At 51.5% G+C, this 144,179-nt stretch overlaps 2 protein-coding genes across 2 annotated transcripts; one reads left to right on the forward strand and one right to left on the reverse strand.

The window, feature by feature from the left end:
- Nucleotides 1-31,929: 31,929 nt before the first annotated feature.
- Nucleotides 31,930-66,273, reverse strand: LOC107193919 (cell adhesion molecule 2-like). Its single transcript, XM_015583458.1, has 8 exons — nt 66,228-66,273; nt 49,756-49,831; nt 43,528-43,654; nt 39,117-39,252; nt 37,089-37,222; nt 34,697-34,809; nt 34,490-34,563; nt 31,930-32,357 (listed from the first exon to the last, which is right to left on the reverse strand). Exons 1-8 carry the CDS (start codon nt 66,271-66,273, stop codon nt 32,272-32,274), a joined length of 792 nt encoding a protein of 263 aa, XP_015438944.1. The 3' UTR covers nt 31,930-32,271.
- Nucleotides 66,274-86,354: 20,081 nt separating this feature from the next.
- Nucleotides 86,355-89,026, forward strand: LOC107194155 (opsin, blue-sensitive). The gene is made up of 8 exons (XM_015583724.1): nt 86,355-86,766; nt 86,937-87,128; nt 87,424-87,639; nt 87,768-87,898; nt 87,989-88,161; nt 88,230-88,387; nt 88,468-88,563; nt 88,654-89,026. The coding sequence occupies exons 1-8, from the start codon at nt 86,702-86,704 to the stop codon at nt 88,763-88,765; spliced, it is 1,143 nt and encodes a 380-aa protein (XP_015439210.1). The 5' UTR covers nt 86,355-86,701; the 3' UTR covers nt 88,766-89,026.
- The last annotated feature ends 55,153 nt before the right edge of the window (nt 89,027-144,179 follow it).

Below are 144,179 nucleotides of genomic sequence, written 5' to 3' on the forward strand. Positions count from 1 at the left end.
TTAGACAATCGCAAGATACAATATAGCAACGGGTTTTTTTTTACAACAATGCTTCCTAACGCGAGGGATATGTCCCATCGAGGGGAAAATTAGCAAATCATTGACATACTCGTCACCCCAACGGCAATAGCTTGATCTATATTCCCTTTCTATTTAAAACAGTTATCGATGTAAAACTTTTTCGGAACATAGCTTACTATTACATGCATGATCGAAAAAAGATTGGGAAACATTGTCTAACAGGATAAAGATTTAAAGTTGTACGTCTTTTTGTCAGTGCTTGGTTTTGTACCTGCAATTTCTTTCGATCCTACAAAACTTAACTGATTTACCACCTTGTATGTACATTCGGTTTCGATCTATACCTTCTGTTCTCCATAGCTCGATTCTCCGTGAAACTTCGTTTCGCCCGTCGATTACATCGGGTCATCGTTACGCGGCCTGGACAGCTGTCGTGTGTTCCGTTCCTGTACGCGTGTTCTCTCCGCGAACGAATCGACCACTGCAAGGAAGAAAGAACGATCGAACCAGCGGCGACGTCCGCGTGTCTACGTTCCACCGATTCGCCCGTTCCGACGTTTGCAATTCCGTCGACGCGGACGACGGTTGTTCGGAAGCCCGTTAACGGGCGCGCTAATCGGGATTCCATGGGTGTACACACCACCACCGCCCTCCGTTTCCCTCGGTTTCGCCCAACGCTGTGTTCTTCCTTCTATTCCCGCCTCTCGTTCCTCGTCCCCTTTCATGTCCAGATCAGGCTATGATACACAGAGGAATGTCCGGGATGCCGAGAGAGCGATGGCGCGGAGCTCCTCTCTTGGTTGACCCGGCGCACGGGGGCCATTATCGTGATTACATTAGGTGCTATCCCTGGGCCAGTGTAACGTCGCGAGCGAGGGAACGAGCGAGGGACCACGAATCATCCAGTTTGCCGAGCGTACAATCCGATGGACCAAGCCGAATCTAAAGGAAACCGACGGAGACGGATCGACGCGTTCGATGTTATCCACCTGTCTTTCTTTTTGTCCCTTATGCTCTCTCTCTCTCTCTCTTTCGTTTTGTTGTCCTGGAGCGTGGTGGATTTCGAGGGAAATTCTGCTTACATCGAAGTCCCACGTATGCTGATCGAGTCTCTACAAATTCATCGAATATAACGTGTGTGTTGGGCTCGCTTTGGTCCGTCAGTTTCACGACCTCGCGATGGGAAGACTCCAGGAGGAGGAAGTTCGCGTGTAGATTCCCTCCCCCAGCCCTTCCCTGGTAATAGATCCGACGTCGTTTATACCCCTTCTTTCGCGACTTTATTCCACCTAGATATATTCCCCCGGGGGATCGCGACTCTGGGACTAACGTTTTACAACTTGCAGGTTCTCCCGCGTGCCATATAGTAGGGTTACCGAACGACACGCCAGACGTATACGCTTTTACGTTACCTTCGGTGTACCTTTCTCTGTCTCTTTCACCTTTTTCCCACCTTCGTACGTTATGAAAATGATAATAGATTAGGGTGGTACCGAGTCGCGGCGAAAGGTGCCCAACGGTTGGAAAAGGGCAAGAGGGGAGCTTCGAATTCACCACTGTTCACCGCCATTTTGTTTTCTCACCGAAGCATGTTTCTTCTTTCCGCACGTTTTTCGCGGGCGGCATCTTTCGTCGGCGAAAGTCGCCTCCTCGCCCGTAGACGTCGTTTCGCGTAATTTCATAAGACCGCAATCTACGCGACGAGGCGGAAGGGAAAATGGCCGCAATGTTTTCCTCTGCGAGCCGACAATGGTAACACGCTATACAACGAACCCCTGGAACAGGGATGTTGCTGCGGAAGTTCATTTCTTATCGCTCCGTTTCCTTGGCGGGGCTCACTCTCTCTCCGTCGTTCTTCTCTCCTCTTTGTCCCCTATGTATTACCCCCTCGAACGCGAATTTTCTAATACGAGCCCAGTTTCTCTTCTTTCCCGACTCTGTTCCCGCCGTTTACACTCATCTCCTCTTTTTTCCTACCTCACTTCGACCAAACGAGACACCAGCTCGTAAGTGGATCCTCCGTCGGTCGAATCCGCGACTAGGAAACAAAAGTAGTGTAGGAGATCTGATGGGACAGGCGGTCTGCTGGAGACATTTCTCTCAGTCGTTTGAGTTTTTGGTAGCGGCTGCTAGGTGGCGGGTTTTCTCGCAAGCCATAATTAGAGCCTTTGGCTACTTATGGGGCTCCGCCGAGGAGCAACCCAGGCGTCTGGGTTAGGGGTAGTTTATCGTCAACCCCACTGACGGAGTCTTGATAGACGATTCCCAAGACGAAACGCCATTTTTTTGATCCGCCTACAGTAGGGTACGGGTAGTGGATTCGACCTGTAATTTGCGGTCGTGGTTCGACAGGGACGGAAAACGATTTTCATCCGGGCGACGGATTTAATATTCACACGCGCGTCGCCTGTTCTTTCGCAATGGGTCCGTTTTCCGGAATACGTACTCGTCGAGCAAACCTCTCTTCCTCGTTTCTCTCCCGTTCTAGCCGCATGTACGCCCCTCCCCATCCCACCCACTCCCGTTCATCTCTGTTTGCAGGCGTCGGTGTTGCGGCAATTTTTTGCGTACGCAATTATTATTAACTTTGGTCCGACGAGCATGAAAAATGGGAAGAGAGGGAGCAGCCACCGGCGAGGCCGATGGGAAACTAGAAGTGCAGCACCCCTCGTCCAGGGAGGGCTGGGGGTGTTGCGGCCGCGGGTGAATGCGCGTTGTTGTATATATAGGACATCCTCGCAGCGTTTCCGTGCTTCGCGTAATTACCGACGAACGAAAGCTTAATCATTGCCGACTCGCCGCGCGGGAAATTACCGACCGTCCTTCCCTCCCTATCCCCTCCGCGAAAGGAACCTTGGCGCGAGTACGCGATAGCCTCGAAGCAATAACGAGAAAGCTTCGAGAGACCCAGTGGGTTTCCCCCGCGTTAACATACCGTTCCTCGATCATCTCGAATTCGCAATCGATGCGTGTAACGCGCGTTTCGTCAGTCGTGGAAGTCAAAGATGAGCAGGGAAAATCGTTGTGGATGGACGGGGGAAAAGGAAAAGACGGAGCGTCAAAAGGGGGTGCTTCCTCGGTGGGCACGTTTTGTTGCTGGCCGCACAGGCAAAGTTGCTGGTAGACACGCGAGGACGCGATCCCATCGATCGTGTGTGCGCGCACACGTTCGCCTTCCACCGTCGTCGTACCGTTCCGCGCTCCTCGGGCGGATGTGAATTACGAGGAGGTACGCGTCGCTCCGGTACAAACCCGTTAAAAATCGTCCCGATCTCGATAGGTATCCACGAGGTCGAAGATGTCGCGTGCTCGGGGTCTCTCGCCTTCTAGCCGACATAACAGCGGACCCAACGTGTGACGTTCGTTCGTGACCGGTTCTCACATGTTGGCTCGCAGCGCGCTCGGCGTCGCGAGATCGATCGATTTCCGTTCTTTCCTCTGGCCCCATGATGGATCGTGGTCTCTTCCGCCTCGCGGTAACAACCTTTCGTTCCGTCGTCGACGGTTCCCGTTGCCCCGTAAGTCCCCCTCTTTTCACGAACGACGACCTCGATATGTTTCGCAGTATCACGCCTTCTTATACCCAGAAGCGACGAGGCGATCCCTTCCATTCCGGGGGGGGGGGGGCGATTTCGCGCGCGGTCGGATCCCATCGACTTTCCTACGATTGCGTTTCGATTACTCGTCGCAAGGGGGTTTCTCGAAATAACGTCTCTCTTCCATGGAATCGCCAAGGTTGATGGAACTTTTTCCGAGCTCGCGCTCGCGTTTCGATGGTGAACAAGATCTCACCTGGGGCCGACGGTGGTTGTGCCGGAAATTCTTCGAGCTCGTGGCTCGAGGGGCAACCAGCGCGCGTATATCGAGCGTGGTTAAACTGTACGCCTCGTTGTATATCGCTCGGTTTAGTCGCGGCGACTCGAGAATCGATAAGACGAAACGAAAGCTCGAACTCGCGCCGCGCTGTGTGCCCCGCGCGCCCTTAAACGCTCGCTCAAACTCTCCGTGTTGGCCTCGACATCCATCGCCACGCGAGACCGTATCCAGAGAGAGGACGTATACGGAATAATTGAGGAAACTGTACACCATTGCGCGAGTCAGTGTTTACTACAAACTTTTGAGACGTATTTTTTTTATTTAATATGATAATAATATTTATTTAGAATGGGGTTATGAACCATTTGGTACAATATACAAGCCTGGAGGACAAACGAAAAGGATATAAGTAGAATAATGCGTAAAGATGTGGGAATAATATTAAGTGGTGGTTGTATTTGGTAGAAATAAAAGGTTTATTCTAAAATGTGTATAAAGAATTCGTTAGGACACGCTTGCAACAGTCTAGCTCTTAAGACACACTCGCTCTGACTGACTTCTCTCTTATATCCCCTTTCATACATGGTCACACTCGGTCATAGGTTCATACACGCATTCACACATTCTCACCTCGTGTCGATTTTCGATCACGAGGTTCGACGCAGTTCCTTTCATTCCATCTTCTCTAGCACGCACTCTCATTCGAAGAAACTGTCACACGGTATAAACACTCTTCATTCGCACCACACTCGCTCGATCTAAAACTAAACACACGCATCTCACACCCTACAAAGATATTCCACAGTTTACAAAGTATTCTCTCGATTATCGCCTGGCTTGTTCTACACGATTATTGTCCAGGCGTTATTTATTTGGAATTGACGGGCAAGGCCCAATGCAATTGATAGTTACAATATTTATGACGTGATAAGGTTTTCATGATAAGCTAGTACGTATATTATTGAATTAAATGAGATAGTTTACATTTAAATGACGATATATTGCCTGAGAAGAAGTCTATGTTATCGACGTATAGACTAGTGCATTTTGTTATTCGATTAATTGGATTAATATAGAAATGGTTACCTCTTTCTAACGTTATCCCCACCACTGGGGAGGGAGGAATGCCTATAAGATTATTGTCCCCGCGAGGACCCGAGTTCGGGACGATAATCGAGAGGAGTCTGTACACAGAAATATCAACAAAATTTATCAAAGATTCTACAGGACTAAAAAAGAAGAAGAAAATTTACTAAACAGGTAATTCGCCACAGTTCATCTAGACTTGTGAGATCGCAGATTCAGCATGGACATAATTGGTCTGCAATCGTGGTCAGTAACAGACGTACTTACATTTTTCTTTCGATTCGAAGTGAACGTTTAGAGGGCAGAGATGCGTTTAAAGTCCGCGGATATCGGTGTCAGGAAAGGAGGGGATCGAGCGTCGAGGGTTTCCTTTAAAAGCTGCGCGACGGTCAGAAACCGGAAACTCGAGTAGTCCGACCGTGTCGCGCGTCAATTGAATCGTTGGTCGAACGTGATCGGAAACTCGTAAAGTTCCTGTCAGTTCTCGAACCGGCGCGCACCTCTCGGACCCCTTACTTCTCTACCGTTGTACTTCTTGAACTCTGCTTTTTCGACGATTCGAACCAGGCGAGCAAGAAGAGTGGGGGGGTGGCGATCGTATTTCCCTTTCGAATTATTTACAGGTTTAACGTGACGGGAACAAAAGGTAGATCGTGTGTAACGGCCAGAGGGATATCTGGTCCGTTCACGGTATGGTTCGGCCCGTTGCGACGAAAAATATATACCCCCTGGTTTCGAGAAAGGGCTGGAGAGAGATTGACGAGGCGAGAATGGTTGTCCGTGGGGGGGCTGTCGTCGTCTACTCGCGGTGGTTTCCCGTTGAATTGGCCCACGGTACCGGAAACCACGAGGCATCCGTATTCGTCGGTCGCGTCGCGATGTCGCGTGATTTAAACGAAACGGAACGTGAACGCGGGGCGAAACGAGACGAGAGGAAAAGAAGCAAAACGAATGAACGAACAGGGGGGAAAAAAAAGAAGAAGAAAAAAGAGAGCTCTGGCTTTCGCGATATCGGCTTAGCAGTTACGCGTGCCGCGCGAAGCCTTTTATTTTTCAGAGTCGGGAATCGGAGGCGAGGCAGAGAGGATCGGTGGAAGCGACGAGCGTAGCGGTTCCTGGGAAGGGGAACGAGGCCGTCGTGCGTTCGACCGACCGACCGACCAGTTATTACGCGGAAACTTCTTTACCCTCCCTCCTCGTTCCACCTCGGAAAAGTTGCGATCCGGAAAAATGCACGAAATTCGGCTCGTCGCGTCTCTTCGCGGTCTCTTCGTTTCTCCTCCGCCCGGATGAAAAGCCGGCTACATAAAATATTCACCGTGCGCGGAGCTCCGATCGTGATTTCGGCCGACCATACTCGCGACGCGGTTGTTTTATTCCCGGTTGTTCTCGCGGAACATCAACCTGGCGACTTCGAGGTATCTCGTTTCGAGTCCTGGACACTTAAATGAAACACGGAAACAATATATAATAAATGAATTGTAATCGAAATACTCTTTCAGAAAATAAACTTAAGAACTTCCCGATTCGTTATGATTACAAAAATTGGACAGATTACTTTAATAATTTTATAAAGAAAAAATGACGGGTAGCCCCAGACAGAATTTTTAACGATCACCTAGGAGTTCGTGCATGCTTACACACGTTACAGTAATAATATAAATTCGATGGATCGATATCTGCACATTCGATAGACAACAAGCATCGATGAAATCCATCTGCCTCGGTAATGTCACTTTCAGCGGTAAGAATACTGATTATAATATATAACTTGCAATTGTTTCTGCACGCAGACAGACATTTTTTAACGTGTCATTTATTTTTCTACATGGCGTAGTAATGAAGATACTGAAATGTCCCGGGCTGCCCGCCTTTTCCCTATACTAGACGAGAAACCGAACAACCCCCTTCTCAGATGTACGCGCCATTGTCTCGATTGAAATCTAATCAAACGAGTCCTGATCGTTCGACGAGTTGGTTACATAATCTCGGTCGCGTCGTCGATTAAAATTCAAGTTTGCGAGGGGGGTGGAGGGCTTGGTACCGAACCCCAGGAATCGATAACCTGCCGGGGTATCTCCGCGAAACGCGATAGTCGGATAACGGCGTGTACGGTCGAAAGACGGTAAACAGTGACGTTGTTACGCGTTACTTCGGAGATACGGAATATCCGCTTCGCCGAGCCACGGTAATGACGTCGAACGATGACAACGGGGCGGCGTGCTCTCGCAACCCACCAACCCCCCCAACGGCTTCTCCTCATCCTTCTCCTCTCTCACCTTTGCTCTCGCGTAGTATCTTCCAGCAAGCTGTTTCTGCGATCCAGTTTTATCCTTCACGGTTTTCCTTCGGTGACGGCCTATACCGTTCGCTCGATCGTGTTCGACTAGCATTTCAAACGATATCGGCGCCGTTATTTTTGGATGTAGAGGAGGTGTCGCGATTCCACCTGATCGAGGATGCCGGATCATCCGTTCCAACGGCAGTCTGGGTCGCCGTGAATTTCGTTTGCAGGGGTGATAGCCACCGATGGAAATCGACGGGTAAACTGAACGATGTGTACGAATGTCGATAGGACGATTGCTTCGGATAGCAGCTGGATGGAGTAGGGGAGGGCGGTCTGGATGAAACTTCGAAAGAGTACATACACACTTACTTCTTCTCGAGAACGCCTCGCGGATCGAAAGTTGGCTCTTCGGTACGGGCAAGAAGCTCCGTCCGTCGAAGCAAAGAATTCTCCTCTTATTTCCGCGAAGAAACGCGGCGAAGAAGGGGAGGGGTGAAAGAGGTGTTCGAGCACAACGCTCGAGGGTCGCTCGTGCTGGAGAAGCCCTGGCCACCGTCGTTTCCGTCCCACCACCACCACCACCATCTGGCCTCCACCGGAACACCTCTTGACTCCGCCACATCAACAAGTGACTGAAAAGAGTAGTAGCGAAACGTGTTTCGCTGCGCAGCGCGTCTAGCGCTCGCGATAAGAAACTTCCGGGGGGGAGTACCTCTCAAAAGTGTCAGCCACCACCGTTTCTGCGTGTCCCCTCTATGTATAGTACACTATTTCCGATTCGTTTCGGAATAGCAGGGGTTGGTACGGGTTTTTGGGGGTCGCAAACGGATAAAAGTGTCCGGTATTACAATCCCAAAACTCATCCGGATTCCGTGCGACCGACGTTAAATTGGCTCGTTTTAACCGTGGGCGAGAAATCAACGTGGTATGGTCGGATCCACGAGCATCATCGAATGGATGGACGGATAAATGGATGGATGGACGGATGATGTTTGGCGAGGGGGACGTTGTATAAGCTCGACGAGCCGAGGAACGTAAAAGAGAGTCGTAGTTTGCTCGCGTAGCACGCGGTGGGCCCTGTCAGAGTCCGAATCGCCCGAGGCTCACCGAGAAACAACGGAAAGTTTGAAAACATTTGGTTTTTCAGTTGCCGCTCGGTCATCATAGGAGAACGCGTCCGGTGGATAAAGGGGGTTAGGTGGCGGTCTGTCGGTTTGTCGGTCGCGCTTGCGCGAATGTAAGCACGAGTTTGTTGGTGGAGGGTTGGGGGGGGGGAGGGGTTTATACGAGGAGAAACTCGTACGGTACCGTGGCCCAGCCTTCGGCAAATGCATGCCCTGTAAATTGCCTGGCATTTAATTACCATGAGTAGGCAGGCCGTGCACGCTAAAGCCAAGAGCCCTCTCTCGTTTTCCCCTCTCTCCTTTCTCTCTGGCCTCTCTTTCGCCTCTCTTCCCTTCTGTCTCTCTTTCGTTCGCTTCCTCCTTCTGTGCCGTTTTCGTCCCGTATCTCTCCTTCGCCCCGTCGTTCACCTTTTGCAAGCTCTATCCACCTTCTGCTTCACCCTTCACCCCACCCCTCGCGCTTCAGCGTCTCTTTCTCCGTCTGCCTTAGGCTTACAGCGTACAACGCGTGTTACCAAGTACCGCTAAATTAAACACCTGCTTCAGTCAAACGGTACGTACCTCTACTCACCGCTACGACCTACAAACTACACGGTTCGAAGCTCACCCTTCACCCCCGTCCCCCACTTCGGAACCTTTTCTTACCGGTGCTCGCCGTTTCTAATTGGACGACGCGCCCGCGTGTCCCTCTGTTTTTTTTGTTACGAGTACAAGTCCGTGACGAGGTCGATTGCGCGTGGATAAATGCTCTGTCCAGCGACGGAGTGTGTAGGTATCTTTTCAACGAAGAGAATTACATTCACGATGATAAGTTCGTCGTACACTATGGTGGGTTCGTGTACGTCGAAATCCTCGGGAAGATGTTCCCCCGTCGTCTCTACCCTTTCGAACGTCTCCCGAATCCACGATCCTCATCGATCGACCTGCCTGGTCGGCTAATTTCGAACGCGTTTCCCTTCGCCTTCCCGAAACAATTACGATGCTTATTAACAGAAGGGCTGGGGGGCATGAGGCCGGGAATTCGCTTCGTCCTGCTCTCGAGTCGCCGTCGTTCGTTTCAATTTATTCTCGCGGATCCAACGGGGCGGCGAGAAAACGCGACCGGCGATTGCGTTCTCTCTCTCGCTCGTTCTCTCTTCGGAGACTTCTCGTGGCCTTGATTCGCGGTGTTTTCAAGAGACACTGACGTAATTTCCGCCGGTGCTCGTCGTCTCACGATGCATTTTAATTTAGCTCCTTTCTCGGCAGTTCTGTCGGGCGATGGCGAGGGGCGGAAGGGTGTCGGTGATTCGTGAGCCGGTGTGTCGCGGCGCCTCGAGGAGTTTCACGGGACGGGCGGGATCTTTGGGGGTGTTTTTGATTTGTTGGCTCCCGCGGGACGACGCGCGACTGCCGTTGCTCCAGGAGGAAAGGTGTACGGGCGTGAAGGGGCAACGGAGAGAGGGCCACTGGAACGAACCGGAATGATGTCACGGGCCAAGGGATGAGGTGACGGGCGGCGGGGTTGGGGGATGAAAGAAAGGGAGGCAGAGCCACGAGACGTGTGCGAACGGGCGAGGGAGAAAGCATCGAGAGACGACGAGCGTAACGGGGAAGAGAAATGAGGGTGAAATAGAGAGAGGGAGAGAGGGGTGAACGTCGAGCGAGGGAACGATAGGAACAGCGAATAGGAGAGAGGGAGAAACGAACAGGGTGAAAACCATGGGCGTACGACGGCGCGGAGGGACGAACGGAGGAGGAGTGGTTGGGTAACCGCACATTATGTGATTTCTACAGGGAGCTAGCTAACTTTGCGATTGAATTGTACCGGCGACAATGGCAATCTGCCAGGGCACTCGACGGTTCCTCCGAGCAGGATTTTCATCGATTTTGTCGCGTTTCGCGCCGCCACCGTGTGTATCCTTTCGCGATTTAAATTCCTCCGGCGAGATGAGAATGCCGACGCGAAATCGACCGTACACCGTTCTTGCCTTGTCGTTTTTCACGGCTTTACCCCTTCGGTTCAACCCTTGCTCTCTGATGTTCCCTTCGAGCAGGGGCATTGTTTCCGTGCCTGAACCCTTTACGGGCCCAGTTCCTGATCACTTAACAGTGACAATCGTGTTTTTTAACGTATCTGTAGAAAAATTAACTGAATCTAAAGAAATCGTTTAATTAAGTATTAATTGGGTTCTTATCCTTCTGAGAATCAATGGAGATTAGGAACGTATTATGAATTTTGGCTCGTAACCACCGATAATTTTCTTCGCGAAACGTCGACGGCTGATTTAAAGCGAGTTTTCACGAGCCGTAATCAAAGTGGCGATAAAAAGTCTGTGAACCTTGGTATGTTCGGATCGAAATAAAGGATCGTTTCGTTCCGAGGAGAATGCATCGGCAGCCGACCGCCCACGGGGAACGGTGGTATATAGAAAAAGCTTAGGTTTAAAGTTTGACGGGATTCGACGTGGATACGGTAGCCGTTTCGGCGGTTAATATTTGAAAGGGATCCCCTCCCGCCCTTGTGTGGTCGAGTTCGGTCGGAAAACGGTTGGCAGGCGGTCGGGCGGGCCGATAGCGACGCGGGAGAAAAAAGAGGCGCGCGAGAGAGCATTACGATTTTAAAATTCGAGAGAAAACCGATTGTTTTCCGTGGACGAGCGTGAGCCAACTACTACCAACCAGCACCGAGGCTGTGGGTGGTTGTTTCCCATAGATACACCGGTTTGAAATATTTAGGCGAACGGTTCTGTAAACTAAAGCAAAACCACGGCAAACCAAACTGGATTCGAGGCCCCTTTTCGAGGAAACTTTGTCCTCTCTCGAAAGGCTATCGTCGCGACTTTCGAATCGTCTCCTGACGACGTTCGTCGGTCCTCGACGCGTTGTTTTTCGCGCAAGAAACTATCTTTCGAACGTGTCGAGTGGGGAGAACCGATTTCTTTGTACCATTAACGGTCACCGTCATTCCCACGATCTCTCCGATTCCTTTTACCATTCCGTTCGTCCGTTCGTACGTACGTTCATCTCTTGCCTTTTTATCTCTCGTTTTCTTCTTCCACGCGCGTCTTCCAGCGCACCAGCCAGCTCGATGGATGGCCGCTATTTGTTTTTCGTTACGCGAAATTGCGAGCCCGGTATTTCTCGAGGGCTCGGCAAACTACGCTCGCCATCGACCACCGCACGTAAGCAGGACGGTCGTTTTAAAGAACGTATTCATTTTTCGCGCGCGGAGTGCGATGACTACACACCGGTACCGAGAATAGCAGAAGAGCCCGAGCGAGTCGCGGACGGTGGAAGGCGAGTGGCGTTTGGTGAAACTGTCGGACAATCGAAAGACGAAAAACCAAGCTTTTCTTCTCCGTGCGCTCGGAGGTAGTCCAGTTTCGCAAATTGCATGCAATTTCGTCGATCTCCGGCGAGCGACGCGCTGGAAAACGTGTTCGAGGAAAATTCGACGACACGATGGAATAGATTCACGTCCGTTGGCTATGGTGGTTGCGACGCCTCTCGCGGACACCTATCTTCCTCTCTGTTCGGGTTTCAAGCAAATTCGATGGGCGTTGGCGATTCGAATCGAGGGACGTGGAAACCACGCGCGACCTTTCTACGGATACGATTAGACCAGGCGACCCCGTTCATCCAATATTCGACGAATCGAACGGCGAAACTCGCCGGGTCGACGACTTCGATTTCGATTTATCCATCGTGGAGATGCGAGATTTCCGGAATGGGACGTTGAATTACGATCAACTTTCGGGGACACGTGTTCTGGGTTCTTTTACGGGGATAAAAAAAGCCGTCCCGCAATTTTTGGTAGCGAGACGAACGTGGAGGAACAGCGTGTCCCATCGACCGAGTGTATACCCGTAGAAACGTTCTTTCCTCGGCGCGCGAATCCCTCTTTTCCCAGCAAGAAATTCCCTCGCGAGCCGGCTCGTTTGCGAAATAGATGACAGACGGAAAGTCTCTCTATTCTTTTTTGCGAAATGCTGCCCCGCCCCGTCTTGGGGGAACGCAACAACGTCGGAAGTTCGATGAGTTGTCGCGCGAAGAAACGACAGTCGGGGAAAAAGATTCCCCGTCGTTGCGACGGTTACACGGCGCGACTCGACGCGACACGGGGCGAACTCGGACGGCAATAAAAGCTTCGAGAAGGATGAGTCCCGGCGAGCGCCGCGACCCGCCGAGACCCGGAACATCGAAGCAGAATCTCGAAGATCCTCGCCCTACGGAGCAACGCACAGTGGACCGATCACAAGAAATTCTCGAACATTTGATCAATTTTGTTGTTGTTGAAATCAGTCAAATTTCTACATAAAAGTTATACTAGAAGAGTCAGTCTATTAGAAACTACCGTCATTTATACTTCTTTCGTCACTTTAAATAGACAAAATAGTATTAGAAATAGACATTCGCATGATAATGTAATTAACGACTGTCGAAAAAAAATAAAAAATAAAGTAAAATGATGAATGAATTGTGATATTTTTTTCTACAATTACGTGAATATTTATTAAGCTTCAATAATTTTTACGAAGTCTTCAAAACTGTGTTAGATGTATTATTTTACATCGAGTTTAATTAAAAGTCCCAAAATATCCCACCTTCCCGTCTATCGCAATATGTTGTGAAAGAATCCTATTTTTATATGCAACAAGAATCATATCCTACTTTATCCTACCTTCAAAGTTATTTCGACCAAACGAACACACGAAAATTATTTGACAGATGCGTCTTTTCGCTGAATCAGATGCATGGGCGTGATGATCGTAAAGGCGATGCTCTTTTGTTTCGACGTGTATTGTAGCTAAAGGTGTTCTATAGTGTACAAGGTATATATGTATTTATATTTATACTGGGGATTTATACATGGTATTTAATTCTTAAACAAAAAACTTACATTCTGAAATTCACATGCAACGATTCGTGATTCAGATCTTACTAGATTCGGTGTTTATCATTACTGTTCATAAGTAATGATGATGGTAGTATTATGAACTATAGTTATTCCTAGTGTTAAATCAGTTAATAATGTAGAAAAAGTGGTAAAGCTAAAGTCGCATCTATGAATGTCCGGTTTTTCCTTGGTTTCGTTTCACTGTGCAACGGTGTGGCTCCGGATAACTTCGCGAGGAGACTTTCTTTCGAGAGTTTGCCTCGCGACGCGGCCTCGAATGCTGGACCGCGAAACGAAAGCTTCCCGATGTTTCGTTGCCGCGGGAAACACGACAAGCACACAGCCCGTTAATCTCTCTGTCCGGGGAAATAAAATCATTCGGGTGTTTTGGAATCGATCGAGGTGGTCCCGTCGTATTTCACCATTATGGATCGTCACGCGTGACGCGGCCAACTATACCCTTCCCCGTTCGCAGGAAAGTTTGATTTATTTTAATAACGGCACGGAATTCCAATAGAATTTGCACCGTCGACGGCCAGTACGCCCTCGGCTGTTAACCGCGGACATGGATCGATCGAAAATGAAAAACGAGTCCTTTTTTTTTTTTTTACCCTCTCGTTTCTGCATCGCGTATAGTTTTCCCGTTCGTGGATGTCCTCGTTTGCGTAGGGAGAGGGGCGGGGGGGGGGGGTTGCCAAGCAGGATCGAATTTTGGAAAATCCGTGAACGATTTCACGACCCCGGTAAAGGGAACGCAGGAACGATCGTGCGCTGGCGAACGGGCGAATCGGAAAGTTTGCGTTCGCGGGGCGGTACAAAGATAAACGGCGGTTTCTCCACCGTGAACTGGTCCGGGAACGGTGTGTGTATCGTTGAGTAGCTTTCGCGCATTAATGCCCGTTTCCGGATAGAGGAGAAGTTTCACACCGTAGGCACTTGGCACGTAGTTGGGCATCAGTAAATTTCCATAGCCGGGGCAAACGGCGGGGTTGCGTTTTATTACCCTTGTGGTCTGGCACTAGATTATAGCCTCGAAATATAACTATTCTGGACAAAACGGGCATACGCGAGCGAGCTCGCGAGTACTCCGGGTTAACGCGGAGTGGAGAGAGCTCGGAGGAGAATAATCAGCGGCGTGCTCGCAAACAGTTGGAAAATGTTTACCGATATGAACGGTAGCACGGCCAGTGCCATTCCCCGGTGCAATAGAGAAATCAAAGCGCGAAACGGTACTAATGGCAAATCGATTCTCATAATCCGGTCCCGCTCGACGCGGGGCGGTCACGGGATTCGTTTAATCTCGCGCTCGAGGAAAACGAGTGGACTGTTCTTTTCTCCATGCTCACGAGTAATTTATCTATTTTCTACGGCGCGTTCTTCAGTCCCCGTCTCGAGTATATGTATTATATGTGTGCGAGTCACTTAACTGTACCATTTAAATTTACTCATAAACTGTTTGTTGTATAAAAAAATATTTCCAACGTTTGATATCGAGCGGGGCATACAATGTGATTAATTAGTTTCTTGAAGTTTCGTTATTTTATTGAGATATGAAGGTGACTCTGAGTTTTTGTATCATAATGTGTAATATTTGACCACGTGGCTCGAAAGAATATTAATTGATGAGTCCAAAATAATGGTGTTATTACCAGTCGAAAACTAATAATTACCGAGATATTCTTCAGTGAAGAATGGTGGAATTTCACGGTCCATACTGTTCACAAACATATCTTTCCGGTCCGATAATTCGATGTTGTTGCTTCGTACATTATTTGTGTAATAGTATATACTATTGAAGAAAAACAATAAGTAAATGTAGGTGGTACTGTTAAGCGACTCACCCAGTATACGCGAAGACGATCGACCCACCCCGGAATGGGAAAAACGAGAAGGAAAGATGAGAACGGTCGCAGTTATCGCGGACTTTTTAAACGGAAATTCGTTTCCGATAGTACTTTGTATGCAAGGATCGCGACCTGGAATGCAACACGCGTATCGCGAGAAAGCTGTGTGTGTGTGGAGAGCGTGGGTAAGTCTGGAAGGAAGGAAGGAAGGAAGGAAGGAAGGAAGGAAGGACGGAACGTTGCGAGTTTCACGAGAATGGGCAAAAGTCGGGACACTTTGTTCTTCCTTTTCTATGCTCCCGCGACGAGCCAGTTCGTCGCGGCAAGTGTCAACGGGGCGCATGGAAAAATATTTTTCCCCGGGCTTTCGCATAGCGAATGTCGTGGACGCGAAGAAACTTTCGCCGCAAGTTTCCCCAGCTTTTTCTTCCCTTGCATCCTTCTCTCTCCGCGTTGCATCTCATTTATCCGTCTTGTTCCGGCGATCGTCCTCTTTCTCCGTGTTTGCGTTCGCCAAGGTATAACGGACTGACGGAAGAAATACATACCGATACAGCCAGGCGAACGAAAAATACGTGAATCTGTAAGATATGAAAAAAAAAGCACAAAAAAAACGATCTATGTTGAACGTAATACGACCGAGATCCACGAACGTGTATCGAGGGTAGAAAAAGACAGATTGTCATTTTTTCTCCTTTCGTAAGGCCGTCCTGGGATTCCTTGAAATTAACTGCTAAACCGATGTAATTAAAAAATCCCAGGTTATGACCATTGACCGTTAGTAAAGTTAATGTCGAGTTACAATGGGCCGGCTATAAATTGCTTTATACAAATTTAACGCTAAACAGACAGATTCGACGCCACTCGTCGCGAAAACGCTCGTATATACGACCGCGTCGTCGGTCCAGCAGGCCAGGTGAAAAGATCAGTGGAAGAATGAACGTAAGGCGGGGCGTAAGAGGAGGGAGAAAGCGGCACGGGAAACTCGAGACGTGGAAAATGCGAGTACGTAAGGAGATAAGTGTCGCAACAGGGAATACAAAGTCTGTTGTTTGGCTTTTTCTCTTTCTTTGCCGGCAGTCCTCGCGACATACGGCCTCTGTGTCGCCAGCGTTCGCTCGGTCGCGCGCCCGCGACCCACGAGAAAATACTGCTCCATAGTTGAGCCGTACGTAATCTATATCCTCCACCCCATCGTGCCATCGAGCTGGCTGGCTCGCTGGCTGGTTGGTTGGTTGGACCGGTACCCTCCGGAGTAGGTAGACGCCATAAATTTCGCGGCTGAAAATCCCTCGATACGTACGCGCGAGGGGGAGGATCGCCGCGAGACCGTGCGCTCTCTCGCGCGCAACGTTCGTTTGTCCGTTCGCTTGTTCATCCGCGGACACCGTTCTCGCTCGTCCTCCGCCGATACTGTATCTGTGTTCTATGCATCCGTCGATCCAGTTCGACGGACCCGGAAACCCGTGGCCTCCATTGGATTCACCGTTGGAGGAAAAAAAAAAGACTGTCTTAAATTTTCATCCGCTTCGGGGCATATTTGTCGTACCGTTACGCGGTTACTCCGCGTTTTTTCGGATCGTCCTCCTGTCTCCCTGCGTTTCTCGTTTTAGGAAGATTGGAATTGGACAGAGATCGCAACCGGGGGGGGGGGAAGGGAGGAAGTAACTGGTTGGTCGATAAGACTTCCAGAAGTCGCGGTAGAAACAAAGCTCTTTATACAATTCGCGGTACACTCCAGGAGGCTGTTGGTGGTGAGGCCGTGTGGACTTGGTACGTTCCCGGCGTTGATGGAGTCGGGCATTATCTGAATAGAACGGTATTCCATTGTATTTTCCAGGACCGTGTCTGGTTAGCAGTTTTCCGCAGACAAACGCGTCCCGGTCTTAGAACACTTAATAGACACAACGGTATTAGTTTCCAGTTGGAGTATTTTAAAGAATCTTTCGATTAATTCCATCGTTATTTCGTGCAGCGATGGATGCGCGGTGAAACGGCGTTTAGATAGTGGATGCGGGTATATCGAAGAGGACAGATGTCAGATTGGAAAGAATTTTGAATAAATCATACATGTGCCATTGGTTTTTAAATAGCCACACCTCGTACCCCACCTCATTCGCAGTTCCGGCCGCCGCCTCGAATTTAGCGTTTCCCGCACAGCACGGGATTACGAAGCGTTTCCATGAATTTTCGATGATCCCGATCGAACCGTTCCGTCGGTCGGTTACTCGCCCCCCTTTCTCTCGGTATTGTTTTTCCCACCCCTCCGAAAGCCCCGCGAAACTTGCGAATTCGTATTTATTATCCCAGAGGGTATCTACTCGTTTTTCCACGTCTTCCTCGTGTTTCTTTCTTCCACTGTAGTTCCATATCATTCGGCCAGCACGGTCTCGATATCCGTATCGTTAGGACGGGTAACGGGTTCGCTAATCTTGGCCGACGAAGCGGATAATAACGGGGCGGAAAGTTTCGTCGGGCATTCATATCGATTCTCGGGTGCGACGCGGTCGCCGTCCTCTGGCCGCCGAGTGTAGTGAAGCGGCCGGATGTCGCTGGCGCGTGTCACACCGCCTGCGAGAGTCAAGGGTCCTCGTGATTTCGCTCCGGTTTTTCAGCTGACAGGCTCCACGCGGATAATTAGGTTCACATCGTGGAGAAAGAATTAGCGCAGTCGATCCAGCCGAAAACGGATCGATTACGGGACGAGAGCAGTTCTCGAGCTGGTTAACGGGAGGACGAATCGTTTCGCGTCTCGGTCGGATAAAATTGATATAAGGGTGACGGAACAATTCGAGTCTACGATGGACGTTATTGGGACACACAAACGATTCTACGGCGATTTTCATGGGTATTGGTACATCGAGGATCGACGATTTTTTTTTCGTGGAATAGATTCTTCTTGTTTGACATTCAAGGAAAAGGGACGAGATTCGTGTATGACGAGTTCGATAATTGCAGGGTTAATCCTCTCCTTCGAATGGAACCGCGAACACGACCGACGTATCCAACGGACGCTGAAATCTTCATGAGCCAGCGAAGCCATCCTCCCCCCCCCGATAACAGAGAGATAACCGATTATTCCGATTATTATCGGGAATATACGCGACACGGAAACGTATACCCCGCGTACTATTTAGTTCGCAAGCGGGGCTCTGGTAAATTATCCTGCGAGACCCGTGGATCGAAAGCGGGCGAAATTGTATTGCGCGATAATATTCGTAGTTGGGTTTGCGCACTCGACTTTGAACTCTCTGTCTCTCTCTGGAAGAGAGGAACAGCGAAATGGTATTTCTGGCGGACCGTGGTTTGGAGTTACGAAAACAATTGTTTCGCGAGCAGGAACGGTGTTTCCGGTGATCGTCGGGGACGGTTGGGTTACGCGTTCGGGAATCGATCGAGAAACACTGCTCCTCCTTCTCGAGAGGGTCGGTGACGGGGTTCGGATCCGTTCGGTATCGACAAAAGCCCCAAGACGTTGTCGATCGTCGTCGTGGTGCTGGCTGGCGTGCAAACCCACTCGAATATCGTGGTCGTTTCCATAACGGTCAGAGTATACCTACCGAGCTTGCACCGGCTTGCGCGTAGATAAAGAGATACGGGCTTGGTAGAGGGAGAGTGTGCACACGACGAAGGGGTGCGAACGTTGTTCGTGCTCCTCTCTCTCTCTCTCTCTCTCTCTCTTTCCTCTCACCACCTCTATTCTCTGTCTCCGTCTATCTACCTGACAGCCGGCTCTGGGTGAGAAAGGGAGAGGAGGTGCACTCGCACAGGTGTCGAGGGAGCCGTGCAGGGTTATAGGTATGGCCAGGTCGAGCCGTTGGTCTTGCTTAATCTGATTACAAGCGGACCGCCGGGTGGGGATCGATATTTTCGCGTGAGTTTTCCAGGCAATCGGCCGCGAGATAGCGCGGCTCGGCATATTTTATACGCGTTCAGGCCGGCCGACCCCATTTACCACCCTGTCCGTTCGTCCGTCCCCAGGTCCCTTCGTTCGTTCGTTGGTTTTGTTGCCCCGTTTTATCAACTGTCGCGACGACGAAACTCGCGGTGGTATCGCGGGCTCGTGTACTTTCTTTTTTTCTTTTTTTCTTTTTCCCCCCCCCCCACCTCCCCGCGGAATTCTCGCGTACGGAGACGAGTCGCGTCGACATCCGTCATAAGATCGTGATGGAGACCACCAGTCGTGCTCTGTGCGTTTTTTTTTTTTTTTTACTTCTTTTTTTTCGTTTTCGAAAAAGTCGCGCGTCCCGTTGACGTTTACGGATGAATCATCGGGTCGGAACAGATCGAACGGATTTAAAACTATCGATCTCTCTGGAAGATATTTACGACGGATTAGACGGGTGGGGATGAATGCGCGCGAGCCGATACACCCACGCCGTGCGATTTTGCGCGCGGATTTAGTGCCGGGCGACGCGAATATTTGTTCTCCGGATAATGCATTTCCGAATTATTCGACGGGATTAAAGCGCGGGTAATTGGGGGCTAACGGACGTCGAAACCATTGGGTATGGTTCTGCCCTCGGTATTACCCGCGAGATCCGACAGTTTCCTCCATCCCCACGTGTTTCGCTTCGTTCCCTCTTCCTTCTTTCTTCCCGTATCCGCGACACGAGTTCGAGGCACCGCGGCAGCGAATTACCGTTTCCTCGCGGACTAGGTATTCCTTGCTCCGTTTCCTCTACGTTCTTGCTCCGAAGGATTTCCAGTTCTCAGTGACGTCCCTTTACCCGTAGACGCGGCCGAGTGATGGATGGGTCGGCCGTTGGACGTCGACGTTACTGGAGTTTACGACGATGCGAAATATGTCTCCTCTATCCTGTATGCACGTGATGCATCCACCATTACTCCTCTCCACCCTTATATCACTACTAACTCTACCCCTCTATGTGCGTTATTCCCACCATCTGAAATTCCCTTTGTACCGCGTTGCGGAACGTCTCGGCCAGTCTTACGGTTCACTTCCAACGGACGGGAAAGGTATAGGTAACAACGGCCAATCTTATTTACAACTTTATTCGTCGCCTTGACTTTAATAGCTTCTCCTGTTTCCTGTTGGCCGATATTTTATCGGCGATTCTGGCACGCTCAGCCGCGTGATCTCGTAAATCATCGCGACGCGTGCTTGGCCGCTGGGTTTCTCGAACAAGGTTTCGCCACGGAAACTTTTACGCGTACGGGACACAGCGACGAAGTGGGCAGAGGATCGAATTTTGAGGACACGACGATCGAACACGGGTTTTCTTGTTGCTTCGCGCGACCGAGAACCGTAGTCGACTAGGTTCGCGCCGTGCCCCTCGCCGGAACGATGCGATTCGACGTGATTTTTTCGTTATCTACGAGAGGGTGCGGTCAGCACGATGCCTTCGCGCCCTCCGTGCACGAATGTCTGGTCAACAGCGGAACCGAGTCTTAATCGGATCGAACCCATTGATTCTCTGCCCCCTCTTATCTATCTTCGTGACCAACGAACGATTGTTCTCACCAGTTCCACGGTTTTCCTCGGTCGTCGTTATTATCTACTTCGCTACTCGAAACCGACACGCACGCTCGAGTATCGTGAATGCTACAAAAGCATACGTATTCATAATTGAATAAGTCTTCGGTATCTCTTGATCTTACGGCATTAAAGATCTAAAGAAATGAAAAAATAATGCACTTACGTAATTACAAGAGAAAAATACGGGACGAAAGATCATGAACCACGGTTAAAGAATAAAAGATCCGGCGGCGCATGTGAAGGAAGTAAAAGATTCTATTGCGCCACTTTGTTCTCTGTCTCGCTTTTGTTCACAGCTTCTTCACCCGGAGAATTTTTCTTTCACTCTCCTCCGGTTCTTCCGAGCAACGAATGCGAGCGCACCGTGAAACTGTCCCCCGTTCCGGATGAAGCGAGGAACGTCGTCGAGCCGATCTTTTCTTCTCTTAATTTCCGTTAACTCGAGATTTATTGCGCCCTCGGTCGTCCCGAATGCAACGATAGGTCTGTGTAAAGGTCGGTCGAGAATCGGTACGACGGGATTCGATTAACTCGGTTATTTTTCACGCGTCTCGAGGTCGCAAATTAAATCGGTAGTATTTGGTCCATTTTATCACGTATTCGAGTCCCGATCGACGCGTTACGTCTCCGTTCCTCGATGACTCTAGTTAATTACTGTACAAAAGAATCCGTTTTGTAAAAAAAGCTTGTGAGTTGGTAGCCCGTCGCGAAGAATTCTTCGGTGGAAACTGTAAAGAAGCAGTCGACGACGAGGTCTGAGAGAGCAAATCGAGCCACGTCGATCCTTTGAAACTCCTGACATCGTGGTCACCTAGTTCCGTACGCGCCTAAAAACCTAGAACGATTCGGTTCGCCTCGAGCTGCGGTCGGCGTCATCTTCGCTCCGAGGATCGGTCTTTTCCCTTTGTTCCCCCGGTATTCGGATCGCTCCTTTCTGGCTTCCGCAGTTTTCGAGCATTTTTTCGTCACGCTTTACGGTGCGCTACTTCCACGAGTACTCTCGAGACTTTGCCGTTAACTAAGTGTTCTCCGTCCACTTTTGTCTCCCACCCACCTTGCCCCACCCCCTCGCCACCTCCGTTTCTTCTCTGACGTCCACGGTCCTTTTTCACGAGTTGGCTTTGGCTTCTCGGAAGTTCCGAAGCGACGATTTTCATTTGTCTAGACTCAGATTAGCCTCGCGCTTTTCCCCAGCGACTTCACAAAAGAGATCCTCACCTGTTTCGATTCGCAACAGACATCCCCCTCAAAATTACCCCCTAATCTTATATAGAACACGATATACGCTGGTTGGTGGGGCCGCCCCTGTCGTTTCGAAGAATCGAAAAGCAGGTCCGCCATCTACCCCCCCCGACTAATGCTCGACTAATTGCCAGAATGTAAATAAATATCCCCGGAACGCTCGTGATCCAGCTACCTCCGGGGAGTACGTCTATGAGAATATACTGCGTTTGGACATGCATCGCTGCTTCGATGCCAGCTTCTGGCGCCCGCCGCGACCGACCTGACGCTTGCGCCTCCCTTCAGTTCCCTCGAGTAACACACGTTCGCCTCTCGTCGTTCGGCCCCTTCCTATTTTCTCCTGTCTGGCGCGGGCGCCTCGTTCCCACCGACGGCCATCGAAACGGATAACTTTTTCGCTGGTACACGCGTTTATCCTCGTTGTTTCGTGTCGACGCGTGACGGATGTCGACCAGGGACGAGAACCACCATCGGCCAACCAGTCGCGTCGAGCACTCGACCGAGAACGATGCCCGCGCCAACGAGCAAAACGCTCGGCCGAATCGAGTCGAGTCGGAAAATTCCGATTATATGACGGCCCGTCCGATCGGCAGATTTTCGTCCATGCTGGGTCCAAACCTCACCCCCCCCCTGTCCGTTGAACGCGTTCGCCTCGACTCTCTCGCCAGGGATTACACGGAAAATTGCATCCGAATCCTGTTTTTAATACTCCCGCGCGACGTCGACGCTACTGTCGATTACTTTCACCCAGGGATCGTCGATTGCTCTTTAAATCGTTCCCGGCATGAAAAACCATGGAAGCGTTATCGAGCGTCGATTCCCGGGGCCCGGTTTCGAACGGATTTATGTAGGCCCACGTGCGTGGGACGCAATTCGCCTATCCGTACGACCGAAACAAAACAATTTCCGGGTTTTCCGACCAAAATATTCCCACCCCCGATCGACCGTGAATATTGTAGTATTGTGTCTGCGTTTGTCGTCGATGACTGTCGAACGCAAGGGTTCCGAGGATCGAACGAACGTATAGATCGTTAACGAGACAGGTTTCGCTGGATCGTTTCGAATTTACTTGGTAACCTCTGACGCAAAAAAGGAAAGGAAAGAAATCGAGATCTCAGAGGCGGGGAGAAAGTCTGCGCTACGGTAGCCGCCGAGCGATTTTCCTCCGGCTAGAAACAAAGGTTCCGCGAAAAAAAGAATGGGGGCGAGTGGGCCGAACCCCGTGGTAAAACGAGAGGAACGAGGAACGGAAACGCTCCTCGTATTTCGCAGTTGGCGCGAGTCGCGAGCGACGTACGTGCCGAGAATTCGAGTGAGTTTGTCCGCTCCTCCGCGGTTACCCGCGTCCAACTTTCCTTCGACGACGTCGCTCTCTCTCCTCCACCTGGACCATTGACTTTTTTTCCGTGTTCCCGCCCCGTGAACCTTCTCGATCGCGTTAATGAAATTTCACCACGTTTGGAGGACACCACCGTGTTCCGGGGACGGCGAATTTCTTCCTCTCGAGAAAAATACACGACGAACCTGTTTCGCTCGTTCTTCTTATCGGCCTGCCTCGGCCCACGTGGCTAAAAATTGACAGTTCGGAAACGTTCCACAATGGAACGAATTGGACATTCTACGTGGAAGTAAGTCGTGTCGATCAACAGATATTTTCTATGATTCCAATGCACTCAGAGACAATGATTCCCCGGGCTAGTAACAAGGTATCAATAGTATTCGATTGTAAGGTAAACAATGGGCAATGAAAACGAATTAAAAATATTCTTTCCTCAAGATAAAACGCTATTAGTCATATAAACCGAATAAAATTATCCAAGATTTCTTTCCACCTAGAATGCCCATCCGTTCCACTGTGCGTTTCTGAGGTGGGCAGTTTTGGGGGTAGGTATCAGAGTTTTCTTCGAGCTCCCCGAAGATACCACGGCTTACGAACATGAATTTAGTAGCGGAACCGATGAAAGCGCGCCGAAAGGGCCATCCGTTGCAGCGCGCTCGAAACGTCGCGCGGAGGACTAGATGGATCCCGTAAACTTTCGAGCAGAGGCGTTTACAGGGAGGAGGGAGGGTTCGTCTGCGAAGGCTGAGAGAGACGCGCACAGCTGCTTTCATTCTCGATGCGCGACGTTAACGATATCTCGTTAAGTCTCGTACGGGATCGAACCGATTTTCCCGCAACGGTAAGCATTTTCCCTCGTCGGTCGAAAGGCTCGTGAGCGCGAACGCGGTCCGCGTACACCTTCTTCCACCACCTTTGAAAATGCCTTTTCCGTTATTGCGTTTGCCTCGTCTCGCCTCGACTCGAACTCCACCGTCTTGCCTCGCCTAACGATCCTCGACAGCCGTTTCGCCTGTTTCGACGTCGTTTAAAAACCGTTTGTTCGCCGGGCTGTACTACTCGGTCTGGCCCGTTCATGGTAATAGCGGTTCGAAGAACGAGTCGGGCGTACGTAACCGAATACTCGATAGCTCGTTAATTGTTCGACCTCTTTGCACCCTTCCGCTTTTGTCACCTCAGTCGCGAAACTCTCTCTCTCTTTCGTTGGTCCGTGGAACGGCGAGTAAACGGATGCTGTTCTCGTCTTCGTAGGATGCGCGACAGATTTCGAAGCCAGATCATTATCGATCAATTTTAGACGCGATAGTAATTTTCACGTAAGTTTCTGGATATTAATTTGTATTTCGACACTTCCTTTACGGTTCGTTCTTCGCGACGAAGACTTCCCATATTACTACATTTTCGACATACATTATGTACTCTTCAGATTTGAAATTTGTTTCCCTTCATAGGATGTAAAACTATTCAAGCGATTTACGAATTTCGTAGGATTAAGTATTTTCATGCCTGTCTTAATAATAACAATTTCCTGTGACGGGCGTATATTCGCCAATATACATTCAAATAACAGAAAGAACAATAGAAGTAAACCGAGTCATAATTAAGATTAAAACTAAAAAGAAGAAGAGAGATAGAAGGAAAGAAAGTTTTGGTATCAGTGTACCTCCAGGGCTTCAACAGTCACTATCCGTAAAAGGGAGTTTGCTTTTTTCGTTAAAAGTTTCCAAGAAAGCCGAACACCATCGATTTCCCGTGGTTGTTCCGAACTTCGATCCGTCGTTTTCGGTGAGCCGCGATTAGACGCAGTGACGATTCGTCTCGCGACTCGGAACGATTAACGGCTGCAAAGAGAATACCTGTCGTAATTACGGCTGCGCTGCCCCCGTTGCTTTCTCGAGACGGTGTGCCTTCAACTGGGTCATCGGATAATCGATATTTTCGGCCCGCGTCTCGCGGAGGCCGAACAATCTTCGACCTTTCGTATTCGCGCGAACGGTGTCGTGCCGGAACTCGTGATCGTAGGTGCTCAGGATTCACGGAGTCTAGATTTTCGGCTAATTCTCGAGGTCGGTTCTTGCGTCACAGTAAACCGAGGCGCAGAGAGTACGTATGCTATCGCGGTTCGCGTGCACAACACCACAGACCTTCTGAAACTTTCCGATAACCTTTCACACGAGAGGAATGCGTGCATAAATAACAGTCTGCGGTATATTCCGTTCTGCATTGTACTGTAGGCTGCGTATTTCGGCTCTGACTGCTTCACAGTCCACACAGTCGAGACAGACCACACGTACAGTCGTACTACTTGATCACATTACTCACTAAATCCTGGACGATCCCCAAAAAGTTGTAGGATTGGGTTGAGCTTGCGTAATCAATATTAAAGTGCACTTTTAAATCCCAGTAAAACGATAGCTATCTCTAACTGTTTTAAACTAAATTATTTTACACAAGTCCACACTGATACTAATTTGCACTTAGCAAGGTCCTGTCACTTCCATACTGACTCTTGCATTCTGCTCCATTCGTTCGGTATTGTTTTTATATCATTAAAAGTAAATATTACACACGCTATGGCTACACTGACGTTCACTTTCACACTGTCCTCTATCACGTTCGAGTCTATACTGTCCTTTATTTGCCTTCCACGCGTTCTCCCCCCTCATTCCACTCTCTTTCATATACCCTTAAAACTAACTAAAATTTTGTACCTGAAAAAAGCAGGCGTCACGTTGTCATACGGTATTGATAGCGGCCAGCGACCCATCGGGACACGAATGACACGGTCGTAAATTATTATCGGACGCCTGACCTGAACGACCCGCAAGGACGATCGAACCGAAATATGCACTCCTACAGTATATTCGTATCTGTGTTTCATACCCGACTCTTTCTCACACTGTCTCTATTTCCTCTCGTTTCATCCAATAATATCAGTGGACACGTCCTAGTTGGGTAAATGTTAAACTGCCAAGGCTCGCAGCTTTCAGGAACGACAGGTTCGATCGATAACGCTCGGCTTCGATCGTGTCGCTGCAGAAGGGCGATGGATAGGTGTCCCCGATGTTCCACGGACGCAAACATCCTCGAACGTTGACGCGGAATATAATTTTACACCTGGTGTCGAGAAGCTTCGGACACCTTTACGCGCCTCGCGTTCGCGTGTCCCCGTTCCACGGAAGCTTTCACGGCCTGAGTGGATCCGATAAATCCTTGCGAGCGCGCGTCTCGGTCAACGACGACCGTCGTCCTTCGTAAATTAGTCGCTAGAGTCCTCGAGATTTGCCAGGGGGTTGGGGAGGGGATTCCTGCTTCTTCGGATCGCACGGAAAGACAGAAAGAGGACGAGGCAGGTAACGGAATCGGCTCCGAGAAAGATGCCAGCGCGGATTCTTTCCAAACACGGTGGTTTATCGGGATATTTTACGGAAAGAGATTGGATGGGCGTTAAGAGGATCGACGCGATAGTTGTTGGACCGCAGGGAGCCTTGGCGTCGCCTCGGCTCGGCCGACGATCGTCTCCTTTTTCGTCTTGCGAAAATCGAAGCCCGGCTTCTGCGGCTTGCGATGCATCTGGCCGTGCTGTAAATGGATCGATCCAAGATTCTTCGAGGGAAATGCGATGAATTCTGAACGGTGACACGGACTGGTCGTCCAGGAAACGGAAGAAGCTTCAAGTATACTCGTGATTTTAACTCTCGCTGGACGGATTTGGGGTCCAGCAGGACCCTGTTCAATACGGAGAGATAAGATGAAGTCTGCTCGTCGAAAAAATGTTACGGTGCAGTTCGTGGCCAGTATTCATTTTAGCAGCGAACAAGTGGCACGACTGTAAAACAGTATTTAAATAATATTGTTACGTGTTACCCGATAGGTAGCACGTATTGCATAATGTTAAAGCGGGAGACTTCAAATTAACGGCGTCGTCTTGGTAACGATGTCCAAAAGAAATAAGTCTTCCTTTTTATAAACATTGTCATTATTTATTGGAAGTCATGCCGCGCCCACACAGCAATTTTAATATGTTTTTCCTGTTATTTGAATGTATGTTGGATCAATTTACTCCCGTTACAATACATAATTATTACTCGTAATTGATACGGTAAAAGAATGAATGACGAGTATGAAAGAACTGTGTATTGTAATAAAAATCAATGAACGTATTGTATACCCCATAAATGCATTAATTATTTTTCCGACCATTACATAGTAACAGTATTCTTGGAAATCCAATTTCCATAAACAGAACGTAATAGTAATTTGTTTGTAAAACTCATACTCAATGAGAAAAATAACAAGTTCTTCGTATGGTTCCGACTGGACTCTGTATCGGCCGTACGTTAATTAATGTTTCCTTGATCTATCCCGATGCACATCTCTTTCCTCGCGGTAAACGAATGGACGAAAGCTTTCATCCTCCACCGCGTAGATTCACTTCAATCCCCACGCAAAGTTTCGTTTCTTCTGGCTCTTTCCCATCACGAAGACGTTTCGAATCTACGACAGGATATTCATCCACGAATGGGACCAGCCATCGGCAAAATGGAACCCCCGAATCCGTTTCCCCCATGCCTTCTAATTGCTACCGTCCGTCTTCTCGGGGCGTGCAGGAGGAACCGACGACCGTGCATCTTCCGTTCCATCCGTTTCCCCGACGGAGCCCCAATAAATAAATTTCCACGGCGACGCGTCCTCGAAGGATCGCGCGAACTCGAGGGACACACACGGCCGCGGATGCTAGACGTTCCTCCACGACGTGACGGGCAGATCGATCGTGGGGGAACCACGATGCATCGAGATGGACCTTGATATTGCGGTTTATTTTATGCCAAGGCTGCCGCGAGCCTGGCCCGACCCCGCACTCTCCTACAGGGACATTGCGCGAAGTCACGAATGCTCGTAATTGAAAATCAATATTTGCGCTCGCTTAGCCTCGCGGGTTCGGACGTTGGATACGGGGCCGCGAGCTTTCCTTTTTGACGATCGAAATCTCCCGTCGTGTACCGCGAAATCGTGCACAACTCACGGAAAATATTATTTTCATCCGACGTATTTTTCCCTCGACCACGATGTTTCCCTCCTTCGTGGGATGTGCTTTCTCTCTATTCACGGCTCGTCCCGGGAATATTTTCGCGTAAGCGGACCGCGAATGAAAATTCAGTGGCGACGCGAAAGCAGAGGAGATGGTGTAGCGGCGAGGAATCGACGACCTCGTTACAGGCGTCCGCTCGTGAAACCGACACCCCGCGCTTCGACGCGTAATCTTTCCAGCAGAGAGGTGTGCGCTCGCTTCTCTCTTCTCCCGCGAAATTGCGTTCCACCTACCTTCCACGGTGTTTGCCCCGCGGATTTGTCGCACGTATAACGTATCTCTTTCCGGAAAATGCTTTACATAAATGGTACCGTATTTAATATCGCCACTCTGGACATTCGAGGGGAACTCTGCTTGGGTCTGTTAGTTATAGAATCGAGACGACCAAGTTTTCTGACTGGTCTTTCTCTGGGTTTTAAGGGGCCACGATCTACTGCAGCATTGCGATTTTCCTCGTTCGCAAATGTATAAATTTATTTCATAGGCAACCAGTGGCCAACCTGTGACAGCCATGGAGAGTCGACGAAAATACCTGTTCACGTACATCGAATTACACAGTTTTTGTTAACACAACAACAACCCTTCTATGTTAATGTATATAATATGCTATGCTAATGATTAAGGGTCTCGACAGCAGGGTCATAAGCGACGGTTGTTCTCAGATTTTGTGGTATATTTGGGTTTATTTTAGATACTCAAGGGTACCTTTGACGTGGTCCTTGGGCGTCATGACTGTATCCAGGTGAAGTTTAATACCTGTATTTTGTACCTTTATAGATGTATAAAATAAAGTATGTTTCGAATGTGATCTACGTGCCGCCCTGTTAAAATATCGTCTCGGATCACGAGAAATTTCGAGCGTTCCCGCGGCAGATGCCCGGGAGCGGGGCAGGTGCTCGGTCTGCCGGAAAGGCTGCTTAACATTTTATAATTCCGGATGCGGCGAGAGAAACGGAAGAAATTACCGAGTGGGACGGTGAACGATCGCAGACGGCCACGGAGCGCACGATCCGCGCGTATTTCGCGCGAGTGAAACTTTTAAGGGTATCGATGATGCCCGTCTACCTTGTTACTTCCCCCGAGAGATTCGTAGAGCTGCACCCCGGAGAATCGCCCGGAATCTCTCTGCTCCGTGGTGGTCCCGAACCCGGAATATAAATGACCGCCGGCGGTTGATGGCCGTGTTCGAACGACCCAACGCGCGTCGGCCGTTTACGGAAAAAATTGTTCGGACAAAGGCCGGTTAAGAAAGTGTAATTGAGATTTAACGTCGCCTGGAGAAGGAACAGAGGGAAGGGAGGACGCGAAGGTCTGGACAAAAGGAAACAGACGAGAGTGGGAGAAGACAGTGTGTGTGTGGGTGTCTGTCCCTCTCTGTTCCTCTGTCTCAACGGAGAAGTTAATTAAAGGGGCGGGAACGCGGGGCCACGACCGGAATATCGATCAACTCGAAATTCAATTTCAAATTTTCAATTCAATTCCGATCGAAACGGAGGATTTATTAGGACCGTCGCTTTCACGATCTCGAGGTACCGACGATTATAATAATTTTAATAAAGCTGTTCGGGCTGTCCGTGGAAAGGGGAAGAGGGGAAAGGATGACTGGTGGATCGACGGTAAACGAGCCTGGAATTCCGAGATTCAGCGTCGTTACGATAGCCACAGGGATGATATTGGGGAGGAGGTAAAGGGAACCTCCATCGTTTTCAGTTAGAGGATCGAACGAAACAGTCGGATCACGGGTCAGGTGTCTTATAACCCGTAATGTTTTTCGGGCTTCGAGCAGGACTGGAATATTGATAGGTCGAGGACACACGAGACTGTAATGATCGCTCGTTACGATATCATTCGATATCGAAGGAATCGATCTAGTTGCGGCGGTGACTCGCGAACGACGGTACTTGACCGAACGACGAAGTGAAACGAGCATCGATACATATTCAAAGGGTAGCCAGACCGGCACCGGACCGTTTGGTCGTCTGGTCTGGCACGCGGCATTAGCATCGATCGCCTTCCGGGACTGTGTCCGCGCGTCGACCGACCGTTTATTCGCTCTAGAATTTCCCTCGTAACGAGCGCGACGGGGCTGTGTGTCTGTGGCTCTCTCCCGTTCGACGAACCTCGCCCCTGTATTGTCCTGTGACACGATACGACCGTTAATTAATTCTTTACCGACCGCCTGGAGGGCACGACGAACCGGTAAACCAGCGAACACGGTCGCTAGACATCCAGGACTTTCGAGGGGAACGGAAGTCGATCGATTCCCGCAACTTTTTTTTTGTTTTCTCAAGGATAAACGAAACTGGATACAGTAAATTATCGACGAGTGTAATCTAAAGCTTCTCGGTACTACATAAATGTTCAAACGTCATCCCCACCACTGGAAGGGTTTCGTGGAGCTAGTCAAGGGCCCAGTGGTGGGGATGACAGCTGAACATACTCATTGCCTTCGAGCATTCATCGATGATTTACTTTAGATCGGACCGGGGGGGGGGGGGGGATGATCACGGATCGGGGTGCTGCTCATCAAGTAGTCGCCTGTAATGAAATACGATTTATTTACTAAATATGCGAAATATATACATTAGGCCATACACACAAGTACGCAATCTTTCCGATGGGTGTACGGACGCCGAAGAGCGAGTCGCGGCTCGACGTAGACTCTCGTAGACGATGGACCCGCGCTCGCTCGTGGTTTTCATCGGACGACGTCGAACGCACAGGAACTGTCTCTTTCTTTCTCCCGGAGAGAAACAGAGAAACAGAGAGGTATCGCCTGATCGTCACGGCACGTCGTCTCGTTTTCTTCTCCGGACATCGATATCCAAGAGAAGAACCGTGGTCCGATTCTATGTAGTACGCCACACCGGTCGTTGTCTATGCTACGGAAAGCGCGATAAATTTCGCATCGACGCGATATCTCGGATTCCCTTTTCGTTTGTTTTTTTTTTTTCTTATTCTTTTCTATCTCGGTAAGGTACGCAGATACGGCAAGGTATACGCGCGTCTCAGGTATATACAAGTGTACACAGACTTGCTCGCAACATACATACATACAATAGGTACATATACGCAACGGTCACGCACACGTATACTGCGCGCGCGTTTCCGCTGCGGGCAGCGGCGGGAGGAAGTCGCGAGAGGAAGGCGGATTAAACGATCCAGTGAAACACCGATCGTTGATCTGTCGTCGTGGTTTGTCGGTCAAATATGGTCGATCGGTCGGTGGTTCGGTAGCGCGAACATGGTGCACGCGCGATTGCGACTACGAGCTACGAGAGTGGCGCGAGAAGGTGCACAACAGCGCGTCGTTTCGGAAGTACGATTACGGGAGGTCGAGGGGTGGGGGGCGGTAGTGGAAGCTTCGAAGCCGTAAACGGGGTTACACGTACGTAACGTTGCGTGCTACGCGAGGTGAGCGCGTTATTGCGGGAAACACGGCGGGATTTGCGGCGGAACATCGAGACGCTTCGTTTTTTGAGGGGTTTGGGGGGGTGGGGTGGGACCACGACCGACGACTCGTCCGTCGCGTGGAGAACGAACAATACATAGATACGTCTACGGGCAGCGTCAGCTAGGTCGAATAAAGATCGTCCATATTTCCGTTGGAGCTTCGACTGCGCGTCCAGGGGCGCACCCGTTTGGATTTTACAAATTAATCGGGTTACAGGCTCGTAAATCGTATTTTCGAGTCGCGTGCCGTACAAACGGAACCGGTAATCCGACGCGTTTCGCCCCGTGAACTGTGTTCTCATCGACCGGAAGTCGACAACCGGTACATGTATATATGTATATCGTTCGAAGTTAAGGATACGACGACGTTCGTCTCGTCCCGATTTTAGGGCCTATCGTGAGCGTCGCGACGACCACGTTTTTCGCCCTGTCCATTCTTCCTCTTCCTTCGCCCTTTTCCGCTTCGGCTGGTTCGTTCGGAGTCGAGATCCGAACGTCGTCCCGGTCCCGTGGCTCTGTGTCGACGAGGATTGGTCGCGAGACGCGCCGAATCGACGATCCTGTCCGCTCCTCTCGCCGTTGGATTCTCTAAACGCTCGTCAGTAGCCGAAGCAACAGCGCGCTCGCCATCGTCAGACACACGGATGGGGTCGTGACGCTCGCGTGGCCCTCCACTGAAACATCCAAGAATAGTCCGGTTCGTATCGGCGACCCGCGCGATTCCCATATTCGTTTGTATCGGGGCAATCTCGAAACTGGAACGCGATTGCCGCTCGATGGACGTCGAGCTGGGGGATGGGCGTAGGGGTGGGCGCGAGATTGCTCGATATTTCGCGAGAATTTCAAGCTTTTCGAGCGACGCGACGGGAGGGGGGCGAAAGTTTGCGCCTCGTCGCCTCGTAACTTTGCTCTTCGGTCGACGTCGAGCGACGTTCATCCTCGATCCTGTGTCGCTAGTCGGCCGTGAAAGCGACGTCGCGCGCTTTCACGCGACAGAGAGGCAGGGGGGTTGAGAAAGAGAGTCAGAGTGAGATGGTAAAAGAGGTTGAACGTCGATAAGACGGGGCTGGCTCGACGGAAAGTTTGTACGTACGAAGATCCGGTCGGTCGCGGTGGAAGGGGGTTAGGGGTGTCTTTCGGAACGATCGAAAGCACGGAGGAACCGGAACGGGAGCGGCGCGTTGCCGTAGCCCCCGCGAGCCGACGTACGTCGCTTCCTAGAACGATTCCGGCTAACGAGAAAATCGAGGATCGTTAAGAGTAATTTCGTCCAGACGTTCGACACAGTCTTTCCCATCCTTCTTACTCCGCCTGTTCCAGTCGATGCTGTTTCAATTCGTGGGCGATTCAGGTGGACGGCGAACACCTCCACCCTTATCCCCCAATCGCGTCGGTTTAGCAAAACGGAGATACACCGAGGAGGAAAAATGCCAGGAACTTTCTTGGCCGAGAAATAGATCCTGCAGTAGTGATTAGAGATCTCGATTTCACGTGTAATTTAATTTAATTTATTGTAGACGAAACACCATGTATATTTGATTATGTTAATCTTTAACATTCGGCGAGTCATTCAGGGGTATCTCGAATGTTCGCGCCTGTCAATTAGTCTGACATTCCCCCAACTTAATTTGTCCTACGGTGTCAAATTAACCCAGTGATAAAAATCAATATAATGAAGTGATAAATTTTAAGTATCATTTCACAGGAGAAAACTGTGTAAAATTGACACGAGGGACGGATGAGGGTTAATATACGTTCAAAACCATGATGTCTAGTAGTTTTATCGTCGACGAATTGTCTGTTTTTTCTCTTCTTTTTTTTTTTCGTCGTTACGTCGGAGTGCGTACAAACGGGTAGGGCGTTTAGTCGGGTCGGTCCAGGCACGAGCGGTTTGGTTGTCCCAAACAATGGCGTCGTTACGCGGGAATTCAGCGGACCGTTTGTCCCGCGTGGACCCCGCGAATGATTCGTACGACGCGTGCCGTGGCATAACTAAACGATCGCGGTTCGATCGTTTGCGTCCAGCGTTGCGCGCTTGAAACGATCGCGTCTGTCCTTTCTTCGCGTCGTTCTACGATCCTGTGTAGATGAATCATGGCGAACGAGAGATGGTCGACGCGGAGGGAAAGAAGAAGACACAAGGGGGATGTAGAAGGAAGGGTGTGAAAGGGCCGCGAAAGGTAAACGAGCGTAAATTATTGTTTTAATTTCAATGGATCGCTGTGCGGTCTCGAGGGAGAGACACGGGACGACTTTGTGGCGCACGAAGACGGTGTGCGTATATATATATGTATATATATATATACATATATATGTATATATATATATACATATATATGTATATGTATGTATAGGTCCGGAAGCTTCGTTCCACCGAGAACGACGAACGGCGAACGGCGATCGTAAAGCATCCTTAATTCGTCGGAGCTCGCGGGCGATGCTTAATTTCCTTGGAAAGTGACTCGTCGCGTTCTCTCGCTCGTTTCCGCGCCTCTTTCGCACGGGAATAACGAGGTAATCGTTTCTCGTGCCGTCAAGCTCGCGTTAATTAACGCCTCCGTCGTTTTCCCGCGTTTTACCCTGCCCCGTTCTTTCTTTCCCTCCCTTACTTTCTCTATCTGGCTCGCGAGCCTGGAAGTAGGAAGCCGCGAGAGGAGAAAAAGAATGAAAAAGGAGAGAAGAAAACAATATAAATATATATAGAAAGAGAGAGAGAGAGAGAGAGAGAGAGAGAGAGAGAGAGAGAGAGAGAGAGAGAGAAAAGATGTGAATGGAGATGGCAGCGCAATCGAGCGCAAAAGCTTACCGAAAACCTCCGTTGTGCGCGTCTTGACGAGCGGCGTGTCCGAGTTCGAGTCCAATTCCACGGTCGCCTCGCATCTTCGACAAAATTTATAGAGACGCATTAATCGATGAGAGCTGGATGAAACATGGTGATGATGGTGGATGATAGTGGTTGGTGGTGGTTGGTGGTGCTTTGTCGAGGGTGGGTGATTTTCCAAGACGATATTACCTGACGTTTATTTTGTCGTCGTTGATGTGATCCGGCTGCAACCGAAGTCGTAAACTGGATATCACCGAGAACAGTCCGTGCTGGTCGTACACCGCTTCCGAGTCGGGCTTCACCTGAAACGGACCAAGCAACGACGGAACGCGTTTCCTCGAGTTCTTCGAATTTCATCGAGACGATGGGCGAAGGAGTAGACGTTCGAGGACAGCCTCGAGGTGATGCTCGGATAAAAGGTTAGACTGCCCGGAGCGGAGCGAAACAAGTTTCGGATTATCGTTGCCCCTCGTGTATGGAAATTGCCGGGAATATTTTCCCGAGTCGAATCACCGCTGTCTAAGGCGAAACGGGTCGCGTTGGAGAACAACAGATACGTTTGCTACGATTACACGGACAAGAGAAGTGCATACAAGAAGGTAAACGTTTCTAATCGCGCCATAATCGTACCGAAGAAACGTTCTAAACGCCGAAGAAACGGTCATCGATTCATGTGCAGGAAGAAGCAGCAAGCTGCTCGAAAAGTTCAAGTCGTCGAAGGGCTTCCCCGTTCGTTCGTTCGCGCGACTAATTGAAGTAGAATCGAAGATTAATCGCCGCTCGAGGCGGAACAACGGAAGGCTCGTATCGTCCGTCCCTCGAGGAGGGGGATGGCCTCGTGAGACGACGAAGAAAAGTCGAGGAAGAACGCTCTGGGCGCGAGCGACGCCTCGGCGCAACGGGCGAATCTTTCGAGACTCGTGACGAGGTGAACGTTTTCGAAACAATATTGCTCGCGTTAAGTGCCGCGATAAACTCGCTCAACTCCTAATGGACATCGTCGAGGAGAAGGTTCGCAAGTTTTCCACGAGGAACCGAGCGTAACGCGAACGAAATCGCGGCGAAGGGAAACAGCGAGAGAGAGAGAGAGAGAGAGGGAGGGACGCGCTCGCGGAACGGATAAGAGGAAACTTTTCGAGCCGGCGGCGGCAGGCTCGATTCGTTCCGAAGCCCTAAAGGAGCGTCGCCGTTCATCGGCGCAGCTTCGAGCCCCGTACACATATATGCATACACTCTCGCGCCCGACGCGACGGTGTGCCGTGAGAGTATCGCCCGTCAACTGCCTCCACTTTGCGGATTATATTTAAATCGCTGCTGGAACACGAGAGAAGAAAAAAACCGCGGAAATCGGTCGGTGCCGCGACGCCCGATACGACGACGTCGTCGTTTCTTCTGGTCCCTCTTCTACCCCGTTTCCCTCCTCAGCTTTGAACTGCAACAGCAGCGAGAGCTTCTTTAGAGGCAAATTGGATTCCTCTCGGCAACGCGCGACGCGGAGTAAATTAACAATTAACCGAATTGGACGAGTTCATCCGTTGTTCCAACCGACTCCCCCCCTTCTCCGTTGTCTTCCCCTTCGTTCCCTCCTTTTGTTTCTCGCGTTGGTTTCTTTCCGCGTTACGTATTAAGGCCACGCGAATTTTACCCATGATTCGAAGAACGACGTCGTTGCGGGGGGCGATAGAGAAGTGAGACGACGATACATATAGTCGTCACGGGACGATTCCAGAGACGTTCCGCGACGTCGATTAAGCTGCGACGCGCAGAGAGACAGGCCGCGTTTACGCGTTCCACCGCCCGCGACGCGGGTTTCGGTGCCGTTCGTTAATTGGCGCTTTGGCTCATCAAGCATCGTGTCACCGTTTCCCGCTATCGCCCACTCTGCCGACGTCGTCGTCGACGGGATCCTCTCCTGCTCCCCATCCCTCGTTTAACGATCCTTCTATCCTGGCATTTACGGGTTCCCGCACTCTACAGAGCGCGTCTCTCCTCTGCTGGATCATATGTCCCCGTAATCTTCAGAGCAACGATCGGGCTTTCTAACGACGTACACGAAACCCCTTTCAACGATTTTATCCGTGTCTTTCGGGGATTTTTCGACGAACGGGACACGATTGCTCGAGCTCGCGAAGCAATGTACCCTAACGAACAAACTCGGCTTCCGCTAGGGGAAAAAGCGGCGTAGAAGAAAAGTCTCCTACCACTTGGTAAATTTATTCCAGGTAGTAAAATAAATGTTAAATCGAATGTTACTTTGGCATACATTCCAGTAATTCCAAATACGAAGTGGTAAGACGTTCTTTCCCTAGAAACCGAGTTTGCTCGTGGGTGTACAGTAAATCATCGATGAGTGTTCGAAAGCTTCGAGTGGTCAGACATCATCCCCACCACTGAGGGGTCCCCCAGTGAAACCAGTCAAGCGCTCAAGGGTGGAGATCACGTCTGAACACTCAGTGCTGAGGAGCATTCGAACTCTCATCGATGATTTACTGTAACGCGTGAACGGATGACATCATAAATTGATATTTCGTAGAAGAAATAAGCACCGTCTTATGGTGAACGCGACAAACTTCTGGCTCACCTGCTCGCCATTGATGTACCACGAGAGATTCGCGGCGGGATGAGACTTTCCGCTGGTGCAATTCAGGTCGAGCACGTCCCCGCTAGCGTAAATCTTCTCCTCGCCGGTTATCGTCGGCCCGTCCTGCGGAAGAACTGCAACGCAAAGAGACGTTTACGTGCGATTGCCTTTTAGATTTTTTGGTCCTCTGGCAAGACGCGTATTTGAGAGCCACACGCTTTTTAATAAACGGGACCACTCTTGGAACGTGCGATTTACACGACGGGAGGATCGTACGACGCGAGAAGAACTCGCTCGTTAACGACTAACTTACAGTGACTGACAAATTTGTTCATGGAAGACTGTAGTATTGATTTAAACAAATATCAAACCGTACATTTTCATTGAAATTGCAGGAGAATTTATTATAGACGAATGGCGGCGTTGAAAGTCACACGAATAAATAAATAAGAATCTTTTAACAATTTTTCACACTTACTTGTTCTGTCGAAAGTATGCGAAAAAATCTGTGAGTCACTGTAGCCTGTCGCTGAAGCACTTCTACCTCGACGCTGTCAGCCTCGAGGTCCGGGACACGCGAACCACCTTCCGCCGTATCGACACGGGTCGCGTTTCCAAACGAGTCCTTAAGAATCTACGAACGAGCACTCTGCCCTTTCCGGAATTTCGATCACGCGACCCATCGAACAGCGTGTATCGTCTCGTCGTTAGTATCGTGAATCGTGTCGAGACTCGAGGAGGTTCCGTTGATTTTGTTCCTCGGGGTGGCGATCGCGCTAAAAGCTCGTCACCTCGCGAAAACGTCGAGACGACGACGGTTCGTTTAGAATATTCAACGAAGCCATTTGCGCTTGCGATTGGATTGATCCTTTCGAGTCGCGGATACACGGCTCGGTTTACAATAGGACACGAAGTCTATTATTTCTCCTTCGTTCCTCCTTTCCACCCCTCTTCCCAGTGAACTATACCTAACGCAGATTCGACTCCAAACGAGCAAATCGAAATCAACGACGAAAAGCCTCTTTTGGTGGCTAAGCAAGCCTTCACGCGTCACGCGGAAAATTATGAGCGTGCGACTTGTTGCAGCGTTTCCGTCCCTTCTTTAGCGGAGAATAAAAAGATAGGCGCCGTCAAGATCAAGGAACGAAAGAAGGACAGGGAATGCCAGGACAGGTGAAGGAACGCGAGCAAAGCTAAAAGGGGGAAGTTGGTACGCGGGACGGGAACGACGACGATGCCCCGGGGTTATTTGCAACGTACAAAATTTTCCACGAGTCTCGGTAAAGGTACGGTAATGGCGGGTACCTGGTGGATTATCGATCGTGCATGGCTCGGGAGAACGCGGCCAGACTACGAGAAAAGGAAGACAGAGAGACGGGAATTTCGTCGGTTTCGAAGACACGAGAAGACTTCGCGGGAGTTCGCCGTCGAAACTCGAGCCCCCGCTCGCGCCGCGAGTTCATCCTTTCGGCTCGAACACCGTCGCGACCGGTTTTACGGTCCCTCCTGACGTTTACTCGTTTACCAGTGCGCGCGGATACCTTTGGTCCACCCTTGGTAGCTCGCGTTACGACCCCCCCGAGGAACTTACGACGCCGTAATATTTATCGCGCGCGCGGTTCGGCTCGTCTTTACGCGATCTTAAACTTAACGCTTGCCCCGTCGCGGATCGAACCCTCGTCTCGTTGATCTGGTCCGCGGATCACCGAGTTCGCGGGCTCGAATCCCGTTTTTCGTTGATTCAGAAACTTTCATGTTGCTCGTTCTATAGGTTCGTGGATGATCGTTCCTCTTTCCGACAGGATTCCACCGACGACGATGAAATCGGTTCGGAGCTCGCGAAGGCTTTGCTCGTATTACAGCAGTTCGATGGCCGCGATCAAAGGATCATTAATTAGCAGGACGGGATGGAACGGAATGGGACGGGGAGACGACGGGAGAAACCAGGAAGACACACATGCACGCACACACAGGGAAGAGACAAGAGGGGCGACGGTGGAGACGACGTTCGCTCATCGGTTCCCTCACCTACGACTTCCATGCTCGCCTCGTCGCTGACCGAGTTGAAGCTCGGCGCCTCCGCGCTCACCTCGCACTTGTACCGTCCGCTTGTGTGCAGACTGGCGTTCTGCAGCAGGACCCGTTGGTCGTCGGACCGCCAGAGCTGAAACAAAAACGACGTCGCTCGATAAATTCCAAATAGGTACTAATTGCCCGGTCACGTAGTTTCCCGACCAGCTCCCCTCTACGCGACAGAGACCGCTTTATCTTTCAAAGGGGATCTCGTGTGGCCGCGACAGCCCGAGATCGATGTCGTCCCCTACACGTTCGCCGTCCGAAAACCTTTTGGGCTCTTCGTCGAGGAGCTCGGTACGCTGCTCGCCGAAAAGTTTCCTCGAGTTCTGAAATTGTTTCACCGAGCACGATTCCGCGAGGAATCGATTATTCGTCGGGTCTGTTGACGAGGTGTCGTACGAAAGCAGTGGCAAACGATCGCGTTCCCATCGGATAAGCATTTTTCCATGGCGATACACGAAAAATTATTCCACCCGCGGTGTGGAATATTACATGGTTAGGCTGCTGGTAAGAAGCTTACCCGCTTATATCGATTTATTGCCACAGTTGCCGGCGGCTACGGGTCCGCCGGCAGGTACCACGAAAGCTTATTTCGGGCAAGACGCGTGTAGAGGTGTGAGAAACGGTCCATCGTCCTGGCCCGGCGATCGAGCTGGAAACGGGCGTGTACACGGCGTTGCTGAAACGGGCCATGGGACGATCCAGGATCACGGAAGGTTGTGGCGTCGGTGCGACGACGAAACGATCTCCCGAGATCGTGGAAATCGCGAAGGTGAAAACGAAGACCGTGGCTGAATTGACCCGAAACGAAGAGAATCCGGCCTCCGGCTTCCGAGCGAAGCAACGTGATTACTCGTTTACCGAGTTAATAAGGAAAGACGGAGAAGATCCGCGGCGCAGAGGCCGCGACCGCTCGTGATCTCTCCGCGGAAATTCCAGTATCCGGTGTCGGTTCGTTCACAGCTTTGTCGCTGGGATCTACGCCTCCGCGCGCGCCGTTGAGAAGAGAGAAGCGGAGAACGGAAGGGAATGCGCCGCCCCGAGCGAGGGAAGACCCGCAATAGATGGGAATCGCGACGCTGATAATCCATTTAGTTCTCGGCAGCGCGACTCTTTTTCACTTTTGCGTCGCTCGAATGTATATCCTTGTTTATCCTTCATCTGTTTCTCAGGTCTGTTTCTTTCTCTGTCGACCCCTCGAGGGAATGGATCCATCGTGAACCACGACGGACTAGACCTCGTCTCTGTGTACGGTGTCTTGAAACAGGAATAGAATTTTCGCGATAGAGAGACAGAGAGGGAAGACCACGCCCTGGTTCCAGTAAATGTTCGTCGAAAACGTCGACGCGCTTCATTCCGTCGCATGTTGAAGCTTCGCCTCGAACGCAAACTTCTGTGATCGGGCAAATCGATTTACGTTTCCACGAGCGAAGTTACGAGAAAACAAGGGGGAGGGCAGAGGAGACGGGGGGTGAAACGAGGGGGATGATCGTGATGCGCGTGGACGAAGCTCGAAATGCTCGCGGAATCGCATTACTCGGAACGGCGGTGGAACGGGGTTGATCTCGTTCAACGGAGACGGACGGAGCGTCCGAGCGAATCGACGCGGCGAGAGACCGGCCGATACGCGTCGTTTCTCGCAACCGCAACGAAAAGAAAAAAAAAAGAATAGACAAACAGAGGTACTCTCGCACGTGCATCCTCGGAAAATACCGTTGCGTTACATCGTCGAGACGTGACCCAAGCCGTATCGTAGGACAGCCGGAGCGAATGGACTCTATCGGTCGCTGCACACGGAGAAGGGAGGAGTAGAAAAGTTTCGCGAAAGTATTTGGCCGCGAGAACCGACCGAAAGCGAACTCTGTTCCATCGAAGAAAAGTTCGAGCTCCAGTCTTCCCACCGAAACTTCTCTTACCCCTGGATCCCGTCGAGTGGATAACGACAAAGGCCGGTTTCACTTTTTTTTTCCTCACGTCCCTTCGACCTGGAGAGTTAACTCTAACCCCCTCCGCCGAAAGATCGAGAGTACGATCTCTGACCGTTCCTCTCTGTTGTCTTTTGCTACTACTCGCGACGATTCGACAGATGGATCGCGTGCGGTTCTTCGAGATTTTTCTCGTTCGACGGAACAAATTCCCGCGAGGGTTTCGGAGGTAAATAAATCCCGGCTAACGAGTAGGTACTAGAGGGAGGGAAAGCGTGGAAAAGAGCACGAAGAGAAATCGAGATGGATAGGGGAAGGGTGGCAAGGGGAGCGATTAAAAATTTTAAGATAGGAAAATTAAGTGGTGTTACGTAACGGTGGGTAAAAAGACGGGGGGGGGGGCGAACAAGAGAGAAAATTAAAAGTCGAGAACCCCGCGGGGAGGGGTGGTGGTAGAAATATACGACTCTACCCGCTAAATCCACTTAATTCCTGCTACTCCAATAAGTGTCACGAGAGGCGTATCCGAGCCGTAGAGCAGGAGGGTGAAAAGACACGCTCGCTTTTGTCCACGGAGAAATTTCTTTGTCGATATCGGAGAGCCATTGGACCGAGCCAGATTAATAGCCGTGCTCTCCTCGATCTCGAGAACCGGGACCAAAGGGATGAGCCGATTCGACTCACGTAATGCTCGTTACGCGTCGGCCGATATTAACGAGCGCCGAGGAAAACGGAACTTTCGTGCCTTCCAAAACGTGAATCGGAAACGGACGTACCGGTATCGTAACCGTGCCGCCGCCGTACCTACGATGTACTGTATCGTATCGTATCGGGAACAGGTCGAGAGTCTCACGACCCTGTGTTTCGTTTCGGTTTTCTCGGACGGCGGGAGTTCGCCTCGCGATCCGTCAGATCGATCGCGGCCGCAACCGATGCGACGCGACGCGACTGTAGGTATCCTCGTTTTGCCTTCTCTATCCTTATTTTCCATCCCTCTACGCTCGACGTTCCATCTTGGCGGTGGTCGGACTGCAGACGGGAGAACTCGTCTCGCAGCCTCTCGATTCGTCAAACATTTATTCGGGACGATAAAAGCGACCCCGTTGCAGTCGCGCGAGCACGGGCAAAGGGGGAGGGACAACGCGTACCTATCGACATCCCCTATCCAAGGGTAGGTATCGGCAATTTCATTCGCTTTCTCTTCCTGCACACCTGTCCCTAGCCTCTCTCTACTCGTCCAAGTCTGCTCGACGAAACACGGTTGAACCGGTCGCCGCGTCGAATAAAATTTCAACGTTAAACCGGAAAAGAAGCTTTTCCGGTCGAACAGTCCGGCGAAACACCCGCGTGTTTTTCCCCTTTCCTTCGACATGCCCAGTTTATGTACCGTCTCTACGACGGTGGTCCGTTGCACACATCCAGGCCACGGAAACGCGTTCGACGGGACCGAAACGAGCGATCTAAAGTCGGATCTTTACGTTTATCGCGACGCGGAATGCCCCAATATTCGTATACTTAGCGGGTTTATCGTGGCGACTCGCGTTGCGGTTGGATCGAGCCGCGGATCCACGGGGTCGATCGCGGTTCACGCGAGAACCGCGAGAATACCGGTTATTCAAGCACGGCAAACCGACCGGGGCGTACCTTTACGATCGTGGAGCCAATTTCTGGGCAATGCTAGTAGTTCAGCCTCAAGGATTGCGTCGTTACGACTCGTGCGTCCGTCCGCGTCCGACCATTTCCTCTATGTAAACGACGCTGGTCGTTTGTCGTTGGTCCTTATAAAACGTTCTACTCGTGTACAAATGAGAAGACGAGTATTTCGGGTTTCACCCCGTCAATCAGTGTGAAATCGCAACGCGACGAACCTAAAGGTTTCCTCGAACAGTGACGAGAAGATTTTACGCGTTCGGGATATTTGTCCCTCGGCTCGATCCGTGTCGACGCGCATTCGCAAGGGTAATTGCGCGCGTTTCAGAGCTTCTCGTAATGCACAAAGAAGTCTATACGCGAGGCTGATATTAAAGTTGGAAGCGGGGCAAAAGAACCGAGTAACCGCGCTCCTCCTTCTACTCGTTCCCTTTATGAACCGGTTGCGAATAGAATTTCTCTCGATCTCCTCGAGTTTCGTGGATCTTTGAATCGTTCCCCAGCTCCCCTCCTGCTCATCCTGGCCGATCGATCGCTGTGTTCGTTCGACCGACGGGTGCTCGGTCGCGACTCGCGAATAATCGTCGATAAGTGAAACGGGAGAGAGGAGGGCGCCGAGATTCGTCGTTCAGGGAAGAAGATAATCGCGTTGGAAGTTGGAAGGAGGAGCAAGAGTACCGGGAACGGTCGATGTTCGCGCGAAACGCGGCAATGCGGAGATCAGATACCGTGGGGTCGGGAAACAAGGCTGCGCGTCGTTGCGAGACACAAGAGGGCTTTCGACTCACGTCAACTTTAATGCCCTCGACGATATAGCTGTGCTTCTTTGGTTCCCCGCTAGGCACGTATCTGTAGAATTCCTCGTGGTCCTTGTACCACGTGATGGAGTAAAGATTGTCCGCTTCCAGGTCGTATCTGGAACAACAGAGTAAAACAGCACGCGTATTATTATACACCATAGAGCTATATACGCTTCGTAGACGAGTACAGTAAATTATCGATTAGTGTTCGAAGGCACAGAGTGTTTATTAGTCATCCCCACCACTGGGGGGTCCCACGTGGAACCAGTTAGTGGTGGAGATATGACGTCTGTGTCGAGGAACGTTCGATCACTCATCGATGATTTACTGTAACTAAGCTGCACGTCTCGTTCGAATCGTCCCGTAAAAATCGGTGTCGCGGGACACGCGTGTCCGAAAGCGGAGCGAAGGAATCGGGGCTAGCTAGGTTAAAAACCGATCGTGGGGATAAACGAGGCGGCGGTACCGTTGGGAATCACGGGAGTGAACGTTGCGCACACGTTCCCGTCGGTATGCGCTTTAACGTGATTGCTACGATGCCCCGCACGAACGAGCGAGGGTGGACCCGGCCTGTCGCGTGACAAGCTTCCAATGAAGAAAACTACGTACAATTACGGTAATTGATCGACATTCCGCGATCGATGCTTTTCAACGCGACCGGGGAACCCGGCGCGGATCCAAGTTCCATCAATTTGCTAATCGAATTCGCCCTCTGTCCCCGATTATCCTTCTCAGAAATGGAGGAACGAAAGCGTCCCGAAGGATTTTCGATGCTGTCCATCCGCCACAGGGATCGATGCTTCTTTTCATTCGACGATCCTAGGATTTCACGAAACACGTACATTATCGAAATCTAGGAGGGTAACTCGCTGGATTCCTGCGTTCTAACGGAACGGGAATCAAATTCCAGGAACAGCATTGATAATAATTTATTTCCCACGGGTAGATGCCTATTGAATTACAAAAACAATCCTATTTATTGGATAAGCTAATGTTAAATCTGGACGTTCACGGTGAAGGTGTCTAAAAATTCATCGAACAGGAGTATTCGAATTTATTAGTTGCCGAGATCGTTGTTAATAGCCGATCGCCAGGCTCTCGAGTACCAAACTCCCGATCGAATCGTTGTGTATAAAATCGTCGTGGCGCAACAGGCTATTCGGTTCCGCGTGAACGAGGTACGTATAGTGTTTCGTGGCTCGACTAATCCACGCGACAATTAATATTCGTAAAGTAATTAAACGAGCAACGGATACGTTCGCCGAGGTTGGCCGGAACTCGTCGTCGCGACGCGTCTACGCTTCTCTGGATTGTCTCTCCCTCTCTCGCTTCTGTATCCACCACCGCTGCTCCCATCCCTCCTCCACCCACCCCTTTTGCTTATCCCACTCTTTGCTAATAGCTTCGACCGTGCACGCCGGAACGATCTCGTTAATGCGCGCCGACGAAACTCGGCCGTCGGAAAATTCGTCGGGTTATTCGGAGAAACGATTCGGGCGAGCGAGCACACGAACGCGTGAGAGCACACCCCTTCGAAGCGTCGTCGAATTCGAGAGACGAGGAGGAGTAGTAGAAACGTCGAATTTCATCGTCTCCCAGCCTCCCACCCCTCGACGAGGAGATCCGTCCGTATAACAATCCGGTCGAATAGCGACGACTCGAGACGCGCGAACGCGTTCTCTACCAATTAAATTTTATTTCACATCTCGAACGGAACGATCGATTCCTTTCGACGGGTAACCAGGTTTCTTCATAGTCGCGGAAATCCTTTGTTCCCGGTATAATCCTCTCGCCCATCATCCTTGTTCCATCGTCTTTCGTTTCCGCTTGTTAAATTACGATTCGACGGTGGAGAAATTCTTGGGATTTTTGGTTAATACCGAACACCGTCGGGGGTGCGAAAACGGGAGGAGTTTCACGACGACTCGAAGTTTTCCAAACGGGGTTTCGTGGACGGTGGTTTCCAGGGTGACGTCGGACAAAAGGGGCTGCGTGTAGTCGCGGCGACAACCGCGATATCCGCTCGCGCCTCTCCTCGCAGATGCTCGATGTGGCCCTTGTGCTTCTAGGTATTTCTCTGTCGTCGGTAGAGTAGTATCGTTGCACCATTGCGGTGCAACGTGGTCGCATCGTCGCATCGTTGCATCGACGTACCCAGGGGGGCATCGCGTGGGGGTAGGGCGGAGGGGGTTGGCTCGATGGTGAGGGGCCACCACCGCCGCTACCGTCGCCGTAGCAGCTCCCTAGTTCCCAGCTGCAGCTACTGGAAAAGGGATTGCCGCATTCGAGCGTAGGTGCACAATTTGGAGGGCCGCGTCCTGGGATTGATTTGCATCCTCCGGCTCATTTGCCGGGTCGTGTCCTGCGGGAACAGCCCCCTCCCTCCGTCTTGTTTTCCTCTCCTCCACTCTCTTCATCCCCTAGCTCCTTCGCTGCTTCTTTTTCCCTTCCATCTCGTACCCCGCCCAAGCCGCTTTTCTTTACCCTCCGCGACAGATCTTTCAGCTTTCCTTCCTCCTGTGCACTCTTCTTCTCAATTTTCCGCCGGTTCCGGGCGCCGAGCCTCCTCGAAATTCTTCATCGTACGCGCGTCGCGACGGAAACCTTTTGTTTCGTATCGAGAGACGCGCGTGGCAACGGGAACTTTATTGGTTCTCCCTGCCGACGACTGTTCATTGTTCGAGAGGGAAAAGCGATTCGAATGGAACGAAGAGTCAGGATTGTTCTTTGGTCTACTGCTCGGACGGAAAACCGTCTTTGACGAGCCCCGAATCGTCGGACGATCTTTCCGTCGCTGTTCCACCGGTCTAGTCGACGGGATCTCGGGATGGATTCGTGGAACGCGCAGGCCGAAACGAACACGGTTATCTCTTTCGGTCCTTGCTTTCAATTTGCCAAAATCTTCGTGGAGAAATTAGGGAAGCTACGAGAGAGAGAGAGAGAGAGAGAGGGGGAGAAGGAAACACCTCGACCGACCGGCGAACCGTCGGAGAAACCAACGAGCTGGGAGCTCACGAAGCACGGTAAACTAATTTGCAATTTATACCTAGCTCGAGGAACGGGTCTGCTCTCTCTATCTCCGGCGCAACCCGACGATCCGACGTTCGACCGACACCTCGCGTCAAAGAACTCCTTTCCACTTGTACATCCTCGTCGTTCGACTCTTTTCTTCCTTCTCGTCGCGATTAAACGACGTCTCCGAGATGGGATAACTAAAGGGCGATCGTCGTGTTGCTCGAAAATCTTTTCGAAGAGTCGCTAGTCGAGGGAAATATGGAAAGTTTCGTGAACGTGTTGGCGTTCTATGAAATCCTTTAGCGGGACAGTGGTCAGTATCGAACGGAAACACAGCGAACAGAGTAACGCTCCGGGGCTCGAGAGGGCTGTGAATCGACCAGTGTTCCTGATAGTTTCGGTGAGCTGTAAAATTCTTAAAATAAATCGTCTCCATACATTGTATCCCCAAATGTGAGTCTATGTTGGAGACGAGTTATTTTAAGAATTTTACAGCTCACCGAGACGATCAGGAACAACCAGGGAACAAACGCATCACCGATCGAAATGTGTAAAGGCCGGCGAGAGTGGCGACGTGGCCGAGCTGCAACATTTCTTCCCACGCGACTCGTCGAGGTATCGTGGAAGAAAATGCGAACACTCCAATTTGCCGGCGTTTCGCGCGCTCTTCGGCATCTCGTTTACGACGTTACGTGGAAAGCATACTGCCGCTTTGAACGTACGGATACGTGGGAATGGGACGGAGCACGGTCTCTGCCCGGTTTCTCCGATCGTACACCATCGATGGACCGAAAGGATGAACCAGCAGCAACGGCCTTGTATGTTCGATCGACCGGATCCCGTTTCTCGAGCGGTTGTCTGCACCCTCGCCCGTCTTTCGAATTAATCGAATCACGGACCCCCGTTACTCACCTCCCCCTAGTTCCTCGTCGCGTTTTCCACGCGACACGAAGCACCCACTAGAAACGGTTGGGTCTCCCGCGAGTACCCAACGGTCGACCTTATTTTCTTCGTGAAAAGTCGTTGAGCTCGCGTCCGCCCGCCCGCGCTCGCGCGCGAACCACTAATTAGAATGCATATTCCGGGCAGCCGTAATTGTAGGACGCGCGACGCTGTGCCATAATTTCATTACGTTTTAATTAACATGGCCGCCGTCGGTGCCGCCGCTGTGCACGACTTAAGGATCCACGAAAGATCTCTCGAGGGACCAGGCTGTGCCGTTCGATATCTGACCGTCGTCGATGTCGAGGAACGGGACACGTTTCCAGTCTCTTCGATCTGGTATAACCTCCCCCTTCTCCCCTACCAATCCCCCTCGTTGGATAGCCCCGTGCGACACCCCGTCGTCGTTTCCTAACCGGAAGAAACTTGGATTCGACGCTGACCGGGCTCGCGCAATTACCGGCTAGACGGCGACTCGACGCGAGGCGGCCGCCTCGGAACGGAGAAAACGAGGGTTCATCTGGGAATTTCGCTGAGAATCGAGCGTGCACAGCCGGGCGGATGGAAACGATATAGCGCGCTCGTAAAGCGACGATTTGACAACCGGATGACGCCGCGGGACTCATAGCTGTAGGTGTAGATCATTTAGGTTTTAACGACCCTGGACAAGTATTACCGTTTCGTGATGGCGATTCTTTCGACTCGCGCGAGAAATTGAAATCTGAGCCTTCAGCGAGGCGCAAGGCCCTTTTAGAACGTATAGATTACTGAACGAAAGTATGGGACCAGAGATAATGGTCGATGGAACAGTAACTCGTTATTTTATTTATTTATTTATTAACGGGATAAATACCCTTTAGCACGAAGTTATGATAATAAGCGAAGGACGTAGGGAAAAAGTGGCGTAGGGGAAGGGCCTTCTACCATTCGAATTCGGAAGTTTCTGAAAGTTATGCCAAATTAACATTCGATTTAACATTTATTTTACTACCTTGAATAAATTTACCAAGTGGTAGAAGACTTTTCTCCTACGCCGCTTTTTCCCTAGCGGAAGCCGAGTTTGCTCGTGAGTGTACATACGAATAAATGATAAAAGAATGAATATTTTTCTGTTTCTTCAATTATCACACCTGGGCCCATACCTTTGTATATTTCACTAAGTTATATTTTAAAAGGAAGAACAGGACTTGCCGCGAATACTTCGCCGCTACTGATCGATATTACGACCATATAGTGTCTGTGTATCTCTTCCATCAAGACCGTGCACGATTGATTTCGGCCAATGGACGAACGATTCTCGGCGAGTTAATTTGCTCGATCGTCGAAAACGTTCCGTGTACAGAGTGTGGGGTTTCGGAGTAGCTCGAGGCGACATCGGCCCAGCTCCGATCAGAGATACAAGCAGGCGAGGCAGCCGACAAGACGCGTCTGGAAGCATGGAAGCCAGGCGGAAAGGGGAGAAGGTTCGAGGACTCGTCCGTAAATACCGATGTTTCTTCTCGAATCGACGACGCGCAAACGACAACACCCTTGACACTCCCGTGTCTGCTCGCGGAAGAAGAATTTCACCGCGGAGATTTGTGGTTTTCTTTGCTGTCAACGACGGAAAAATCCTCGGAACCGCGAAAGAAACGCGTACGAGTTCGAAAGAGATCCCCGGAGTGCACGTTCGGTGTATCGCGGAGTTTGGTCGGAGGACGCGTGGAATCGCGTCTCTTTCGGGGGAGAAGAACCCGGGTAAGAAGAAGCTCTCGCAGCTCGGATTGCGGTGGTCTTGCGGTACTGCAGGTATAAATAAATAAACCCCGGTGGCTAGAAGCGAAACGGGATATCGCGGTGATTCCTGTGCTGCCGAGGGATCGACGATCCATCCTGTTTCTCGTCTTATTTTTAATTTTATTTACCGTCTCGCTCGGACGTTAAGCGTAAACTCGATACGTTATTGGCTTGGGTATCTTATCGATGTCTTTACGAGTTCTTCTCGTCCGGTTTCTTCGTTCGCCGTAAACACGGGACGTGGGAGAAGGGAGGGGAAAATCGTTCGAGAGCTGTTCTCGCGTCTTTACCGTCGTAATTTTCTTACACTGCCTGATTCCATCCCTCCTCTTTGGATTCGAAATTCGGACTTGGCGAGATATCTGAATCGCTTTTCCGTGTTCGATCGATCGATCCAAGTGAATAGACACGGACGAAACGTTCGATGACGCGACAAGTGTCGGGCTGGACAAAGCAGCTGTCGAGAAATTCGAGTACCCTTACCTGCACTCGAGGAGCGCGGTCTTGCCCCTTAGGGTGTACGTCGGTACGTTTAAGCGCAGCAGCTTCAGGCCGGCGACTGTAACAGAAAGAAGAACAAACGTATTTCCAGACTTTGGTGTAAGCTGCTTTAGCGGTAACGCGTTACGTTGGACGAAAGCACGGGGAAAAATACGCGGTACGTTCGAGGGGAGATGCAACGTCCCGTCGCGTCGTTTGGTACTCGCCCTGCGTTCTCGACGGGCGAACGACGGCATATTTCGCGGGAGACGAAAGCTTCTTTTCGGCTCGAATCCCACGAACGCTTGACCCACTGCGAACGGTGACACAATGGAAGCACTAAAAAAAAAAAAAAAAGAAAAACGACTCTCCGAACGGTGCCCGACCCTCGGGGATATTTCGAACGATAAAATCTCCGACGACGACCTTCGGGGGTCCGCTCGTATCGTCCGACGACGGAACGACGAAGAAAAGCTTGAAAAAGTCGTGGGGATCGAACGATCGAGAGAGGGTGGGGGAGGTCGGTCGCGAGTGGATGGATCGTGCTAGATGCTCAAACAATGCTTCGCAAACTCCATTGTACCGTTCTTTGTGATCGTTCTCTTTTTCCTTCCTCTCCTATCCAGCGGCCTTCTCCTCCCTTCTGGGTCAACGTCGTAGGCCAATAACCGTGGAAAACGCATCGAGATGCAATTATCCGATTCGATCGCCGTCGTTTAAGCTCTCTCTCTCTCTCTCTGTTTCTTTACTCGAATCGAATCGTCGTTACCGTGGATAAACGATCAACGTTGTCCTGATCGATTCGACGAATCTCGCGAGCTCGCCGACAATCTTCTCCGTGCGATGCACCTCGTAAACGACACGACCCGATTCCTGTAGGCTAGGTCGAGAAAGGACTGTGGCAACGGCGCGTTTAATTAAGCCGCCGCGATATTTTACGACGACGACCGCGAGGACGAGGAAAAGCACCGCGACGCTGGGGCACCGGCTATCCCATCGAGGCGCGGCCTTTCTCTGAATCGTAAAATATGCCCGTTCGTAATGCACCATTACGCCCCGGCACCCTGCGAAAAATGCCCAGGCCGAGTTTCCACTGAATTATTCTCTCTCCGAGGGACACAATTTTTCGCAAGGTGGTCCCTTCCCCATTCTGGTCCCGTGATCTCGTTGAATGCAACCGCGATATCCTCGGCGAGCCGCGGTTTCGCGCGCAAGCGTAATTTCGTCGGCCGTGTGACTTATTTTTTCTTCTTGTTTTTGTTGCACCTCGGACGTATCGCGTACGTGGCCAGCTTGGAGTAAGTTACTCTTCCTCCCCCCAGAGAAAGAACCGTTCTTCCCGCGCGGTTAATCTCTTGCACGGCCGCGTCGCTTAATCCGCCACTCACGAACCGGGATGCATTGTCCTTCTAATTACCCAGGGCCAGGATCTTAATGGACTTGGGAATGCCGAGGGGGCTCGCGGCTCGCTCGCGTGCGCGTTATCGTGTTTTTAATACGAACGACAAATTCGCGGAGGTTGTTGCCGGTGTGTCTCATGTCGATTCGGTGAGAAAGGTGGGCCATCGATCGTGTTCCACTTGGGACGCAACGCGGCGAGGATCATCGTGAATCGATTTCGCGTCACCCGTGACCATGTTTCATCGAGATCGCGCGGAATACTGGCGAACAAAGGTCGATTCGAACGCGAGACCATAGACCTTCGACGTTCCCTGTCCGCAACGGGGAATCACAATACTCGGGAGAGGGAAAGAAAACTGCCAAAAACCGAGAGGATCGTTGCGTTCTTTTTCTGTTTTCAGCAATATCAGGAGATCTTCGATGTTCGATCAATCGAGAATTTATCGGAAACCTCTGAAAATCAGATGTTTTCGCGTCGGTTCGACGGACAGTTACCACCGATCGCGATCTCTCTGTCAAACAATTATTGGTCTTCCCGCATCCATCGCGAAAACTACGATACACGTTTGACCGATCGCGAAATTTCGGACCCCCGAAAATTCGATATCCGGCCATTAACGAGCGTTAACTTAATTCTCGTTCGAATCGCGAGTTTGCGGTTGAATCGATAACTCGCGCATAGAATCGTGGATTCGCCGTCTCGTTTTGGCATCGGCCGCCGCGACGCCGAGTCGAGAGAACACGCCTCCTCCCCTTCCCTACGGAACTACGACAATAACGTCGGTTCCGGTGTACGTAGCGGAATCGTCCATTGAATTAGAGCGCCCGCGGCATCGTTATTTGAGATAAGCGAGTTCGAGTCTCGACTACTCTCTCCTCCGGCTTTTGATCGAACCGGTCGTGACGCGGGTCACGAGTGCTGCCCTATCGGGGCGCGCTGCCGCGACTCGATTTACCCCCCTCCACCCGTTCAGGAATTAATTGCACGCCGTCCTGGTTCGACTTTGAATAGCCACTCGAAGTCTGTTCTCTCCGGGAAACTCGCCTTCTGCCCTCCATGCGAATCCAGTTTCCGCGGGGATTCTCGTCCCATTCTTCTCGGCCGTGCTTTTCGTCGCGGTTCCGAGATGTTGGTTGTCTGCTGATCGCGAAACGTTTACAGGCCGCCGATACGTAAACGATTTCGTCAGACTCACGGCGGTTTAAACTGGTCTGAAACGAGTGGTCCCTGGTTTTGGTCGTGGCAATCGAATGGAATTGGCAGCCATCTCGATCTTTCTCTCTCTCTTTCTGCGGATCGGTCAAAACCACTGGACTTCGAAGAGATCGTAAAGTGCCGCAATTTGCGCAACAGTTTCCGAAGTTTCACCGCGTCCCGATCACCCTTTTCACTCGTGACTTTCCTCGAGCTGGCAGTTCCATCGACGCGTTTGCTATCGCCATCGACCATTTCGTCGAAATCGGGCACGGTAGTCTTCGCGTTAGTTATACGTGGGAACGCCAGAGAGTATGGAATTGGAAGTCGCGTTTCGCTATTCCCTGGATGGCTGCGCGACGAGAGCAGTGGGTAGAACAAACACAGAGCTCTTTTGTCGAACGTTAGTTTCCCGTACAAAAGTACGACGCGACTCGACGACACTCGTGGCTCCGTGTATCCACGCGCGAACCCTTTTGTCCCCGTCTTTAGCGTTTTCCGTACGAGCGCGTCGTTCACGAGTCCCGTCGTTTCCCCTGCTTCGACATCGTAAAAACCGATTTATCCATGATTCGAGGCGAGCGAAATTAATTGGCCCCAGAGAGAGAGAGAGAGAGAGGGAGTAAGAAAGAGCGTGAGAGGGCACGAGCTTATTGAGACCCGTTTTTCCGCCCGGAAACGCGTCGGTCCTCCCGAACACCGTCGTCGGAACGGGTGATATCGCGAGCTCGAGCGGAAAACTCGCCTTTCGAGGAGAAGGACGTTAGGAGGGAGGAACTCGGGTCGCGACACAAAGAAGTTTCTCGTTTAAACTGCTTTTTATACGGTTCCCGAACGGGTGCGCGCGCGCGCGCGCGCCTACGGAGAACCCCATCGCCCGTTTAAAAAGGTGTTCCATTCGTGGACGAAAGCGAGTCGCTCCGTTTTCGGTCAACTCGTAACGAGCACGGGACTCGCGATTCCCGAGCCCCGTCGAGCGTGTAATTACGCGAAAGAGACGACGACACGAAGACACGAAAAGTGCTCGTGGAAAATACGTCAAAGCGACCGCCGGGACTGGCAGAGCTGCACCCCGATGGAGCCAGTAACTCGAGCCTTCCGCTATTTCCTACTTTCACCCCGTTCTCTTTGCCCACCTTCGCAACGAACAATTTTACTCGATTCGAAGGAACACGGTGGAGAAACGTTGAAACGAGGGTGGTCCCCGATCTTAGGAAGCATCGAACGAATTCTAGGCGGCCCAATAAAGAGGGCCGGCCAGCCGGGTCGGCTCGAGTCGGACGTCCGAGGAGTCGTTATCTTATCCTGGCGCAGCTGTCCGAGCAGGTAGGCAGTTAGACCTCGTATCTGCCGTCACGCCACCAACTAAATTCCCCCTTACGTACTTATCGCGAATTAAACCGCTCCTCGAAAGGAGGCCGGAGACACGGAAAGGTAACGACCGTCTCGGGGGCATTATCGCGTTCGGATGAGTTTCACGCGACCGCGCAACCGTCACTCGACATTAACGTTTCCATTATACGGTTACAGGTAAGAAACGGAGATTCTCTCTTCTCCCCTGTCCACCGAGAGGGATTTATAACGCAGTGTTCCGATGACCGATCCCGTGATATTTATCTCGTGATATGGCCGAATGCTGTTCGAAGATCCACCAAACGGACGGTGGAATCCTACGTTCTGGGTTGCTCCCACGTTTCCTCGTTTATCTCTTCGTCTTCGATATCGATAAGACGCGAAACGAGCGCGAACTCGCGCGGTCCTCGTAAAACGCGTGAACCGACTATAAAACGCGTCCGGTCCCGTGTCGAGTAATGGGGGATCGAAACGATAAAGGAGGAGTGGAGAAATGCTCGAGACGGTAGCGGGCGTCTTGTAATCGAACGGATGTGTCTGAGCAGGATCGGCTTTCGATGGAGGGCAATTGATTAACCGTGATCCTGCTTGTACCACGAGAGGAAACGTTCGAAGTCTGACTTGTGTGCCTGATAATCGTATGCCCTTGGAGCTTATGCCAACGCGAACGCGTTGAAATGAATTTTCTTTTCTCCCAGAGTGGAATCTACAACGGTGTATAATGTTCAATTTTCTGTCATCGATGGTACGTCGATTAAACGATAAACGATAACGAGTTTTCTTGTAGTACGTTGAACGTAGACGAATACCCAAAGCACCGATGCCCATGGGTTAGATATTCGCTTCTGGGCGTTTGTGGTAGCGGAAATCTCAGCAATACGTGGCGTTGCTCGATCAAGGAGTGTAAGTGGCGAGCACGGAATGCGTTTCGTGTAGCCCGCGGCCGGACAATCGAGGTAAAACGATATAAAACCGCGTTCCCGGGACTCGTATCTTTGATAGTAGCCACGTATACATATACATATATATATATATATATATATATATATATATATATATATATATACGATTTTTGTCTTTACGAGCCTCGACGGGCCCCTCTGGCTGAGAGAGAAAGGGTCACTTCCGGGTTATGGCGTGACTCTCTGCGTCACCCTGCGCGCGCGCGCGCGTGTCCCTAGCGTTCGCCCGCGGAGCAGAAGGAAAAACGAGCGAAAGGGAAAAGAAAGGGGCGCGAGAGGGCGGAGGGTACTGCCGCCGAAACACCGTTCGAGGTGCGTTCACAGCCCTCGCGTAATGCTATCGAGGCACATTTCACCCTCGAACGCCTGCTGGGCGTATACGTATGTATGTACGAAGGGAGGAGGGGCAGTGGCGTCGGGACGCGAGGTTCAACGCGACGACGCCTATACAGTGGCATATAGTACGGCTAGGCAGGAACCTGAGTCGGTGGTTTCCGTGGGTTCCACGAACACCGGAACGACTCGAGGGCAGGGAGGAACAGGGGAGAACAACGATCGTGGATGACTAGTTTTTCGCATGTTTCACGAGCATCGATTCTTTCGGCCTCGCGGCAACTAGGGATGAGGAAAAAGACGAGGGGAGTGAGATAGAGAGAGAGAGAGAGAGAGAGAGAGAGAGAGAGAGAGAGCGATTTATGCCTGGCGAGCTGAATCAGCTGAAAAACGCACCCTGGATCCGACGACATTAATATTAATTATCGTGCCAGGCGACGTGGCGCGTTTGTCGCAACACTTTTCGGCTAGACTTGGTTCCCTCTCGATCGGAGGACGAACACGCGGATCCCGTCGATTGGTCCCCGTTTCGATCGGAGCTTTCGAGCACGTGTCACCGACGCGGCATAGGGGAACAAAGAGTGGCCAGGTTTGCGATTAATTATCACCGTGCACCTCTATCACACGGAAACCGTTCTCCACCGAGGATGGCTTGCATGTCTGACGGTTCTTTGTGAAATTCTCAGCATGTACCCTGACGTTCCATCCACAGTGGTGGAGGGACGATGTTACCTGGCCGAGGGACGCGGGGTTAAATTCAGAACAGTTTCTCCACGCAAAATCACGTCGTCGGTTGGAACGATTCTCGCTTTTGTTTGCGCCGCGAAACGATTTCCCCGGGTTTTTCCGACCTTGATTCGCGAAGCTGCCGCGCGGAAAATCCGACAGCGATAAAAATTTCGATAGAAATCCGTCGGCGGTCGGGGAAAGTTTTTCCGCGGACCAGAGGAACGGATAAAGGGAACCGAACCGGCGGGGCGAGCGGACGAACGGGCACGAGAAAAAGGAAGGAGAAAGTTTTCTCGTTGCGTTGGATGAGAAAGGAATCAAAGTTTGGTGCTCGCGTACCACGGAACTCGTTTTCCCCGCGATCTCGAAAATAACGCGCCGGAACCGCACACAGCTCCGACGGCCGTTATGCCACGGGAGAGAGAGAGAGTTGGATTGCTGGACGCAATTAAAATCAATCATTCGATATTTATGGAACACGCTCAGGGGGTGGAAACAGTGTGAGAGAGAGAGAGAGCTGATCGTTTCTGACGGAGTTCAAGTACACCGGGGGTCCGTCGCCACAAGCGTGTTCCCCGAGGGTTTCTATACCTGGGCCCGGTGTACACATAACCCTTTCCATTCGTCACGAAACGATAATGGCGTACTTTCGTATAGAGACTGCGAAGCAGAGACCAATGGAGTTCAGTGTTGCCCACGTGTGACGTGGGGGTACGTTGTTGTACGTCGACGAAAGGGCAACCGCAGGCAACGGGAGAACGAAAAAGGGAGAGAGAAAATAGTTGTTAAGAGAATGAAAAAAAAAAAGAAAAAGAGCGTGACGCAAACGTTCGACTCTCGTTTACAATCGTACGTGTATAAAGTAGAATTGAATCGCTTGGCAGAAACGTGTACGGGAGGGTGGGAGAGGCGAAAGTCCCGTTTACGAGGGGTATATACAGAGTGGACGGGAACAAACGAAAAGAGCACGGTATCGAACGAATTACGGGAAAAGCGTGTTCGACGTATGGCTCGATCTCCGTCGAACGCGAGAACGCGCGCGCGCGAGTACAGGCGTGTTCCAACGCGGAATTCGGAATCGGTTTGGACGTGAGCCAGCGATGGTTCGCGTCTACGATTCGATAGCTTCGACGGTGGGATCGCGCCCGTTCGTCCGCGACTTCCTATTGTTCGCCGGCGATGCGTCTTTTCAAACTTTAAAGACGTCCGAGGTGAACGACGGCGGGAACGATGGGTGGGGCAGGGAGAAGAACCGATTGTCGAGGAAACTCGTTCTAGCGCAAAAGGGAAAAATATCAGGAGAGACGACGAGCCGCGTATATCAGTCGTAGTTGTCGGGGAAACAAACATTTCTGGGACGATGGAACGCTGCGATGCGAAAAATGCCGATTGCCCGGACGAATATTGGTCACTAATGGATCACTCTGGTCCTGTTCGACGGGAATGAAACGAAGGGTGAAAAGAATTTCGGTGCAAATTAGTTGATGGAAACGTCAACCGGGAAGTCCTTTCGTAATTACTATGCGAACTATAGAGGATGTTTGCATGATAATCTCACCTTCACTTGAATTGATACATTTCTATCAACTGCATTGACAGTTTATATTGCAGAAGTGCGTATTTCGGCTCTGACAGCTTCACAGTTCACAGAGTTCACACGTACACTCGCAAAATTTCAACACGTTGCTCGTTCGATACCGGATGCCCACAAAAGTTGTTGGCTTTGGTAATCAAGATTGGTAAAGTGTAATATGAAGTAAGATGTATAGATTGTACGTAAAATATATCTACTCTAGAAATTCTACACGCTATTGCCGCACTGACAATTAAATTCAACGCTGTGTCCTCTCCCATGTTCGAATCTATAATGATCTTTGCTCGTCAACCACGCGTTCTTCCCCACTCAGTCCCTGTTTTCCTTTCGTACCCTTGTAACTGGCAATAATTTTATACCTAAACGAAGCAGATGTCACGTTTTCACGTGGCATCGATAACGGCCTGCGAGCCATCGGGACCCCAAGTGGCACGGTCGTAAATTATATCGGTCCATCGGCCTAAACAACCTGCAGTGACGATCGAGTTGAAATATGCATTCCTACAATATCGATCGGTATCAAATTATATAGATATATGTCTGTAGATACGGTACTCCGTTTAAATATAATATGAGAAATAAATACAGCACTTCGTGGTCTAAATTATAAAACTAAAAATATGGTACTCACGATTTAATCAACCTCGTTATTATTTAGTCTGACCTACAGTAATGATTTTCTCCCCGGTACCACACGACCCTCTTTATAATAATCTATATATGTAAAATATCGTCTCAACAAGAGTGCTCCACTTGGAAACATCGATTTCCTTATCATAGCCCTGTATTTTCGTACATACCATTCTACGACCTGTTCATATTAACAATAATAATATGACCAGCTACCGCGAATAAAATTGTCCCATCGAATTCCTCCGGTTATTCGCGACGAGAGGGCATTCCTATATTTATCTCTCTGCAGTTGCTCCGTTGCGTCTTCGGAGATACGAAACTGACGATCGAGCTCGAAATAGAGGAAAACTCGACCGAACGAAATTGTCTATTATTTACTTCACGCAATGGGTTGTTAGGTTTTTACGCGTGCAACGCAAGTAGATTATTTTTACTTACGATAAAACACAAAAATACTAACGCGGCTTTTAGCGAGAGTTTGCTTCACGGCGTAAAGCTTTATACATATTTCGCAGCGTTACCACGCGAACGAACGGTCGGAGGTAGGAAAGGGTTGTTTCTCCCCTTCTCGCGAACGCCTCGTCGTGGTTCTCGCGCGAGAAAAACGATCGACGCGATAATTTGCTGGTAGCGGGACCAGTGAACGAGAGAACGCGTCGATTCGTTCGAAACGAGCTTAACGGAGCGTCGGCGTTGGGCCGCGGGATCGTTCGAAAGCGATCATCTCGTCGAGGGGACCGCGGACGGGGCAGGGTGATTGGGGAAAAAAGGTTTCGAGAGGAATCGATTCGGGGGAGCAGCAGCCGCTGGGGCTAGGGGCCGTTAACGATTTGACGCGGTGGCACCAATCGTTTTATCGACGAATTAAGCCGAATTAAGGCTGCCCCGTCGGGACGTTCGCGCGCGAACGATTTCACGCGGTATTCGCGCCGCGGCGACCCCCGGTGTGTCGTTCTCGTTTTTTCCATTGAATTTTCGAAAAATTGTTTTATCATCGTTTTCACCGTTACTCGCGATATCTGTTGCGCCGTGCGCGTTTTAACGCGTACGCGACCCGTTCGGGAAAATTTGATATTCCTTCGCGCGAGGAACGACGACGTCAACGACGACGAGCCTTTCGATTTCTATTTCCCACGTACACGGGTAACGTCGGGACGGATATTTGCCGGAAAAACGTGGGGCCACGGCGTCGTTCCCACGAGATAGAGATAGAGAGAGAAAGAGAGAGAGAGGAGACGAAACGGGGTCGCGAAGCGCACGGGGCGGATAACAATTTTCCTCGATTTTCAAACTAATGTAAATTCTCTCTCGTGAAAAAAAAACTAACGGAAATAATTCGTCGGACTAATTTCCGCCTTTTTACTCTTTTTCTCCAGACGTTTCTAGATCCCCACTACCTCATTGGACGGAAAGCGTTGGAACGCGGATGAGGGAGAACACGGAGAAACAAAACCCGACGAATTAATTAGAAATGTACCGGGGGCCGCGTACGGTGTAGCGAGGAAAATACGAAGCGGTCGCGATTTAATGAGTTCGCGTTACGCTTCGAATCGCGGGACGAAATTACGCCCAGTGATCCCCGGGTCACCGTCGACGGCGTCGCGATTCCCGCCCGAAACGGGGCAACAGGATGAAAAATCAAAAGCGAGCTGGAGGGCGCGTGTCACCTGTCGAGATTTCGGCCCAGAGTTATCGCAACGTAGCGCCGCAGCGATAATTTTCGCGTCACACCATACCCTGTTCGGTTGGTCAAAAAGCTCGACAGTATTGCGGTGGCCGACTACGGAATACCAGAGGCGATTCCTCGTTCCCTTCACGTTCGCTTCGAGTTCGTTTCGAGTTCTTTGTCCGGAGTCTCGCGAAGTTGTCGTTGGAGCCTCGTGGATCGCTCGAAACTCTCTGTTCCATCGTGTGACTCCGCTTAAGTTTCATCGATCCAGACTCCCGCGGATCCATTACCCGTACTGGAAGGATCCAGAGAAATTTCACCGTGCGAATTGGTGGCAGAAAATACCCCATCTCTCTCTCTCGTTTCCTCGTTTCATCGTTTCCCGCTGCGCTCTGTTTCCGTTCTCGTTTCTCGTCTCCTTTTTTTTGTCCCCCCCCATTCCCCTTCCTCGTGGCTACCTGTATGTACGCGGAAAATTAGAGGATCCGAGCGACGAGGAACTGGCCGGGGAACTCGATTTACATACCTCGACGGGCCTGGATCGCGTCGGATCAAGTTAGCAGGGGCGACGAGTGAACTTAATTAAGCGCGTGCGCGAATCCGAGTTCGCGGCGTACACGTGCCATACACTTCGTTAAATTTTATTCGACGTAATTGTGGGACTCCGTTGCGGCGCCTTGCGTCGGGTTCCCGCCATCGTTGCCGCTCGACGGTTCGGGGCTCGAACCCCCGTCGCACCTGCACGGCGTCGAAGCGTCACACGCTGGGCGAGTCGGCCACCGCAGCAGCAGCCTTCTCTTTAATTACATCCTCTGGGCTTAAGGCCGACTCGGCCAACCGACGACTCTCCACCACCGGGCACACCGGAAGTCGACTAACAGCCGTTTCGTTCGCGCGTCACCTTTCCGAATCGCTTATAAACCCGTTCGGGAGAAGATACACGTTGCTCCTGTAAATAGATCCACCGACGTCGCTCGTTAGCCGAACGTTTTAATGAGAAATGTGTCTCCGTTAACGGGGGACCACTTGCACCGCGATCGTCGAACCGACACGCACGCGTAAAGCCGACAGGCACGATATTGTGTCCGCGTTAAATCATTAAGTTCCAAAGGTAGCCCCGTTTCCGCGGTCGAAATTATCATTTCAGACGCTGCCGTTTAATTTTGATCAATTAACCTCAACAGTAATTACTACTGAATAGGAGGCGGCAGAGGCTAAATATTGCGTACATTTGATAAAATATTCTTAGAAGTTTTAAATAAGAATTCAGAAATCACGTTTGCAATCTGATATTCAAGCCGTATTCTAGGTATGTTAGGGCCCTTTACGGCGTTATTGGCACCCGCGTGCACGCGGGCTGCGTACAGCCCTTGGTTACATGAACAGGCGACCCTGCTAAACGCTTAATTTTACGAGGACACAGTATATCGTGCCCGTCGACTGTACGTACACGACAAGGCGTGAAATATTGCAATTTGTCACCGAACGAGAGACAACCTGGAATGGAAAACGGTTTCTTTATCTCGGGGGACCAGTTAAAACGTTAAGGCTTCGTGCCGATCTGGCGTCTGCTTTTGTCCCGTTTCCGGCAAGCTCCCGATCGTCGAGTTCGTCGCAGGCCTGTGTTCGTCGAGACAGCCAAGAATTCTCCGGTTCAGTTCGCGACAACGATCGAGACAAGCCGGAATACCTTCGCGATGTCACCTTTACGTCGACGAACTCTCCGTCTCTCGAGGGACGGAGAGGGGGTTGAAACTACGAGGGCCAAGATTCGAATCGTCTATCGTTCGCTCTGCTATTCGACTCGAACGATTTCCCATCTCGCCTCGTTTTAACTCGTATTAGGCGCGGGGGATGGGGACAGCGGTGGTTCCCGCGCGATACCGAGGGTCGACGTTTCGTTTTCGGTCTGAAATTGAAAATCACTAGCGCACGAACGCGTCCGCGAACGGTGAACGCACGCGGTGGCGATTCCAACTGCGAATATTTAATGCAACGTCAATTAAGCGAATTCGATGGGTAAATTGGCCCTACATCGATTCCCCGCTTGCATGCAAAGGCGCGTAACTGGCGAATGTTCCGGGACCGCTAATTACGTATTTTCGAAACGACGACGACGCTCGGCGTAGAAATAATCGCGATACCGGATCGTGAGCGTAGATCGTGGTTGCAGTCCGCCGGTGGTGAGAGGATTCCTCTACGGGGAAACGAAGGGCGTACACTTTTTCCCCCGGTTTCCCGATTTGCCCGTTCACGCGGAAACGGTTTATTGGTCGGCGACTCGTTCGAATGGAAAGAAACGAGCTGAATTACGGAAGCGATAAAAGGCTAACGGTAGCTAGGCTGCTCCGGCTGGGCCCGGAATCGAGGATATAAAATATGGTAATGCAACGCCGGATTCCTTTAACGAAAACGCGGCTCTCTCTCTCTCTCTCTCTCACGCCACTGTAATTAACGAGTCGAAAACGGCGAGGTGCCGTCGGGACGAGACGGGAACGGGACACGGGAACGCTCGTTCGACGGAGATACACGGCTCCTGGACAATTAACGACAACTGCGGATGAAAATCGGTTCGCGCGCGTTCACCCTCTGCTCGTCGCATGTTTCTACGGAGACGTTTCTCGAGCGTCGAGATATATGCGTACACTCGCGAGCAAACTCGGCTTCTACTTGGGAAAAAAGTGGCGTAGAAGAAAAGTCTCTTACCACTTAGTAAATTTATTTCAAGTACTGAAATAAATGTTAATTTCACATAAATTTCAGAAACATCCGAATTCAAATGGTAGAAGGCCCTACTTTTTTCCCCTAGCGAGAGCCGAGTTTGCTCGCGAGGGTACATATATTCGAGGGACGATATCCGGAGCTGAAAAGAAACGACTATCGACTATTATGTGTCGAAAATATGTGGGCAGCGTCGAAGTCACGCGACGATCGAACGGATCGGTACAGTTACCGGGTAGGAGGAGAAAAGAAAACGCTCGGCGTGGCCTTGCATCGAGCCACTGCGGACAATTTCGTTTCCGACTCGAGAAGGTCCATCCCCAGATACCGGGTAGCAGTGGTAATAGCGGTAGGGGAATCGAAGTTGAAAAGCGCTGAAATCGCACTCTGTCGAGTAGCTTTGCAGGAGAACGCGGATGAAACGATCATAGTCGGGCACTCGGACAAAGAGAGAGTGACGGGAATATGGGAGAAAGAGAGATAGACGGAGAGAGTTGGCACAACGAGAATAGGGGAAGTTGTTAGAGCTCGGTATCGTGTGTGATCAGGTAAAATGGTAAACGGAAGAGAAATATAAATGTGGAAATAATTAGAGGATCGTGGAGGGGGGGGGGGTTGGAACGATGTAGGTCGTGTACTCGAACGACTGAGGATCGACCGACGAAGGGAGGAACGTCGAGGGAACGACAGACGGAGGAGAACGGTCAATTATGTTGCGGGCTGGAAAATAATGATTCCAGTCGACGAAGAGCGTGCTTTTCGATTGCCAATCGATTTGCAGGAGGCCTCTCCTCTGTCGACTGTGCATTTGCCAACGAAGAATACAGGCAGGGGGGTGGGGTTGGTTCGTATCAACATAAAGTAGAAAAGGCGCGCGCGTTCGATTCGAGAGGAGGCTGGAAAGAAGGCACGAGACGCACGCGGAGGATTGTGCGAGCCGTGACAGACGACGCGAGAAAAGAGGAGAAGAAAAGATTCGAGGAAGAGAGAAAGGGATGACAGGGGGGTGGCGCGGGTCGATGGGGGCCGCGGAGTAAGCGGGCAGGAAAAATGATGAGCCAGAAATAATTAGCGGGGTTGCAGAGCGCGGTCGGCCGAACGCAGATGTGCCAAGTCCGTATGAAAAATTAATGACATCCCGTTCTCGGCGTTTCCCTTCTTCGCCCCCTCCCCCTGTCCCTCCCACTGCTGCTTTTACATCCACCCCCCTCCCTGGTGTGCCGGAGTTTATTCCCTCTTCGATTCGTTTTTTTCCTCTTCTTTCCTTTTTTCCTTAAGCCCGGTTTCCCTTTATTGCCAACCCTCTTTCGACGATCTCGCGTGTCTCGACGAAATTTAGCCGCGCCACGATCCCCGATAGGCTCTATAATTATCCCGTTTTATCTTCATCAGGTGGGGGGGCGGGGGGTGGCTCTGGGGGAACGACTCGCGACCGAGGAGGCGATATAACCTCCGCCCAAACGCTTGCTCCGAGTGCGTTTTCGATTCGAGTCCGGCACACGCTCGCCTAGCCTCGTATTTATGCCTCGTTCCTAAACCAGCGCAGCACCGCCACGAGGTTTTCTTTCCTCTCGTCCCTGGGCCATAACGTCCGCTCGTTTCCCGTTCGTTCCCTCCACCCTCCGTTACTTTCATCCCCTTCCGTTTGTTGGGAACGCCGGTGGCCCCTGTTCATAAATCCGTTCTCTTCTTTTTAATTTGTCTTCGTTAGCCGACGTCAATCATTTTTCGTTTTCCTGCTCTGTCGTCGTCGTCCCGTCGCGTCGGCTGCCGACACCGTCCCGCCAAGTTTTCCCTGTCTCGTTTTTCACGTTTTTCGGTCGGCCATGACCCGATCGATAAATTGCATAGGTACGCAACACCGATTCGAGCCACCGTGACGCCGCCGTCACTCCGTAACGAGCCGAAGAAACGAACGAACGAACGAACGAACGATCGATCGATCGACACACCGTGAAAGCGCAACGGAAACTTGGCCGATCCACACGCGGCCGTTTAAAACGCTTCGCGGCCCTCGAGTTATCTCGTTACCCTAGTTCGTTTCTATACCCACTTTTTTTCATCCCCCCACCCTTTCGATCTCCGTATCGGACCAGGATGTCCCAGACGAGAGGATACGCGCGAAAGCGTCCTCTTGCACACCTCGAGAGCGTTCTCCAATTCGGTTAAATGGTATTGGTACGACGGGGAAAAATCGTGCGCGACCGATGAAAATCAAAATTATAGGTTTCCCGCATCCATACACGGAGGCAAGGGGACGGGCGCGATGGGGAGCTTCGTTTAACGTTGATGTATGCACGATTGTCGAGCGCGGCCGCAAATGGAGCGACGGACAAATATTTACAGTTAATATTATCCCGTTATAAAAGCGGCCGCCGCACCATCCCTGTCGCGATCGACGGGACGCGTTATAACACGTGGTATTGATAAACGAGAGAACACGTCGCGCGTCTGCTCGGCATAATACCGGTAATTTATGAACGAGAGAATCGGGCGACCCAACGACCGACCGAGTTTCTCCTCGACCCTCGCAATTAACTTGTCGCACGTGCTCTCTGTCTCTCTCTTCCTCTTTCCACCGAGGGATCCGTCTTTCTCTCGCATCGAGGGGTTTCCGATATCGTGGTTAGACGCGCCTTTTACTCATTCACGCTAATCCATTCTCTTTCGCGAGTCGCCTTACCAACCCGGTTAAATCGTCTGAAATTTTCATAGGGGACCCGAGCACGCGTGTGTGAGTGTGCGTGTGTTGGAGCGCATGTCCGTCTCGAATGTTGCGCGGTCGTTTTTCTCGGTGGCACAGACGACAGAGAAACGATACCCCTTCCACCGTTTTTCAGCTGGCTACGCGAGCATCGGTCTTTAACTATGTTCGCTGTCGTGAAAATCACCGATCACTCGGAATTGATTAATTACGGCGCAAAAACAGAATGATAATACTTATCGGCGATCGACGCGTTACAAGAATCGATTTCCGTTATGAACTTAACGAGCGATCAGAGGAATGTCGATGTTCGAGATCCACTTAGGTACCGAGGCTTATCTTTGTTCCACTTTGATTCTATTTCTCTGCATTCGTTCCTCGTGCTGTCCCTAAACGCGAGATTTTCGCTAACCATTCTTCGTTCTTTCCTTTCGTTGCTTCTTTTTCCAGCCTTTCCTTCTCGTGCTCCTCTCGAGCTCGCGTACCGGAACGTCATAAATTCCAGCAATCCTGCTCCCGGCTCTCTTACTCGCTACCCTCTTCTCTACTTTCCATTCCCCTTCCTTCCTCTCTCTTCTACTTCACCATTTCTCTACCACTTCCTCTGATTATTCGTTTCCCTCCATCCTTCTTTCGGCCTCACTCTGCCCGAACAATCCCTCTTCTTTTTTCCCGCCGCAATGTTCGCGTAGGTCACCCCCTCTCGGAAACGCCGCGATAACGCGGAAAGAACGACGGAACGTAATTAGAAAGAGTGCCATTTTTAAAACGGTTCCCCGTGGCGAGCGCTACGAAACTGGAGTCAGCATTCGCGGCGACCATCCCTTTCGGACGTTCGTAATCTCACCCTTCTTCCCTCGTTCAGTAAGATTATTCGACTCTCAGAGAGCGGCAAGCGATATTAGCCGGGGGAGGAAGGAAAAGGAGCAAGCCGGGTCGTTTTGAAATTAGGTAAGCCATCTAGTACGCTCATCCGCGACGGAAAGCGGAAAAGTTCGATTCGCGTAGATACGGCTATATAGCGAGATGTGATTTCGGTGAATTGCTCCGTCCCTTATACTCAACTCGCTCGAAGAACGCAGTCTCAGCGGTCTAAGAAAAATTATTCGCACGTTTCGACTACTAGATTTTCGCCCTTCGGTTTTTATCCTTTCGATACACGTGGATCGACTGGTACTCACCCTCTTGCCTGAGAAGCACGGCGAGCAAGAGTATCGCGAGATCCATCCTCGGGATTCTCGCGGTAGCTTCCTCGCCGATCGGGATCACCGAGACTCGAGCAGGCTTCTTCGTCACCTTTCACGCTTCACCTGTCTCTTCGTTCTCGACCGTTTAACGCTCCCAGGTGTCTTGCGCGTCTCTGCACCTTTCTTTCTTTCTGTTCGACTTCAGCAACTTCACTGTCCTGTTCGACGGACGACAGACGTCGCTGAAAATCTAAACACGCGCACGTTTCCACACAATCACTGGGGGTCGAGGGGAAGTCGCGATAGGTCAAACCGATGCATCGATCAAAGAGGCTGCTGTGGGTTGGCCAATTTTGATGGACGGAGGTGTTCCTCGTCGCCTAGCGTGTTGAATCTATTTAAACCGGCGCGATTATGTTCGTACTGTTCTAATTCTCGCGCCTCTTCCCGGTCGATCGTACTTCTGGGAGCTCGAAAACGATTTCGATCCTCGTCCCAAATCCTGTTCAAAGGATTCTAGGAAAGGATAAACGATACAAGGGACGGCGTGAAAACCGATAGAAAAATACCGAGAGAAACACCGTTGCGATTCGATCCTCGCTGGTATTACGTGTCGTGTTTTTCGTCGAGTGGGCTGGATGGATGGCTTGCCCGCTGGCTGGCTGACTTTGCTCCATAGTGTTTTCGAGCGTTTAAACGGTTGGATTTCGAAGTTTGCGCGATTTTTGAGTAACGCCGCGTCATCCGATCTACCAGTCCGATAGCGGGGGTCGCCGCGATAGTTTGGCACCGAGACAGACCCCGGGCTTCTCCTCTCTCTGGAGGACGGGTAATTCTCAGTCGAATCTCGTACGACGATCGCAGCGTCGACGAAAAGTAAGATCCGTCGTCGCGTCGGGCGAAAGAGAGAGAGAGAGAGAGAGGGATTCGAGGAGATTCGAGTGGAGGTAAAAAGGGAGAAAAAAATAAAAGGATGTACGACGTTGGCACTCGCGAGTCCGATTTCCGTCCAGCCAGTGTCCGTCTCGGTTGAAATTATTTCGCTCCATCTCCCCTCACCCTGATAATTACCCACGGGAAATGCTCCGGCCCAGCGAAACGAGTGTGTACGGTGGGAATTTCTGGAGAGTCGGATATCGTTGGAGAAAATGCCGAGAGTATTTTCCCTCGAATAGCCGCGGAATCTGCTCCCGAAACAGGCGACTTTACGATTCGACGTCTTTTCGCTTGAGGTGAACACCTTCGCTCTCGGTGAGAAAATGCTAACCGCGATGGAACGAGAGGGAATGTGAAAGAGAAAAAGATAGAGAGCAAGGGCGAGGAGAGAAAGGCGTGAGAAACAGAGAGCAACGACAGTGGAAGGAAAAGCCGCGCGGGATAGAAGAAAAGAGAAAAAGGAAAGGCAAGCCCCGGCGTACGGAGGGTACGGCTTTTAAATGCAACTTGTTGCAATCTCGCCGAAAGCTCCGTAGCTTCTTCGACTGGGAACCCGACCACGTGTGTGTCTTTCACGTTCGTGGAGCGTAACACGCGTGCTTCTGCCGGATTAATCGATCGCGATCGAGTGGTTCAGTCCCTGGATTATCCTGCGGTCGGGAAATCGAGCGAAAGGTTCGTCGACGAATCCCGCGGGTCATCTAAAAATAATCGGGTAATATTTGTAACGATCCAGGTCGCGTCGTGATTCACGGAAAATTTGAGATTCGTGAGACAGTTCTCCGATGCTAAAACTAGAAACGTCGTAGGGTATACCGAGGGGATCGAGACGACAGCCGAATTATTAACCGGGCCTGGTTGACCGGTGTCACCGGACGATACCTACCCCTGTTCGTTCGCGCGACCCTTTGTTTTTCTTTGTCGCGACACGTGCACAAGAATTACCCCCTTTCGCGTCGACTAGGGACACGCACGCGATACGATTTCTCTCATTCCTTCTCCTCTCCGTTCTATCCATTTCTCGTTCACTCTCTTTGTACCTTGTCCCCCGTCACCCTCCTTTACCAACTGTATGACGCGAATGCGTATTGATTCGACCGAGACTATTCCCTTTCAGATCCATTCAAAGAAGGGTTGGGGGCTGAGGGACCACGGTGAATTCGGGGTGATCTGTTGCCATATTCGCATAGATGCCGGTTTACACGCCACACGATCGATAACATCGATCTACGTCACGATCTACGTTCGTTGAAATGGTATCAGGGGAAAAAACTCGACGAAGTAATGACAATTGCGCTTGGATTATGACTCCTAAATCCGTCGATCGTTATATGATTAGGATTAAGAGCGGTCACCGTGACGCGAGAAGAGATCGATCGACGATCATCGTATCCACGAAAACGAAATCGACAGCTAAGGGATACACGCGTAGAAAGGGAAAACGTACCGAAAGAACGTTCTTCGAGAACGATTTAAATCACGAAGGCGACGAGGATACCGAACAGTTCGAACGTGTGGTATCGATGGTATCCTTACTGCAGGTGGATTCTTGATGCGGACGACGCGTGCGGACAGCGTGTCTCGGAAGCGTTGCGCGTGTTGAACGGCGACGCGACGTGTCGCGGCGCTGCCCGGCACGACACGGCACGGCGAGGAGCGTCTCCGAGTGAAAGTTCGCGTCGCGGATGGCCGATGCCGACTACGAAAGCTCGACGTCGCGCCAGTTTAGGTCCGTGCGCCGGTATGGGTCTGTGTACCTGGGCGCGTGCGCGTTGCGAGCCGAGCAGGTGCAAAACGCACGCGGCCGCCACTCGAACGAAAGGTCTGACGCGCGCGGCGAGAGTGGCGTCGAGCGACGCCAACCCCAGCAGCCCACGATCGCTGATGAGAAAGCCGATCATCGGCTTTCGACGTTGCATCGATCGGAGTATTTTTTGTTTTTCCTACGATACGGATCCGATACCGTGGGCACACGCTCGATAGATTTTCCTCGTGGGATATTGGTGAGGTGCATTTCCGTTCGATGGAATTCAAAGGTATCGAGAGGACGAGTTCGTCGAGATCTATCCACGGTGATATCGAGAGTATCGTACCCTCATCGGACGATGCCTGTGACTCGGGAGCTAGCTCGTTCCCGTCCAATTTCTTAACCTTAACGACGATTTTTTGCCGCGATACGACACCTCGAACGTTCTCACTTTCTTGCTTTATCTCTGTCTATCGTACTGCAGTTCTCTGTGGACGTCTGTCTTTCTCTCTCTCCGTTTCTCTCTCTCTCTCTGTCATTTGGAACGATACTCGGTGCAACGCCGCGCGTCCCGCGCGTAATTATCAATATCCGGCCCCCCGTTGCCAGCCAGACACGGCGAACGCGGATCGATACGAAACAATAGTTAATTCCACTCTGATTGTTGTTAGTATTCACGGTCCCGGGGAACGCGTCCCATTTCCGATCGAGCGGCTCGAGTTTTCTCGGTAGGGCAAATTGAAAATAGTCACGAGCGTGCGTTAACCGGATTTCGGATCGATTCGAGTTTTTCGGGTGAACGGTGGAGGGGACGATCGGGTGGTAGATCCCGCGGATTCTTGTCACGCCTAATCCACGGACGAGTCAAAGTTCCGTAAATATATCGTATGTATATTCATCCATGAATGCGCTAGCCCGTTCCGATTCGATCGTCGTCTGGAATAATCGCCACGGTGACTCGGGGAGATGTTCCTAATTTGATCCGTCGAGAGAGCCTTGGAACATGACGAAGAAGGCAAGGGCCGACGAACGAAACAATTATTCCGTGTCTCGGTCGGTGCGAGTGGCCGTTCCACGTGAATGGATTCGAGAGTCGCTTTAGAGGCGATAATAAGCTCGGTCGTTTGTAAACGCGTTCCGCGGGGAAATCTTCGCGGATAGAAAAAAGAGAGGTGAAAGAGGGCGGTGGAACGAGGCGAAAGAAAAAAAAAACGGAGGAGAAATTAACTTTCCACCGTTTTCCTTTTACCGACGATTCGTCGGTACGATATCTCCCCTCCCCCCTTTCCTCTCCACGTTGCGAGAAAGAAAGCGCAAACATTCCAACCCTAGCCGTCCTATCCTCGCGCAGCCGTTGCGGGATGCGCCGCGGTTCCATCGCCTGGCATGAAAACGTAACGGGATAATCGTTTTTCCCGACTCCCTAGGCCTCGTTCTCCCTTCACCCTCACTCCACTTTGGCTCACTTTGTTCCGCAAACTGAAACTGACGCGATGGCCAATTTCGTTCGTTACGGTAACGATAATGGTAATCGTTAACCGCGCGCGTACTCTGGTCCGTGCCGTGGCGCGACGAGAGCGTGGGAAAGAGAGACAGATATATATATATATATATAGACGAAGAGTGAGAGGAGAACGATCGACGTCGAAAGGGAACCCGTGGCCGGATCAAAGCCGACTCTTCTTTTTCGATGTTTCGCGTACACGTCCTACTCCCCGGTAGGACGGTATCGCTTTTCCGTCCGATTCCCGAACGAAAAGCGAAACTCGGTCGTTCGACGCCGAAGGACGGAGACAAACCGAGGGGTTGGGCGTGTGGGACGAGGATATGGAAACGTCAGGCTTTATCGGCGGGACGCGTCTTCGAGCTGGCACACGTTCGACGATGTGTGTTTTTCGACGGTGCGGCTGCTGGGTTCGAGTCGAAGCGATTAAAAAGCGACGAGCGAATGGGGAGTGGATCGGACCGATGCGATTATCGGTCCGGTTGCCAGTCGCCGCCTGCCTCTATCCCGGACCGCGGAGAGAACGCTGGATCGGCGATTTCGACGCACCCGGAGAGATCGTTGTGAAATATCTCGTTCCCTTTACACGCCCGATTGCGGTGCTCCTTTGAAAATAGTTGCGGTGCGAATCTCCCCCGTTCCACCCCCTGTCCTCCTACCTTCAGGTTCGTAGGTATAGACGATAAATTCCATTGTGGTTTTGCAACGGATTGAGAAGACAGTGAAATTGTTTTCGCCGGGAAACCGCGGCTGTACATCGTCGATTCCAACGATTTGCGGTGGTCACGTCATCAAAGACGTTGTACTTTCGGGACGGTGGCTTCTACGAGATTGGCGCAAATCGATTATCCCCGTTCATTAATCGAGCCACGCGGCCGATAAACGATCGGAGCAGCACTCGAGGAAGGGACCGCCATCCGACCAGCGCGAGGCGGGACCAAGTTCGGAAATTGCGTCCCTGCTCGAAATACCTGTTTCGCGAGAGGGATGAGCGAAATCGTACGTTCTCCTTATTGGCGGTACCGTCCGACTATCGACTCTCTCCTCCCCTCTTTTCACCGGTCCTACCCTCTCGCCCCTGTCTCCACGTCGTTTCCGTTCTCGTCTTCGTTCTATCCCCGAAATAATTCTGTCGCCGCGAAAGATGGACGTAACGGCTTTTACAGTGACTGGGAAGGGAATGGAATGTAAAAGTGGAATTCACCGACAAATCTGGAACGTATACGTAATTTACAACTCAAGCACTTCCGTTCGCCGAGAACACAAAGTCGATTAGGACGTCTCGACGCTGAATATCGATTCGATCGAAGACAGGCTACCAGAGGATGGTCGTATGAGCATCCTGTCCACCATACCTCCATATGTTCCCCGTAATTAGCGGAACTGCGTTCAGCGTGTAACTGTGCTATGGTGGCTAAACGAAGCGTGGCGAACGTTGCGCGCTCGATAATCGACCCCTGCTGTTTCAACGGAACAAGCCACTGGAAACCGGTCGAAAGTTAATCCAGATCGTCCGTTCACGTACACGAAAAAAATACATCGACGAATCCATCCTGGTTGTAAGATGACGAACGCAACGGCCGGAGGAGTTTCCGCGAATTAAACGCGCGTGCAGTCTGTGCTTAACCCGAATAAACAGCAGCGACGGACGGTTCCGCGTCTGCAGGAGAATCGTATCGACCATCCTTTCCGGCCCGTCGCACCGGCAACCTCTTCTACTATTCGGTGTCCCTCTTCTTTCTTCCTCATTTCCGTTGGTCTCCTCGTCTGCTGTCGCTCGTTCGCGTCCGTCGTCGTCTCGAGCCCTGTTGCACCACCCGGCTACGAGCAACCTGACCGTCTGAAACGGTAACCTGTCGACGAACGGGGCTGGGAGGGGGTGGAGGTGGAGGAAGGCGAAGGGCCGGGGCACGGGAGACCGAACTCGAGGGTGTAGCTTTCACGACCTTTCCGGGCTACGGAGTTAATATTTATCGAGGCTGCCTGTAATTTTCTTGGGAGCTCGCTGTGGACTTCTGACCGAGCGCTCGTCTGAAGGGTGGATGGGACGAGGGAACGACGGAGAGGAAAGAAAATAATTAAGGTTACTCCGAACCACCAGGTCTCCGTGTATTCGGCGGGCGAGCGTTTCGACTCTTTTCCTCCAGCCGTCTCGGGCGCGTTACTCTTTCCGCCGAGTCGGCTGTGAGTAGGCTCGTCGGATCTCCCGTTACGGCGAGATCGTTTCCGGTTATTGACTTTAGCCCTGGATGGTTTTGTTCGGATCGGGACGAGTAATCGAGAGGCTCGTTCGTGAATTTTACGATTTCCCCCCGGTTCAGCGTGCGTGTCTCTCCCCCTCCGACCCGTTTCACCCTCCTCGGGAGAATATATTTGTACTTCCAGCGGTATTCGTTACCGTTGCTTCCTTTTTTTCGCTTATTCTTCTTTGTTCGACGGCGAAACTCTACCCGTGCACCGTTTCCCGCGAGATATCGACGAACGCGAAGAACGTCCCTGGATCCACCACGATCGGCCCGACGCGTTCCTTCGAGCGCGGAATCCAAGCCACTCCTCCTTTCCGTGAGACGAGGCAGAAGAAAGATGCATCCCGCCTGTCGTAAAACGTACGCGAATATGATACACGACCGAACTACCGTATCTCTTTCCGTGGCAGCTCGATCTACCCGGTTTTACGCTGCCCCCGTCGTAAATGCTGTCGCCCTAACCCGTCTTCGACGGAGACACCGGGTTGAAAACGAGCGGTTCCACTGTGTGACGCCGGTGGGCCATCTTTTAGCGTTTTTCCCGTAAGAGGCTGATGTTTGCTCCATTCGTGGAAACGCGTATACGGATCGATATACACCGCCTCGTTATCGAGGGGCGGAAATAGTAAAAATTCTTTCGAAGTCGTCGAGATGCTCGTCGTGCAACGTATCAACAAGTATGTATAATACGCCGGCCCGTTCCTCCTCGTCGACGAGCAATAACGGGTCGAAGGAACGAGGCGCAACGCCGTTCGTCGTCCTCACTCGCTGCTTGTCGGTTGATTTACGACGCGTAGCCCCGCTCAACTCACCCCCCTTGGTATCCACCACGATTCCCCCCTCCTGCTCCTCCCGATTAATTGGTCCAACCTGTCCCCGGAGTTAATTTATAGGCGTGTGCCAATCGTCTGCCGCGAATCGTCAACAAGTGGCCGATTCGCTGGGACTGTGTCGCCCTCGCGTTCGAAAGCACGACAGGCGACGACGCGTACATACGTACGATCGTACGTGTCGTCTATTTTATTTTCTATATCTCGCCGACGATCAAGGACGCTCGAGATTCCGTCGATCTTGAAGTTCACACGCGGTTTCATCGATCGGCGCCGCGACGTCGGAAGAAAAGCCGACGAGAGAGACCACGTCGAGGGAACGAGAGAAACGGACGTAGGAAGGATTAACGGGAAAAGCGAAGGGGGTAGGTTCCACGAGGTCGGAGAGCGACGGGTCGACGGTACTACGGCGATCCCCTCTGGGAGGCCGAAAATGCACTTTTTATCGCGGTGCATCTTGTATGCGCCGCGGTATCAGGTCCGCGCATACATATTTCCTAGCACGTTTCCCACACGTAGCTCCGCGCTCCGCTACGGCCCACCGTCACGTCCACCCCTCGATCTCGATCGTCCCCGACGGCTCGGTAAACGCGCAAGGTCGAGTCGAGGCTGCTCTCTCGTGCGCCTTTACCGAGTATCGAGAAATCAACGAACCGTTCCGCCCAAAGACGTCGGAGAAACGACGTACGGGCTCGGGGAACCGAGCTCGTCGACTCGATGTTTTCGTAAAATTCTCCGCGGACGTTTGCGAGATGCGACGCATCGGATCCAGCGAAGAAAAAGAAAAGGAAAACCCTACACTCGCCGACGTCCATTTGGGAGCAGCTTTTCCTCGGTGAACACCGTTCACCGTAACCGTTGCTCGCATTAGAATTCGACTCTTGGAGAAGTAGTTAAGACCGTTGGTTAAGACGTCGATCGTGGTCAACTCGAGAGGGCGAAAATTACCCCTGGATTAACGGAAACGCTGCCACCGATCTATCGAGGCTGTACTGGGCTTTAATCTGTTAGCAGGCACTTTCGTTTCCGCGCAAAGATTTATGACGGGAGGTGGGGGCGGCCGTTTTAGACGCGATTAAGTACCGTGGACGACGTATGTACCCTTGACTCCGAGCGTTTCGCAAACGCACAGCGGCCCTTTTAATGGGTTATACGCGAGCGCGTTTCGAACGACACGTATCTCTTCACCCTCCCCCTTCCCTCTGCTCGCGAGGACGCGCAATCCCGGCTTCCCTATCCTCTTCGCTCTTCTCTCTTTCGCTTTGTACCGTCGTTCCGTGGAAACCACTCCCTTCCTCCGAGTTCCGACGGATTGCACATATCGCGTCGGTTTCGCGGTCTTCCCCCGTTGCTCTCGTTCCTTTCCTGCCTTCCAACGAACTAACGTGCGCTCAGACCACCCATCCAGCAACAGCAGCTGAACCGGCTCGCGTTTATTAAAACTTTCGAATTAACTTCGCGTTTGGACACACGTTCGTTTCCTATTTTCGTTCGTTCAACGGGGACACCGCGCGCTATTATTTCGACGCGTTTCTCCTCCGTCTCTGCCTTGGATACGATTCTGTTCGTTTGTGAACCGAAACACATCAACGCCGAAATTGTAGCCGGGTGTAGCTCCTCTTTTCCCGTGGCTGTTCGTCAACGAACGATCCCCGCGAGCGCGTGTTTGCGTGCCGCAGACATCGTCTCTCTGTCGGGTCGCAGTTTCGCTTTACACGCGCATAACCCTCCCGTATCTCCGGTCCCTCTTCCACTTTACCCCCGCCACCGTCATCCCCCCTCGAGCTTCCCGCTTTTCTTCTCCGTTCCGGTCTCCCACACCCCCCGTACTCGCCCGTACTCGGTCCCAACCCACCTATCTCCGCCACCCTCCGTCCAGGTCCTTCTCTCTAACGAGTTATGTTTCGCGCCCTCGTCGCGAAACTTCGGATACGAGATTACCGTGCTGGTCGACACTCGAGCACCGTTCCCCCGACATTATGGAAAACGAGAGACGCCCAGCCCCGAGCCGAGCCGTGAGAAGACCGAAGGATAGGGATGAAAACGAGGCCGTAGGAAACGAGCCTCGAGCTGCATGCTCGTGGTCTCCTCTCGAATCTTCTATACACCGTCGTCGTCGTCTTCTCGAACGGGAACGGGAGAGATTTAATGCGCGTTCGAGGCTTCCGTTATCGTTACAAGGAAAAGTATCGACGTTGTCTCCTTCCTGCGTTACGAGGCGAAACGGGACGCGCGTATTTATCCTGTCGGCGACGGAACCCAGGGAACTCTCGCATATCGTTTCCCGTAACAATGCCTCTTGATTCCTCCGATGGGAAAAATCTTGCGCGCGCCATGTATATCGAAATATCCGGACGAATTGGAGTGCACCGATAACAGACTATCGCCGGTGAACGCGCGAACGCGAACGATTCCGTTGGAATTTACACGAGGATACGTTTCTTACGAAAGAACACGAGAAACAAAAAAAACAATGAGAAAGTCGAGAGAGAGCTCGCGATCGGCAAAGTTCTTTCGTTGCTTCTCGATTCGGGGGAAGGTGCGCGCCTCCCGTTAATCGATCCCCGGCCCTCTTCGTCGACTGGCAGAAGAAGAGAGATAGAAAGAGCTTAGACGCGACAACCGGTTCGAATTTCGTGCACGAACGAGCAAAAGGTGTCGTCGTTCGCGATATCGGTCTGGGACGAACGGATCGCGCGATTCCCGTCGACGACACGGTGTCGCGAAGAAACGCGAGCGTTTGAAGAAGGAGAAAGAGAGATAGATCCCGAGTGTACATCTCGAGTTAAAACGGGCGTCGCATGCACGAGGCGTTCGTTTCGTGTCGCACCGGCGTTTCTCCTCCTCGTACCCCATGGGAGAGAGCCGGCTGCAGGGCTGAGCAAACGAGAACGAACGGGGACGAGCAGCTCGCAGAGTACGTAATTTTTTAAACGTTCCACGATAACGTTCGTCTTCTTCTTCCTGTTTTATAAAGGACGAAAAGACGTCGCTCTACACGCCGGGGTCTGGGGAGACAGGTGTGCACGAACATCAAGCGAATACGTTTCCGTTTCTCCGCATATAGGCAATTTTTTTTTTTTTTTTAACGGGCGAACGTGAACGTCGAGGGATGTTACAGGGAGGATAGGTCGGGCACGTTCGTGACCGGTCGATCCGGCTCTCTCTCGCTTTTTCTGGATTCCGAGAGATCCAGTAAAGGTTGCCCGGGAGTATATTTCCGTCGGTCTATGACGCGTCGAGAGATCGGACAAATATTTTTCGCTTACGCCGAAATGTCACCGGGTTACGGCTGCATTATTCACGTCGTTTCAACGAGGTCGCCGTCCGCCAGCCCGCCCCAGGGGCTCGATTCCCGTTGTATCCGTTCCGCCGTTATAATCTTACTCTACGGAATGAATGTACAGGAAACTTATCCCGGTCGGGTCGGTTCTCGTCTGTCCCCGTAATAATCCTCTCTTAACAAGCGTAAAACGATTCGCGACGAGTTCTCGCGAAGAACGTTATTAATTCATGAGTCGGAAAGTGCACGCGAGTGAACGAAATCTAAATATAGGCGAGGCGGCGACGGCGGATCCGCTTCGGAAACGGAAGGAACGCGGGTGGTGTACACTTCCGACGGACGGATTGATAGATGGTTTCGAGTAAGACGGAATTTTGGAGAACGGGACTGTACTTGGCGTACACGAGACGGTAGCTGAGCGCGCGAACGAGAACGTGAATCGAAGGGAAGCATCGGTCGCGAGGCGACCCGAACGAACTGGAGGGAGGAATAATCGTTATCGAAGTTTCGCGCGGCCGATTCGAGGAACGAATCGGGAATTGGCTGACCAAGATCCGTCGAACTGCGCCGGAAGTCGGCCATCGGTGAATCGGACCGTAGGAACTTCCCATCGAATTAGAGAAAAGTGTTCTGGTGGCGTCCCGCGCGCGCACCCGCCACGACAAAGTTCTCCGTTAATCTCCTGGAAACCCCTACGGGTCTCGATTTATCGACGATATCCGATACGCGGAGGTTCTTCCTCCGATTTATTCCAACCCTACCATCCCCCACATCCTTTTCCTCATCCACCGTACCACCTTCTCTCTTCTCTCCTTTTCTCACTCGCTGTATCTCTCTCCCTTTTGCACCCTTCAACCTCCCCTATCCGCCGACGTTTTCTCTTCTCCTCCGTTCACGACGTTTGTTTTTCTCTTTTTCCTAATATACCTCGATCAGACGTTTTACAATGAATCCGTTGTTTCGTCTGGGGGACTGTAGGCACACACCGAGGGTCTCGAGTCCTGGAACAGCGGAATATATTCGGGTCCATTGTCGGGGGAGAGAGAGAAAGAGAGCGTGGTCGTGTCGATCCAGCCGGTACACGATAAGATCGACAATCGAATCGGCCGCTGGAATCTTGGACAACTCAACGAGGGTGTGTGGTGTGCCGAGAGTTTCGTCGTTCGCGATTACGACTCGGAACTCGATGATCGCTGCATCGAGAAATTCGGTGTTGCTGTTTATCTTGCTCTCCCCTGTCGCCTCTCCATTTTCTCTCTGTTGCTGAAACATTTGGCCGGACGCCACGGACAAGACCTGAAATTGATCGGATCGACGCTGTTCGTTGCCGCGAAAAACCGAGGGATTGGAAAACCGCTCCGGAGTCGGACTCGTTCTCGTACTCATTACTTTGAATTATTCGAATAATATTTCCCTGTCTGGCTGTGAAATCAATGCGTCTGCTCGGGCGATGCATAATTCATGGCATAGTATCGGACAGATCGGAGATTAATAGGCCTGATCAGACGCTCTCTCTAATCGACCGCTTACCGCCTACTTTTCTTCTCCCTCTTCCTATCTGTCTATCTCTCCCTCTCTCTTTTTGTCTTTCTCTCGAACGCCCTCTGTTTTACTTTCCAGACACTCTTCTCGATCCGCTTCCTTCCCGCCCTTTATCTCTCGTTCCCGAAGCTGTCTCGCATCTTTGCCCGTTTTTCCGCGGTGAAATCGATAGGTCGCCCCCCGGAGAGAGGACGAGGATTCGAATGATTCCGAGAACCGCGGAGATACCGGATTCGCCATTTCCCAGACGGGGGGAGACTTCGTTCTGTTTTCTTTTTCCTCCGTTGCGGCCTCTTTGACGGACCAAAGAAACTGCCGGTTCGACCTCGTTCCGTTCATTTGTTTCATCCACGAGGAGATTCGTTTCCTGTTCGCTGTTCGCGGTAACGAGGCCATGGAATTAATCGTCGATGCGACGAACGAAGCCGATTGTCGTTGTTGAAAGGGGTTGAAAAAAAGAATTTATCGAATCGAAGGGCGGGAATTCGAACGGATCGATTAGTTACAAAGCGATCCCATGGAACACATCGGCTCGTCGACGGGGATTCCGATTTCGTTGGACGACAGGTGTGTGGTAGACAACAGTCGCGATTCGTGGTGCGCGTTGTTTGGCCGATTAAACCGGAGCCGGATCGTTAAAATCGTTCAGCCGCATATGTAAACGGGGTGGACTGTTACCCTTTTTAAAATAAAATTACGCGCGAAATTCCCGACGGTGAGCTTATCCCCAACGGAGACGGGGGCGGCAAGTTTTCTCCGTCGGACTTTAACCAGGAGACGATCCAATAAAACTTTTCCCGCTGCATAATACAAGAAAGAAACAATTTTGGCCAACCTCGCGCGGAGTCCTAATTGCGAGGAACGCGCGCAATCCAATAACTTTCGAGTTCGACCCCGGAAATTAAATGACGTGACGCTCAAGCCAAACGCGACGGTGCCCGCTTCGGGGCGGAAAAAATGTCCCCGGGATGAAGTTTAAAAGGAACTGCGTGGCAAGAAGACGGAATATCGCGCGCGCGTTTGGCTCCGAAACTTAACCGAACTTGCGAGGGACGAGTCGAGAATATATTTCGTCGCTCGACCACGACCACGACACAACGACGACGCAATGGAAGAACTTTTATACCGCAGTATCTCGAACAGCAACGATTTTGACTTTTTCCCAGCGGTCGCGACAAAATTCCCCAACGACGAGGTGTCGATTTCGATCGGTTTCATTTCCTCGATATTAATTTCGGTTACTCGCAACGCGCCACGGGAGAATACGCCCGACGCTACTTTGGTCGAAGCTCGAGACGCGATCCTCGTGTTAGACAATTCGCGAAACTCTTCGTCTTTCCCTTACTGTCCCGTTTCTTCATTTCCCTCTTCTCCCTCCCTCATTACCCTGAAACACCAAGCGTACCCCACCAACGAGAAACTTTCTCGAGACGTTATCGGTGTTTCCGCGAAGATTCAGCGGTGCTATTCTGGACAGCTTTGAGACGCTGACTCGGCCGGAATTGCCGGCAATTTACCCATTACCGCGAAGGATGCCGCGCGCCTGGACCCCCCAGTGAAAACGCTTAAGAACGTTAAAAGTGTCGCTAACGGAGAATCGATGACGATTACCGTCCGCGGTTTATAAACGAGGCGCGCAGGGGCGGGGGGCTCGCGTTCCGCAATCGAGAACCTCGAAAAAAGAAAAAGAAAAACGAAGAAGTTCGAGAGCAAAAACGTAATTAATTCCTCGTTGCACGGATGTGCACGTTGTCGATTGACCAGATGTCCGCTATACGTCATGGTTGGGTACGTCGGCGAAACGTTACGCGTTTATATCAATTTTCAACGGACGCGCATTTCACCGTACCTTCCGTTTCGTCTTTCCCAGTCGTTCTCTCTTTTCCTCTCTTTGCCCCATGAACCAGCAACGAGTTTATAAATTGCCATCGGGGCCGCTAACTAACCGTGTAAGCTTGTTCAACGAAGATCACCGTGTTATCGACGATGCGCAACGACGTTTCACGACGATCGATTCGTTTCAATTCGACTGGATTCTTGCTAGTAAGGGAAGAAACTGCGCAGGCGGAGGAGTATGCGAAAAACAGAAGGGACACATGCAGGAGGGGGGGGGGGCAACAGGCGGGAAATCTAGACGAGTTGCAAACGCGGAGAAAAGTAGCACCGGGTAGGAGGCATATAATGGCGAGTATTACGGGCACTTAGTCACTTTTGTGCTTCGGCCGGCATTGTGCTAAGACAAAAGATGGCGAATCCCTGGGAGCGATTCAACTGTCCCGCGCGAGCCAGTCGACGGGCGGCGCTCGAATAACTACGAAGGGGGCTCGGGGCTAAATTAAGCCGAGCGGGCTGCCCGCGTAGTAGCGCGCGCGCGGCAATTCGCGAGCGTTCACCAATACCCGCTTACTCTTGTCCCCCTTCCTACTACTCTTTCGTTACGGTCACGACACGGTTGCACGTTTGCTTGGTTCTCCCGCGTACACCTACCAGTTGCAAATACAAGAATGCCACATCGCCCCCCCCCCTGCTTCTCCACGGGTATTCGCTCGCCGTTGCAAACCCCCGATACGCATTGTGCGGTTCCCCTTTGTTATTTTCTTCTTCTGTCGCGAGCTTACGCGGGATGCCGGCCGTGCAAGCTCTCGTTGCCATCGTCTCCAGGCGAGACAACGACACACACCGTGGCTTCTTTTCTTTGCTTCTTTCTTTACTCATCCGCTTCCCTATCCTCCAAGGCGAATTCTCGTTACGCTTCGGGCTACAGACGTTAGTTACCCTTGCTCGATTATTCTTCCGTTTCACCTATCTCTCTGATGGTTCTCCAACAGTCTCATCCACCCCACTCCCGTTCCTATCGATTCTCTCGGCCAGTTCCACACGCGTCGATTTTCATGCTCTCTCGCCAACGGTCCTCCGTCGAAGATTTCGAAACTCGTCCCGCGAAGCGGGAAACATCGAGAGGCTCCTTCCTCCGTTCGGGTCGCGTATCCTCGTGGCTCGGCAATTTTCCTCGAGAAAACGTCCGAGAACCGTGGAGAGGAAGGCAGCCCAACCGGAGTTACAGAGAAATAGGCGGAACGGTTCGGTAGACCGCTCTCTCGGTCGCGGAGCTCTTTCATCTCGAACATCAAAAGGCAATTCCCGAAATTATGGAGATTTTTCCGAAGAATTTCGCGAAATCGACGTTATTCTAGCTAGGGCCAGCGCCGCCGCCCTCGCGTATTCTTTGTCGGGATAAACGGGTCGGGTGAGGCCGCGGGAGAAGGGTGGTTGGGGGCGAAGACGGAAACAGGGACGAGAAGAAAGACGAGAGAAGAGAGAGGGACGCGTCGGGGCTTGGAACAAATGAGAGGTTATTTCAGGCACCAGACGTATGTATATTCGAGAACCTTCGTCTCAGCCCTCGACTCGAACTTTCGACTATGCATTTTTACGGTGAAACTCTGCTCGTCCGGTCCTCGTTCTCTTTTCTATCTCTCTCTTTTTCCCGCTTTGGACAATGACCTTTGCACCACGGAATTTCTTAATTCCCCATACATTTTGTCTATTCAGAGGGTACAATCGACTACAGAGGGTTAATATTGTTACCGACCGTGGGAACCCATGCACCAAAGAGAATATAAAAGACGTAGTTTCCACGAGTCTTTCGTCGGATCATACACTTTCCTAATCTACTTCAATTTCCCTCGTTGTCGTGGCGTACAAAAACACGTTCCTGGAATCGTCGATCGGGATATCCAATCGAGGATCTTGGACGTACCAACGAGCTCCCGGTATCGCCTCGAAACCAGTGAAACGAGACATTCGCATAATTTTACGCGACGCCCGTAAAATATGTGTCTGTCGCTTTTACGAGACGATATCGTATCTCGGACGATCTTTTTTCCGGCCGCGCGCGGGAACGTTATCGCGGCAGCCCCCTAATGTTCCTCCGTATACACAGACGATCTGTTCCGTCGTGGCGCGGGCACAAAGACCGGCGAGAGTCGGCGGTTGGGAGAGGTGGGCGCGTGTGAGCACTAAAAAGATAACTCGGATATATTCGCACGGGTATCAGAGAAGGTGGTACACACAAGCAGCACGCATAATACGGTTTATTACGCTCGCGGCTGGGAGATGAAGATCTCGTTTCCGTGAATTCCTTTCCCCCTTCGACGCAGTTCACCTGGTCGCATTAACGTCTCCTCGAAAATAATTGCGTGCAAGTGGCGCGCAATCGACGAGTAGACGATTACCCGCAGGATAACGAGAGAGGGAGATAGAAACGGATGTGAAAGAAGAGAAAAAAGAAGTGAAATGGTCCGTTGTTCGTCGCGGCTAAACGAAGAGTCCTTCGTTAATATACCTTGGTTTCTGTCCAGTTGGAACGAGGCTGGATTGGTCCTCTCTCGAGGTTGGCCGCGAGCGCGAAACCGCGGCTACATTTGATTTGATTTATTCGCGCGGATCGCGAAAGTCTCGTCCCTAGAGGCGGGCAGGGAACGGGAAGAGAAGAGTACGATTAACGGAGAGGCCGAATTGATTTCGTCGTAACGAGGGTAGAATTCTCAGGTGGAAAGTAGAATACCTCCTCCTGCTCCTCGAATCCGGTCGAGTCTGCGAGTACCAGCGTCGCGGGCGTCGCGCCTCGTTTCGCCCAGCCTCGCGGGACGCGATTTGAATAATCGCGATGGCTCTTGAATCGGAAAAAAGTGTCAATCTGCACCCTTGGTACACGGGACCGCTATCTCGGAACGAACGAGACCAACGAGCCGGTGAACGAACAAGCGAACGAACGAACGAACGAACGAACGAACGAACGAACGAGAAGCGCGCAAAACAGGGGAAACACAAGGACCCCGGGTACCATTAACGACGCGGATGCCGTAGCGACGTGGGAGAACGACGACAAGCCCAGACCGGAGACCGCCCAATTACCGTTAATCCTCGTTAATCCCCGTCTCTCCAATCTGCATTCCTTTGTTCTTCGTTCGGGCCGCTTTTCGGGCCGACTATCGCGACAGTTTACGACGAGAATATCTCGAGTCGACGGCCTGGGAAGGCTCGGCGAGGAGGATGGGGTGGGGGAGAGGTGGATGGCGAATCATGGGAACGTAGGAATAGCTCGGAATTCTGAATGCAGAAACGGGAAAAGCGTCGATACCGAGGGTGGAGTAAGCCGAAACGAGGGGTTTCCTATCTCGGCGAGTTTTCGCGACTACTTCGTTCACGGCCGTCGATCCTACCCGTTGTAACGACGAGAGAGTGAGAGAGATTGCTGCGAAGGGAATGGATGGAGGAAGAGAGTCGACGAACTGGAGTAAAGCATCTAGTAACGAGCGCGTACGAGGCGGATGACGAGCTGGAACGATAAAGCGAGTCAACGACGACGACGACACTTGGATCGCCTAAAAATCGTGTGAAAAAATAAAAAACAGTTCTCGGGGTACCGTGAAAATAATGACAGTATCGCCACCGGGACACGTCATTGTGCCAGCCGTATTATCCGACGAGAGAGAGAGAGTGGCGAGGGTTTGAAATTTTGGACAGAAAGTACGTACCTACTATCGTTCCAGCGAGCAGAACGGTCCCACTGGCGACGGTCGTTTGCACGAAAACAACCACCGCGAATATCGATTTCTCCTTCGCGTTCGCCATCGAACGTGGCCGATCGGAAACGCGTCAGGGCACACCACGGTGAACCCCGAACGCCACACGACGAGAGAGGCAGACTCGTCGGATCCCTCGGATCGACCGGTGTTGCTTTCAATACGCGTACAGGGAGAGGAACGGGCGAGCAGTGGGAGGGTGAGTGGACGGGGAATACGGACAAAGGGAAGCAGCGCTTAGAAATGTTTGTCTCTTCGCGGCGACAAGGCATTGTCCTCTCGTCGATGGACTCTACCCTGTATGAACGCCTTCGATCGGCCGGACGAAACTCTCTGGGTTATGCGCCTGCTGGAAAATCGAAAGCATCGCTGGTAGGTACACGGTTGATAGTTGAGGTACGTTGACCGGTTGATGGAGAAACGTTCGCGAATGGACAACAAAAAAAAAAGAAAGAAAGTCGAGAGGGAGGGAAGCGTGGCGCGCGCGAGGGTGAAGGCGCGGGAGGATCGAGAAAGAAGGGTCGCGGCGCACGTTGTGTCGGTCCGTAGATCCGAAGAAGAGAGAATCACGAGCACCGGCGTCACCGGTCGCTTCGTTCACATTGTTACCATAATCGGCCTCGGTTGGGCCCATTGTTTGTCATTCAATTTTCCCGCTGGATATTCACCACGGACAATGGCGTGCGACGCTGTATAAGTCGCGGGGAATTACACGAGCGAACAAAGCTCGTAAATATATCTGCTGAATCGTGAAAAAACGTCACGCTGCTACTCTGTCTCCGACGCCCCACGCACGGACCACGAAAGTTCTCGTGTTCTCCGCGGTTTTGGATTCGTTGGTTCTTTGCGCTATAAGTGGTCGAAACCTCCAAACGGATCAGCAAGGTGTTGTATCTACTCAAACTTCGCTGTTAGCTACTCATCCCCACTTTATGTGAACACCTGATCTCAATATAGCTTAACCTCAATTTACAGCTGGAACGTTCGTTTAACGTCTGTGTGGGATTTATATTTGATGCCAGGACACATAACGCCCTATTATCGAAAGATTAAATGCCTGAAAATTGCCACTAGGAGACTCTATTTTTTAGGTTGCCTCGTACAGCGCCCTCAAAACTGGCACCTCTACTCACAGGGCAGACAAACTGGACTATCGTCATCTACTTGCAATAGAAAGATGACGACAGCTCTTGATCATTTGACGATCCCTCTTCTTCGATTATCTATTTGTATACAATTGTTGATACCTTAGAAGTTAGAACCATGTTTGCCACTTATTATGCAACTCTTCACCTTCCTTTATCCTCATTATTCAATGTATAAAATATTTATCTATTCTTCCTTGTTTTTCTTATTTCACTTCATTTTATATTATTCTCCTATTGCAACACACAACTGACTGAAATTTTCAGTATTTTTTTTTCCTGTTGAAACAACGTATATACTCTTCCCAGCGCCTGAGGTGATCTTATCCCAGGGCGCTCAATAAATATTTCTCTCTGCTGCTACTGTTGCTCATCGGTTCTTTCGATCGCGTTCGTCGGATGAAACACGTCTCTGTTCGCCGTGGAATCGTCCGAAACGCGACGTGGCGATGTCTAGCGAGTGTACTACACGAGAGAGTCGAGCATTCCTCCTCGTAAATCACTGGAATGCCGCGACCGTTCCGGGGACAATTTTATGATTTAATCCGGGCGATGCGCGAAGTCTGTGGTCGCGTGTAGCTTCGAGAACCGGAGAGCGGCCCCGCGATATACCGAACTGCACTTGCCGAGATGAATTTCGCGCGGCGCCAAATGGTGACCGCGTGTAAAAATGGTTTGCGGCGATAGCCGTGGCGGCCAGCGGGGGCTGTTGCGCGGGACAGAGGGAGACGGGACACGAACGGGACACGAACGGGACACGACGCAACCATTCGAGGGTCGCCCAGCGTGAAATTTCAGGACGCTGACCGACGCCGCGTGCGTCGCAATTTCTCCGAATTTTCGATCGGTTCGAGAGCGTTATTCGGTTAAACCGATAACGAAACGAGCCCTCGATTACGCGATTGACAGCGGCCGTCCAATCGATCCCGAGCGATGTCGGACCCTCGTAATTCCGTCGCGCGACAACGACGGCCCTTCACCCCACCAACCCCTCTGGGTCGTTGGATTTTTTCGCGGAGATGGTAGCCGGAAGGAGATCGTTCCCGAAACACGGCCTTGATAACAGATTAAGAATGGTCGCGAAAGGGCATCGCGTCACGGATGTGGGCTAGGGACAACACGCCGGGGTGAGATCGGTTCTCGCGTGACCGCCTAGACTCAGCCGAACTAAAGGTTTCTCGTATTTGTAAATCGTAAATCGAATTAAACTCTCAACCGGCACGCCATGCCGAATCGGTCGACCCGTAACGCGTATAAAAGGTAAGGGCCGCGACAGCGCGAATCAAGTGAGTTGCGGAACGTATTCACGACCTCTGCACCGCGTCTCACTTCAACAAACAAAAAAACCAAAAACAAAACACAAAAACCGTGTGCATCGTATATACAGACACAGAGACACACATCTTTCGATCTTTATCGGGCGTGAGTTATCGCAAAATTCTCTCTCTTTTCCTTTCTCCCCTGAACAGTACCGATCGATCCACACCACCATCATATCCCCACGGCCCCGTTTTACCTGGCACCGCGCTCGGTCGATTCGTAAGAGTTGAAGCCGCGGCGGACGTCGCGCAACCAAACGTTTCGCTCGTTTGAAAAGCGACCGCGGATCCAAGCGTACGCAAACAAGTGTCTACGAATCGTTCTGGGATGATGCTGCTGCGCAACCAGACTCTCGTCAACGGTCCATTGGCTTTCGTCAGCGAGGAGTCCGGGTGCGTGCTTGTAACATTATCGTCTCCTGGCTCGCGCGATCCACCCCACCCGGTGGATGATGGATCTGCGTGTTCGTTGGAGCATTAGAAAGAAGAGACCACGTATACACACCGATTAACGTGTACGATCGAGAACTGAAACTCTGTGTTCCGTTCGTTCGTCCATTCAGGTATCCCGCATCGACGCGAGAGAGATTCTTGGGATGGAACGTCCCCCCGGAATATTCGGACCTTGTGCATCCCCATTGGAGGGCATTCCACGCACCTGGGAAATTTTGGCACATAGGCTTGGCGCTCATTTACACCGTATTGCTCCTTATGTCGGTGGTGGGAAACGGATGCGTCATATGGATATTTAGCACGTAAGTGTATCTTCGTTTGGTTCGAGATGCCAGCGACGCGCCACATCCCGGTGGATAGCGGTTACGAGTATAAGGGTAGCCGCCGACACGATGGTGATGAATGGTGCGACGGTGACGGTGGCGATACGATAACAGTGGTGCCCTCCCTCGACGACGAGCGAAATCGTTTCGTGCCACGCGCTGTGGATCGATCTCGTGCGCGCCCGTTCTCGGGGGTGTGTTGTACCGACCATCGTTAACAGCACCCACGGATTTTCCATTTGCCCGATCGAATTTATCTCGGGTTTGCTTTCAGATCGAAATCGTTGAGAACGGCTTCGAATATGTTTATAGTCAGCTTGGCGGTATTCGATCTGTTGATGGCGGCCGAGATGCCCATGTTCCTTGTGAGCTGCTTCATGGAACGTATGATCGGCTGGGAAGTTGGTTGCGACGTCTACGCGATTCTTGGGGGTCTTTCTGGAATGGGACAGTCGATTACCAACGCTGCGATCGCCTTCGATCGATACAGGTTGCAAAAATCCCGTTTCGATCTGTCAGGATCTATCGTATTTGCTGTTTTATATCATCGTTATCGAACGAGTATCGTTCGAGGAGCGACACACAGACGACTCGACCGTGTACCATTTCTTCCCGCAGGACCATTTCCTGCCCGATCGACGGACGGCTCAACTCGAAGCAGGCCGCGGTAATTGTCGCCTGCACATGGCTCTGGGCGACGCCGTTCAATGTTTTGCCGCTGCTGAAAGTCTGGGGTCAATACACCACCGGTAAACGGATCAGCCTTTAAAGTATACCATCCGATTTCTTTTGTCTCCCCGTTTCACTTCAAAACGCCGTTCCGTTCGATTTCTTTCCAGAGGGCTTTCTGACCACTTGCTCGTTCGATTTCCTCACGGAGGACCAAGACACCAAAGCCTTTGTTTTGAGCATTTTCATCTGGGCCTACGTAATACCGTTGATTTTCATCGTTTACTTTTACTCTCAGCTACTCCAGTCGATTCGCAACCACGAGAAAATGCTGCGCGAACAGGTTGTTCATCGTTATCTTGTGGGACGATCGTACGATTCTCACCGGTTCCCTTGTGTTTCCGCGTACAGGCTAAGAAGATGAACGTGAAATCATTGGTGTCGAACCAGGACAAAGAGAGAAGCGTCGAGATGAGAATCGCCAAAGTGGCGTTCACGATTTTCTTCCTGTTCCTGCTCGCGTGGACACCGTACGCGACGGTCGCGCTGATGGGAGCGTTCGGCAACCGGTAACTATTCTCCCATTCGACTTGCTTCGAACGAACCTCGTGACCACTTCTCGATAATTCCCACGCCCCGTTCGTTTCAGGGAACTGCTGACGCCGGTTTCGACGATGTTGCCAGCCCTGTTCTGCAAAACTGTTTCCTGCATCGACCCGTGGATATACGCGATCAATCATCCGAGGTACGCCGTGAACGGTTCCGCTCGATTTCCTCCGATTCCAGCGCATTTGTATCAACACGAAACGCTAACCCCTCCGTTCTTTGCGGTCAGGTATCGTCAAGAGTTGCAAAAACGCTGCAAATGGATGGGCATACACGAACCGGAACCGGTCCACGACAACGCTTCCGCCCAGACCGAAAAGATGAAATCGGAGGACGCGTAAGAGTCGCGCGTCCGAATACTCGTATCCGGTTGCGCCCACGGGTAAGATTCTCTTTGGGGCGTTCGATCGAGACGCATCGAACGAGCCGCCGCCACCACCACCGTCGCCGGTGCGATCTCGATCTTTGGTCCTTGGTTTTTCACTTTCTGTCTGGATCCCACGCGGCTACGCAACTGGGCACTGTGAATAACACTTATAGCGACGTGTACGCCAATGCTATCGATTCTACTGTAATTAAAGCGTTATTAAAAGCAAATTCTACGGCAAACCTTCCCCATTTGCACTTTATCGTTTCACAGCGTTTATAAAGCTCGCTCCTTCGTCGTTCTTTTCTTCTTTTAAATTACATTCCTCCGTGTTTTCCGTTCGAATCCCCCGTTAATGAAAAATCGAGAAGATCTCGTTACACTCTCGTGATCCAGATTCTCGCGACGCATACGGAACGTTTTTTCTCCCGAATCGGGGTGATACCTCGTGTTAGGGAAACACGGCAGGAAACTAACTTAGCGCAGTCCTCCTTTTCATGCGGAAATTCGAAAGTTACGGAGACGTGCGTTACGTTCCTCGAGGGTAGACGAACAGTCGACGCTCTGTTTCCCTTGCTTTTCGACCAGAATGGAAGAACTTTGAGTCAATCATAGAGCACGTATATAACATATTCGCTCCGTTTTCGCAACACAACCAACGACCGCATGGAAATCGTCCGATTACACCACTGGATATTATACCGGGAAAAGGAAATAAGGTACATAGGCTCGTTCGATTTTTTCCATGCGTTCGATAAACGCATTCGTCGCACAGTTCGTCGAGTCGAAACTTCGTAGGAGGTATCGGGGAACTGTAATCGTTTCTGGCGGGATCGGTGTCTCTGGTAGAATGATACCTACCGGTATTCATCGGGTGCGAGGATTCCGATTCATCGTGGAAGACAAGGCGATTACTGGGTCGTGAAACGCCGTGGAGGCGTCGCGCGTCGCCTGGCAAAGTTTAGTCCGAACGCAGGCCTGGTGACGCCGTGGGATATCGTGTGTATACCTGCATGTAGGTGGTGTACTCGCGTGGCGGCCCGGACAGGAGGCGGAGTCAACGGATAGCCCGGCAGTTCAGTTAATATGCAGTTAGTACGTCATTTGTTTCTCGCCGCTGGGAGGGCTTATCGTAATCTCTGGCGTCACGGCTCCCCACGATCTCTCGCGCGCGCGTTAGCCAAGCACGTCCGGTGCTTCCTCTCACTGGCTGCCGAATCACCACGTACACCGAGCACCTGGGTATCGTAACCTCTGATGGTTCCTTCCGTAGCTTTCTTCTGTTCTTCTTTCGCGTGAAATTCGAATCGATCTTCGTGTAGAGAAATCGTCGAGTGATACGAAACACTGATAGACGCGAATCAAAATCCTATCCTTGTCCTCTGATGATTCCTTCCGTTGCTTTCTTCTGTTTTCTTTTTTCGCGTGAAATTCGAATCGATCTTCGTGTAGAGAAATCGTCGAGTGATACGAAACACTGGTAGACGCGAATCGAAATCCTATCCTTGTCCTCGAAAAGTCTCTTTCTTCGTGGTTATTCGAGGTGAGATCTTCGAGGGATCAAAGTTCCCAAGGTGATTCGTGCCAGCAACGGAATAAAGCAAGGAAGATAAGAAGCAGCGCGAAGAAAAGAGACGAAGAAGGTAGAATCGTAGTTCGGCGTGGCGAGGATTCGGAACCTCGAAGAAATCCTTGATTAGATGTTCTCGTCAAAGGAACTCCCGCCCCCGGTTTGCGAGAGACTTGAAAGGCGAGGGAGCGTGTAACGGAGACGAATAGGCCGTGGGAGACTGAGGACGGATGAATTCGGAGGCGAAAGTGAACGACGGAGGCGGCGGGCTGGATGGAACGAGGTACGAAGAGAATCGGTTTGGAGAGCGAATTAAAAATTGTTCCGGTCCGTGAACACCGAAGAATCGGGAAGGGGAGTGATAGAGACAGAGAGGGAGAGAGAGATGAGACAGCGAAGGGACCGAAGAAGGGGGCGGCGTTTTAATCGAAGAGGGCTTGGAAGGGATTTCGCCTTTTCGAGAATAGAAAGGGGGAACGATCCTGCTCGGTTTAAGATACATCCCATCCTATTTCCCGAGATCGCGTCGTCGTCGACGACGACGACTACCAGTTATGGATGTTGAAAATTCAATTACGCGGGATTTATGACTGCCGGTGCTGGGCATATTTATTATCGTGGCATCTTCCTCTCGGCTGAACATCGTGTCTTCTGTTTCCGCCTCGTGGCACCGTTCACCGCCACACGCTCCTCGACGTGTTGCGTGCGCAATTCGATCGCGATCGATGGTGGCGTTCGATCCGGGAGGGGACACGAAACGCGCGTGAGTTTCGTTCCACGGGAGAATACAGTTTTCTCGTTGCTCTACCACCGGACCTCCAAGGATGGGGGGTAACGCGACGAGCACGAAGAATACGATGTCGCGCGACGACGTTTTCGAACATCAAGATTTATCGTTATTACACGCGTTCACCATTATCCCGGAGACGCTCGAATGTTTTACAACGGCTCCCACCCAATCCTCCCCCTTCCCCGCTACGACCTATTCGCGGCATCCTTTTTAAAGCTGTCTTAATCCCCGTTAAGCGCAGGGTAATAAACTCCGCGGTGCTCATTAAGAGCGCACGGACTTTATGCTCTTTTTGTTCCCCGAGGCACGAGATGTATATTAACGCGAGCAATAAATATCATCCTTATCAACGGCGTTTCGCCACCTTGTTATCGCGTATTGATTTTCCTACGCGACAGAGAGAGAGACGCGGGGGTGACCGAAGCGCGAGGACGGGGTTACGGACCTTCGATGGACGGTTGTACGGCCGTGCAAAGCAAGAATGAAAAATAGAAGGGAGCCCTGAGAGTTTCGTCGCGAACGGTTCCGTTGCCGCGACGATTATTCGCCGTCGGTACGTAGACACGACTGGCTCCGTAATCGAGTTTACGCGGGCTCGTTCGATTCCAGGGTCTCTCTCTCTCTCGGTGTAACGTCAGGGACGAAAGAGAAGATGTCAGGGACACGAAAACCACACCGTCCGAATCGTGGACAAGCTCGCGCGCGCGGTCGTATTGGCGAGGAACTCTGGTCCAACGTGGCACTGAATCGCTCGGGGAGGGGAAAAGTTTGACCGAAGGAAAGAAAACGGGTAAACTAATTTCCAAGCTGTTAAGAGCCTTACCAAGACCGGGAGCACCTCCTCGACAGGGTAGACAGAGACGTTAGCGTGCTGGGCGGACGTGGGGGCATTTACTCACGAGCTCGGAATCGAGCAACGCGCCCGACACACCGTGGGACAAGTCCGGGGACTTCCGTTTCACGTCGTTTAGAGATACTCCGAGTTAAATCTATTCGGAGCCGGTGGCTGAGAGTTTCCAGAGATGGGCGGAGGGAAGAAAAGACTTTCCTTCAAAAAATACAGTGCAATAAAAATTGAATTACGAATTTATAAAATAGTCTTGTAGCAATGGACGATCGAATCAACATTTTTTATTTGTGGAAAATGAGAAAATTATGCCATTCTGAAAGAAAAAGCCATTTTCTCGTCTGACATTTCTTCGTGTTCGACGGAACAGGATTCTTCAATCGTACACACTCTCGCATTATGATAAATATCATCTTTAAATATTGAGCTATTACTGTACTTACTTTTGCCCAATAATCTACACACTATAAGCATTTGATTTGAGTGAAAAAGATTTATATTCTGAAAATTGTAAACGTATGCAACCTCTTAAATCGACTGGGACGACGGGAGGCGAGGAGGGGACCGAGCAAAGTGGAAAGAGCAAGTTGGCCCAGTGCGACGCGCGTTTCGGGCAATAGTTGGCCGTTGTCGAGGGGTTGGTCAGGAGAGAGAATACGATAGAAGTCAGCTGAGAGAGAGAGAGAGAGAGAGTGAGAGAGAGAGAAATATTGAGAGTAAGGAAGAGAGAGTGAGAGCAGCCAAGGGGAAAGGGGCGAGAACCCTCTCCCCAAGACTGAAATACTAAAGCGAGCTTAAGTGCGTTGCCATAGGGACCAGCTGGAGTCGAGGGGCGAGAGGAAGGTGGTTGGGGGTTGCCGCGAGAGAAGTCTGCGCCACGCCGCGTCTCGTCCACGTCGTCTAGTTTCCGAAACGCGCTAAACCGCTCGGAAGTAGCGGACGAGCCGAGATTTCCTCGTTTCGTCCGACACGATCGCGCCGCCCTCTTTCTCTTCTCGCCGTTCGGTGAAGCACACGGAACGGATGGTGGTTCCGCGTTACGTTCTCTCCCGTTACACGAAATCGTCGTCGTCGTCGCACTCCGCTCGCCACCATCAGCGCAGCTAACGCGGACACCGCGCGATTTATTATTTGCAGCGCATGCCGCCGTCGCTGCGAGTCCGTAACAATACTTCGTAAGTCCATAATTTGCATCTCGTTCCAGATGTATTTCGTGTCGTTCGTGTATCAGCTAGCTGGCACGGTCGTTAAACGAGTTTCCTCTCTCCTCGTTTCTCCCCTTTTCTCTAGGTTGCTCGAGGAACGCTGCCACGGCAGCAGCCGTGCTCCCTTTTCCCTCTACCCCGGGCCATTCCCCAGGATTTCTCTCTTGGCAGTTGACGCTGCACTCGCACCCGAGTGAAATAAAGATTTGATTATTCCCGACACGATTGGCTCGGCCGTAATTGCGGAGGACGGTCGCGGTCCAACTGCGGTTGACGGAAGTATTCGATCGCTCGAATAAGCAAACTCGGTGTCGCGATGTCAAAAAATCGCGAGAGGATACGCGGTTCGTCTTCCCGTGCCCACCCTATTTGGATCTCCTCGTGTGAAGCGTATTCCGTGTGAAATTACGATTTTTACATTTTGCTGTGAAACCGTTTCCGGGACGCGGAAACGACACGAGTACGGTACGTAACGCGCGCGAGCACGACCCTAACGACTCGACCGGTAGTCTGCATTAATACGCTTCTGACGCGGGAACCACGGGCGAAACAAAGGGCGCGAACAAAAGACAAAGTTTTACCCGGGCGACGACGTTTCTCGAGCACGCTCGAGTTCTGTCGCTCTTCCATAATTTCCCTCAGGTTCGGTTCTGTCTTCTCATATTTTCGGACGTCAGCCTTTTCCCTTTCCGTTCTATCTCGAAATGTTATTTTTACAATTGTCAGCTCGTCACCAGCGTCCCGGTCAAAGTAACAGGAGGGTTAAACGGTAGCAAGTTCGCGGCTACTTGGTAAGACGAGAGGGCGAAATACCGAGGAGGGGTTGGATGATCGTCGGACGGAAACTAGGCGACCTCGGCCAGCTGCAATACCGCGATACACAAACTTATTGGGCGAAACTCGCAAAACTTCCGCGAGGCTTCCGGAATTTCAAGATGGCGAGTATCCGCATAGCGGATTAGCCGGAGAATGCCACTGCCGAGGTTGGAAGAGGCGGCGAAGGCATTTCCTCTTGCCTCCGACGTGGAACAGCAGAGAGGGGGTGATTTTGGGGATGGGACGAGACGCGACCTCTTGGAAATCTCGCCTCCGAAAGTAACCGATCGTTGTTCCCGTTTTTTCGCCGAGCGTACGTGTCGAGGGGGGAATCGAGCCGCGAGTTAACCGCGAATCGTTGCGCGATTTGTAATTGGCACGGAGAAAATTCGCGTGGACTCGTTTCGCGCGCAATCCCCACGATTGTAAATGGCATCGGTTAATTAGGTCGACCATCTGACGATTCGACGCGAGGAAATTCGTGCTCGGTCGCGATAATGGCCCGTATTAATTATAAACGTGGCACCGGCGTTAATTATTCAAGTAGGAAGCGCGAGAGTACGTTCGCGTTTCTCCGTGTGTCCGCGCGCGTCTCCTCGCCCCGGTGAAACTGGCATTGTCGTCGGAAGAACAAATAGTTTTTAAGGCCGCGGCCTCGTTCGGTCTACGCAAACGTTCGTCGTTCCCCACCCGTTCCCTCTCTGCCGTCTTTCGCCCGCCTATCTCGCGGCGATGAATCCTCGAGAAATGGCTCTTCAAATTTTTCACCATCCGCCCAATTGGATTTCCTTTCTCGAATGGGAACACGGTGCCGTATTCGTTTCGGAGCGTGACTCTCGTCGATAGTCCGAGTTTCATCTTTTTTTTTTCCTTTCTCTTCTATTTCTCGCAAGATCAAGTCTTCTCGTCTCGGTTTTGACTCTGATCGTAGAACGAAAAACCATCGAGGACGAAAGAATCGATTGAAACGTCTCGCGTGTCGATGATATCGGTGGCTAAGGTACGCGACTCGTTTCGCAGTCCCCGTTGGACCTTAGTGGACCGGAAATTGCTAGCAAGAGAGCATGGAGCAGCAAGGGGGCCACGAAACACGTAAGCGTGAATCGTTCTGCGAATCGATTTCATTATTCGTAATAGCGAATAAACGAGCTCTGTAAGCTGGCCCGTTTGCCAATATATAAAAGAACGAGAAACGGAAAAAAGTGGCGTAGGAAGTAGGAACACGGTACGTCGTCTGGTTCGGCGACCGACGCTGGAATAATAGCCTCTACAAGAGGAAAACGTTGGTATGGGAAGCACCGGGGGGTTTTCTCATTTCTAGAACGCATCGGGTTCTCTTGTACGACCTGCGGGCTACGGGTGTCACGCGTTCGTTCTACAGTACCCGATGACTTAAACCTGAAATGTACCAACGTTTCGCACGCTACGCGTAAGCCAGCAGTATACACAGTGAAGACTGTTTAATCGTAGCGACTATTCGAGCATTTTCAGACGTTTAAAGTGCCTTCTCCGATTGTCTGACTAGTTATAGGGTATGATGTACTTCTGCTGATCAGTTAGAGATCTTAATATACTTGTCCGATCAGTTACAGACCCTAATCTACTTTTCCGAATACGGGCTAAAATTTCCTGTTTGTCTGACCACACACCGGTCCTATTCCACTTGTCTGATCAGTTACATACCCTAATCTACTTTTCCGATTACGGGCGCTGCCATGCGTGTCTGTTTACATACTGATCATATTCTACTTGTCTGACCATTGGCATGCCCAATCTACTTGACTGATTACGGGCGGGCTGCCCTGCTCGTCTGACTACACACTGTCCCTATTCTACTTGTCCGATCAGTTACATGTCCTTATCTACTTTTCTGATTACGGCTGAATCTACTCTGCTTGTCCGACTATACACCGACCTTGTCACGATTGTCTGACCAGTTACGAGTCCCAATCTACTTGGCTGGCTACGGGTGAATCCTATACTCATGGTCAAGGTACACACTGGCCCTATTCCACTTGTTCACGTTTTCTGTCACACGCAGAATAAACATTGACTTTCGTTTTTCACACAGCGTTCAATGTACGTATGTCAGTTGAAGGAGGTACTACTACGTGTGCGTTTTCAGATTCCCGACCCGACTGGCGAGAGAACGCACGGCCGATCGTCGCGTCGGTCCCCGGAATCCCCTCGTGTTCGTAACATTCAAAGGTTTGTACCGTCGAAATGGGTTTACCGGCAAACCCTGCCGATAACACGTCTGCGGCTGAATACGCGTCTTCCATGTCCGTACGTATTGTACAGCTTCGCGAAACGATCGAGTCCTTTTGCCGTGCCGCCCGGAACGAAACTCCTCCCGTTTCTCGGATTTCCCGGTCCTCCTACTCTACCACCACTAGTCCAAGTCCTGCCATTCGAAATCACTGACCGTTTTTTCGTTTACGATCGATATCAAAACGAGGTTCGATCGTAAAATGTTTGCGGATACTTTTCCGACGATCAACGCCCGCGGAAAACGCGGGGGAAAACGAACGGTGTAAAACGCGACGGAAACTCGACGACCGTCGCCACGGTCTTTCGAAGAACCGATAGAAAAACGTGTGAACACGCGAAAATTAGAGAACGTGTGTTCCGTCGTGTTCGGTACCGATGGTCGTGCGAGCGAACAAACCGTTAAAGTTAACGAGCGGCCAGGACGAGGGGATCGTTACAAACTCGCCATGGGAACTGCGTAAAATCGGATGCTCCGTGTGTCTTGTAGCAGGCGCAATTAAGTTATGCAATTTCGCCTGATTTTATAGGTTGTCGCTGCTCGCTCGTTCTCGTAAAGAGACTCGCGGCAACCACCTTGAGTAGGCGTAACCTTCGTTCCTCCTTTATGAGTCGTGCATACGGAATATCGCGTCGAGACAAACACAACGTACGCTTTGAATCTGCTTAGCGTAAATCTTGGTTTAGAGCGGCGTGTCTCTTCGACGAGCATAGAGTCGCGGTGGCAGTGGCATCGAACAAATGGAATTCGAGGTTCCTTCTGGCGCGGCGCGTAAAAAAATTTTCCCTCGGCATCGTCGTTTCGTGGCTCGTTTCCGCGAAGAAATAAAGGGGAATGGCTAGGTAACTGGTCTCAGCGTAAAACCGCGCGCATGGTTATTCCACGAGGCGATACCAGGGGTCTCGACGTAAAAGAGAGAGAGAAACTGAGGGAAGAGAATCGTGAAGAAAAAAAAATTGACGAAGAGGATCCTAGGTGTCCGGGTCCTCCATGTTTTCACGGTTCTCATGGCCGATATCGCGTTGTCGGAGAGAGGGGAGGGAAGAGGGCCTCGAAGGGCCGCTCGATCGTCGAACGACTTCTTCGATGGGGTTTTGATTCCGCGAGATTCTTCTTGACCAGCCGTTCGTCGTAGGTGCGACGCGTTGCAACTATGTAGCCGAGGGGGTCACCAACACAGCCGTCGGATAAGCGAGGAAACGAGGAAAGCCAGAGCATGCGCCCCCGGTATCGCGACTGTACGAGCTTCGGTTCCTCGCATTAGTCGAACCCCGGCAACGGTAGGGGTAAAACGCGCTCGAGCTACCCTCCGACAACGTGCGCGCCGCTGCTGCACGTTCGTTCGTTCCAGACCTCTCCCTCCGCTTGGAGTATAATCGTTTTTCGGACTGTTACTCGACCACTCTCGGGAACACGGGTCTCGTCGACATTGTACGTAAGCGATACAAGAAACGACGACTCGAGAAATTGTACAGGGATCTCGCTGTGGTGGCGAAGAGCCGGTGAAGTCGTCGACGAGCATCGATACCCCCGTCGGCATGACTTCTGAGGTCGAACGCGATGTTTCTGACTAGCAAAAGTTTTCGTCGTGATTCTCGTACGGCTGCCATCGAAGTCGTCGATCCAATTGTCGGCGAGTCAGTGCCCACGGTGCCTACAGGGGAATAATCGAAGGTGTCGATCCACAACGACACGGTGCACCGCAAGGACCGATCTTTTTCCCTTGTAATTGTGGCGTCGCTGTGCCAGTACCGGCGCCGTTCTCGGTGGTGGTGGTGGTGGTCGTGTGGTAGTGGTGCTGGTGGTGCTGGTGCGGGGTGGTGGTGGTAGTAGTGTTAGTGGTATCGGCGACGGGCAGAGACAGCACGTGAAACGCTCGACGAGCACGGTAAAAAGATGCGGTGAACCGGCTCTCCACTACCCATTCGAAAGCGACCAAGGATTTCAGCTGCGACTGTTCGAAACAGGTGAGCGAGAGAATTATATGCTTTTCCATGTCGGCGCGGCGTGCACGAACAACCATCCAGTTTTTGCGCTCGCGTCGACGAAGGAAATTTGATTTTGCAGAAGAAACGCCGAAATTTCACGGACCGTCCTGATCGTTTCGCTAGAAACGTAATCGGCGTACGCGATTATATGCGATATCTATTAAATGGTGTAGGGCAGCCGGAATAGTTCCGACTCCGTAGGGAGTTCGAGAAACTCTCGAGGAGTTTGAGTGTTTCGGGCAAAATATCGCCAAGGAATATTGGAACGATTAATCGTCCGAAACGCGACACGACTATCGCGCGCGTTTCCCATGGTAGAAGAATTTCGCGAAATAAAATTCACGAGCCTTGCCGAGATTACACGGCTTCCAAACGCTTTCCACTCGACACTGAAAATCCCCCTCTGTAGGTTGCAGAGATACCGGGGGTGCTGGGCGATTAACCAGAATCAAACGTCGAATATTGGTTGTTTGCGCGGTTCTGCGAGTTCGCTACTGTTTTTCGGGGAGTTCAATAAAATCAGCGGGCCCCTCCGATACGTACACACCAGTTAATCGTCCGAACGAACATTTGAAATTCCCGGGGTCCGTAACATTTTTATCGTTTTCGGTTCGTCTCGATGACGATGCACCAAGAGAGACGATCTTTCCTCGTCACGAGAGATTTCTTCCCCGTGATTCTCCGCTTTATCACCCAAGAGGATTTCATTTCGGATGCCATGTCGGATCGTTTTATTTCGCTGGACGCGTTGCGATCCTAATCTGTGGGCGTGTTGGTTCGGTATATGCGCGTCCACGTAACATTTCGGACCTTGTCATCGACGATACCTCGATCGATCACGCGTAGATAGGTCGAACCGATGCTGCGACCCTCCGATGCTCGATGGTTAACGTACGATGGTTGTACGTGGATAAGTAAAGGGTCGACGTTAATTAGGGACCAACGGTTCGATTGTCCAGATACGACGGGACGCGACGGAATTGTTCTCGAGACCAACGACGGAACGAGAAAACCGTCGCGGTAATTCCCTTCGTTGTCTCTGGTACGTTCGCTTTTCCAGGATCGTGGAAGAATGATCGAACGATCTGGTAGCTATAGGAAGTATATCTGGACGACTCGATTTTCACATGATGCCCGCAATCCGGTGGAAAAAGTTCTGCCAGGAGCGCGCGGTGGGCAGCGGTAAAAGCGATATTTCATTAGGGATGGGGGTGGACGGAGGGCTTGGTTGTTTCGAAACGATTATCCGGCTGGAATTCCCAGCGAGCCAACGAACCGAAATTTCGTCCGTGGCGTAACGCATTAGGGCACCCGATATCTATGACCTTCGACGGCATTAATCTCATATCCACGGGTAACCTGGGCGTCGATTAAAAGCAACCGTCGAACCAAGCATATTCGACCGGCCGATCGCGTACATCGGTGTTTCTTTCTCGACGGTCAAAGGCTACCAGAATTTCCTCGGCCGGGAGCAGGATGTCTGGTAAATGGATTCGAACGGAAGCTGGAGAGCGTAACGATACTCGATCGACACCTCCGTGTTAAGGAACGTCGATGGCAAGGGCCGTCCGGCGACGTTAATCTCATCGGCGCGACGGGATACGCCGAGGGTGATTATGGCCGGTGGATCGACTCGTTCCCCAGCCACGGTGGTCCACACCACGCTGGTGCAACGTTGGATCACCACGGACCATGGAGGGTAAACTGCTGGTAACGTTTCACGTCACCGGAGGAAGAGGTCGAGAGTACGGTCGGGGGATGGAAAGGGGCAGGCAACCAGAGAGAGACCGAGCGAGAGACAGTCGTGTTGCGTAGGCGTGTGCATGCGCGCGAGCGTTGAATCGTGCGGCCCGTTCGACGGTGGTAGGCGATAGCAAACAGTTTCAGGAATGCGTGGCGTGTGTTTCGAGCGTGCTGATATGATTTAGGAATCGCTTCCTGCGCGTCCCGACTATCCAGCGGTTGCCTCGATGTCTCGAGGCTCGAGCACGAGCTCCGTTTTGCCCCTGTGGAGAGGAGAAGAGAGACGAGGCGAGGCGGTTCTATGGCAATAGCGTGGCGCGAGTTGCGGGATTTGCGTGCTGCGCCCCGCTAAATGTTTCGCTGCTCCGACACCGATGTCCAAGATTTACCGAGCTTACGTGACCTTTCGGCCGCGAAATTAGGCCGATTCATCATAGCCGGGTTGAATGCTTACGCGGGCGATCCCCCTTCTATTCATCGTACCTCCGATCGACGTTCCACAACGTCCACGCCTCCCGTCGTCCTCCTCCCCCGTTCTTCCTTCTTCCACCCTCCCAAGATCCGTCGATCGATCCTCCACGGCGGGCTTTCAGTGTCGATCCCAAGCGGTGGTTCCATCGATATTACACAACAATCGGCGTCGCGGTGGCGCAGAGTGCATCTCCGCGGCCAGTTCCCGCACGGGGTTGTTTAAATTATAAATATGCAAAGGCCGGCAGCGGGCCAGCCCGCACGGCCATTTTTCGTAACCAGCTCGCGCTAATTACGCAACATGAACGCGACTCGACTGGTATAATTGCGAGCAGGCGCGGGGTGACGGGGGTCAGAGCGTGCCCCCGTTCTCGGAACAGTTACCACCGCGACGGCGGCGTTCGCGCTTTCCACTCGCCGAGAGAAACTTTTTGCCCGACCGGAAGGGATTTTGATCGCTAATGCATTATGCATTGTCGCCTTTCGCTACCGTCCCGTGCTCTCCACGCGGTTGTTTTTTTTTTTTTTTGTTAAGGCAACCGTCCACACAGCCGGCCAACTAACCCTCGATACCGAATTGCGAAGAATTCTTTCGGTCCAAGAGGTATACCGAGACACGGAAATCGATCTCTGTCGATCGAACAGAAAGGTAATAATCTCGAACAAGATCGGAACCGATTAATTAAGTTTCGATAGCGTGACATGGATACGCGCGTAGTGGAAAATAGTAAGCCGGGAGGCGTATCGAGTTCTCCCGCGTGTATATGTATACGGGGAAATTAACGCATCGCGAACGATGTCGGGTCGAAACTCCGGCTCGATATCGGGGAGCCCGCGACGACGGTTAAGCGGACAACCACGGTTTCGCCGCGTTAATTTTATTATCGGTGTTCCTCGTTAAATTTTTGTAATACCCATGCGATACAGTTGCCTAGGCTTGTTCACTTGTTCACCGTCATCCCCCTCTGGTTCTACAATTTCTCGTCTTCGTTCCTTTGTCACGCGTCGCGTCAGCCGGTCGGTCGATTCTCGCGGATAACCGTGGAAAATTTGCAAACGTGAACACCGCGCTCGGGGATATGGTGAAGCGAGTAAGCGGATTGTCGTTCATCGAAACGTCGATGTCGACGAATATCGACGAGCCTGGTCCGTAGTCGTCGTCGAGTCGGTCCGTCGTCGATTTGAACGGTCGCGACACCACGTCCAGATCCGAGGGGTTTGGGGGGCAGGTTTGCTCCGGAGCGTGACGTTTCGCTTTACTGTGGCCGGCTGTTTTTCAGCAAGCTACGGGATCCTCTTTGTCGCGTGTGTTTTCTCCGTCCTCTCTTTGCTCTTTTCTCCTCGGACGGAGCGTGACTTTCGATTCCCCCCCTCTCGACTCTGCGTTCGGCTCTTCGATCTTTTTCTAGCTTTATCGTGCAGTGAATTTTTCAACGAACACCCAGACCTGCCTGATCGGTACGCGAGTTTTTCTCGGATTCTTCTTGCCTCACGGGATACGCGAACGTCGATCAGGCTACGCGGATGATCCTCTTGGCTTCGAATCTCTTTCGTCCTCTTCGAACGAACGTTCTCATCTCCGCCTGATTATCTTATCCCTCCGTTGGCTATGTATCGGTCAGCCGAAATCGTTCGTGCACACACACACAGAGAGACCCAGTTTCAGGGCACGAAATCGTACATTTCTGTCACGTTCGTTCCCATCGTCGACTTTCCGAGAGCGAAGGGGCGCGCGCCCGCCACGTCGATGTTTTCGCCGACGCCAGCGTGGATTGCCACGAAATCGAATACGAGTGTATGGCGAGAACAAGCTTCTCTCGCGCCTTCGATCGGGGGTTGTTGGGACCGTGCCGTCTCGGCGCCCCGCTGGCAACGAGAAAGCATCGCGCGCCAACAATTTGACGCAGAGGGAGCGCGAACGAATAACCATTAATATGTATACCCGTCGGGAGATCCGTCGACGATAACCGCTAGCGACAAACGACCGTTTAATGATTGGACGAACAGCCGAGTCGAAACGTCTACCTGGCGCGCGCGTATCGAGATATACCCACACGTGAAACGCCACCCCGCGGCACCGTCGAACACGGTCAAAGTATTCGATTTCACGAATTCTCTTTTTTCCCCCGGGCCACATTCTTGCAGCTAATCCTCGGATCCCGTCCAAAAGTTTTACGGGATTAATTGGAAAAACGCCACAGGGAATGGCCATCCGCAGCTTCTAAAGAAGCGAAAAACGACGGAGCAGAGAGTACTGTCTAATTTCGTGGTTTCCGTCATTTAGAGTCATCGTGCAATCGAAGTTTCTGCAAAACGATACTTTACTTGGAAGCCTACTTTAAGCATACTCACGTGCAAAAGTTACCGGACATTTTTGACTGGTCAGAGAAAAATTGAAATCAAAGCAAAAATGGAATTACTCGAAGTAATTTCACTGGTTTGTTCTATTTTTAGGGAAAAAAGTTCAGACAGTCCCTTTGAGCCTGGTCGAATTCCACGTACCGCTCGTTATCGCGCGGTAATTTCGCGTGTCGAGCGATCCCTTCCACGATCCCCGCGAGTGTAACTATCGACCGAAAAGTGTCGACTCGCCGGGGAGACATGTGCCGCACATGTGCATGATTATGATGTGCGCGGCATAATCGATCGTTCGAAACGAAATCCCGGCTCGGGGGCGTCCTAGTGCTAGAGACGATTCGCGCCGGTACGCGAGCATCGTCGCTCGATAAACGCGGCTGTTGGTAAACATGGGAAACCTACAAACTGGTACTCCGCTGGAAACTCCTACGACTATCGTTAGTGTCCACGTATGAATATGTAATAGCTGCAAACAGGGGCGTGCAGAGTTGCGCGCGCGAATCCTCCCCGCTTTTGTGCTCGATTTCGGCGACCAAATTGTCCCACGTGTACTAGTCGAACCGAACGCGACCGTTTCTGGATTCCGTCCACCCCGAGGAGAAAAAGTAGCCGTGATGCGAGTCGTTTCCAGATATGAGTTTTCTTGGCTGTCAACGGAAGCTGGGTTCGTTTCGCAAACAGGAAAACTCGGTCTTCCGGGAGGAGGTCAGGGGATTCGTGCCAGAGCCAAAAGTCCGCCAGTTAACCGCTTTGATCGGTATGGAATTCCTTTTCTCCGAATGCCAGAAGAAGGATCGGGCTTTCCAAGGATCTCTAGCGAATCCCAAGAATCTTGCGCTACGTACCCCTTTTACCGTTCCCGTTCGCTCTGTCGGATCTTAGCGCTAGGATCCAGCGTACAAAGACGATCCCGCGAGAACGTAAGCATCGCGCGGATGGATGGATGGATGGTTAAGACGAGGCCACGCGAAGACCGAGGAACGAGAATGAAAGGGACTGGGGAGTGGGGGGAGAGAAGTGGAAAGACCCGACGAAGACACTCGACCCTCCTTTGCGTCCTTTCGCGTATCGCGCGGCAGTCAGGGTAGCATTGTTTGAGTTACCACAATGGTGGAACAAAACGTCAACCAGAGGATCGAACTCCACTCGAAAGACTCCCTACCGCCACCGGACTTTTCCCTTGGTGCACAGCCCCCCATCCGCCCCTCCTGTTTATCCCTCTACCCACCAAACCTCCCCTAACAAACTCGCTCTTCGAGCGGTCCACGAACAACGAAACTACCTTTTGAAGCGCGGTGAGCGCCTGCCGGGTGCTTCCCACTTTCTTTCCCGTTCGTTCGATCGCGGCTACGCGCGTTATTCGCGGCAGAAACTATCCCGTTCGTCGAACACGACAACAGCAAACCGAGAACAAAGAAAAATGGTTGACGGTGCAGAGATGAGTTCGTTGCGCTGTTCGCCACTCGTCGGCCTACCGCGGCGTTTCCGCTACCAGACGACGACGGAACGCCGTCCGCCGACGTCGCGTCTTTTCTGCATCGTTTGAAACCACTCGCAGCCTCGCTCGCGACCCAAATACATGCAGGGGGTTCTACTTTTCGTTGGGTACTCGACCTCGACCGTAAGATCGTAGGTACGCGAGACATTCCGCTCGCCGGGAATTCAAAACGGCGCGACAACGAGAAAAGGCTCGGATATAAGGGGGGGGGGGAGAACGTTGTCGAGGTTAATACTTCCCGAAGGTAATTCCTTTTACTGTACGGAATCCTGTTACGGGGCAACGAATCGAGTCTCGCATTCCCGTAATCTTTCCTTTCCGATGATACCACCCGCCACCCCTCCTCGGTTGTCTTTTCTATTTTCGCGTTTTATCGCGACAAATTTCACTATCCCTGCGCCCTTTGTCCTAGTCTCTTGCTTCCAGTCTCTTCCGTACTGCTCAGCCTGCCCTTGTTTCTTCCTTTAGTTCGTCGTTCTTTTAACGATCACTCCCGTCACGCTTCCATCGGATTTAAGTGTTCCCAATTTTCAACTCCATTTTTTCTTCTTCCCTCGTTTACTCTTCACGTGTGGTCAGTTTCCTAGGTTTCCCCGTGGACATGTGTAAACGAGAAGAAAATCGATATACCGGAAAATGGTAACCAGAAGATTCCGCGCGGACACGATGAATGGGAACGGTCACTTTGGGATATCGATTCAATTCCCGAAGTTAATCGCGGAAACTCGACGCGTTTAAAGCGTTTCCCGTGTACCACGAAACTCGGTCAGCCCCGAGTATATACGGTTTCGATTCCTCGGAATCTCCCGTTTTACGGTGCGGGCGAGCGTTCGCTCGCGGTGAACCCTTTTCGTTCGGTCGTTCACGCGAGTGGGGGAGGAGGAGGGTATACCTGACATCACGAGAAGCGAGACGGCGGAATTAAGCGCCGCACCCGCCGGCCGAGAACGAGTCTAGTTCGAGCCTAAGTTCGAATAATCGATGCCCCGTGGAAGCGAACGTCGGACGATTTCGGGGAACCACGGCTTTGCGGTATCTCCTCTCGTCCAGGACCTGAAATCGATGCGATTCCGAGATTACGGTTCCGGTATTGTACCTAGAAAGCCACTTGGACTTGACTGATAGCGAGAACCGAGTTCTCTCGCGGTTTCGGGGATCCTCTTTCCGCTGTTTCGAGCCGTGGATAGGCCAGGAATGTTCCTCCTCCGGCTGCTTCCCTTTCGTGGCATCTGCGATTCCTGGATTAAAGTCGCCGCAGGGACGGGAGAGTTCGCCTTTACTACGTGCCAATAGCGTACAAGCAGACGCGACGACGAACATCGCAGCCACCCCCATCTTCATCTACATTTCGTCTCCCCCTGATTTTCAAGCCCCGGAATCTGTCTTCGATCCAGTTGAGAATGCACCCCACGAGACGGCCGCGCGCGTTTGTCTTCTCCCTGTAGAGCCATAAAATAGCGACGGGAACCGACGAAGCGTCGTTTGCAGATAGTGTCGAAAAAATGTGACGTCCGACGAACGAAATCGATGGATCCGCGATCTTCGTCACGGGAACGGAAAACAAGAAGACACGGGGATCCCGAGAGCGGCAGTCTCCCTGGCGATAAAATAGCGTCGTCGACGGTCAGGCTCGGACCGAAAACATCCTCGAACCTCCTATCGTAAATCTCTCGAGGCTTCCCCTCCTTGAAACGGAATATTTTTTCGAGCTCCGTCGCTTCCATCGACGCTCGAGGGAGAAACGCTTCGTGGACCGTGCAGTAGAAAATGCTCGGAGCTTCTTCGACCGGGCCTCGTCTCTCTGGCAGCTTTCGAGCAGCAGTAGCAGCGACTCGCGGCCGAACGATGATCGAATTAGTCAACGTCGCGACGCGAAGATTTATGGAGCGTCGGATTGGAATACGCGAGAATTTTTGTCGGAGGAGAAAAAGAGGAGAAAGGCTTCACGCTGATTCGTATCAAATTTCTGTCGGAGCTAACGAATCCGGATCGTCTCTCGAGATACCTCCGCGTGATGTTCGAACGTGGGGTGGAGAGGGTGGTTGGCGGAAGTTTAACCGCACGGGCGCGAAACAACCGTGGAAAAAAAAACGTGCGGGCGAAGAGTCGAGTATCCCCTCCCGTTCGAATCTCACGGAGTACGCGCGTACGCGCGACATCGTTTGGTTCGGCGCAAAATCCCCCGGATTAATCTCGACTGTAACCAAAAAAAAAAAAACAGACGGAAAAAAAAGAAGAAAAAAAAACGAAGCCGACGATTCCTGTTGTCGCGCGAGAGGTTGATTTTACGGGATAACGAGCATAGCCATTGCGGTCTAGGATGTTTTGTTCGGTCGGAAAGTGACTCCGTAAATCACGGGGAAACGGGTTACCGCTCTCCGCCGGTCATTATACCGAATTTACGCTGGCCGACCGGCACACACACCGTCCCGAAGTTCGGGAATTACGCGCGCGCGATCGTAGAGAATTTCTACGGCTTATATCCACCCCCGTCGTTCCCTTTAATTCGCGACAAAAAAGAACTTGCATCCCGACGAATATCGAATTCGCGGGGCGTTTACAAGCGCGCGTAACACCGTGGACGTCCCAGCGACGAGGCAGAGATATCGGGACGAAGTTTCGCGCGTTGGTACCGCGATTAATTCGAGCGATTATACGGCTTTAAATTGCAACGCGGCGCATAATACCGACACCACCTACCCCCCTCCGGTTCTCGTCGGGGCTACATAATATGTTAAGTCTGGCCAACGAGTTTGCCGGTGCGAACGAACACGTTTGGTACTACACGTACCAAATGTCACCGAGAACGCCGTCGCTTCTGCTGCTGAAATCGCGCAACATTGTACCGACGATTCTCGTATTCGGTCCGCCCCTACCACCCACTCACCCCCTGTGTCTCTTTCGCCGTGCAAACGGTCAAGTGGAACACCGCGCGAATGTACGTTTAACGCCATTTTCCAACGGCTGTGCACCGCGCCACCCTCATCCCTCTGTCGCCACCCCTTCGCCACGCTCGCCTGGAAACGAGAAACGTCGCGTCGTAGAGCCGCTTTACGGAATCGCCGCCACTCGGACAGATCTAGAAAAAAATCCTCTTCCACGCCCCACTGGGAGGAGGAACGTACACAACGGGGATGGAAAAACGTGGAATTAGTCGGATCCAGAGGACGGGTGTGCTCGGGGCTTAAATAAAATCGACCGGCCGAAACGGTGATGGCCGTCGTCGTCGACGGTGCTTACCGTGAGACGGACCGCGCCGTGGTCGTCGCCGTCCCGCGAGAAGTGGCGCGCGTCTTGCGGGAAAAACTTGCGGAATATTATTATAGTGCATCATAGTCACCGGCAAGGCGCCGAGAAAAATGTTTTGCATCTGCAGCTGACTAGGATATTATATAAGTAATGGCTGCGCAAATTTCCTCCGGGGCAATGCGTCGGTACCGCGGTTTTCTACCGCCGGCCGACACGCGGCTTTCTTATTGCAGCAAACTCCACTCTTCTTTTCTCTCTCACTCCGTCTTCGCGATCGTTTACGCGAAACAAGTACGTACGCTGGTCGGTCGAAACGGTGATCGTTAATCGTTGGAAAGCGAGCGAAATCGTCGGAATATCCCGAACTGTTAACCTTCGTCTCTCGGTGCCGTTTAGCAACGACGACGACGACGACGGTAACAACGCGAAATAGAAAACAATCGCGATACCGTGAATGCAGAGATTCGATGTTCGCGTGAGATAACGCGTTCGTAGGACCGAGGGTTGGGGGTGATGGGGCAGGGAAGATTTGCAGAAGCAACGGGGTAGCGTTTCGCTCGACGAGGCTAAGGTCCGCTCCATTACCATCCTCTAAATCACGCTGGTAACGTTTTTGGGACGGTCGTAACTCCGGGGCTCCGATGTTTTTGGCCTCATTAGTAGCCGTCTCTCGGCTTGATGTGGTACACGGAAAAGGGTCTCTGAGAGGGTAAGAGAGAAGAGCCCGCCCGGGCAACCAACACAGGGGTAGAGGACGAGAGGAGGTACGGGAGAAGAGGTCGACGGAGAAGAGAATTCTCGTTGTACCAGGACGGAGACGGGCGAGGGAAACCAAGTGGCAGAGCGAGCGAGGAGCAAAGGAGAAAGAGAGGATCCGAGGCAGGCGGGCACGAGAGCGCGCCGCGTTGTGCCGTGGCGGAGGATACCGACAGTGGCTGCGATTAATATTCCTCGGCTCCGGCAGCAGTTCCTCGTCGTGTCTTCGTCGCGCGGCAACGAACGACGGTGGCAGCGGCGGCGGAGGCGGCTGCGGTTCCTCTTCCGTATATACGTTTGCACTTTGAGTCGTAGCGGCGATCCCCTAACCCAGACCCGGCTTCCCCAGAGTCACCGCTGACCCTTTTGGGACCCGCATTACGCTCGATAGCGTCTACCCCGGCACGGCATTCACTCTGCTCTCCGGACAAAGAGAGGAAGGCAGAAAGGACAGACACGTTTCGGGCCGTTTCAAGGATACGTCGGAACATTATCGGTACGCGTTCGTGTTCCGATCGACCAGCACCCGTCAACATCCCTCCAACTACACGTGCGGTCGTTCCGTCGATACACGCGTGGGTTGGTAACAAAGCTCCTTTTGTCGGCATTGCGGCTACCACAAGAGAGATTTATGCGAATGGCTTGTCTCGTCTGGGAAGGAAAGCTCGTGAATCTCCGGTGCCGTCGAGTTACTTTGGACGACGACGACGAGAGAAAGAGAGAGAGAGAGAGAGAGAGAGAGAGAGAGAGAGCTTCAAAAACGAATAAAGTTAGCGGCTTGGGCAAAAGAAAAATCGTCGACGCGAACGAGGTAAGCGACACGCGACGTTGAAGACCGGGGAAAGAGACGAGCGAGACGGGGAGAGAGGACGAACCAGAGGTACGTCGGTACAGACTTCACGGTTCTGGAGTCGCCAAAGGAGAGCGAAACGCGGGACGGGGAAAAATTGGTAACCCAGTTTTCCTTCGACTTCGTAGAAGGAAGAGAGAGAGAGACGAAAAAAGAAGAGAATTAGACCAATCGTGTACGAGACGCACGCGGTTTCACGCTGATAGGAAATCCCGCCTTAATCGCGGTAAATGGAAAAGTAGGCTAATTTGTAGAGAACACGACAGAATCGAACGTGGAACTAGGTAGGGCGAAGAGAGAGGACACGTGGAGGCGCAGTGCGGCGGGGAGGGACCGATTCGGCGCACCCATTTTACGATCGGTCTAATTATCGTGGATATGCGAGCGCATCCATTGCGAACGCGGGCGGCTGGTATCGGCTACACGCGCGACCGAACTGATTCGATACGCGCGGCGTGTCTGCGGTATCGAGGAACATTCGAACGCCACGCGAGAACGTGAAATCTGGAAGGTACACGGTGTTGTATATAGCGTCTAACAGTATTAGAGCGAGTGCGCATAAAATATACTCGTGTACACTCGAATACGTGAGGTAAACAATATGTAGACTACTCTCGATTATCGTCCCGAACTTGAGTCCGGGCCGGGACAATAATCTTATAGGGAGAAATGCTCCAGATCCTCGTGAATTCATTTTTTGCCCGAAGTTCGAGCCTCGGTAACAAAAGTGGACAGTGGGACAACAAAGTATGCGCTTGATAGGATCCACGGAGCCCCTTCCCCAGTGGTGGGGATGACGCCTAGACAATAATCGTGCAGAACAAGCCAGACGACAGTCGAGAGGAGTCTGTACGAAACTTCAGTGTAAAATGAACACCCACAATAAATGCAGTTCGTCAAGAAGCAAAGTGTGTTATCCGTTATTCTTTAAAGACATTGCTTTAATAAAATAGACACCTGATAGATACCATACACGGTGAACTCCGGGGGGCGCAACGATTCCAAGCTGTCGGATAACGATTTACCACGGCGCCTCGTTAATCTAATCTGTAAAACAGCGTTCCCTAAGTTGCGAATTAACAGTTCGCCGCGATAAAACGCGCGACGCACTGTCGAAGCGAGTCGCTTTTAATACTCGGAACCCGATTGCAGGGTTATGTGTGATTAAAGTCGATAGCGTAGCCACAGTCGTATTATCGTGCGGCGAATCGAGGGGAAATTCCCGATATAATCGGTTCGGTAAACCGCCCTCGTCCATCATCGATCAGCTAGTGGAAGACGTCCGTCGACGATTCGTCCGTATATAGCCGGCAGTAAAAGAGGAAGGAATTACGGTTCGTCGGGGTCTTTGCTCGTCGGAAGTGGGGTTCGATCGCGCCCTCCCGGTGTCTTCCGGCGGTTCATATTCGTCACACGGAGGGTGTTTGTTCGCGCGAGCAACGGGAATTGTACTCCACGTATCATCGAAGCGAAAGACATGGGCGAAGGCAGCGAGTGGAGCGCGTTGTCGACTCGGAAGTTGGCGCTACCGCGAGTCGTCGTCGATCGACGGGGAGGGTGGTAAATCGCTCGAGGCATCGAAATGCAAGCAAGCAACGGTTGTGAGGGACGCTTAAGCCGACGCGTTATCGACGCGCTTGGGAATTGGAGCTGCTAGGACAGCTGCCGCTAAAGTATGCATGAACGGAGACTGTTTTCTATCCGTACACTCGGCACCGCGGACTAGTATTCCCCTCGTACACGATGTTTCCCGGTGATCGAACCGCTACATTTGTCGCGCTATAGTTAGACATCCCGGAACGAGGGAACCGCGTTTTTGGCAAAGCTACACGTAACTCCCTTCGCCTGACTCCGCCATTAAAGAACCACGGTAGAACGAGAAAATCCTGATCGATTCTCTCTCTTTCTCTCTCTCTCACCCTCGGCACGATGTGGTCGTATCCGGTGTCGACTGTTGGCGCGGACGTGTTCCGTTTCGACCTGCGTTATAGAGAGTGTGGGTTCTCCTTGTCTGCCGTTAAAATCCTCGACCCGGAACTGGCCCGACACCCCGTCCTTTCGAACTACCCCTTCTCACCTCCCACCCGCCATCTTTCCGTCAAGGAGCTAACCTTTAATGTACGAGTCGTGTTCGAACCGAAACCTGTTTGGCGTAGTTCGAAGTCGTACGAGCAACTTTGTCCGATAGCTCGCCTCTGGAGGCGCGGTTCGCGACCAGCAGGGATCACCGACCTCCTCCTCTCCGGTTCGATACTGCGGTGAGTTATACGATTCAGCCGTCAAGGATAGTCCCGACTCGGGGATACGCGCAAGATACTCGGTGTAACCGACGTTACCAAGATAATTGTGTTTCGTAGCACCGAGGGCAAGTACGACCGCATTCGATAAAACTTTTTCGACCTCTCGCCGTTCTGTACTTTCCTTCACTTCGCGCGCTCTCCCTCTCATCTTCTCCGTCCCCTCAACATTCCGTACCTCTCTACCCCTTTTCATTCTACGGAATCCTCGTTCCGCCAGGTCCCATCCCCATCGCCCTGAAACGCGTTACGAACGGAACGAACCTGGCACCGATGCAACTGTGCAACGACGCAACGACGCAACGATGCAACTCCGTGAAAACCCCGAGAGTGGTTTCGGGGGTATCGTGGCTGCATTGCAATGCATTGCACATTGCAGGCAGTATCGCGGGTAACTCCACCTCGTCGCCACTGTCGGCGTGTCGCCCACCGTTCGCGTAGTAAATAATGCACGCCCAGACTCGCGAAGGAGTGGCTCTCCCTTTCCTAATTACCGCGTCAACTTTATCGTCGACTCGGTGGCCGATCCCTTCCTCTTCCCCGTCGTCACCGCCCCGTCTGCACAAGAATGAGTTTTCGCTTCGTACTTTTCCCGTTCTCGACGATTCTCGACTACACTTTTTTTCTTCTTTTTCTCAAAGTCCTTCCCGCGATCGTCCGGGCCAAGAGGGGTTGTACCTAAGTGAGAAAGAGAGAGGGAGAAAAAGAGAATGGCAGAAGCATCCTCTCGGTGTCGCGCGACTTTACGTTCCGTCAGATAGCGCGGGAAACGAAAACAAAAACAGTCGAGAAAGTTTAACGGCTACCTTTACTCTGTATGTATACTTTCCAACGATACGTCGCGGTGTATTCCGCCGTTGTTGCCCGTGGCCCGCCACGCTAAACTGGGCTGTTTTATTTTTCGCCCGCTCCTCCGAGTAGAGTTTTCCGGTCCCATGCATATTTCGGTGGCACGAGTACTATCGGCGAAGTCGCGAATTCCGGAGACATTATCACACGGGAAAAGGCGGGACGGAGAGGAGAAGGCAGCAGGTCGCCTCGCGCGCGTTCGAGGAGAGCTTTGAGTCAGATGGAAATGAGCTTTGGAGTCGCGCGAACGCAACGGGACAAGGTATCGCGTAATAATCGTATCCGTTTTGGCTCGTTAGCCGAGTAGCTTGCGAGCGGCGGTGACGCCCCATTGAGCTCCCAAGTGTCGTGGGTTCGTTTCGTGCACGAAGCTACCACCTTGTCCTCGCTACACGCCCCACGATTATTAACGATCCGGTAAACGCTCGTGGTCTCTGCTGTCCCATCGATCAGAGGCGGTTGGAACGCCGGTAGATTGTGAATCGACCAACTCTGTACTCTCTTCTCTCTGTATTTCGAATCGAGACGTTTCGTAGCAGCATCGAGCAACTCGAGGACGCGTCGTATAGATTCCCGTAACCGTTTTAATTAGTTCTCGTAGACCGAGAGAACCGTGACGACAGAGTTTTCGCGCGACGTTCCATCGTGTGCTCGTACCTACACCGAAACGCGAGCGACCCCTCTAAGACCTGTCGTAACCTTAAAATTGAGAGATTTAGAGGCGAGTGGGAAATTATTGACTCGAGTTTCCACGCGAGACAGTGGGATTCACCGTGGACGACGATTCTCCCGTTTCCCCTGGTTACCCCTCGAGATGCGACGTCATGTTCATGGGCAAACCCCGTGTACCACGGTAGAATTAGTGGTGGTGGCCGGTGAGTTACCGGCGCCGGTCTTTCCTCGTTCCTGCCTCCCGCTGTTCTGTCGTTTATCCATCGTCCACGGACGAGCGGGCTCTCCACCGCTCGTTGGTTGAAATTAAAGTAAGATACCGGTTAATATCGTCGTCGAGTCGAATGGCCGCGTTTCACCGTGAAAGGGAGCGCACAGAGTCTAATCCTCGCGTTTCTCCTTTACGCGAGAGGGAGGACGAATTTCACGACCCACGCACGTTTCAGCACCCCTTTAACTTACGGAACAAATTTATGCCTGCACCAGCAGCCCCCGATTACGCGACAATTTTATCTTCGGTTGCGGTATGTGTACACTGAACCATGGCTGTACGTGTTCGTTTGTCGCGACGAAACGTTGTAGACGCACAGACCAGGGAGAAGATTACGCGACAGGAGGAAATGAGGGGTTTCTGGGAGTCGAAGCTATTTTGGGACACCCTGTATACGCGTAGTCGTGCCTTCACACACCGACGTAGAATGTAACGAGCGTGACTTCGTTATTGAAAATATTCCAGTCCAATTTCGACCGATCCAACTTGGAAAAGAGCGCGGAGTTTGTTCGAGCTTGTGCTTCCAGTCCCGTGGAAAAGAAAGCTACGAATGTTTAAGGTTCTTTTTAGAGTATCGAAATTACTTTGATCCAACGCTCGTGCACTTTCTCTCGCTCTCTCTTTCCCACTCTCTTCTTCTCTTCGTCGGTCTGCTCGGCCGCTTCGCTGTTCCAACGCGTCGAATCGCAAGCTACGTCGATGCAAATCGAGTTTCGACAACAGTTCGTTTGGCTACGACAAATTCAAAGCCGCGAGATTTCAAGCGAACGGGAACGCTTTCAACCGGAATAGACGTTCGAGAACCCGTCACGTCGGACCGTCGTGTTTCGAAATGTGTGTACGTACTCCCAAGAAAATTCCTATATCGTACAACATCGTCGTCGCTTTATTAACATGTCACGAGCCAGGTCTGAGGGGCTGCGAAGGCCGAGGAATGACGAGTTTAGTTTTGTGTTTGTTATGTGAACCTGTGCTTATTTCATCACAGGGAGCGCATAGAATAGATTTTCGTGGATGAATCAGAGCCTATTTCATCTCAGAGAGCCACTAGGACTGGTAGTATGGGTTTCGTAACTTTAAGAATTAAATTATACATAAAGAATGCTGAATAACTTTCAACTGGTTAAATACCACGTTGGGTATCCCTGCTGGACTTAATATCTTCTGGTTCACGAATTTTATCACGCATCCTCGACAAGATTCCGCAGTGTTTTTCCGTCGACGTCGTCGCGGGATTGGAATTCTCGGAATACACACGGGTTCGCGGTAGGATGATCGGATGAAATAAGCGAGGTCTGAAAAATGATTGGCTAAATAAACACGTCGAAATACGGTGTACGTATATGTGTGCGTTTCTACCGTGGCGTACTTGTCGCTGGAAACCCGTATTACGTAACGAACGGTTGTACCAATTTACGGTTAACGAATATAACGCGCGGTCGTAAAATGGCTACCAGGCGTGTAGGAACGGCCGTGTATACCTACCGTTCGTTTTTTCACTGTCGCGCTCCATCGTACAAATCCAGTTATCATCGCAGCTCCACCGTCGCCGTTACGCGCGTTACCTGGTGACCCGATGAATAACGGGATGCCTGGTAATCGGCCGCTCGGTACACGCCGGAGATATTCCGGATTGCGTTTTCAAGGAGTTTAGTCAACAAAGGGGCGCACGCCCGCGATCATTCGAGTGGATAGGAGGCTTTTCCCCCGTGAACGTAGCAGCTACGCGCCTTCGTTTCTCATCGATCGGACACGATGCGACCCCCAAGCTCGCGATATACCGCGGGGAAGGCGGGTTGGTCGATATCCCCAACGAAGACTTGAAATTAGCGGTCTCTTTGCTTTGCCACACCGGTCCGACGGAACCGTTCCTCCTATTCCCGTGGAACCTTTGCCTCCGAAGAGATTCGCCTTTTCGCCATTCATCCGGAAACGCTTCAAGCGGTAATTCAAATTTGCCTCGACGTCGGCTACCGTTCACGAGAGCACTTGAACAAGCATCGCTGCTGTCTCCTCGACGCTGCGATGGTTTCGATATTACGAGTAGCCACTTTAAATTAACGCGAGAATCTCGCCGCCTTCCTTTTACTCTTTCTCCCTGTCGACGTATATTTGTACGTTTACCGTGGCTGTCAACCATTGATCGCCCTTCTGAGGGGCTGAATCAAGGGGTAGGGAAGTGGGGGATGATTTCAAAGATTAGACGGGGATGGATTCCTCTCGAGAGCGACTTTGCAACGCGGCCAAAGCAACGGAGAACGAATTAACGGAACATCGAGGAGGGACCACGAGAGAGTATAGAATAGTAGGTGAAATGAAAGGTTGGATCATTTCCGTGGAAGAAGCCGGAAAACGTACAAGGAGGAGAAAGACGGTGGTATTATGGTGAATCGAGAATATTTCACGGCGACTCCATCGACTGGCACACACCCCGTCTGGTCTCGTGCTATTGTTACGCTCCTGCGAGTTTCCCGATACTTGGTATTATATTAAATTATTATGGCGTATACGGGCGGGCGCGTCTCTACAGAGGATGCAGTCTGGACGACGACCACGTAATATCGTCGTCGCACGACCTTCCCAGGAGTTTGCCAGACGCTGCTTCGCGGGTATTAACGCAATAGGTCGTACGAACAGTGGCGTTAATTGCGCCTGGTAACACGTCCAATCGATCCATGGATATCTATACTTTGCTCGCGAATCCTATTCCCGATTTGCGACAAATATCAATGGAAAGAAATTTTTCGGGTTTCCTGCACCGTTCAAACAACCGCTCCATGTAGCAATAATCGTTCAGAAGGATTAAACTTCGGTTCAAACTTCATTTTAGCGATGTTACCATTTCGTCGCTCCGCCGTCTTCTCCTTTCACCCTTGTTCTGTGGATTTTTCCTGTGTGCTCAGCTGTTCCCCGTTGCCGTTTCTCCGGCGCTCGAATCGATATGCTACTTTTTTTGCCGTTTCGAATGTCTACGAAGGGCACGGTGGGCAATTTGAATTTCTATCCTGTCCCGGGCGTAGGCATTCCTCCGCCGCGTCGCGTCGGCTCGTTACGCGAGCGAGCCTCTCGTGAAATTGAATATCCTTTATTTCGTTAGGCGGCACGTCGAATATGGTAAATCATGTTTACCACGGTCGAACCGAACTTCCGTTTCCCCCAGTAATAATGGCTTGGTTACCGAACTTTGAAATTCGAGCGGCGGTGCGTGAAATATAGAATATCCGGCGAAAGTTTCGGTCGAACTCGATACAACTTTCTGGAGCAGAGCGGGTTGCGCGCCGTTCAACGGCCGTTTGATCATTCCCGTCGTAAAGTAATCGAAATTACGGGGGCACATTTTCACCATTTCCCGCCCAAAGATTCCCTATTTTCCGCTACACGCGAGAGATCTTCCCTGAATATTTAACGCATGCCCGATTACACACCTTGGCGCGTCGGGTATACACAACGACGTCGTGTTTTACTTGTCTCGCGACATCAGGAGGAACGAGCCACGACGCTGGTTAACGCGCGCCAGCGACGAGACAGAAGACTGATTCGAAAGGGTGTCTTTTTCCCCTTTAATAATTCCGAAAACGGTGACAGCGAACGGAACGCAAATAGCGCGACGAAGAAGGGGTAAGTAGGTTGCGAGGAGGTAAGGTGGATCGAAGCAGAATGAAACGCCGGGACTGAAAATGGAAAAAGTGTGGTGACCTGGCCCCGAGGAGCTGTGCCTTTTATTTTTCCTCCAGTGTCGTCTCTTCTTCGAGTGCTGGCTGTTCGCCGAAACAAGACGGAAACTCTGTGTGTTCCGAGCACGATTTCTTCAAGTATCTCACCTCTTTACTATCATTCGCTCTCACTTCTTCTTTCTTCTCCTCCGTTCCACCGTCGAGCGTAGACATGGCCTCCTCATCTTCGTTTACTTTTCCCAGAGCCTTAGCCTCGGTTCAACGCTTCGCGTCCACGCAGGCGCCTCGTACAGGCACGAGAATACGGAAACATGTCGGCGTGGTCTCTGTGTTTCCCTTCTTATTCGTCCATGTTGCCGATATATACGCCCGAAACTAATTTCCAACCACAACGATATCGAGCCGAGGGACATTTCGGAGGATAGCCAGGTTGTTTCGCTGACGTGGTCCAAGGAAGCTTGGATATAATTCCTTTTTCTCCGCCGTAAGGATCGGTTATCCGGGAAATATCGATATACCGAGTCGGAGCGACATTGGGATTATTTCTTTTCCGTGGAATAAAGTGGCGACCGATTTCGGACCTGGGGCCACGGGTACGTGGCTGCTCGATGCTATAAGTCAAAAGCAGTTACGGCTCTATCCGAGGACCTCCGTTCTCCTATTATTTTTCACCCTCGGCTACGGTCTTTACGGAAATAACGGCTCGAAGGGTTCTCTTTACGAGGAGATTGGTTACCCTCGGGGGGGTGGGGCGAGCCAAAGAGCGTTCTGGCACATCAAGCAGCAGCGGCCGAAGATATGAAATCCGAACCAATCCCGGCGAGATTTTTGCGATTCCTGGCCTCGATAAATGCATTTTGTCTTCGAACTCGAGCAGACATCCGCTAGTAGGTCGCGGAAGCTAGTCGGTCGGTTTCCAAGCGTGAAAAGTGGGTTAATGTCCTCGACGTTTTCCGCGGACGATGGGGGAAAGGGATGGGAATTATTTCAACGAATTGGATACCAGCGAGCGGCGTATCTAATTGACAAAGAGGAAGGACAGCACGTCGTGACAGAGCAAACCGTCGACAACGACGACGCAGAGAGAGGCGGAAGGAGCGAAGAGAGGCATAAAAAATAAGGTGAAAAAGGGGATGGCAGCGGAAAGGGGCGGATGAAACCGGGTGACAGAGGGAGACGGTGGATTTCATCTTTTCTGCAGCCTCTGCACGAACAACCCTCTGGTATGTCCGGAGGCGTGCCGCGGAGTGTTCCCCTCTCTCGTCGAGAGTCGTCGGGAAAACGGAAGAGCCTGGAAGAGCGATAGAGTAAAAACGAAAAGAAAGTGCCAGCGGATTGTAAATAGGCGCGGAAAACGCGAAATTGCCGGAAGCGGGCTTATTTAGAGGGGACGTGTTTCGATAGAGGTTAGCAGGTGTAGCTGTGATATCGTTCTCGATTAATTCGTTCGAGCCCGGACGGGAGGCAGTCTTCGATCTTTCTTTTTTATCGCTAACCCGTCGACCGAAATAAATCGAATTTATCGATAACGCGCGGTTGTGTTCCCTCGATGTTCGTATCCACGTTACAAGCGCGAGACGCCGATGAAGCGTCGCGATAAATATCGAACGTTCGCAACACTGGGGCCCTCTGTACCCCTCGATTTTCGCGTTGCGAACCCTCGAGGGACTCGCTGGAACTTCTGGTATATTCGACAAATTAGTTTCCCCGGCGTAATTTGCTCGATCAAACTTTTCTATTCGAACTTTTGCCCCCGCGTCGAGGCGATTTTTCTTTCCTCGATTCCGTCTGGGTAGAGAGTAAAGTTTAATCGCAGTTTAGAGTATCGGTGGAAACCAAGTCTGTTACGCACATGGCATTACGAGCCGATACACGGCTTTGGTTTTCGTTCCCGATCGTACTCCAAGCGACACAGAGAGAACGATTCTTGCTGGGAGTGGAACTCACGCGATCGAGGAGCACCGCCGAGAGTAGAACGATTCACGAAGAGGGCAGATTCGACTGTCAAAGGAAAGGAGAAATCTTCGAGTGAAACGAGACCCTGGAGAGATCAAGGTTCCCCCATTTCGATTTCGGCTTCGAGTGTTTCGTATTCGAGTGCGCTCGTCTCTCCTGCGAATAACATGTTCGGAAGTTTCGAACTTTACGTAACCGTTCCGCAAAAGTGTAGGATAATTTTTGAGAAGGCACATACATACACACATATGCGCAAATGATCGTTAGAATATCCCCGTTTAATGGCGCGGCTGATTGCAACCGATTAAATCGCAGTCTGCCATGGTTCTCGATTGGTATTTCCGTATCCAAACATACGTGAACGCGACGTCGCTTGAAACGATAATCAATCCCTGCGTTGCTCGTAATTATTATCGTTACTGCGTGGTACGGGATAACGGTGTTATCGTTTACGAGTGTTTCAGAGCTATCGCGTTCCACGGTAATAAACGGTGAGGAACTGTCGAACATCCTATTTGCGAGGGCCTCAAACTTTTAACAAGACGCCGGGAGATATCGCTTGTAGCTCGATTTGTGTACCCCCTTTTCAATCTGAATTAACGGAAACCTTCGTGAACCTATCATCTCTTGCCCTTTCATTTCGAAACAGCTTCCCTCGAGTTGCAAAACAGCTAACGCAGAACCTCAGCTATTTACTGAGGTAAAACGCCATCAATCTTCTGCAGTACCATAATTTCTAACTGTATTGCCGCTACGATAAATTCGCTGAAGAACCAAAAATTCGTTGACCTTATATCGACGAATCTATTATTCAAACAATGCTTCTATTTCCTTTTTGCGTTGCGTTACCTCCACTGACGTTAGCAGTGCATACACCTGTCTTGTCGACAGATCTCCACATCCAGCTGGACAAGGCCAGCTTTGTCGCGTGAAATTCTCACCGGCATTGCTCCGCCGTACAAAAGTGAAGAGAGATTTTTCTCCAGGTCCCTTTGCTACCTTCGTTCCATCGAGAAAGAGAGCAGCTTCTGGCGGACGTGTCTTAGCTTTAACCTCCGCCCGTCCCGAAACGGAAACTGCAGTGATCCCGGACGAGAAGATTATCGTTGCATCGCGTTGTCAACCGTGACAGTCGCACGAACGAGAAATTTATCTTTCGGCCCATAGGAAATTTATCTTGGACGTTCGCGAGGCTTTACACGCTGCTTCGAGCAGAACGTCCGCGTTTCTGGGGACTTAAGTCGCGAGGCTTTGATCTTGATACCGGCCGACGTCCAGACAGTTGTACACCGAGAGACGAGAGAAACGATGTCGCAACTGTCCCATAAACCGTGGTTATCGTGGTTTTGAATTCGTCGGTACGGTGCCGTAAATATACTCGTAGAGAATACGCTTCGGCTCTCGGAATCGAGCCTCTCACCCTTGAAAGTTGCGCCGTAGAAAGGGAGTGCTGCTCTCTATTCAAAGCCACTGCCTCGCACGCCGCATTTTTATTCGGCGAGTCGTTAAAAGCGGGCTGTACAGATGCGTCTCGAGAGTTTTCCAGACGTCCCAAACAGTTCAACGCCGGGGACCGTGAATTTGCTTTGACGCGATGCGCGGAAACAATGACGGATCGAGAAAGAATCGGAACCCCTACCGGGTCGATGGGGGAGCTGAGAGGGAAGGGGCGAGCTAGTCGACGGGGGAGAAGTTGGCACGAAACGAATATCATGGAAATTACGAGCAACGCGTCGAACTTGGAGAGAACTTGCGGAACAAAGAGGAGCCAAGTTTACGGAGAAGAATCTAAAAATCGTAGCGCACCGAGAGAAATTGAACGTATCAGACCCGTAAGCTACCCGAACTCTCGATTAATCGTTGCTGCGTAGGTATAGCGCGCACGATTTAAAGAGTACGGTGAAATTTTAATGGCTCGTGGCGCGTATACGAGCGCGGGTAACGGTCCGAAAGAAGGATCAAAAGACGTTTCGTATGAAACGGGAGCGGGTAGTTCGTGGAATATAAAAATTTACGTACGGTTCTCGCTCTAACGAGCATCCTGACCACGGTTGACGGTAGACCGGGAGGAGAAAGGCCGTGATGCCAGTCAGAGTGGACTTTTTAATCAGCTTATTCGGAAGTATTTTAATTTCGTTACATACGAGGCGAAGCATGCCGACGATGCAACCGTTTCAGCCTCCACTGGCGGCTAATGATCGCGTCCGAGCGAGAGAATTTATCGCTCGTTCCCATACACTTTTCTGCGAAACGTGGATCGAAGGGGTGGGAAAAAAAAAAGAAAGAAAACGTTTCAAGGTAACCGCACTTGCCGTGTTCAACGTTCCCGGCGCGAGCTGCTGGTTTGGAAAAGTTCCAGGCAAAACGATCCGCGATCCACCAGCACCGCGCGAAACGGGTTTTTCCCCCGCGAGATACGCGTGCGAACGGATCTTTGGAATTGCAGGAGATACCACGGCGGGCCGTGGGTACACATTGCGGTGAAACAAATTTACCAGTCGTTCCTGGTTAGATTGTAAAAAAAAGTACAACAGAGCAGCCTCCTGAAGTCCGAGAGTACATCGCGGAACTCCTCGCATCGGAATCGCTTGGGATCATCCATTATCTATTCGCGTCGCTTGTACGTCGTCCTCATCGTCGTGAATCCAGAACAAGGTGAAGAACCAGCAGAAAGACCGGTCGAACGTGGTATAATTAATGGCAAGAAGAGCCAACATCCGACGTCTAACGATATTAATAGCTCCAAGGTATAAAGGGTATAACTTCGTTAGTCGTGCAACGACTTCGAAGACTAATGACGAAACTTTTGTCCGGGATCCGGGAAATGCGACGTGCACGGACCCTTGGTCTTGACTTCGGGAAACAGCGACCGATTAACCGCGAGATATTTGAAGTCGAGTGGACGGCTACGCGATCGGTACTCGGCAGAAGTAACGACGACCGATCGGACGGTCGTGAAAACATCGTGAAACGCCTTCTCTTCCTCCTCCTCCGTTAACGTCGATATTCGGTGCAACGGGTCGTGGGGGCTGTAGCGTATCGTGGCGTACCCCGTGTCGTATTGGATTTATCGAATCGAGAAATTATTACCGGTTACTGTACCAAAAAAAAAAAGAGGAAAAAAAACCGAAAAAGGAAGCAAAACAAAACCGGGGGAAGGTAAAGAAACGAGCGTGAGACGGTCGAGTGGCTGGTCGTAATACTCGTAGACCTTCGCGACAATTATTGGAGTAAAGTCGTCAAATGGCTTTCCTTCGCTCGACCAGTCGCGCCGCCCCCTGTTCCCGGGCTCTTGGGAGGAGAAAAATCATTTAACCTGCTTCCTGAACACGACGGAGCGAGATAGAAAAAGACGGCGCCGCGCCATTGGCAGAACGTAATTGGTGGCATCTGTGACCTACTGTTCCGCGAAATTGATTCAAGTCTCGAGCCGGAGAATCGGAGCTAATTGGAACGAGTAACGAATCTACAGCGAGGAAAATCACTACGATTTTTCTCTACTGCCGCGAGAGCCCAGCAGCGACCGTTCCGCATACTCTTTGCGCTCGATTAACGATTTTTTAGATTGCGTCGAATTCGTTCCTGTCTTCGAGCATCGATCGAAATCCGTTTCCGTTCCTGCCGTTGCGTATTCAACTGAAAATTTTAGAGATCCGTCTCACAAACGGATTCGTGAATCGCTTTCGAATTCTCGTCGACCAATAGAGAAAGAGAACAACAGAAATCAGTGTTCCGAGATCTGATCTAAACGTGGGTATCTCTCCCGGTTATTATATTCGTTTCTTCGGTGCCATAAGGGACTTTAAAGTAAAATGACTGAGGATGCTGTATAGCGAGACTGAAGCTCGCGGAAGGAACGGTCGTTTCGACGATGATGGCGGAAGAGGTGGAAAGATGTCTGGTGCGCTATTAAATATGCCTCGGAAAATTGGATTTGAAATTCTTATTTTTCCACACCGCGCGTTTCCACCAGTCCCTTGGTTCTCGCCAACCCCGTTCTTCGTTCCCGTTTTCCCCCAGACATGTTTCACGGAAACCAAAAGAAAAGATACGTTCCTGGCCCGCGGCTAAATACCTGTGTCAGCATTGTTAAGGTAGCTGCTACGGCTGACCTAATAGTCTTACATTTTTACGTTATGTACCCGTTCGCGCCGCCCCCTCGAAGAACTTTTCGGTCTTCTCTCCCGGCTTCCGACACTTTTTCTCCGTTTCATCTTCTCGGCATTTTCTTTCCTCTGGGTCTCGACGAGAGACGAAGAGAGAGGGGAACGTTTAGACGAACCGTCTAATGGAATTCCCCGCGGCTACGCGCAAACGTGCCAACACGCTTCGAACGCCACCACCCGTCCCCGCCGGCCTATCGTCGCGTATCACACGCTTCCCCGTTCTCCGTTACGAAGATCGAAAATCGGCCAAACGGAAACCGGGGCTCGGAAACATTCCCGGGTAATTCTCGAAATCCTTTCGGGTATTTCCATTAGTCGCCTCTGCTTACATCCGTTTTAACGACTCAAAGAAGTCGTTAACGAGCGTCGGTTTATTCCCGGCACATTCGGGGCTCGATTCGATCGTCTCGCCGAGAGAGAGAGAGAGGGATACAGGAAGAGATAAGGAGAAGAAGAATCTCCTCTTCTCTCGTGGTTTATCGTCCAGGCGGCAGGACAACGGAACAACTAATCCTATAGCGCGAAATTTCCATCGTCGAAGACAACGAACGTAGCAAGAAGACGAACCGCGCAGCCCGCATAGTTATCGAGGTAACACGGTGAAACTATCTCGACGACGATCGCGTGGCCATTCGCCGTTCTCGAGTGTGATTAAACCTCTAGCTGGGCGAGGTTTCCGGTAATTTGTGCGGCCTTGGAGGGTACGCGTCGTCGTCGATAAAAATGGAAGATTGCCCGCGAGCTCTTCCCCGGTTTCCTAGTCTCTCTTCTTCCCTCGTAACACGTTGCGCGCCCGTGAACGAGCGAGGGAGACGGACATCGAAGAATGAAACTTCCTTTCCGGCATAGGTACGGAGAAACAGGTGGAGGAGGTGAAAACGGAAATAGAAAGAGACAGAGAGAAAGAGGAAAGATAGTCGAGGTTCGGGGTAGACACCCTTAACGCGGAATGTCGCCTGAATTACGGCCCTCCTTATGGCCGGTCCGCGCGCCGCCGTTTTCAGACAAACGAGCGAGCACAGAGGCCGCGAGCGCGAATTTCTTTGCGAATTCCGCCGGAATTCCGGTGCCAACCGGCGCCGCGACCTCCTGGTCCTCACCCCGCGCGTCCGCCAGCCAAGGTGAAAAGTAGCTGCGAGGAATCCTGGCAGGTTTCGGAAAATTTCGGTAGATAAGGCGAACATCGGGCGCCGCAGCCTTCCCTTTTCCGCCTCGTTAATGCCGCTTATTCGCTCGGGTATTCGCCTTCCATGCTCGATTCACCGCGATCGACTCGCCGCTGCCTGTCTCTGTCTCTCCCGTTGTCCCGTCGTCGATCCTTGAACGGTAATCGGATCACGGTGTAATCGTGAGGAGCAGAGACTGCTCTCCGCGATGATCTCCTCCTGTCGGCTGCGCGAGGCACAACGACGACGATGACGCGTTTAACGAATTAATTGGCATTCTCTCTCGGTTCGATACTCGACTACCGGGGTCTCGTTTCTCCGGATAGAGAGTGAAAGAGAGAGAGAAAGAGGGGGATGTGTAGAAAGAGAAAATAAAAAAGAAAAAGGGGTCGCGTCGGTTGGTCGTACTCGCACGCGAAAAGACCGATAACGTGGATCCGCGAGGCGGAGACGAGCGGGAAAGGCGGCGACGGGGAGGAAAGGGGAACAGAGGGGGTTGGGAGGGTTGGGCGCGGCAGAAATCCATGGAAAACGGGGCAACGACCAGATATCGGATGCCGGAATGAAAACGGGATGCGGATGCATCGACGAGAAAGAGCCGTCGAAAAAAAAAAAAAAGAAGAAAAGAAGAGCACACCATTGGGCGAATCGTGGCGAGCAAACGTATCGACGATACGTAAACTAGGCACGGGAATGATTTCGTGGGCCGTCGCTGAAACATCCCACTGTCTGCTCGTTAAGCGATTACAACCGACGTGCCTTTCTCGCGCGGAAGAACACAACGGCGCAACGGTGCGAGTAACAGATACGAGAAGCCGCTCGCGATTGGTTCCACGTTGTACCCCCTCGTCGCGTCCTATCGAAACGAACGAAAAAAAAAGACGAAAAAACTGTGCTGGCTAATAATACCGCGTCTTTTGGAAGAATGGGAATCACGTTCAAAGGTAACCCCGTTGCGAACAGTTCCGTTTTAATCGAGTTAATTATTTTAATCGAATCAGCCGTAACCTCACGGCTCCATTACTGTATTGATTTATTCAAAAGAAATGTCGTTGTCCTGAAGCCGGGCCCCGGCTATACGTCAGGATCGAAATAGGTATCGGGGGTGAATTTTATGTCACCACGTTTTCAATCGAACCGATCGTCGTCGTCGTCGTCGTCGTCGTCGTGGTGGTCGTGCAACGGTCTCGCCAACTTTAATTTCCGAATTGCCTCGCTCCGATGCTTTCACGTTTATTTTATATTCTGATCCCCCACCCTCCACCTTTCGTTCCCTCGTACACAGTTCATTTCGGTTTTCCGACTTATCGCTCTGTTCCCGTTTTGCCAGCCGAGCCACCAGCCCGTTGCTTTTCTTTCGTGCCCTCCCACTGTCTGTTCTCTCACTCGCATGCTCTTTCTCTTTCTCATTCTATCTCACACACACTCTCGTCGCGGAAGAACGTCAAGAACGACGAAGGCTCGCGGAAAATTGGTTTCTCGAACGCGAAAGCAAATCGAGAGAGAAGAGAGGCAAGGCCGGGCCGAGTTCTTGTTCTTGCGAACGGACCAGAAAGTACTTCGGGGTGACGCGCCTTTTTCTTAGGCGAACGTTTCGTCGAACGATTTTCTCTGACCGAGTGGACCGAACAACGCCTCTACAGTTCGAGGACTATCTGACTCTGAGGATCGTCTGGCTGAACGGAAATCTTTATTAGACAGAGAGGCAAAGAGGTTCTCAGCCTCTTTTCAAATTGCTCCGCGCGCTCGTTTAAAGTTCCACATTTAACGGAATCTTCGAACTCGTTTCGACGACTCGGAATAAGCCGCCACCATTGCCGCCGCCGCCGCCGCCAGCTCGAGCCGAAACGTTATCGCACCCCCTCGATCCACTTCGCCACCTTCCCTCGAGGGTATCTATCGTTGAAAAGTTGAGGCCTGCGCGAAACTTCGTAAATTTTAAGCGTTCTCGAGCGCCCGGAACCCTTTGAATTTTAATCCGCCGTGCTTTCACCGACGCTCTCCCGGCCGGAAAAATGCTTATCGCTTTACGACGAGTATGCCCGACGATCTCACCGTCGACCAGTTGCGTCGGGAATCCAGTCTGTGTCACGGTGATACCATTTCCTTGCTTTCGTTTAATTTTTCATCTTATCGCGGGCTCGTAGATTTGCTCGTTATCGTGCGGGGCGCCAATTATCGAATGGAATTTACATCGGAATCGTTCAACGTTCGTTCGCGAGCCGTTTGTTCCACGGGCATGATTTAAATTCCACCACTTACGGTGGAAAGCGTTTAAACGGGATCAGGAAATAACTTGGATGCTCGTCGTCCTGGAAATCGCTTTCAAAGGTTCGAAGTCAAGTTAACCGTCGAGTTTCTCGACGATCTAGTTACTTTGCCCGAACCAACGATATTTTCGATTTCTTTAAACATCGATGATAATGCACAGTTTCGTGGAAGCAGCCAGAACGCGTCCCTCGATAGATCCATACACCCTCTTGTCTCGCAACAGACGAACTTGCACCGATAATTTAGTCGTTTCGGGGGTGGTGCTTACGTCACTGCACGGTATCGGTGAGTTTCTATCTATCGAGGAGACCACCGAAAAAAAACGAAAACAGAGATCCTTGTTCGTCGGCAGGTTTCTCTGTGTAACGGTCTCTTTCCAAGTTGTTGGTCCGGAAAGAGGTTTCCGAGTGCAGGGGTTAACGAGCAGTACAAACTGAAATACGCGCGCATACACCGCCGGGGAGCAGAGTATCGTCTATAGGTAACCAACAACTAGACGGCCACCATCCTCGGTTATTGGTCCATTGATTTTTGCATCGGCTCGATGCGCCTAGGTTCGCGGAATTGCAAATATCGATACTCGATGACGGCCCCGGGGGAAGGGCGCGCCGGGGGTGAACAAAACCGATAATCCACCCTCGGAATCTTGGTGCCTTCGTCTCCGCTTTTGTCTTTACCCGTCCTTTGCCCGGTTTCTTTCACACTCCCGGCCGTTTCGTTCCCCGTGCCACACCCCTACCCCTCCGCCCTTGCCTCCAATAGAAAGACCATGCTACCCTCTCGCTTCTCAATAGACTCGGTTACCCCAAAGATATCATTGTTTGCATTCTTAACGTTGCTTTACACAGGCCCCGGGGCATAGAAAACTGTACGACACATTCTTGTCTTTGTCCACGGGGTGGAGGAGGGAAACACGCCCGTGGAAAAATATTTTTCCACCGACGAGAACATCGAATAGCCAATAGTCTGCACGGTAAATTCCAACGAAAGGCTTCATTAAGCCACGTAGCATGGAAAGCATGCACGCGCGCGTGCGTGGCGGACGACGACGAGCAAAGTTTCAACTTGACGGCGACGAACCGCTAACGGATGTCTACGGAAACCAAACGGATAAGGGAATCGCTCGATCGCAGAAACGCGGATGATTCGGTCTGGCGGAGACTACGATTGGTTTCCGGGGCTCAGCGCCTCCGCCGGAAGTCACGCCAACTGCTACCAGCACGCCACACGTTCCCGTACACGTTCGAAACACGTCTTAACGAAGTGAGGATCGACACGAGGAAACCGCCAACCAGTGTTTCGTTCCCAAATTCGATTCTTGGGTAATACATCGCGTAAAAAAATATTTGTGCTTAAAGACGTCGCTATTAGTGTTACTCGAGCTACCTTGCGAACAAGTACAATGGTCTCCTTTTCGTGTTTCCTTTTCGAAACGTTTGATGGAAGTCCTGTCAGAGGAACCGAAAGATTGGACGTGTCATCGTCGAAACGAGGGTGGACTTTGGAGTTGACGGGATTTTCGGTGGCGAACCACGACAAACAGACCTCGATCCTTCGTGACCGCTAATCCATACGAGTCTGCCCGACTTCCTTGGACGTGGTCTATCTTCCAGCGGGCACGTTGTTCCCTTCTAAACGGCCTTTGACCCGACGGCCACCCTCCCCTCCTACCTTGCCGTATAGATCCCTCGCGGTCATCTATAAATTCGGATGCCACCAGGAGGGGTGGGGGAAGGGCGCGATTAATTTACTAGGTTGCGGGAAAACTGTTCTCTTCCCGCCGTTTTTCAAACCGACCATCGACTCGGAAAACCAATTATTCTTGCCGCTTTTACTTTTATTGGACGAAAGTCCGTGGAAAGCCGAGCGACGTCCGTCTGGATGGAAATGGTGCAAAAGATTCATCCGAAAATGGGAAAAGTAACCGGCGAAACTTTTTACCAATGTATACGGCTTCCAATGCCGGTACGCCCGCTATCCGTCTTGTCGTCGGATGGAGAAAGTGCCGGTGGAAAGAGGAACTTTGCCGGTTCGCCGTCGCCAAAGCGAAAGCATTTCTTTTCTCGATCCCTTCCACCACCATCACCCCCCTCTCGACGCTATTACTCCCACGGTCGGCGAGTTCCAGCTTAGTTAGCGAAACGCAATCTCCTTCGTTGTTCCGGTAATGAGACGAAACGATAAAGTGGCACACTTTGAAAGTTTATCGAGGCTCCGAGGACTGGCCTGGTTGTGTGCTCCCGACGTCTGTACATTTTGCCCGGCCGAAGAAAGAACGAATAAAAAAAAAAAAAGAAAAAGAAAGAAAGAAGCAGCCAGAGGGGGATATTAGAAGCGACCATTGCGAAAACCAAGCCGGATTTTCTTAAGCGACACCATTTTCCCCGGGAAAGTAAACGCCACGAAATAGGAAGCATATATTCCGCGTCATCTTTGCGCTCACCCTCTTTGCCTCCGACTCATACACTCCCCTCCACGTTGCTCTGCGTCTCTTCCCCTCGAATGGATAAATCCGTTCCTCCCCATTTAAAAGTTTAACATCCGACCGGACTAGTTAACCAAGATTGCGCGCGACACAATCGCCGACAGTCGACGGAATGTCGTTCGCACGCCGGTTTGACCTGTTTCGAGGAACTCGAGAGACTCTAATTAAACTCTCTCGGAACTACGAATCTTGCTTCGGTCCTTCCTCATCCCCCCGTGTATTGTCCGATAACGTCGCAGTCGATCACAGTCGCGCGCGTTGGTTGCATTTGTCCTGAATCGGGACCCCCCCGGATCAAGATTGCGATATTTCTGTTCGAAATACGAGAGTTCTCTGTTTGAGCTTGGACGTCGCTAAATGGCCTCTACCCCGTTGGGTTATCCGTCGCGTCACTCTACCACCGTGTTGGTTTCGAGCACGACGGAGAGCAATTCGGTGAGCATCTACAACCTGACAAAGCCAGTTACCACTTCATAAGACGCCTTCACTCCGCCATAATCACAAAGTTGTTTCCCGATGTTGCATCGCGTCCGTTACGGTATATTCCTGCGTCTCTGAATAATGAAAATAATTCGTTTTTTTTTTTTAAAGAGATTGCACACGCTGGAGGATATCGTGTTTTAACGCAATTTAAAATCGAGTGTACGTACGTTAGGACCGATCGACGTGGTCGGAAAGAGCATAAACACGCGCAATAGATCTAGAACGAAACTCTACGAACTGGCTTCGACTCGTGCAAGTTTAGCTAAATTCCCCAATATACTAGCCTAAACGTTATGCAAGTTTGGCAAACTATCCCACAGTTTAGTACAAAGTGCAGTGTACAACGTTGTTACGTACGGCTACAACTATAACTATCTCGAGGATCAACCGTCGAAAACATAATGATGTTCCAAGATTCCATTCACGAGAGAGGCGTGGCGGTATTACAACGTGTACCAAAGTTGCATCGATCTATTATCGGTCGAATGTTCACCTGCTGGATCTAGGGTGTGCATCGAATGATTCATGTAAACTTCTCTCTCCATTTATTTACATGCTTACACGACTCGATAATTTCGTTGTGTAAATCAAATTAAAAGAAGAACGTGAAAAATGGACAGGGGACACGCAGTGAGAAACGTCTAGCGAAAGATTCAAATCCTAGCCTCGGTATAGTGGAGGACAGCGACCAAGGAGGACCTCGAAGCAGGCTAACGAGGAGACTGCTGAAAAGAGAGAGACGTATGCAGCAGGACATTTCTACGTTGGCAAAGCTACGCAATAAATAATGAAGGTGGGGCCGTCCGGAGCCTCGAAATCTACCTACGGTGCAGACGAATCCGGAATAAAGTTTCCGGCTGGGTCCCGTTTCACCGCCGCTCGCGACGCTCGCGGCTCCGTGGCAACGACTTCACTCGAGCACCGTGTGAATATTCCGTGTCGCCTGGTCCGCTCCCATTTTAGGCGACCAAACTTTTGCGAGACATTTTAACGAAATCACCGAAACCCGAGATCCGACGACGCCTCTCTTAAATATTCGTGACGTCTTGGTTCGCGCGACAAGAGCAACTTCGACGTTTCCAGCGGAGCCAAGAATCGTTTCCGTTCGGGCTCGTATTTAATTTTCCTCACGACCGACTAACGACTCAGACGGGGCCGGGATTAGGTCTAAGGAATCGAGCGATAATCCGACCTGGACGAGCGCCCGCGCGCGTTCTACTCGGGACGCACGATAAAGCCGGGGCGAGGGGGCGTCTTTAAGTGGAAACGTTCGTTCAACGTCAGACGAGACACGTACTGTGGAGCACCGGTGTCAGGGCGGAGAAAGAGAGAGAGAGGGTTGGAGGGGAGAGAACGTAAGAGGGTGAATAATCATTTTCCGTCGTAACGAGGGAGATCTAGTCGTAACCGACCCCACTTGCCGCTTTACCCGGGCCACGTTTCTCCGCTCGACTAACCCAGTCGTTGCGATTCCATTTCTATCCAAGAAAATTTTCCGACCGTCCGTCCCCTAAATTTGTCCGATTAGGCGATCGCACGCGCGCGTTAGCTCCTTGCTCGATCGATGGTTGATCGATCTTTCGTGTGTCTTCGATAACGACCCGATTTCTCTAGCGAGTACGCGTTTCGAACGTCACGACGGACCGTGTGTAGAATCTGAAACATCGACGGAAACTGGAAATACATTTTTGGGACACCAGTCGATCGCTGCTTCGCTCAGTTGTTCGAGCGAACTGACGAAAAGTTCCACGATGTCGCTCGATCACGGAGTGTCGCTTATGGAAGCTTGAAAGCACCTTTCGCGCTCGAGTAATCTCGATCGAATCGGCTAGCTGGAAACGGCGGTGACGACAGGGGGGGTCGCAGCTTCGCGTAATTAAAAGCCAACGACTCGGGAGACTACGAAACCGATTCTCTGACGATGGAATCATCGGATACAGCGTTGATTCCGATGAAAATCACGGATCGACAGTGTCGAATGGGACGCGACGCGAACGAACGAACGAAACGAGGCGTTTACGTAATTGGGAGAGTCTCGCGTCACCGATTATCCTGGGTAAAAGGTCGATAAATGTAAATCCTAACGGCCATTAGCCGTCGTTGGTCGCGAATATACGTTTTCAAATAATCATAACGTTCGGCAATTAACGCGGCGGACCGTTCTCCCCGCCGATCCGGCAAGGGGGACACGCGGGATTCGCGGAAAAATCGGGTAGGGTAGCGCGGAATAGAACGCCGTGTATTTTCCGTAATAATAGTCCGCCTCGTAAATCGATGGTGTCTCGCGACGCGAGGAATCTTTAAAACCGGAAAAAGTGTCGTGTCCGGTCGTCTGTTTAACCGAGCACCGCGCGCAGCGATTTATAGAGATTATCGTTGCCCGAATTGGATTCGGACGTTCGAGAGGGGAAAACGTTAGTCACCGCGGAGACTAAGGGTAGTGGGTCGCGGCTGGCGGGTGAAGGGGATCGAGGTAAAATCTCGTAGATCGAATTAACGATCACGAAATGGATTTCGCTTGTGGATTCGGTGTACGTAGGATGTATGTACCTACGTTGGTACCGTTCAACGGTATCGTCGGGAGTCAACGTCCAGCGTCGGTATGCGAACGATCAGGGAGCGAAGGAGAATAGCCCTATGATTGAGGGAATACGGGGATCCGAACCAACCAACGTGGAATATAACTCACGTTGTCGGGTCGGGTCGGCTCGCTGGGTAGATGGCTGGCCGACTGGTCGGTCGGTCGGGTCGGTTTGGTTCGTCCGAACCGATCACCGGGCATATTAACGAACGCACTAGGGCTCATAAATCATAGAGACGCAGGGGAACAGCCAATCGGATGGCCCAGTTAGGTACGAGCAGCCAATCGGAGTCTCGGTCGAACGGACGCGCGCGTCGAACGAATCCCACGCCCCGGAAATTACGTGTCCGACTCTAAACTCCGATGATTGATGAGCCGGTTTGCAGGTACGTGGAAATAGTGTGCACTCGCCTCTCCATATCTCTTTATCTTTCTCTCCTGAACAACACACGATTTGTACGTTTCTCGAAACCTCCGGCGAGAACTCGCACACGTTCGCCTCATACTTTTCCCTATCGCGTTTCCCCGTTTCTCCCTGTCTCTTCGTCACTGTCAGCGGCGCGAGCGAACGGAACTACGGAACTTCGATACCCAAGAAGCGGAACGCAACACCGTTTCCCGTTCCCGTCCCTCCTCCCTGGTTATTTGGAACGACGCGGCCGTTTGCTCGTCTAAGCGCATCGAATCCCTGATCCAGTTAGCCGAAGGAATGCTCGGTAAATTCGTCTACGACCCACCCACCACGCGTCGTTTCTCTCCTCGCGCGTAACGAAGCCGCAAACGGTGAACCTGTAGGGGATTCGTGGTTTCGAGGTAGCTTCTTAAAATTGTTTCCTGTGGTTTTCCATGTTCCCGGTTTTCCTTCGATTTGTTGGCGGTGGAAAATGTTCTTGCGGTCGAATCCTCTACTAGCACAGGGCAGACACGTGGCTGTCATTCGGATCAAAACGGTCGCGAACGAGGGGGTTCTAATGCGTTTGCCAAAGCGTCCCTCTTGGTCAAAGCGAGCATAACGGAGCACGGGGAGAGAAGAGCTTTACTCGCAGGCAGGGGATCAGAGAGGGAAAGACGAGGGACGACGGGAGTTCTTCCTTCATGGTGGTTACGTTTCACGAGTGGAAAAATAAAATCGTTCGGTCAGAAATGTAAGATTCAACGGTGGCACGCGCACCATCCGACTTCTTGTCAGCGAAGCACGCCGCTAAACGAACGGAAACGTCGAGGATCGCTGTCGCAGCTGACGTTAATTCGTCGTTCGTGAATTGCGTCCGGACGAAAATCTTTTTGTGGTTGGAAACGGCTTTGCGTAACGTACACTGGGATCAACAGAAGTTACAGGAAAAGAAGAGGAGGGTTCAAGTAAAGCTTCCACGAACCGTGCTGGCAACGTTTCCCGCGGAACTGATCAACCTCGAGGGTCTGATTTTTCTTCGATACTCTCAGTGTGACTCGAGCTGGGACAACTCGATCCTAATACCTGGCGGGAAACTGCCCTTAACCGTGACGCACGGGAAAATGCAAAAAAACTCGAGAGGGTTGCCTGCGTCCCAGGGGTTTAAAAAACTTCTGATTTCTCTGTAGTCCACGAACGAAAAAAAAACGACGGGGTAGGATGATTCTTTCAATTTATTCCTGGATGCGTTAAGCTAGTCCCGAGACTCGAGCGAACAACGAGTAGAAACGAAAGCAAACGCTTAAAAAAAAATTTCTCGCTCCGTTCGCGAACATAAAGAAGAAGCGAGGTGACAGACTAGGATCCAGCGAAGAAGAGAAGAGCGAGATAAAAGCGAACGGAAGGAAGAGAAAACTTGATAGAAGCCTGGGCGCACTCGAAATGATTGAAAGACCGAAGAAATTGAATTCTCGCATTCGATCGTGCCAGCTCGGGTCCTCTAATTGAACGACTCCTCTTCCCCTTGTTCCTCCCCCCTCCCACTTCACTTGTCAATCGTGCCACCTTTTCTCTCTTGCTCACGCGATTTCTCTGTCTGCATCTCAATCTTGCTCGCGAACACACAGACACACGCACGCTCTGCATCTCTCTCTCTCTCTCTCTTCCTCTCTCTGACACTTCCCTCTTCGTTATGAACCCCTCTTCCATGGGACGCCGCTCATCTCCAGGGTCGTCTGACCGATTTTCCTACCTCTATCCCGTAGACCCGGCTTTCTCTCACAGCCAATCATTCGTTTATCGGCGATTAAACGACGAGCGAATTAGCACGGTGAACGACGAACTCGGAATCGGAGAACGTTTTCTACCGCGGGAGAGCACGAGAACCAGTAACGAAATCTTGAGCATTTTAGAGTTTAATTGCGTCGTTCCGACGACTCGTATTACAACACACACACACACACACACACACACACAATCGTTGTCTGTCTATTTTCTCAGAAAGAACGCACACTTTTCCTGAAGCAGGTAGAGAGTAACATACATATTTATCAAGGCGAGAAAGGGCGACACTTTCGCGGAATCTTTGTTTCCGCGTTTACGAGAGCGCCGGAAAGAACGTTCAACCGGGAATAAAACACGCTGGCCAGAATCGTTGATTTCCCCGGCACTGTGTGCGTCCGTGTGTGTACGTGTGTTGGATTTCCCTCGAATACACCGCGCCGCCCGCCTCTCGTCGTGGCACCCGAACGAAATGAGTGTGTACCGATCTCATTGATCAAAAAATTGCCGCAACGGCGACAATTGGATTCCAGCCAGAACCTCGGGGCTTGTAAATAATGAACGCCCATTGTTTCGCGCGTTTATAGAGCGGCCGCGACGCGAATGCGTCTCCTCGGCGATATCGGCGTTAAGTGAAAAAAAAAAAGAACAAAAAAAAAGTCCAATTGCCGCGTCCGGAAAATTGCGTTTCCCCCCTCCTAACGAAATTTCCTCGGTGTGTTTCGCAGTCGACGGGGAGCACAGTTTTCGGAACGAGGAGGTGGGAACGGTTGGAGGAGAGGTACGAGACGAGTACCGCGCGGTCCGCACTTCGGTTAATAAATAGCAAGCGGTATGCAAATAAAGTCAATCGTTCGATCGTTTGAATTTTAATTCCTCGAAATGCGAAATTAAATTTGCTGCTGCAGATGCCGTTACGGCAAAGCATATCGGAACACCAATTTCCCCTCTCCCCAGAATTCCAAGAGAAACGAAGAGGAAGCTGGTAGCTGGAAAATTATTAATCGCCCGGATGCCTCTCCTCCACCTTTCTCCCGCGTTTCACCTCCTCGATCCGCGCCTTCTGCTTCTTGGCATCGAAACGCGCAACGCTGTGTCGGTCATAGCCAGCGCGCGAGAAAAAAATCCTGCTTTTTCATGGACGCGGCAGCTTAATAAGCGCAGGACGCGGAATCGTAAAGAAGGACGGTTGCTGCCGCGGCTCTCGAGTAGAAGGCGTGGATCGTTAATCGTCAAATTTTCCCGAGGGCGCGGCCGGGCCCGCGTTTCGAGCACTACGATCGTGCGAGTGGACCCGCCGTCGACGGTAGAGGGGTAGGTGTGTATATATAAAGGCATTGTTCACTTCCTGTTTTGAATATCGAATTTACGAGCAAAGTTATGGGGGCCGCGCCCGCGAAATCTTTCCCTCTCAACCGCACCTTGGTGCCTCCTCCTTACCCCTCGACGTTTCTCTCTCTCCTCCGTCGAGATTCTAACTTGGCCCGTAAACCTTCGCCTGGAACTCGTCTCTAGAAAGGCGGCAGTACCTTTACCCTTAAGGGTCTGCCGAGGCGGGCCAGCGAGCGCTAGGAATACGGGAGTCGAAGGTGTATGTCGCAAACACGACGATCGTACGACCCAACGGCCATTCGTTTCGCATTCCTGGATGTCCGTCCGCGAATACGACCACCGACGACGAACGCGAGAGAAAATCGATCGTTCGAAGCGTGGAATCCGACCGGAAAAGATGGGCGAGAGAGAACCAGCGATGGTAGTCGTCGCAGCTGTCACGCTCGTCGAGAGAAACGAGAATTTTGCGGTATCCATGCGGTCGGTCAAGATCCTAAGGTGGTGTCTTGGGGATCAGCTAACGGAAGGAAAGACAAAAATCTGAAAAATCCCATCCACCGGCGGGTTAAAAGCCGAAGTTTCGGGCTCTCCCGTGTCATCCTCGCGTACGGTTTGCCTCGCTCCGGTGGAAACGGTCCAGGTTTCGTAACGCGGTACGCCGCGTCGCGACGAAACGTAGCGATTTCGACATGACGTCGTTCACCGAGCTAGACTTCGCTTTCGGATCACGTCGACGCCATCGCACTAAGCTTTACTCCTCACCCACCCCCTCCCTATCCACCGTTTCGAAAGCACCGGAAGCCGAAATCACTCACTTTCGTCTCTTCCCCCGTACCCCCCTCCCACTCCACCCTTTCTTTTTTGCATTACCTGCTCTTCTTATCCGTGCGACCATCGCGTACGTTTCTGGTTTACCGGGTTCCCGAGTTTCCAACGAGAGACACGCGTGTTATTTGCGATATCGGGTCGAGGGGACTACGGGGATCGATATAACTCAGGTGGAAAAGCTGATCGGTTTCTCGATCGGTCGACTATCGACGATGCAAAGGGACGTCGAGTTAGCGAAGATACTCGAAAGGTTTCTCTTTTCGGAGCACGTACTGCCCATTTCGCGAAATCGATCCGCGGTTTACGTTGAGGTAGGACACGGCGGAGGGGAAACGTTTTCGCGCCTTTTGCGACGTAGATTCGAAGCTTCGCTGCGTTACCAGAGCGGAATAGCGAAGACAAACATTTTAAGAACGAAGGACAATTGCTGGGAAATGGAACATGGAAACTGTCAATCGTCGGATTAAGTGGTTGATACGTGTCGCGGTATTAATATCCATCCAGTCCGATGATTCGAATAAAGGATAGATCTCGTGATTTCATCGCGATCCGTCATACAAGTGAAAATCCTAGATTCCCGATTTTAATTCCATCGACGATTCGACCGAAGATTCGAGAGGCCGAAATCGATAAGAGAGTAGACGGCAGTTGCAGAGGACAGACGGAGACCAGGCAAAATCGATCCTGACGGGAGACGACACGCAGCGATCGGCCAGTTACGAGTCACGATTTACGAAAAGGGTAAACGAAGCAGCGGCGGCGGTAAGAGAGGGTCGTTGGTGGGTAAATACCAGACGGGGGCGGGAACGTGGAAACGCGTGTACACAAGGGAGGCCGTTCCCGGAGCGTCTATCCGCGTATTCCGACTCACGTACCGGGGCAGCCACGGACGAGGATATACGAGGCGTGCGCGAAACAGACGACAATGCACGAGGAAAACGTACATCCCTCGATCGTGATTTTCGAATGCGCTTCCTACGGCAAACGAACGCCGTTCAAACAACGCGAGGGGACAAGACGTCGAAACAAAAACGACGGACTGGGCTGTAAGGCGTTGTCTAACAACCATAGACGAAGAAAGAGTCTGTAGTGATAATAGTAGGGGGGGGGGGGGATAAGGATGACCGAAATTCCGTCGTGGAAAATCTGTTGGGAAAATACACGGTTCATTGTACACCGTGCAACAGCAGTTTGACAAATTGCGTATGTCTACAAAACCGTGTTTGTTCCTCCATAGACGCCATTCCCCGTGGCCTCTTTCTCTTTTCGCGGGTCCTTCCGTTCGCGAGAGACGAAGGTTCCCGCGCCCGAGCATTGTCAGCCGGAAGAAAGATAGAAGCGTGCAGCAGCACGAGCCCGGTTGGGCGTCGGGGTTCGACGGACCGAGGAGAAAAAGGATCGTTTCATGGAAGATGGCCGCCGCACGCCATGTCGCGCCGCGCCTTCTTCTAGGAAAACGGAAACTAGAAATCCTAGCAGTGGTGGCAGACAGAGATAGCTCTCAGGGATGGTCGACGCGATAGGATCGATCGGTATAACGTTCCGTTAAATTTCGCTTTGGCAACCGGAGGTGTGCGGAGCGGTTGACCACGTGGAAATTCGGAAAACGTGTCCACGGGAATCCCTAATTTATTCGCGGTGCGCGTCCAAGTCACGGTGTGTTTTCGTAGAGTTCACCCCCGCATGGAAATTTCGTTGACAGGGTTAGAACTAGTTAGAAGGTTTCACACAGGTGGCAAGATGGCGAGAGAGCACGATTCGCCACGATTATACCTCGGAACCTGTGTGTGCGTCTGTGTACACCTGGAAACTGAGAAAGCAACACGATGGAGGGAGCGCGAGCGACGGTTCGTCGATATTAACGAGAGTATTTTTTTAATCGACAGCGACCAGGTTGCGCAGAAAGCTGTCCGTGATACGTTGAAATTGATGAATCGCCGTTTCGCCTCGAGTGCCGGCCTGTAGAGGGACAGGGTAAAAAGCGGGAAAGGAGGGTCCGAAACAGCCGGCGTTGTCCGGTAAATTGATCGAATCGAATCGAAACGCTCCACGGCCAATTGATTCGGCGCTCTACCAATCGTTGCGTCAATCGCATATCTCTGTACTCGCTCATCTGCGTTCACTGCCTACACCTGCTCTACCGGTTGACAAATTTTTCCCTCTCGTATCCCTGAGCCCTTCGAAATATTACGGACGCCACTAGAAAGCGAACTCATTCCTACGAGATCTCACGGTCTCTTGACCGACGACGTTTCGCGGCTGTGTGACTGTGCGTTACGTAACGGCAGCCGTTCTAAATTCGATATTCCAGTTACGTAAGAGCAGAGATAGCATTTTATACGATTCATCGGCTGTACCCACCCATCTGCTCTCCCTCCAACCGCCCGCCCGGCGTCCATCTACGACGGAGTTTTCTCCAAAGAACTCGACCGGTTAATCGAATTTCCGGTAAGCCTCGTTCGCGAGAGCGTCGGTCAAGGGGTGTTCCAGCGGGCAGAAAATCCGAAAGATTCACGAGAGCTCTGTTCCCGTGGTCTTTCCGGATTAACGGGGGCGGCGATACACTCTCGTTTCGAGAGGAGCGAGCCTAGGCGCGGACACACGGCGAAAATCGTCCTCCCGGACGACGGAAACGAGGTGGTTTTCGTTTCGTTCCGCGAAATGGTCGAAATAACAAAAAAAGATTGAAGAGTACGAGAGGATGGGCGATGGGTATATACGGACGGAGCGGAGCTTCCTGATCGTCGCGACGTTCGTATTCGTGCCCAGCGGTTCTCGATCGATACTCGTAATTCCCGGCGAGTCGCGAACGGTACCCGTCCGATCGATAGGACAGATTTTCAAGCTCTGCTCGGTCCACGCCGCGTTCGTTCCGTTTACTTCGTTTGCTTGGTCCGCTCCGTTTGCTCGAGGCGATCGCGCGAAAAGAGAGAAAGGGCCACGGTTCCGAAAGCTTGATTCTCTGTTCGGGAGCGGGAAAGACGAGAGGTGGTGTGGGGTGAGCGGAGAGGGGGTGGGACTGGTCCGTCGGCTCGAAATTCCGCGTCAATCCGTGGAATTAAAAGCTCGCCGAGCGAATTTAAGTTGGCGTTCCTCCGAGGCCGGGAAGGAGGGCAGGATGGTTAGGGGGATGGAGGGATAAGGAAGGTGGGGGGGGGGTCGAGGGTCGCCCTCGGGGAAAATCGACAGGGTAAAGAGGTTCTCGGAGAGGTCGGGGCTGTGAAGGGTTGAAGGGAGGGGTGAAGAAGTATGGGGGGGAGGACGCGTGGACACGAGAAGAAGGAGGACGCGCTGCTGTTAGATGGGGATGGGAGAGGGTGGAGGACGCCGCGTGAAACGGCATCGGAAGAAGGAACGAGGGAAGCGAGAGGAAAGCGGTGGCTGGCAGATAAGATAAGGGTGAGAAATCGCGGCGCTCTTGGATGCGGTAACATTAGACCGTCCCCCGACACCGTCGCCACCCGACCCCCGTTCCCCTTGTCCCCTTTCTATCCCCCGTTGCACCGTTGCACCGTTCCGCCGTCGGCTTAACTCTCGAGCCTCGGGGCCTCGAACCTCGAGGCTCGAGCTTCCAGCCCGAACTAACTCCTATCGTCCCTCCGCCACGGATCGAATTCGACCGTCCGACGGAGTCCAAAGCCAGGGTTGGGCGGCGATGTAACGTCGGATTAACGGCGCAACTGCCGGATACTAAACCGTGGACCGTAGACGGATCACCTGGATTCAGTTCGCGTCTTCGCCGCTCGACCACATCATCGATCTAAATTCCCGCCTAGTCCCGGGGCTATACCGGCGGTAACCTCTTCACCCTTCATCCTTTACCCTGTCCATTGGGCTCGCTTAGCCTCGCTCGCTGAACCGATGTGGGATCACGATCGTCCAGGCGAAACAGTTCTATCGTCGAGAGCAATAACTCGACAAAGAATACTGGACCGCGATTCTTAGCGTCTGATTATGATAAGCTTGTACTACTTATAGTTCGAACGGAGAGAGATCGTTTACAAAGCGCAAACGATCGGAGCTCGGTGTTCGCTGAGACCCAGTTCGACTCGTTTGAACATAGATATGTAATATAGATATGAAGTATAGATATGGACGTAATAACAGGCATCTGGAAAGATAGAGCAGTCTTTGATGTACGCGACGAAATACCTATTCCCAGGAAATCCTCAGCGTGGACCGCGTAATCTCGTGCGCTCTGACCACGCCTTCTAATTACGTGGTATCGGGGACGCCTCTCGTCCGGCATAGAAAGCACGTCCTACCGATTCAATAGAGACTCCTCGCGATACGATTTCCCCGAGGCATCTTATTAGCGAGCTATTATGTGAACCCGATCGAGAATCTAGGATCGCAAAGAATCGTGTGTACCTTTTGCTCCGGGCGAGCAGCTTTCGCGCGACCCCTTTCAAAAGAATATCAATCGCGGGCCTTCGAGTTATATCTCGCTTTAATTGTTCCTTTAAATTAAAGGTCACGTACGTGGAGAAATGTCGTTCTCCTATACCCGGCTAAAATTACGTGATCCGTGTCTCGATCGTACCGATCAATTATACTTACCAATCGATGATCCTGTGATATTCTATATGTACAAAGTATTTCGAGACTAACGGCGGCATTCGTGCCCCTTTGAACGATCGACTATTTTTAGCGTTCTTCTGTCCAGAACGTTGGGCCTTCGTCGAGCCGGCTCCACTGCTTTAAACGAATTATCGATCTCGGTTAATCTAATAGTTTCATCCGAACTTTCACATTTCCCCTGGCGCATGCGTCGCATCATTATATCGAATATAAAAGCGATTCAAAGGGGTACGATTTTCCGAAGAATCTTGAATATTGAGTCGATATTCGATGTTCGAACTCGAGAGTCCGTGACAGGTGGCAAGATACCTGTTGCATCGATATATTTTTCACGCGATGATAAGCGCACGGCGTAAAGAAATTTCCGTATTTCGTTATCGATCTTTCCGTTTCGAGGGTGGAACGAAGCTCGCGGAACAAGCACGACGTCTAGCCTCCGTCCGATCGCGTTTCGTTCGTTTAAGAAGACGGGTCGACGAATTGGGGGAGAGCTCCAACGACAACAGCGACGCCGTTATAAAAGCTTCCAAAGACACCGGAGGGAGGGGTGGGCAGGAGGCATCGCGAATCAGCCAAGGGTTCGCTCGAAGAGAAAAGGGCGTCGATGTAGTGGTCGCTGAAACGACCAGAGACGTGCACGCGAGTATGCGGGCGTAAATACATCCCAAGAATTTAGGTTAGCACGCGAACAAAACCGCAGCACTTCACACTGCGACTCGACCTCGCTAAATATCGCCTGGCCATGGGAATGCTAATTGATTCGAATTATTAGACGTGCATAAGGGGATGAAAACCACTTGATTCTAGAAAAAGACTTCGCAGTTCAAGAAAAAAAGGGTAACTGTCAACGATACATATCACATACTGACTATGCTTCGGTGTTTATTAAAACTCGTTTCTTCGAAGAGAACCATTAACTTGCCCCCACCGACGAGAAGGAAATCCTCGCGATAACGGCCACCCGTGTATATGGATGATCCGCCATCGGCGCACTCTGCTGGCCGGTTTACATCGCTTCGAAGCGAAACACGCAGAGAGAGATCGAATCTAAATGACGTTTCGAACACTCGACAAACGGCAATCCGGGGGCCGCTAAAACAGAGCGAAAGCAAAATCGAGTAAAACGGCGGAGGACGCGGGAGAGCATCGGTTTTTGTTTGACGGAATAAGTTTTTTCGTTCGTACGGTGGGTGTATCGATCGTACCGTCGGGGTGGAAACGCGGAAGAATGTTTCGAAAAACCGGGGCGCAGCGCGGAGGAGTGGTAGCAGCGATCAAACGAGAGCAGTTGCAGCTGTTCACGAGTTCGAAGCATCGATATACTCTCCCTCTGGAGGGCTCGGAGGTGATGCGCGATCGAGAGTAAAGGGAGAGAAGTGAAACAACACGCGAGGGTAAGTGTGGTATGGCAGGAGGAGTAGGTAGAAGTGGCGGTTCGAGCGACGAATGGGAACGCGATAAAGGTAACGCTGGCACTACGAATTTGTTCGAATAAAAGCGATCGTAGACGATAGAAGCGAGCGGCGAAATAAAATTTCGGCGAGTCTCGAACCGACGCACAAGCGGTACTCCGAGAGCCAGGTTTTCGCAGTCCGTACGTTCATACGAGCGCGTATCTTTTTACATCCGTACCCAGCCGTCTCTACACACACGTGCCTACATTCTTATCGACTTTCTTCCAGCATCGGTCCTGGAATCGAAGGCGTGAAACGTTATTCCCTTCCACTTTACCTTATCTTTCCGTAATTCTCCATTCGCCTACTGGGAGGGAGGATGGAAAGACGCGGTGCGCTACTTAGGACATCGTCGGGCAAATGTACATCCGGCGGCCCTCGATACACACGTAACCACCAGGCGTCCCTTTTATTTCGTCCTTTTTACCCTGTGAGATTTTTCCAAACGAGTTCCAATATTTTCCCAGAGAGCCCGTAATTCCGAAACGATTCGGTCCGGGACTTCTTCGCGCTTCCTCGTTTACTCGGAAATATAGCGTTCGTCGGATCGTTACCGAAGGACGACATGGTCGCAGAAGTAGCTCCCTAGGATGGGGACGTGTCTTCCCGAAAAAAAATCCACTGTCCACGACGACGATCGTAACGTAGAAAAAAAGTGTACCTAACCCGGTGAACACGAAGCTTGTCGACGAACGACTCCTTTCGTTCGGGTAATCGAATAGATAAGCGGTCGATCGAGTTCACTAACGACTACTAACGATAAGTCGTCCGTGAGACGACGAATCGTCTGCAGTAGCGTCGGTGGCGGTAGTTGGAATGGAATGTGAAAGCTGAGCAGCAGCCGAGAAGACGGTTGGACGGCATTACTTGTGCAACCGCTTTGCGATCCATCGGGTTTATTCGGAGACTAATCTTTCGCGAAAACGGATACACGAGCCGGCGTCGATGTATCGACGGATACCACGTTGCTGGTTCACCGTGGAAGGAGAGCGAGGCGAACCAGCAGCGATCTGTTTCTCACGCCACTGAATACGTATTATAGCGTATTCCACCCGAGAAGGGGTGTGTGCACCGTGCGGCAACGAACAACCGAAGAGGGAGGGTTGAAGTAGTATCGCGAGCAAAATTCCAGACCGGTTGCTACTGCGTGCACCAACTCGCCCATTATACCGGCTTTGTTCCGGGGCCCTGTTCAGACGGAAACAGAGGCTGGCATTCCCGGCGATTTCCTATGGGAACCTCGATACCCCTTCATTTTCCACGTCTGCCAGCCTCGTCTCCCATGCTCGACTGCTCTCACCCCTCTTCTCACGAACCACGCGTTGCTCTTTCCGCGCCTAGATAAATAGCCGCTACTTGAAACTTTTTTTTCTCTTCTCGACAACTTATACACCGCACGTTATGGTCGGTCGTTGTTTCAAAGTACGACAAATATGCGAGGGCGAACAGTGGAATTTCGTGATCGGCAAAGGGGAATTAGTTTCTCCACTGTTTCGCACCCTCTGTCCATTCCTCGGTTGTTCGAGCTGTATTATTCGCGGGAGAGGAAACACAGGGGGCGGTTGGGAGGGAAAAAAGGTCGGAAAGTTGCAAGAGCAAGCTCGGTTTATCGCGTGGAACGTAAAACGCAACCGCAACCACCACCAGCGATCGAATTCTTTCGAAGTAACCGCGAGGTGGACCAAACAAAGCGATCGTAACTCGACGGAACGGTGGTCGGGGAGTAGCTCGTTCGGCCG

This window comes from Dufourea novaeangliae, unplaced genomic scaffold (assembly GCF_001272555.1).
Source record: "Dufourea novaeangliae isolate 0120121106 unplaced genomic scaffold, ASM127255v1 scaffold21, whole genome shotgun sequence".
Lineage (NCBI taxonomy): Eukaryota > Metazoa > Arthropoda > Insecta > Hymenoptera > Halictidae > Dufourea > Dufourea novaeangliae.

Bases quoted from the DNA above. Each gene is read 5' to 3' on its own strand.
- LOC107193919 (XM_015583458.1), bottom strand. From the start codon at position 66,273: ATGGATCTCGCGATACTCTTGCTCGCCGTGCTTCTCAGGCAAGAGG. The intron at 37,223-39,116 runs GTGAGGGAACCG...TTTGCGTTGCAG, and splicing joins GGCGAGCATGGAAGTCGTAG to TTCTTCCGCAGGACGGGCCG. The intron at 32,358-34,489 runs GTAAGCTTTTGC...TGGATGTTTCAG, and splicing joins GCGCACAACGGAGGTTTTCG to TGGAGGGCCACGCGAGCGTC.
- LOC107194155 (XM_015583724.1), top strand. From the start codon at position 86,702: ATGATGCTGCTGCGCAACCAGACTCTCGTCAACGGTCCATTGGCTTTC. The intron at 87,640-87,767 runs GTTGCAAAAATC...TTCTTCCCGCAG, and splicing joins ATCGCCTTCGATCGATACAG to GACCATTTCCTGCCCGATCG. The intron at 87,899-87,988 runs GTAAACGGATCA...ATTTCTTTCCAG, and splicing joins CTGGGGTCAATACACCACCG to AGGGCTTTCTGACCACTTGC.